General features: G+C 41.0%; 1 protein-coding gene across 4 annotated transcripts; it reads right to left on the reverse strand.

Moving 5' to 3' along the window:
* Positions 1-12,488: 12,488 nt before the first annotated feature.
* MYO1B (myosin IB) lies at positions 12,489-112,662 on the reverse strand (the record flags this gene model as incomplete). 4 transcript variants are annotated; one of them, XM_080621396.1, is made up of 30 exons in its annotated part: positions 12,489-12,612; positions 15,091-15,218; positions 16,149-16,301; positions 17,814-17,946; positions 20,910-21,016; positions 21,945-22,079; positions 22,485-22,559; positions 25,692-25,778; positions 28,509-28,595; positions 28,895-28,981; positions 30,629-30,697; positions 32,817-32,966; positions 33,415-33,508; positions 34,964-35,164; positions 35,327-35,553; positions 37,915-38,115; positions 38,875-38,937; positions 40,416-40,520; positions 52,976-53,041; positions 53,370-53,456; positions 54,243-54,361; positions 55,055-55,202; positions 55,953-56,056; positions 56,595-56,693; positions 64,669-64,732; positions 67,317-67,363; positions 70,237-70,341; positions 75,334-75,428; positions 95,833-95,948; positions 112,528-112,662. In XM_080621396.1, the coding sequence occupies 30 exons, from the start codon at positions 112,660-112,662 to the stop codon at positions 12,489-12,491; spliced, it is 3,411 nt and encodes a 1,136-aa protein (XP_080477522.1). The 4 variants fall into 4 exon arrangements, with proteins under 4 accessions (XP_080477522.1, XP_080477524.1, XP_080477523.1 ...); XM_080621398.1 differs by lacking the exon at positions 28,509-28,595; XM_080621397.1 differs by lacking the exon at positions 25,692-25,778.
* Positions 112,663-144,179: the final 31,517 nt, after the last annotated feature.

A 144,179-nucleotide genomic window follows, 5' to 3' on the forward strand; every position in this document is an offset into this window, starting at 1 on the left:
GAAGGCAAAAGGGAGGTTGCGAAGAGCAGAGGCAAGGTTTGTGCTGCTCCTGGCAGAGCACAGCAACCAACCAACCTCACCAAGGGGACACCAACCACCCAGACAACACTTGCATTAATTACAAGCAAAACACCCCAAAAAACACATTATTGCCTCAAATGTAATGATAATCCTTGGTTCCTCATTTGCATGTTCATTAGCTTGTCAATAGGATGTCTGTTATGGAAGACTTAAAACACGCAGTCATGCACATATGTACCCAGTCATTTACTATAACAATAGCTTCCTCTTTTTCTATTTAACATCATTTCTCCCTTGCCCAGAAAATGGTTCAAGCTGAGCCATCCAGGACAAACTGTAATTGGCGAATAAATCCTGAGGAAAGCAATTTTGCATTATACAGCTAATTATCTTTTCCAATACTGAGCCGTGTGTTTATTTACTAGTGCTGGATCCAGGGAATTGATGGAAGAAGGACCCATAGGAGAGTTGGACCTAGTAGCAACCTTCAAATAAATACACATAGCCTTCAAGTAAACATATGTATTCTTATAAATAGGGGGAGAAGTATCAAAAGCAAGTCCTCATCAACAGCAGGTCTTCAAACCACCACGCTGGAGTAGGAGGAAACTACTACTGGTGACGGCATGCAGAGGAGTGGCCCAGGCACAAGTGAGGACAGAACTCCCAAGCCCAAGACGGAGGATGGGGAATGATGTGCCCAGGGATGCAGTGCAGCAGCAGGCAGGACAGCGGTGGTGGCACTGGTGGAGGTAGGGACAAGGAGGGGTATCTGATTCAGCAGCATGGTTAACTATGAAGATGTGAGTGAGAGACATTACCAGGGCAGAAAAACATCCAGGACATTCCCTTGAGGAAATCCACATGGTGACTGTAGCTTTTCCTGCTGCCACCACGTATTTCACTTCATTGTCACGGCAGAAAAAGAAACTTCAGTTTTCTATCTTTTGTTAGGCTATTTCAGGCAATGTCTGGCAGGAAGACATTCATGGAGACAGCTGTGCCAGTGGTTTTGGGACAGAGCATCAGTCTGTCAGCAGATTAAATCTGTTACAAATGCTATTCTCAAGACATCATGCAGGATTTGAACTTCAGACCAACAGCTCAGCACAAAGTTAATTTCATTATGAAACTGGAGCCTTTCTGCATTTCGTCTATAACGCTTGTAAAACATCTGTGTTTTCCATTGTACCCTGCTCCATTTCTTTGGTTTTACTCTACCCCTACATTTGTTGCGTGGCTCAGATTTTTACGTGGGGAAGGAGCAGCTGCACCTCAAATGCTTTGCTAGCAAAACTCCACAGCCACACAGAACTCAGAGAGGACACCAAAATGGACATCAGCTCATGACCTACCTGACAGCAGGGACGCAGCAGAGGTCTTGGTAATGGGGTTGGTGGGTCTCTGAGATTTCCCATGGAGCAAAAAGCATCAGAGGAGACTTTGGCATGTAGGACCAGGACTTTAACCAAGCACATACATTAAAATGCTGACTGGCTCCATTATTAACTCTGCTGAAAGCTTAAATATTGCTGGTCTCCAGAATGAACGGTCAGATAAAACAAATCGTTATACTGAGTTATGGTTGAAATCATCATGCACAGAAAAGATCATCACAATGCATTGCTGAAGTTGAGCTCATGTTTCCAAGGTCTTCCCCTAGGTTTGCTGGCAGGAAAATCTGAAATAAATATACATGCCTGCGGAGCTGTAGTTCATGCCAGAACAGGACTGAATCCATAGCTAATACCAATATCAGAATCTATAGCTAATTCTAGTATCAGAGAAATAAAAACAACAGCACAGAGGAGGGTAGTTTTTGCAATGGTGACCTTTTTTTTCCAGTAATAGACAGACTCAGGTCACTTCAATGCATTCAGTGCCTGTCAAATGATAAGGGCTGTTGCCAGCTAGCACAGCACACGCAGTCTCAGTCCGGGTGCACCAAACATTTCCATAGCTTGTCATTACCCATGGCTTTTACCACCTCTGCCACCAGATTTGCAATTCACTACTGCAGCATAAGCAGCCTAGGAAATCTCCTTTTGCTGCCAAAAACACCACTTCCACTCATTAAACTATGAAATTCTCATCAGAGCCTCACCGAGCACTGCCTGGGGACAATGCACAGAGTACCAAACCCTTGTGTGGAGGTTGCCCATCTCCTAGGAACGATCAGTGATGCGCCTTGTAGTGCCATGAGCAGGCAATGTTAGGAAGAAATCAATGGTGGCCTAGGCTGGGCACGGTCAGCAGAGGACTGCTGCTGTTGAGGATGGTCTATTGCGTCTTGGTGTTACTGCTGTGTGACTTGTAGAGCCAGCTTTCCTCACAGCTTAAAACAAAACATTCTACAAAGACAAGCTCACAACAACCAGCAACACTGGGAAACAAACTATGAGGATGAAGGATCACATGAGACTCTTTTTCACATCAATGGCTAGCGGTAAGTTCAGCTGCTTCAGGGGTTGGGGAGGATGGAAATGTGTTTGCTTGGAGCTGGTAGGAGGAGGAAGGGTCATAAGAAAAAATGCCAAGAGCCCCATGGAAGGTTGAAGAACATACACACACAAAAAAAGGAGCACGTTGTGTCCAAAGAAAGTTCAACATTTTTCCCAGCTCATTGGATTGTGGGAACTTTGCTTTTCCAGGGAATAACTATGCTATTTTCAGCATTTTTATTATTCAATTTGTCACGAGCCGTCTCAGGAGACTATCAACAATCAGTTTCAAGCAGCATCTGACCACAAACACTTCTCCACATGTGATTTAGAACATCTGGAGCGAAGGAGTCGGCTTTCAAAGCATGCCAGCACTGCGCTGCCTCCCCGCATTTCTTCTCCTTCCTTCCTTCTTCACGTCCATTGTCAGACTGTGCATAGAAAGCGGGATTGAGGAGCTGAGACCAGAGGCCCTGCAAATAGGTTGTCACTGTATTTGCTGTAAGCACACGGGGAGGGCAGCCACGGCCTGCTTTGAAGAGGAGCGTGGTCAGGAATTGCTGGTGGCACATTCCCCGCATCGCTGAGCTGCAGTGATTGATACGTCAGGTCCCCTGAGGATGGGAGATGTGATTCGGGGCCTGGAGGCGAGCCAGCATGAGGACTGATGTCAAAGTGTGCATGCTGCATATTGCATCCAGACAGCCAAAAAGGAGGCATGTGATTTGCTCCCTACCAGCTGTAGGCACAAGCCCTGCATTGGGTGAGCACCTTTTCACTGGAGCTATCTGGCCCGGTAAACCGTACATTCACAAAGCAGTTCTTCAGCAAGCCTGGAGGAGGGGATGGGAACATATGAAAAAGGAATCCAGGCAAGTAGCAGAGGAAATGACATTATGATCCCAGCTGGAAGCTCTGTAATGATCTGCTTGGTGTCTGCGCAGAAACCTGCATGAGAATGAGGAGAGGTTCTGGCCCCTGCGGAGCTGATGAGAATTTGATCATCAGCTAGAGGGGGGTGAAGGTTTCACACAGTCATTTATTTGTGTTCATCTCTAATTTCTGTGAATGATCCACACGCATGCGGTGCAGTCATGCGGTAGTCTGCATTCACACCATCTTCTGCCTTGCGTGTCTGGCTTCCGAAAGCTGTGCTCTTTAGGGCATATGCTGCTGTGCTACCAGTGCTCTCCAGACAAATCCTCTTTTGTAACAATAAAGGCAGCGCTGAGGGTGAGAGAAAATCTTGAACTGCACTTTATAAAGAGCTGGTGACATTGCAGCAGGGTCCGTATCTACCTTGTTCTCCTTTATATGTTTTAAGAGAACAGCTAGAGAATTCGGACATATTTGTCTGTCTAATGGTAGAAAACCTGGGATTTTGGCACACAGCATCTTTTAAGAGAGCTCATGAGGTCCCCGAAACCCATTAAGACCACCGAAAGCACAACTGCTATCCCAGGGCATGGTTTTGCATCACGCCTGTGCTAGAGTTACAGCTCCCCATGTCCTCTCCCCTGTCCAGCCACATTAGTCAGGGATGGGGCAGCCACAGCTTCTCTGGGCACCCTGTGCCAGTGCTTCAGCACCCTCACAGGGAAGAATTTCTTCCTTATAGCTAATCTAAATCTGCTGTCTTATAAAGAGAGTTTCAAGCCATCCCTCCTTGTCCTGTCACTACGTGCCCTGGTAAAAGTCCCTCTCCAGATTTCTTGTAGGCCCCTTTTAGCCACTAGCCTACTATTTGGGTATCACTAACAAACTCCTCATGTCTTGTAAATCAAGCACCTTTTCTGGATGCTTCTTACCCATACCCTGCTTTGGATTTGTTTGCCTTTCCTGCTCCCCCTTACCTCCCACCAGTCTCTAGAAATTGCCCCGCAAGTGTGACCAAGCCCTGGCAGAGATGGGCAGAGAGGTCTTGGGAAAAGGACACGCTGGGGTAACGCGAGAGAAGGGAACATCTGGCAGTGCAAAACTGAGCTTAAGGAGAAAGCTATGCCAAGGGAAGCCTCTAAATAACACCACAGGCCAGGATCAGCTCAGTAAGGCAGAAACAGATCAAATCTGCCCCACGCGTTGCTCCACCCTGCCTGGGGGAAGACACAGCATAGCATCCCCACTTATAGCACCCCAGGGCCTGGCAGCTGGAAAAGATGCTCTCCTCTTTTTGGCAAGGGTTTCCTCACCCCCTTTGTAGAGAAGAGCCTGAAAATGGGACTGATACTTGAAGCGTGGGTCTGGCTCTCAGCCATCCTTCCTTTCCAGTTTATTCTTTTATTTACTGGTTTTACCCCGAGAAATCCCACCTCTGCCTCAATAGAAGGAAGAGAACCATGCAAGTAGGATCAAAATCGGCATCCCAGGACCATGCGGTGCTTGAGAGCCCAGCACATGTGAGTCATCACATGCTGTCAATAGAGCAGTGTTTTCTACATGGAGCATTCAAATAGAGGGTGGTCAGGAAGAACATTTCTGTGCCAGTAATGGGTTGACTGTGAGCTAGAAAAAACCCTACATTTATATTGCAATGAGTTTGCTGTTGATTTGAAACAAACACCTTTTTCCTGTATCAGAAATAGCTGATTTTGTTGTTATTTTTTGCATCATCCCCAGAACAGCTCATGAAAACTCAGGAACCTGCCATCACAAGGCCACAATCTCCATGCAATATTAAGAAGTTTAGGATGCAGCCAACATTTAGGATCTTCCACTGCAAGCTCATCCACAACTTTTGGACTTTAATTTTTAATAATGATCAGTAGCTTATGGTGATTTTGATCAGACAGCATTGCTTTGAACACCTCCAGTTGGAGCCTTCATGGTTAAACTTACGCCAAGTCCTCTTCTCCATAGCTATAGCAGCATACAGGCAAGTAAAAGCACATGTAAGTGTATTCACAGCTATTTAATGCTCCTTTACACCTGAATATAAATGAATTCCCTCGTTTTGGCACCACAGTTTGAAACTACCTATTTCATATTCTGATGGATTCCTTTTTTCAGGCTACGAAAAGCATACACAGCAACCTCGAAGGCTGTGTGCATGAATCAAGCCAGCAGGGACTTCATCACAACATCACTTCAAGTGGATTTCTATTCTAATAGGAAGAGACAGAGCACATAGCAACAGCAGCTTTTCATGTTTCAGGCTCCAGTTTTGTTTTTTGTCAGAGTTTTGGGAAACACTGGTGATACTGATACAGCTAGCGAGTTAACTCGAAAGGGAACAAAGCGTCTTTCATTAAAAACAGCTCTTGGTTAGAAGGGAAATAAAACATTTCCTGTATGTTCAGCTGAAACCAAAGCACCAAGACTCAGTGGTAGATAATGGAAGAAAAAAACCCTAAAAGAATACATTGCTGCTTTACCCTGGAGACATACACCTCCCTTTATCACTGCCGAGAATGTCAGAGGCACGATGGAATTGGAATGTAATGAGAGCCAGAGTGGGGAATGGCACCCAGCATCTCTGAGACCACCCAGCATCAAGATAGTGGTGGGAAAAAGGTTTGTAATGTCCAGCAGGGACATTGCCAAGCCAGTAAAAATCACCATTCCTTGTGGCAAAAAGCATCATCTCCCACTTTCAGAGAGCATCCTACAAGGCATCTGATGTTTCAGAGGGTGAAGGAGAGCCTGGGCAATAAAATCCCAGGGGTCTGGGCAAGGACTCCTACAGAAGGACTCCATGCAGATCCCCACCACTTTGCCATGTTTCCAGGGAAGGAGATTCCCTGGCCAGAGGAATATTTACCATTTATCTTTTCTCTAATAATGACAGACCATAAACAGTAGAACGTTATACAGCAAAGAGATCCTTACCTTGGGGTAATGCAGGGTGCAGCTTTGGAAATCAGTTGAATTAGTAAGAGATGTTCAGATTCTTCAGATTTTCTTTTCATTCATGTATAAAGCCTTTTGTGCTTCCTACTTCAAAATGCTGCCTGGTCAGTTCATCATCAGATGTCTATGTCTTGGAAGTTTAGGATGAAGCAGAGGGGGAATCTGTCTCTAAAAATCTTTTAGTACTCAATTTCAGCAACTGATCATAATCAAAGTTAACTGCAATGGCCTCAAACTGTCCTAACTCTCATTTTGAGTTAAAGCCCAAATATCCAACTCATCCATGTGCACAAGGGAACAGGAGCAGAACTGGTTTTAGCTGATAACTGGATGAAGCTGATATTCCCCTCTCAGACCCAATCCTTTAAATAGCACAAGTTTACTATAGACAAATACAGACAGACACAAAATAGTGATGTGTTTCCTTAAAAACAACAAATAAGCAGGAGCACTTTTTTTCCTGTTTGCATTCCAGCTAATTTTTTGGGACTGGCCAATGCAAATCTGCCCCAACCTAAATACACTTTTACAACAATTATTAACAGCGACTGTGAATTCAGCACAATCCTCCACCCTCTATAATCCTCCTCCTGCTTCAAAAGTGGGAAGAAGTGAGGGATTCAGTGCTGATGAATGACCAGTACAGATGGACCACTCGGTGCATAAGGAATTGGCTGGATGGTCACACTCAGAGATGTGGTCAATGGCTTGATGTCCAAGTGGAGACCAGTGACGAGTGTTCCTCAGGGGTTGGTATTGGGACTGGCACTGTCCAATCTTTGTCGGTGACATGGACAGTGGGATTGAGTGCACCCTCAGCAAGTTTGCCGATGACACCAAGCTGTGTGGTTCGCTTGATACGCTGGAGGGAAGGGATGGCATCAAGAGGGACCTCGACATGCTTGTGAGGTGGGCTAGCACAAACCTCATGAAGTTCACAGTATCACAGTATCACAGTATGTTAGAGATTGGAAGGGACCTCAAAAGATCATCTAGTCCAATCCCCCTGCCGGAGCAGGAACACCTAGATAAGGTTACACAGGAATGTGTCCAGGCGGGTTTTGAATGTCTCCAGAGAAGGAGACTCCACAGCCCCCCTGGGCAGCCTGTTCCAGTGTTCCGTCACCCTCACTGAGAAGAAGTTTCTTCTCCAGTTTAAGTGGAACCTCTTGTGTTCCAGTTTGTACCCATTACCCCTTGTCCTATCATTGTTTGCCATTGAGAAGAGCCTGGCTCCATCCTCATGACACTCCCCCTTTATATATTTATATACACTAATAAGGTCCCCCCGCAGTCTCCTCTTCTCCAAACTATAGAGACCCAGCTCCCTCAGCCTTTCCTCATAAGGGAGATGCTCCACTCCCTTCATCATCTTAGTTGCCCTGCGCTGGACTCTCTCCAGCAGGTCCCTGTCCTTCTTGAACTGAGGGGCCCAGAACTGGACACAATATTCCAGATGCGGTCTCACCAGGGCAGAGTAGAGGGGAAGGAGGACCTCTCTCGACCTCAACAAGGCCAAGTGCAAGGTCCTGCACCTGGGACAGGGCAATTCCAAACATGAATACAGGCTGAGCAGAGACTGGATTGAGAGCAGCCCTGAGAAGGACTTAGGGTGCTGGATGAGCCGGCAGTGTGCGCTTGCAGCCAGAAAGCCAACCGTGTCCTGGGCTGTATCTAAAGGAGCACTACCAGCAGGTTGAGGGAGGTGATTCTGCCCCTCTGCTCTGCTCCCTGGAATACTGCATCCAGCTCTGGGGCCTCCAACAGAACATTGAGCTGTTGGAGCAGGTCCAGAGGAGGCCACAAGGATGATCGGGGGCTGGAGAACCTCTCTTATGGCGACAGGCAAACAGAGTTGGGCTTGTTCAGCCTAGGGGTTCCAGAACAACCTTAGAGCGGCTTCCAGTGCCTAAAGGGGACCTACAAAAAAGCTGGAGAGGGACTTTTACAAGGGCCTGTAGGGACAGAACAAGGGGGAATGGCTTTAACCTGACAGAGGGGAGATGTAGATCAGGAAGAAATTCTTCCCTGTGAAGGTGCTGAGGCACTGGCTCAGGTTGCCCAAAGAAGCTGTGGCTGCCCCATCCCTAGGTGTTGCAGGGAGGATGCTACTGCATGAAGTCTCCTGAAACTACTTAACAGATCACGCAATTTCAGAGAGACGGGTCTGTAATGCAAATTAGTAAATAGTGCTGGAATGCCTACAAGATCATGCTACATGCCAACAACCTTTAGTTACATTTAACTGGAAGGTCATGGGGCACTGACATAACATGCGATTATTTTAAACCACATTATCAAAAGCAGTTTCCAGAGAATTTTGATCCCTCTGAGGGGTTTTACAAACATTAGTAAAGATTTGTCTCTTCCACTCACAGTCATGTGTATCTGTGTAAGCTACAAAACACTCCAGTAAGGATGGAAGCTCAACAGGAGAAAAATCAGACCTTATCTGTTAGTGATGCCAGAGATTACTTAAAATTCATGCTTCTCTGTATTGTTATTAATTGGCAGCATCATTATAAAACACTTCCAGTACTGTCTTTAAGACGTGTGCTTCTTGGGAAGTTCTAATGTCCAAAGAAGCATAGACGTGTGTATCTCCCTCCTGCCCATCAGCATCACACTAGAGTGCAACCTTAAAATAACCATGACCATTTCTGATAGAATATGGAAAACCGGTTGTTCTTCAAGATTAAGGCTCTAAAAGCTTAAGAATTAACAGTGACATGTACACCAAGTGGGGCAAATATTTCATATTAAAATTTTGAATTAATTCTTCAGTTTTTTTCCCCAGAACTGTGTAGGAAAAGGCTCTCATTTTGGCAATGAAAACAAACTGGATTAAAACTAAAGATGCTTTTTCTGATTTTACATTTTAGTTTCTTTCTTCCATAATTTGTAAAATGAACAAAAAAGATACCTAAATCAGGGCAAAACTGCTATGGATGAAAAGAGAGAAAAAGATCATGAGACAAAATGTGGAATATGATAGGTTTGGGCCTCAAAGCTGTTTTTGAAAAATCAGTTTAATCCAGCTTTTAATATGGTTCTTAGAGAACCAGTCCAAATCCTGATGTTAGAAAAGTTGAAAACTGTTGAGTAAAAGACTTGCATTGAAGAACTGCACTGCAAAAGGCTACAGTGAACCACTGAGGAACACATGCTGCCTCTTGAAACCAGAAACAACTTCTCTCTCCAAGTCACACACCAGTGTTGTGCGTCTTTAACCTAAAACCCAGTCACCTGCTCTTTTTAGATTTGATGGCAGTAAGGAAGATACAGATATAGAGAAAGTATAGGTCTAGAACAGAATTTTATTTGATTCTTGAAAGATTCATGCAACAAATCTCATTTTCTTTAATGATCCTTGCCGAGCTTTCAGATGACAAATTAAAATTCACAAGTAAAAGGATGTGTAAGGTTAGCACCATAGGAGGAATAGTCTGGTCCTTACAAGACTATTTGATAGACAGTTATAAAAGAAAACAGAGGAAAAGAAACCTACGTGACCTCGCATTTTCATTTTCAACATCCTAGATACTTCAATCTAAACATCAACATTACTCGTCTAGCATATCTACATAATTCATGTCCAGCAAAACTTGCTCTGTACATTGAGAAATATTTAAGTGTCAAATAATAACTATCACAAAGTGCCGGCTAATATGCAAGGTAAAAACTGTAAAGGTCCAGAAAAAGAAAAGAAACAACAGAAATCAAAGTGAGGAATTTATCCCTCTCTCAGTCCTTGCAGGTATGGCTATCATGTCTTGCTGCAAAGATCAAAACATGAAAGGGATGTGTACTGGGTCTGTCTGGGATGGGTTAAGCATCCTAACATTATCCTGCAATACCCTAATTTCATGGGCTGCATATCCAGATGTACTTACTCTAAACTCTCCCATTTCCTACCTGCAAGCGAATACAGGATTATAGCAGACTTCAAATGTTTTTCCTTATTTTTGTATTGATTTTCAAAATTTGCTCCTTGTGGTCCTTACTGCAAGGTTTTCAAGATAGTGAACAGTTTTACAAACCTTCCAACCTTTACCAAGCAGGGATTCCAATACAGGATTTAGGAGTTTCAAATGCCATGTTATTACGTGCTGTCTTCTTAAGGCAATGGAGTAATCGCTTTGAAGTATCCTAGTTTTGCATTACAAATTGATAGTAAGATTTCCTTCACAAACATCTCTAATTACATGTAAAATTATTTAAATTTTATTAAACTATTAAGCCAACTCAATTAGTAAAAGAAGGGCTCGAACTACGATCACAAGGAAGAGGCAACTTTTGGTCATAGTTAAGGAGATGTATCTTTTGCTTACTCCCACCTTTGTAGGTCATGTACATGGACTTCCAACAGCAACAGCAAAGCAACCAGTTAAAAACAATTATTTTGTATCCAAATCATAGAAAAATATGTACTTTAATCCCAAAGCAAAACATGGCATAACCCAACCCAGCTGTTTTCTCTGCCCAATAACCATTAGCACTACACAACATCTACTGCAGTAAACGCTGTTTTAACGCGGAGAGACACTGTTAATGCTGAACTACATAGAGGAGCCTTCACAGCCATGAGCACTACATCACTTTACCACCAGGAGAGTAATGAGACTCTGAACTTTTCTTTATCTTTCCTTTATTTATGCTTGGACTTCCAGCACTGCACATCAGATACTCAGGGTCTTAATCTGTCCTATATCAGACTGCAAAAATACAATGCTTTCTCAACTGTCCTTCGCATCAACAAATCAGTCACATCCAACAAACCCTTCACTTGAGTAGTTACTTCTATCTCAAAATGCATCTCTCCTCTTAAGGATTTCAACTAATGCTTCTGGCTTATAAAAGATTAAGTGCAATCAGTTACACTGAAAGTTTACAATGCAGCTCTTGATTGTATTTTCTGTGCACACATTTACATCAGGCACACAAGTTATATAAAATCGTTTGGAGTACAAAAATACGGTTATAACATAGGAGTACCAAACAGCACAGAATTAGAACAGTTTTATTACCATAACACCAATTTATATACAGACCCCCAAATTAACGATTTTTTAATTCTGAGTATTCTTCCCAAAGCGACAACTGTAGTGTACACCCTAAAAAACTGCAAATAACAACACAAATCTAGTTCAACCCTTGCACTGTCTATGCAGCCTGCACCAATCCTCTCTTGCACACAAAAATGCATTATAAATAATTCTTTCACAAAATGTCACCTATGTTTTATTGCACATTGTACATGCCAATATCTAAAAGAAAGGCTCAAACCTTTCGCTTGATAACTAACTGTTTAAATACCTAGCATTTACTTGTGGTATGAATACTATTGCATTTTCAGGCTCTAATCTTAACTGATAATTTAAAAGAAAAAAGCAGAACAGAAAATACGCCTCGAACTGTAAAGCCTTTGTGGAAGAAGCAAGCTTTTATAATTTGACTGATTTCTACTGTATAAAGTCATTAAAAACATCTGACCTGATTAAAATTCCTGTTTCAAAATTTTGCATTTTTATGATAAGATTATGCATATAACTGCTTGCATTATCATATATTCCTTCAGTTTTGCAGAATTAGATGTTCCTGTGCTGTACTGACTGAAAGGTTGAGTTACATAGGTCCTAGTGTTAACTACAGGAGTTAGTGTGTCAGCCTCCATCCTGCTGGTCTCCCCAGCAGTGACAAGCAAGGAGCCCCTCACACCACCACAACAGGAACTAGATAATCTCAAGGTCCTTTCCAACCCTAACCATTCTATGATTCTATGACACTAGGCACAAATGGCCACCAAGCATCAAGGCCATGTATAGTTCCGGTTAAGCAGATCTCTAGACTAAGGAATACGAGTAATTTAGCATTAATATGTAGGTTTATGGTATGCTGCACTAAAATATGACTGCTAAACAAAGAGAATGATTTGTGTATGACAGGTATGTGCCAGCTGGTAAAAACGCCTCGCTGGGTAAAAATCTGCATTTTGAGGGTTAAGACTCTGGCATGAACAAAAGGATTACAAAGTCGATTGATCGAATGTTTTGCCAAGGGTTTCCTAAAGCTATTAGCCATCAACAGCTCCAGACAGGGATAAAACCAGTAAAACCAAACAACTAAAATTGCACTATTACAAAGAAACAAGTCCGTGAAAGGGAGAGCCACCAGCTGCAGTTAAGGGACAGCCACTTCAAGAAGCCGATTGTTTTTTCGCTTGCAAGTTGGGATGTTGCCATTTTTCTGGCTGCCTTGTATGAACTTCACACACACTTTGTCTTGTCTGAACTGGACCAGGAACCTAGGAGAGGGAATAAGATACGTTTTCATTAAAGGTGGAAAAAACCCTTATAAATAGGAGAAGTCTTTTCCTGTTGGTTCAGAGCATCGCTCCAAAGATGTCATTTTCAGGTCTGCGTTAATAAATAAGAGTTGGGGAATAAAAGAAGTGCTATATGTTATGGTATGGCTTGAACCTCCTTTACGTAGTATACCTTAGTTATTGGCTTTTGCCTGTAACTGTGGACCTTGCACAACAGTTAGTTTGCTATTCCTTCAGAAAGAAGGCAGTTTAAAACAGAATTTCTAAGGTACCAGAAATGCAGCAAAGACTATTTCCAACTGCTTCACCGTCACCCAAAGGGACTTTTCTTTTTCCACAGAAAGAAGCTAAGTACCTCTATAGCAACACTGGGAGCACTCCTCCTGTTTTGTGCTTAATTTATTACGTAGCTGGTATTTTAGCAGCTCTCCTATTTGTAATTTACAGCCCCCTGCTCAGCAACCGGCAAAATACACTTCCTTCCCAGCAATGTCCAAATTGAGGCATTTCCTACTGTCTAGGATAAGTTAGTTTGGATTTGAATCTTCACTTTTTTTTTTACTGGGAGAGAAATTTCATTGAATGTGGAGAATGGCTTAAAAAATTGTTTAAACTCCCCCATGAGGCCCCTGTGACGTCTCACACCACTCACTGATCTGGATAGAGAGATTTAAAGCAACGAACAGGGCAGCGCTGCCCCTCAGCTCACATGCAGTGGTTGCTGACCTAAAAAGTCCTTTGTAACACAGCAGATTTTTCCCTTTTAGCATCCTTAAAAAGTCCTCCAGCAGAGGCCAAAAACTTCAAAGAATGTGTTCTGCAGCCGGAAATCACAAATCAAGCTGATGGCAGAGCTCGGGGGAGGAAGTGGCCTCTGCTGTGCTGAGCTGCCCTTCGGTCCTGCTTTCCTGCTGCACAGCTCAGACACTCAAAGATTAACTTGTTCGCAGCCATGCAAGCATCCGGAAAACATAAGTAGGTCTTACGGCCAGCATCTTGTCGCCAGTGCTGCGTTTTCCTAGACCCATTGTGCCAGCATTATATATATAAATGGTATGCCTCTTACTAGACATACCCTAACCCAACAGCATTTTTGGTTCTATCAGCTCTCTCCCCAAAAACTAGTGTAGATTTGTCAAGATAAGGCCACATTTTCTCCTCTGTCCCTAGCTGTGCTTGTATCTAAACTCTAGCAGAGAGAAAAAGAGTACTGTTTCACCAGTAACAGAGATGGAACTGTGGTCTGGATAAACTCAACAGCAACACACACTTGAATGTTTTTAATCTGCAAGACAAGAGACGAAACCACATCCCAAAATGCAAGACTCCCAGAAAGCAGACTGTTTTCCAGACCTAAGGCAGTCAAGTCTAGACTAGCACAGTGCATGCTTAAACTTTGTTCTAGTAGTTTATTCCTTTGTAGCCATCATTAAACTAGAAACTTCCTGGAGACGGCCACGCTCCTTTAGATGTTAAAAGCACACACACTCGAGCAAATTAAATCACATCTGGTGACAGCACAAAGGAGAATGGCAGATGTCATTTTCAAGGAAAGAGCAAAATTAGCCTTTAAATAAAACCTCAGATCTGAACAGACACAAACTGTACTCGCCATCACGACTCTAGAATGCAAGCAGTGCGGTGCAGCCAGAGAAAAGGTTCAGTTTTTTCCTACAGAAATCTTATTTCACTATTGTTAAAGTGTTCCAAATTTTCTTCTTTATTCATAATGGATAAAGCCACCAAATCAACACTGCTGAAACCAGGGGGCACTTCACACAACAAAGGGAGCACATAAGAGTAGTGGACTGAGTGAGGTACTCCTACTCAGCAGGAGTCACACACGCACGAGCATTTTTATTCCATAGCTATAAACACTGCAAGTGCAGTCTTTATTAAGGTCAGAATATGAAACTGCACCAAGCAGAAAGAAATACCAATTTGAGATGCAACCTTTTTATCAAAGCCTTTTAACAGCCAAAAACCCAAACCAACAATAGGCGGTTCAAACACCATCAGCAGGAATTTTAAGAACACCATTTTCACCTTCACAAAAGATTAAGGTAGAGCTTTATAGACCTACGTTACCACCATCATTACGTGTGTTTGGGGAGGAGCTTTTCATTCTGTTTATGTTGATTTCACTGAACTTGGCACCTAATGTCCATTCTAATCAATGAACACCTCATAGAAATACGAAATTTTCAGTCACACAAAACGCTTATCTCAAATGCAATTCTGCTTCATAGCCCTATTCAAAACTACCTTAAGAAAAGTGCATTTTCTCTAAGGGCTTTAAAGGAAATGAGTACACATTGAAAATGGATCCTTATTTACAAGAATTCTGTCAAGAGAAAAGAACTGTAAGTTACATGACAGCGTTTTGTTTTTCTAACATTAGATACTTGACTTTTTAGCGTGCTTGCAAATGTACTTTAAAGCAAACAAGAAACATACTCATCAGATATCTCAATGTTGAGCTTCTGCTTGGTTTGGCTGAGAGTAGTGCGGTAAAGTTTAGTGGCCATTTCAATAAGGTGATCACTGCTTAGCAGGAAATCTCCTTTACCAGCTGCTTCTGAACCCTGAAACAGAAAAGGGAAGTAGTTAGAACTACCAAAATCTAGAACATGGAAAATGTTAAATGCCAGCCAACCAGGAGGTTTTACAAGGACTATTCTCTCCACAGTGCAATGAAGCAACCGCCTCTTGCCTTGTAAATTAAAGAGAGACGCAGTGCAGTGTATAGGATCAAAACGCAAGTCACTCTCAAATAAACCACTAACCTGTTGAGGAAGTTAAAAACCCCTTCTGACCCTAAAGGAGGGTCGCCATCATTTGTCCTACAAACCTGTAGTGTTCCTGTACCCCTCTTCTGCTTACACCCCAGCAAGCCCACGGTATTTTCAGAAAGGAACAGAAAGCAACTACCAACACCAGTATTAGGATGAAGTCAGTCAGTATGAAAAGACATTACATACGATGTTCTTCAAATCCATTTAAGCTACAATACAAATGCCAGCTTAATGATTTTAGCAGAGCAATGCTGACAGTGCAGTGAAGCAAATATAGCACTGAACTAAGTTCCTTAGAACTGAGTAACTGAATTAGCTGTGCCATAACATGGATTTCTTGGCATCCCATAAAGAAAGAGAGAGATTCTGCCAATGTGTCAGGAAGAATTATATGAGCAGCTAAAAAGGAAAACACTGACACAAAGAATCTGAGCCAGATTAAAGGCCCGTATTACCAATGGAAAACTCCAATCCTGAAGAGGCTACAGTGAAATATGAAGTCTGATTTTCACAAGTAAATGATCACTCATGATGTAGTAGCTGTTCTCATTTGGCTTCAGTAGTTTTACATCAAAGATTTTGCAGATATGCCAAATTCAATGAATTTCTAAGCCCGCAGGCTAACCACTAAAATTAAACAATAGAAGGCAATTGATAAACATATTTTACACCACTGCATGTAAACCGGTCATATGATTGTATTATAAAGTTGTAACCAACCTCCTTGAGGTGCACTGCAAAGAAGCCATCATTTTGGGAGCTCATGGACACCTTGGTAACATCTCCCAGTGGAACCTCTGACTTGATATTCCCAGATTTCTGATCCGCAAGAAGAACGTTATTTTTGGTTAATAAGAAAATTCTGGATGTAGCCTGTGAAAATACAAAAATGCAAACCCTTACTTACACAGAGAGAGAACTAGTCCTTATTGAGCTAAGACTATAAGCAGTTCACAGTGTTAATAAGCTTGGCCTACATTAATAAATACGAACATTTGATGTTCAGTAAAAGCTGCAGATGAGTTAAAATCAGGTCCAACTTACTGATGCGTCTAATTATAGATTGAGAAGCTTAGCTCATTTTGGCACCTATGCTTGCTATAAAGAGTTCCTTTAATTTCTAGCTTATAGTTATAGAATTCAGAAACTGAAACTCAGAAACTATGTAAATATGTAAAAAGAGGATAACCTCATTTCTCATGCTCTGTCGATCACCAAGAAAGCCAATTGTACCATTTCAGTGATAGATAATTCAAGACTAAGCCTCACTATTTACTGTTATTCACCAAAACTCTGCTGCAGAACACAAATGATGTAGGCATTTTCAATGTTATGATCTCCTCCCTTTATCTATTGGAATTATTCTTTAGGAGGATAATCATTCATATTTTCAAACAACAAATGTTTGTAAAGCATGAATGTGAATTCTTAAATTTATCTCAGAAAGTATAAGAAAGAGAAAAGAGAACATGGCTTTTTCTCCTATAAAACTTTAAATAATAAAATCTTAATTATTTATACTAAGAAGTAGCTGTCTTAAACACAGAGAACCACAGCTCATTACTACTGTTATTGTTTTTTAATCTTGAATGTCGTAGCCTATGCAAGTACAGGAAAGATACTGTCTTCACTTAATTAGTTTCTTCTAAACCGGAAAATTAACTTGGCATCAACAACAGACAACCTAATTTCACTCCTACAAAAGCATATGACATCTACATCTGAGAAGTTGATATCTACTACTTCTAATATTTAGACAGATATAGGGAAAACAATTACATTTACTCAAGAAGGATAATACTTCCAGTTTTAATAAGTGTAATTTAAATGCAAAACAAGTCTTTTGTTGGCAAAATAAAACAGTACCCAGCATATTTAACAGCTTTATTCAAATGATACAAGAAACTTGCCTCTTCATTCCAAAAAGCTTTCGTTATCAATCAGAAGACAGGCAAAGCTGGCAGAGCATGCCACTCACAAGTTTAAAACCTAATAGGATGTGATAATCAGGAGCTTGAATGACAGCGTGAACTTTGAAAAGTTACATTTTCTAAATACTTGAACAAGAACAATATTCTCTAAATATTTACTTTCTTCAATTGGTAAATAGAAGAGCCAGGTCTGTGAATTGGTCCAGCCTGTTTCCAGTTGAGGAGATGCCTTTTCTGTTTGGAAAAGTCACTGAAAACTACAAACCCAAACAGGATTTTAGTAATATTTACATAAATTTGAGACCTAAATCCAACGTTTCCAATCTTGCCCTTAGAAAAAGGCATTTAAAAAAAAATCCTCAGGCTATTACACGACAGAAACAAAGTCTCCATCTTAGTTCATTTATAACAAAAATGATCTACTCTTCCGGATAAAGCAGTTCAATTTTATTACCTTCCCATTAGCTCTATTGATCTTATTCACAACTTCTGCAATGATGATCTTCTCATCCACAGCATCTTTAAGTTTTTTGTACTTGGGGTTCTTGCTGATTTCCAAGTAAGCTCCTTGGAACGGCTGCCCAACACTGCCCAACAAAAAAAGACATGGGAAACATGAGTTAAATATGAATCTCAAGGAAGAAGGAAACCTTATTAAACCATCATGCTCTGCTTCAGGCTTCGTGGACCCAGGAGACACACCAAATACCATTTTCCATGACTCTATACTGTTGGAAGCTCACTTAAGCTGTGATACGCTCTCTGCCAGGGAACATAATTTGCTTCATCAGTTTTAGCAAACGAATACTGTGAGCAACCCAGAAACCTCTACTCACAATTTCTACCCGTTTTAAACAGCAGTGCAAAATAATTTGCTACTGTCTAACAGAGTAATTAGAAGAATACATAACTGAATGCAAACAGAGCTTTTAACATGGTGCTCATTTCTGCAGTGTAATTGTCCTCCATCCTGCTGAGAAGCTGAGAACTGCAGTGCCCTGCTCAGCCCCAAGACTCCAGTTCAGTTCCACTGCTCACTCAATGAAGTGGTGCTGGCATTAATTTGTGCCGTGCAGTCATCCTATATCAGCTGAAAATGACTTGGGAATTGCTACAGCGTAGTGTGGATATATCTCCCAGCACATTATCCCAGGGGACAAGAGAACAGAGGAGGTGGAGGGGTAAGAAACAGTATGTGTATTGGACACAGAATCCTGCATATATTTACAGCACAGTGATAGTGAATGAAGAGAAATTTATCACCAGAGACAGTAATAGGATTTTTTTTTTGCCTTTGCTTTAGAAACATTTTCCAACCAAATGGGCCAGATTGTTACAGGTGTAAGACAGAAATACATCCTTGCATATGCAATCAATTTTGATTTTAAACACCCAATCACTGTCTCTGTGAAAACAGGACTGACACTTTTGCCCCTTCACAATACTTCAGAGTGACAGACAAGAACTTGCCTTCAAAATCTGTTTGTTAAATGTGTATTAGCTCTTTGTCAGGACTCGCTGCACCTGCAAATCACCTCACCTTTATCCATCTCAGGGTTACTCAGTAAGAGCTTTGCTATCATTTGAGAACTGACTGCAGTTGCTGCTTGCTTTGTTTGGAAGTCACTTTAACTAATCACTTTGATTAAATTACAATCAAAGGACTAAATGCAAAGTGCTTTGACTGTAATTTAATCAAAATTACTCCAGATTGTAATTTAATCAAAAAGATCCACAACCAGAGCCCAAGAGGAACCAATATATTATGTGTAATAGCACTACCTTTGTAATTGCATCTCTGGCACGCAGCAAGATGGGAGAGAAAACAAATGCTACTGGTATTTTAGTACTCATAAAAAGTCCCTTTCTGTTCTTAAATAATTATATTATACACAAAAATTATCCCCATCCTATGAATCATTATCATACTAACTACTCAGAAACTTTATACACTAATTTCCTCCACCCTTAGGCTGATAAAAAGCTCCAACAAGAGCTAATCAGCTCTGAATAAAAGGCAAAAAGAGATGGAAATGTTTCTAAACTAGTGCAGGGTGGGGAAAGCATTCTAACTTTCTACCACATTGGAACTTTAGGGTTTTTTTGGTTTTATTAATTAGCATTATGAAACCACAGCCACCAAAACAGTAGATTCCCTGTGGACTTTGTCCCTAATCAAACTACGATGATTCACAAGCTAAAACTCAAATGAATCAACAGTTACTATCATATATACCACTTAGGCATGTCTTGGATAAAAGGATCTCAGATATATGGTTTGTTTTATAATACTTCATTGCTTGGTCTTGGTGTAAAAGGTACCAAATTCCTTCCTTCCCAAGGAGCTCTATGTGATCAGATCTACACTGACTCAAAGCAAAAAAAAACCTTGCTCCTAGAAAAGTCCAAAGGCAGCATCTTTCTCTTTTCCCAGCAGCATAAAAAGACATCCCAAAAGAAATAAGGAGCAAACCACAAGCTAACATATACAGCCATTAAATAAGTTGTCTACTGAAAGGAAGAAAGAGAAACATACACTGAGCCTGTAAGAGGAAAAAAGGAAATGTCTCAGTTACACAAACCAAACCCAATAAATTACAGACACACAACTAAGCAGAGCTTGTCCATGCATGGAACTGCTCTCATCAATGCGTGCAGATTCCTGATCCTCCCTCTACTGAACCTTGCTTCTCACGTTACAATGCCTTGTTCCTGCTCAGCTCAAACTATTGATTCGGAAAGAAAACTCTCCTGAGATGGATAAGACCTTTGTTTAAGAAAAACACAATTCCTATGCTCATATATTTGTCAGTTTTATTGATGCAAAAGAAGTACATTCCTTATGTAACATCAGATACTACTGCACTTTGAGTAATGTTGGCTCTGCAGATTGCAATGATAAGAATTTATCAGTTTTTAAGAGCTCAGTAATCTGAGAAACCAAAAAACTTATTTGCAAGGATTTCACATTTTTAAAAAGCCCCCTTTAAATTTTTAAGCACTTGAAATATATATATTTTTAAGTATCCTTTTAAAGAGATACATACCAATGATCTAACTCTTAAATTACCTAGTCTTCACATTAGAGCATTATGGTGAATGTACTGAGTTTGAACTTAAGAGAATTCCCTGGCACACCTCATCTGGGAGTGACATGGTCACTTACAGCCTTCCCGTTCACTCTACATCTATTGGTTGCAGGAACCAGCATGATGGAAACTAGGGGAAAGGGTGAGAGTTATTCCCTTCTGCAAGTTCTCCAAGCTTTTACGATGTGAAGAGGTTATGGAGGGTTAGAACAACAGAACATCATGGCTTCTGGACAGAAGTGCTCAGTATCACAGGATTAGTGGGCTGCAACAGCATCTGTGTTAGAAGCAAACTGAGGTCAATTTGCAGGATTGTAAAGTAAAATGATGGAGGGACAACATCAAACAAGGAAAATGCACTTTCCTGCTTAAAATAAAAAGCAAAATCTTGCTTGGTTTCCTAAATCTATGTATGGATAGTGACTTTATTGTACACTAGAAGCAGCAGAATAAGTCATTACCTGGCTGGATATAAAGCCTTCTTGTCCTTGAAAAGTTCACTTGCTTCCAGTTTTTCTTCATATATAAGCTTCTGCTGATCTGTGAACTGGTCTCTGTACTTTTTACACTACAAAACACGATATATTAAACAAAACAAAAGATTATCCTTCCTAATCTGATCTGAAGCAGCAGCACCATAGACTCATGTTTGCTTATTGCTCAAGATGCACATTCCTTGTATAGTTCTGAAGTGACTCAGCTCCATCCTACATGCCACTGTAGCACAGTAACAGGCAACAGAGGTGGTTTTCTCCTCACCCATTCTAGATAGTTCTGAATTACACCAAAACCAGTATCTAAACCGTATCAATTTATGCATGTTGCATTTGAACACAAGCTTAATACATCAGATACCAGTCACTGGAAGACTGTGCTAAAAGGGTTCACAGAAACATATATATATATATATGTGTGTGTGTATATATATAGTTCCACCATTGTGGAAGTTTATGTAAGAAAGAACAAAACACAGCTGAGAGAATGAATTTTGCAGGCCCAGGAAGAAAAGCTGTTCCTTGACAATTCACAGAAAACACAGCCCACAGGACCAGTAAAACGAATCATCGGCACTTCCACAGATTCTCGCCGTTCTCTCTATCCAAAGAGCCAAACCAAATCTCAGCTAACCACAGTTCTTCAGCAAAAAATTCCACCCAGTACTTCCAGTGCTGGCCTGAGAGCTAGTCCCAGTCCTGGCCACAGTCACAAGTGTTATAAGCTACCAATTAACAGGCAAGGGGCATACTATTTTACTGTTATGTTAAAAGCTGATGGCAGGGAGCAATCCTCCCTCCTCAGCCCCAGAAAGGAGTAGGCAGGATAGTTATACCCCTTGCAGGCCAAAGATAATGATCAAAACCCATACACCTTCCAAAGAAATAAAATCATCCTGGTTGGAACAGGAAGGAATACATCCCAAAACCAGGCCCTTCACGAACAAAACTATTGAAAATCATGATGAAGTTCTGCGTAGACTGGACCAGGATGTATCCTACCCTCCACAAATGGAAAATCCTCTTTAGCTCCTTGTGAGTTGAATCCAAGAAAAGGTAAGGCCTTGCTGGCCAGTTCTTATCTACTGGTGATAAAGAAGGCATCTTACTCTTCATTTCCAGGAAGTATTTTTGCATCTGTGACAAAATTAAAGCAAGATGTTTTAATAATGTTCAAATACCAGAGTTACTGAAATAAGCAAGGAAAAGCAGATGCTCTGTGATTAAAAGCACAGCTACCAAACTGCAGCTCTCAGCTTTCATAAACCTGGATATGGATTTAAGAAGCCAGATATACTGAGAACTGCAGATTTAGATACCAAAGAAGTGTGGCAAACGCTTAGTTAGTACCATTCCCGTAACTTCAAAACTACCACTATCCTTTCCTTACAACAGCTGACTATTTGTCAATTTTCCATATGCTTAGCTTAGATATTTCCTTACAAAGACTATTAAGGCCATAACACAGCTGTTACTTTTGCTAACAAACAAAAACTTTAAAACACAGAAAATGCAATGTGCTTTGTGTGGATATATACATACAAGTCTCTGAAGGGTAAATTCATAGATTTTTCTTCCAGCATTGGCTCTGAAGAATTTCCTGTACTCCCTACGGACCTGAAAAATTAAACAAACCCTTAAGGTGAACACAACACATGAATTCGTTTGTACGGGTACTGTACTATAAAGTTCTATGGCAGAAGATACTAAAAAGGCACATAAACATGCAAAGTGTTCCCTGAAATAGGAACAATGCCTGGGTACACTCAAAATATATGAACCAGACCATGGATGAAGTGGTCAGAAAGTCACCTCGGCTGAGCACAGTCATTTGCAAATTTAACAGAGAATGTGAAATGCTTTCCTCTGAAAAGGTAACCTATTAAAATATTGTTGAATTCACAGCATGAATTATTTTCATAGGCTTTTGCATGAAGTTGGATTGGCTCAAGTGAGATATCATCAGTGCTAGATATTTCATTGTGTCTGAAGTGACGCTGAGCTGATGTTAATGGCATAATTGCCTGATTAAATATTTCTGATTTTTCTCCTTTGAGATTCTTAATCCACAGAGTTTCTATAATAAAAACGGGTGGGTTATTTTTCCAGAGCAGACTTATGCATGAAAAAACTCTCTTCACACAAGCAGTCTTTGTTCCAAAAGGAAAATAAGATTTTGGTGCCAGGTAAGAGCAAAGAATCAACACAAAGGTTCCTTGATATCAGCAAGCTTGATATTTAACTACTGAAATTTACTTAGAACAAGGAATCACTGAGAACCATTTTGCAGGTGACACCCATTTTTAATACATGCTGGTAAATCCAAGCTTCAGAACACTTGGTTTGGCCTTCATATTCCTAAGAATGCTATTGAGCAGAGTACCTATATTCCTCCCTGCAGAAAACGCAATCTGAGCACAACCGGTTTGCAGTTTTATGTGGAGCCCAAGCTCACATAAAGTCAGCTGAAACATCCCCCAGCTTTTCCCAAACTCTGGCACAGCAGCAACACGCCTGTTACAGGTTTAGAGCAAAAACCAGGGAAAACATCGCCGCTTTACTTCATTTGCCCCACAGCAAATTTAGTGGTTTTAGCTACTCGCCGGGTGCTGCCGAGTTCACTGTAACCAGAAAATAAAGGGAAACCCATAGAAGAAAAACCCACATCAACTTGTAAGAAAAAATTTGCTTGGCTTACCCTGGCACACCTTCTGCCCCACACTGAGTGTCATGCATTTTAAGGTAAGCCAGCATTTTGGAAGCAAGAATCTGTCACCGTTCTGGGATTAACACCCCGCCACCACCTCGATAAATGGATTTTGCTTAATTACACATTAAAATGCACCAACACGACTGGCAGCATTCAGCTGTCATCATTCTATGCAAATACAGCACATAATTTTTTCCTCCTCACTTTGTGAGAAAAAATTATTAGAGTTCTTATTCACTGATTTTCTGTAAGGTTTAGTGCTCTATAATTAGCGTACATCCTTTACTACTTATTCAGGGATGGAAATTAACACACTTAAAGCCACTCCAACCGCAATCATCCCAAATCTCACCGTGTTCTCATAGACTCTCTTTAATGATGTTGCTTTATGTTATTCTTCGTGAGCTGCAAAGTGTGCAAATTAGTTTGGAACAAAGGGACTAATCTACACCCACATGTCCTATTTGCGCTGCAGGGAAGCTGCAAAGCAAGCACTGAAAAATGCAAGCCGTTCCAGCAAAGCCTAAATCTGGGAAGTACCACAAGTGCTATTAAAATACATTTATCATACCATTAAAAAAAACCCCAGCCCTCAAGAATTAATAGTTTAATCTTGATCACTTGTATCAACTTTAAATCTTCAGTTCCATATGTCATGGTTGAAAATACTTTGCCATCAAATAAGAACTGCCTGTGGCAACAGTGATATATTGTAATTACAGACTATGTACTCATTCAGAAAAATCTGTGTATTTTAGGTGAGATGGTAATGCTGCTTACACTATTAAAGAATACATTGAAAAACCACACCACAGACAGGCAAAAACATATTTCTGCTGTAATGTGCCTTAAAGGTTTTGGATTCATCAGTTTTCATTTAAATGCTGCTGTTTGATATGAAACAGCCTCTGAGTTCTCAGCAGGGACATATTCTTGTTTTAGAATCATAAAACCAGACCCACTTTGGCAGAAGTACCTACAGTGTGATTCTGATCTGTAGAATGACTTCTTAAAATGGCTCCTTTGTATTTCCAGCTCTGGCTTCCATGTATGTATTGTAATGGATGTTTTTATATACATAATATACATATATATAATTGCTTTGCAATTATTTTTCCCATTCCAGCATTGCTAGAGTAAGTATGAGAATATGAGAGCTGGACTTTGCATTATCAAATAAATTATTCCCTTTTATGTTCCTGAAAGTCTACAATATCCATAATTAGCAAAAGTGACACCTGGACAATCAAAACTGATTTAGGTTTCCGCAGTTCTTCAAGACTGCATCTGTCAAACTATGCTTGAAAACTGTACGATGTAAATCATCTGGGTGCAGACCTGAAACATCTCAAGATGCCATTTTCATAGTCTATTTACAGACCAGAACTACACTTTTCCAGATTACAAATGTGTTTTCTTTTGCCAACCAGTCCTCGAAAGCAAGGGATAAAAAACAAAAGACTCTCAAACATCTCAGTTTTTCTGGGAATTCACGGCTGCCATAAGCCATAGGTAACCGCATGCAATGCCATGCCCTAAAAACGATGATGGAAGCAACAGGACATTATCAATTGCTTTACACCATGCCCTTGACACTGGGGTCAGGGGTCTAACATGAGCAGCAGTGAGAGTCAGACAGCTCCACCTTACTTCTCATTCAAACAAGCAGAGGTCACAATAAGAAAATACATCCTTGTAATCTTTCTGCACAGGATCTTTGCCAACGTAGGTCAGGTTTATAAGTTAACAGCCGTGACAGAGTCCCTTTAATCTGCCATTTGTCTTTCACTTGAAAGCTGAAATTCCTGATTCTAAATTGAATTTCTGATTCGAAAAACCAGATGCCCAAATACTGCTGTAAATGAGGCATTTTCAGCTTATGGATTTTCGGTACAGTCCATGACAAAATTAAACAATGCCATTCTGTGTAAAAACCATCCCTATGAGTGAGCCCACATAACTGCTTGTTTATTAAGTGTTAGTAAGGTGCCACGCTTTATTGAGTTCAAGTTGACAGATGGGAGTGTTTGAGAAAGTACCTTCAGTCCAAGCCAGTAAGCCCAAATGACTGCAACAGCATGCTTACGCCTAGCCTCCTCCTTCAAGCGTTTCAATTCCCTTCGAGCCTAAAAGGTTTAGATAGTGAACAAAAGAGACAGCCCGATGCAGATAGCAAAACCACCAGGAAAAGGCTTCTCCCAAATAGAACAGCCAACTTACAATCAAGGTATGGAAAGATGGAAGAACAGCGTTTAACCTTTAAAACCCAATGTGTCAGTGTGAATTGGTAGGAAGCCATACGGGAGGTCAAAAAAGCCTCCACTGCTGCTTAAGTGGCATGTATAGATAAGAATTTTGTCAGCTATTTGCTGAATTATTTGAATTTGAGTTATTTGCTATCAGCGTTTCCATCTTCTCTTCCATGCACACCTCGCAATCGGTGGCAAGTAGCTCTAACTTGATTCTAATAGAGACCTTTACCTGCAGTTGCGTGATCAAAATGATGTGTACAAGAATCAGGGTTTACTAAAATCTCCCTATCTGGTAACTTCCATTGGCAAGTGCCTGGGCAGCAAAGAATCAACTCTGAAACTATGTAGGTAATGATGAGTTACCAGTGCCCTACTGAAGGCTTTTATTCTGGAGGTGACTTTTTATTTTGATCTTTATGTAAAAAAAAAAGTGTCTCCAGCCTGGTAAATTATGTCTGTCTTTATGGAATGAAAGGGTAAACTTCTCCGAACCTAGTGCCTTCTGCATGTACAAAGAGATAGGCACCTACCTACATTTTATCAATCATTCCCATTTTAAGAAAGCAGTTTGCAAAGTATTCTAAACACAAAGGCATGTGTGGACAACTTAACAGAACCTCACATTTTAGGAGACACCAGTATATTTGTTATTCAGTTATCTGATGATGAAAGTCAATTAAAACAGAGAGCTCCAGTATTAGAGGATCAGTCAGAGCAGCTCTAGCCATGTATTTGCACTTGTCAAGTTCTGTGTTGTCAGACAGACTTGTGCAACAGCAGTTCCAGCCTGTGCCAGTTACCTTTCTCTGATGTAGCTAGGAAGGTTAATTGGTATTAGGTGTAGGCCAAAGAATATCATATCAAAGAACATATTTTCACTCATCTGCTTGGAACAGAAGCGCCTACTATACAGTACTGTAAAAACAAGGACTCTGCCAAGCAAAGTGTTTGTCTGTCTGTGAAAAGGAAGGAAACTGAGGACTTGAGGTCCACAGCTTTTTTGCTTGGTTGGTTGTATTTGTTTATTTATTTATTAATTTTTTTGGTAAATCAAGCAATCTCTGATGAAACCTTTCAGAAACTGTTGTTTAAAATATTCCCCTGGGAAAAGAGAAAACATCACACTGAGAGCAAGTTTTACCTCTTATCAGACACAGTAATTATTTTTCTAATCTTAATTCAGTGTAATTATTTAAGGAATATTTAAGGAATAAAGAAGCAATTTTTAATGTGAGCCAATTGATAAAAATAGCTACTAAAGCCTGTTTAAAATTATCCAGATCTACTAAATATTTCAATGAGAAGCTTTAACACAGTTAACACTATTGCATCCACTTCCCGGATGTGCCCTTTTTGATTCTAAAGAAAACCTTAAACCCATGAAAGTAAGTATCGCTTCTGCAGCACTGAGCAAATGCTTTTTGGTGAAAGGAACTCCGGTTAAAAGTAACGTAAATTATCAGTATACTGCATTTAAACAAACACAGTGGAAACGGCGTGTCTGTCCAATTACATAGCCACCTAATTACAAGCTAAACCTGAAAAGTTTCAGTCTTTCTGGTATGAGGGAAATTCTGCACGTTTGTTTGGATTCCCAGGGCTGCCATTTCATTAGAAATCTATTAGATTTATATCAAAATAGCAAAGGTCAAACTCAGATGTAACTTGAGCACATTTCTCCATCTAGCTGGCAAGGTGTCCTGACAACACCCCCCCCAACACCTCCCCTCCAACCTAAATAATAGCTGGAAAATGTTTTACGCTTCGTGTGTTTCCTGATTACAGTTTTCAACCAAATTATGAATTTATTAATCGAAACCATTGCATTTTTGACCGCTAGTGAACAGCATTTCAAATGTTCACATAACCCACAACTGCAGGCTGGGGATTAGCAAGACTCTTTCAGTGGGACTTTGCTTCTGAAAACAAACAGCTGATGCTGGAATTCCTGGGATTTTTCTAGGGCTGTAAGTTTAGCATTGCAAACTAACGTAATTTTCTGCTAAAAGATCAGGTCGTAAAACCGCGCTTGACTTGTACCGAGTGAAATTTTCTCACCGGTTCAAATCTCAACCAGAGAATCAATTAGACTAATTAAAACTAAAATTTAGTAGAACTTGATAGCATTGGTTTGAACTTGTAAATGAAGTCTGCCCAGGGCACAGAATACACAACCTGGTGAAAGTCTCAATCGGACCACTAATACAGTGTCACTGAAAGCACTTGTTAAGGGCAGGGGGAACACATCAAAAAACACAACCTTCTCCCACCTCCCCCAAACCATGCTTTGCATGTTTACGTGTAGTTAAATGCATTTCCTAATTTGAGGATAATCTAATCTAGTAATTTTTAATCTAGTTTTATGGCTTGTTAGTGCAAATCACTACCTGGTTGCCATGCAAAGGATTTCCTACTCTACAAAAAAACTGACATAGAGAATGTTGTCAGATTTATTAAGTGTGGCATGGATGGAAATGAGAGGAATCAATGATCATGCTCTACTCAAGTCAACTGTATTAGTCATTAATTCTCACTATCTACTACTGATTAAATGTTTCTATTGTCAGGTAATGGAGAGGGGCATGTGATATGTGCATGAAGTACCTTATATCCAAGCCAGTAAGCCCAAATAACAGCAATAGCATGTTTATTTCTAGCCTCCTCCTTCAGTCGTCTCAGTTCCCTTCGCGCCTGTGATGCATTTGAAAATGGGATATAGAAAAGCTTAGGAAAGAAAAGGTTACTGCAAGTTCCCAATGGTGCAAGAAAGAGAGAAAGAAACCAGTCATTAAAACCAGCAAATATTAAAGCATGTCCCAGCTTCCCAGATTGCACCAGCTAGAACATGTTAGGAGCAAAGAGAAGCAGAAGTAAAAAAATCAGCAGTTTAAGCCACTGAAAATATACCCAGATAACTTTAGCCTGAAGAGCCTTCTTCGTTCTATCTACCTAAAGACAATTAAAAGCACCATTTGTTGCCATTTTCTTACCTGGGTACCATGCCAATAAGCGGCAATTATTGTGGCAGCCTCATTACAACGCTTCTGATGCTTAAGTTCCCGGAGAAGTTTCCGAGCCTGTAAGCAATTGAAAACATTATCTTATTCAAAAAAATAATGATTTTAAACTAAGGCACTACAACCTGGAAATCAAGGCAAAGCCAAAAAACACCACCTCCAAATCCTCAAGCAAATAGATGCTACGCAGCCTAACATTCACTGTTCCAGCGAGGATTCTGTTCACAAGGGAGAGTTTGGGAGAGGCAGTTCAGGGGACCTTGGCTCAATGTTTAGATTTCTCTCAGATTTTCTGCATCATCTGAGATATCTGTATGTCTGCCTGTACAACGGCAACAATGCTTTTCCTCCACGCAGTAGATGTCTTTTCCATTTAGAGTGCAATAAAGAATAAATCACAAGTAAATCGCCTGGCTTTAGGTCACACTAAAGGCTGCTGCCATACCAGGCTTTTAATTCATGGCAGTGCTACCGCAGAAGAGCATGTTCTCCAATAGGAAACAGAAAACCATAACTCTAGATGAGATGATGCTTTTACCCAGTTTTCTTCAAATAACACTCATGGGAAAAGACAGCAGGTCAATAGCTGGACTGAAAGGATATTTTTAACTCATTTAAACAAAATAATAAAGACAAAGTAAAAATCAAGAAAAATAGCAAAATCAAATTACGCGAGCTTATTGCTGGCAAACTTTAAAACCTTCTGGGCAGGAAAGGGCTGTTTACACCTATAGCTAGTAACTGCAGCCCCTTCCTTCCCTGTCTGACAGGAAGGGAACTGACTCCAGAATTAAAGGCAGTTCTCTCTTCCCTAGAGGAGAAAGCCAGATTTAGTGGGGTGGAGAAAGGTTAATAAGGAAACAGAGGAGCCCAGGGACATTTTTTCTGAAGCTGGACAGCAGTAGTTGCTTTAAGCACTGTGGCTGCTTTCATGTGAGCTGTTAACCTCGTTTCTACCTCTTATTACAGCATCACTCCTTAAGTTCCTACTACGGCTGAGGGATTGTACCTTCACAAAATACAAACCTCTCAAAGAAGCAAAGTTGTAGCAAATTGAGGCAGAGGACAAGAAAACAGCAATGAAGTACTTGCTCAACACAAGCTGAGTACAGTACTTTCACCCCTCCACGTAGCGCACAGAGAATCGAAGACTTAACCCAAGTAACATACCGCACAGGTGACCCAAGCTCTTTATTTTAAGCCTGCTTTTATTTTGTTCGTTCTCTGAGAATCCTGTTAACCATAAAATAAACTCCAACCACAACTTATTTCTACCAAATCAGTCCAATGTCTTCGTAAGCCCAGTGGCACAGTCCCAGACCATGCCACTCTGGAGCTGCCACAGTAGCATGTACCTAGGTCTGCTTTGAACACCAGATTCACTCATTCACACTCCAGCCCATGTAAAGAGTGTATCTCTCTCCAAATCATCTGTCAGAGGACGCCCCAAGGATAACAACAGCAGTTCACTGTGGTCCCAGCCTTCCCCTTCCACTGTCTGCAGGGATTTACAGCCCAGGCTGCATGCAGATGTCCTAAATTCACCACTTCTGTGGCAAACACGAGTATTTAACAACGGCTGTGGCACAGCCACAGCTCAATGGACAAAAGGCACTGAAGTCGGAAGGCTCACTGCATTTGGAATGGGTTTTCTGACCTGCTCCTTAGCTCACTATGCAGACTTAGCCACAGTAACAGGGAACTCACCTTCCATCCTCTGATGTAGGACTGTACTATAATAGCCGAACTCTTTATCTTCTGATACTTTTTTTGTTGCTGTATTGGAAATAAATGTGTGATGCTTAGAACAGAATATTGCAATTTTAAAATATTGTATAATAAAATTTCCCTCACTAACACTTGCTAAGTACAATTAAGGACACAAGCACTACATGTAAAAAGTCAGCAGTTTTTGACCAAGCAGATCAGAGCGTAGATTCTGTGTTCAACTCGAGGGGAAACAAAGCACATCAACAACGCTGCGTGGACAATGCCACTCTCTATTTACAGAAACACTAAGTTCGTGGTCAGCAGCACAAAAGTGACATGGATTAAACACTAACAGTAACAGCTTTATTTGTCTTTCTCACCAACAGAGTTGCATACAAATAAATGCTCAGGTTTGTTGGCTAAGCTTTTTACCATCTTTTCATAGACCTAAGACCTGTGCTGTTCCTATCACCCACAGTCCGTTTATGATATCAAATGCTGACAATAACTTAGGAACTAGAAAAAAGAAAACCCATGGATTCCTGAATGACATGATGGAATATTATCCAAGTATGCCAGTTTGAACACTAGTTTTCCTGGACAACTGAGCATTTTCCTTCTGAAGAGCTCATTCCTCTAGTAGTCCAGTGGTTGGTATAACACTAAGTGAACAACAATTGACAGACTTTGCAACAAGGCTTTTAGTGTGACACTCAGCTCACTCAATTACAGTGAACAGCTCTGTGAGCAAGCTAGAGAGAATCCCCTCTAGGCCACATTCATGCCATGACTTGCAAAGGAACAGACAGGCAAGCATCTGCAGATCCTTTAGTGAAGCCTCCAGCACAAGGAGTTGTCAAAAAGCTTTGTTCATGCAGGGGGTTCCTTACGAATCACAGTGCCTAGCAATCATGTTGGGTTAGGAGAATGGTGCCCTACATCTGCCTGAAGAGGCTGAGGAAATATCACTACTGTCACCTGTAAGTAATTGAGGGTCTCGCTATGGCTGCATCCTGCATTCAAAGACAACTCTTACCATGTTCCATCAGTGAACCAGTGAAGTTTTACAGTTAAGAAATCAACAGCAATGTGAACTTGGTCACATGGGGCTTTGTCCATTTCTTTATATTAAAATTTGTACCAATCTAGCTGTGGAACTCCACTTTTAGTTCATAAGATTGTATGAGATCATAATGAAGCCATATGGACACAATGCAATTCTGTAATAATACTGTCTGTAGAAATAGTGCATTCTGCCACAGAAGTTCAAAAAACCACAAAATTTATTCATACTTTTTCCAAATGATCTATACTTCTCTCTAATTATCCAAGACAACTGAACCAAACACTAACGGCTTTCAAGGTGATAAACAGAAGTGCTTGTCAAATGAAAAACAGCGATTGTCAATTCTGCAACTTGCAGTTTAAAACGCTTTCTTTCCATATCACATACTTTAACAAGCTTTCTGATATGCACACAGTAACAAAATGCAGCTGAGATGTTTAAGAATTGCTTTAAAACTTAAAAACAATGGAACTTTTTTATCATATTAATCTTATTTACTGACAAAAACATTAAAGAGGCACAACAATACTGTTCACTTCATGACACAGAATACCCAGTGTTCTGTACAAGGGATTCTGTGCAAACAGATTTGAAAATAGTTTAGAACTGAATCAATAACAATACTGTTATGAGCTATAATTAAAATAAGTCCCTGAGATCCTCCCAAGCAGCATTCTTGAGCCTCAAATGCAATGGTTCCAAATAAGGGAAAAATACAAAAAGCCTTAGGAATGACTGAATTCCACACAATTGCACTGTATATTACTGAATATATTTTACTCATTAACCATATGTTTTGAAAGCACCATAAGTGCCATCATTTTAGCTGAATGAGAAAGGCTCTTCCCAGCTGGGCTACAAAATCCTGCTTTCCCAAACCTAAAGGAGCTCTGATGAGCCCTTTACTTACTTTAGCACAAGCACAATGTAAACACTTAATAGTGGCCTACAGAAACTAAATTGTCTTTATTCACATTACTGGTACTTAAATATTACCATAAAATTGAATTCTTCCAACACTTCCCCATACATATCATACGAAATATACTATCAAGGTTATACGAAAAAATATATTAAACAATGAAAAGAACCCCCCATTTAGTAAGGATAGTATCTTACTGCATATCTCCTGTACCAGGAAGCAATCACAATCTGGCTTTTCCTCATTAACAAGAAGCGTGTACGGCACTTCCAACCTCTATAAATCTTCTCAATTAGAGTAGCCAAATCCTCCAATCTCTGCTTTCTCAGATCTTCTAGCTTGAAGAGCTGGGTGTGGGTTTTTTAGGGGTTTGGTTGGTACATCGGAAGAAAAACAGAAGGGGAGAAGAGACCAGAGAAAAACCCATAAGCACAGTTAGTGTAAAGAGAAATCTCTCCTTTATTCAAGTCCCCCTTCAGACATCTTTATCTTTATTCACCTCCAGAGCTATAGGCAGATACATCAACAAAGTTTGTGTCAGACACACTGTCACAAGTTGGCACACAAAAGTAACGTTAAATTTAGGCTGACAACTATTGTAGAGTCTTGATTCGCTTCAATTTTAATGGGTCTAACATTAAAAAGTGCCTTTTTTCAGTGCTAAATTTCACAACCACTGTATCACAGTGCTGTGTCTAGAAAAATCTGTAGTAGCCAACTAGTGAATTATGCTGTTTGTAACAGGCTACCCTTATGGAAGATGGCTTGACTTTGCAGAAGACATTTTTCACTTACTGTTCTTGGGTTGCGGATGAATATCTTTGATCTACCAAAGGAAAATTCTTCTTCAGGGATTTCCAATTCATTAAACAGGACCTCTACTCCAGCCCTAATAAGAAGCAAATGAGCTTAACAAACATGACCTCCAGCTCTAAAACTTCTTAGTTTACATATTCACAGAATAATTTATGGAAAGTATATGAAAGCATATTTTAAATTCTCAAATTGTGCTTGACATAAGAAGATTGAAAACCTAACTCATTTACTCACTGGTTACTTGGCTGAAGGCAAGGATAATCACTGTAAAGATTCAAAATAATTGATGGAAAAAAAAGCAATTTTGTAACAGCATCAGCAATGGCCTATTTTTTCCCCTTGTATCTGTAATAATTTTATTTAAAAAATAAAGGAAAAGGGAGGGATCTCACATTAACACCAAAATGTGAAATAAAGACTGACAAATTCGACAAAAGCTCATGATCCACACTCTACCAACTGCATTTTCTAAGTGTCAATGAAAACAGAAAACAGAACAGGTTACCCAGAGAAGCTGTGGCTGCCCCATCCCTGGCAGTGTTCAAGGCCAGGTTGGATGGGGCTTGGAGCAACCTGCTCTAGTGGAAGGTGTCCCTGCCCGGGCAGAGTTGGAGCTGGATGAGCTTTAAGGTCCCTTTCAGGCTAAGCCATTCCATGATTCTATGAACTGCACTGATCTTAGTGATGATTAACAATGCCATTGTTATCAATACTGCACCTCCACCATTATCTTGATAACGTAAAGATTTAAATTGTAGCTGAAGGTATGAAACTATTATGAAAGAAATTTAAATCATGCTATTGGTGGCCACGTGTAAAAAGAATTGAGAAGCCCATTTGCCTAAATAGGACATTATCTGAAAAACATATGTGAATATCAAGCATTTTAAAATTATATATTTAATACAATTTATTTGCAAAAGATATAATCTCATAGTTGTTCACCAATCATGTAATACCATTCTTGAAAGGACAGAGGAAGATTGAGTGCCTGTCTTCAAAGAAATGGGTATTCCTACACTTCGGTTATTAATCATAGAATAAATTAATCATAGAATAAATTAAAGTGTCCTTCTGATCATTCCAGACCTTCTAGTCATTTTGATTCCACTCCAGCCTATCTTCTCCCTTTCCTCCCTAGCCCCCTACTCTCTTTCAGGCCCACATGAGTAAAGGCTGCAATATATTCTAAAGCCAACATGGTCTCCTTGTTCATATGCAAAACCCGTTCCATTAGTAGATCAGTTCATCACTAAAATCATCTCTTTTGCCAAGGAACTGTTAATTTTTAGCCTAATGAAAAGTTAATGAAAGTTTCCCAGTGAGTGAACTCATCCAAAATCTGGAACAAGATGCGAAAGAACAACATACAAGTAAAACACTTGAGCCACCCTGGCCTACTTTTTAATTTCCTTTAAAAATACTTGAAAGTTCATTAAATTAAAAGGGAAAAAAAAATCACAACACATGGAAGATGGTAATTCCAATCACTGGAAGTGGACAGGCAAGAATACTGATGTTTTCCTACCTGGCTGGCCCTCTCCAGTGGGGCCATGTCTGCTTACACAGCATTTTGTACCTCTCCAGGCAAGGTTCATATGCCTGCCTGAATGCATAACCTGCCCTTCTGACCCGAACGTTCTCCAGAAGACCAAGGTAGCGGATCTGGTGGCACACCAGAGCATCATTGAAGATGTGTGCAGCCTTTTTGTCATTGGGTTTGATGCATCTGGAAAGGGAAACAAACACTTGTTTGTAGCACTGTACGTGTCAACAACTATTATACGAGTTTAAACCACGTATTTCATTAGTTTATCCTTGGATATGAAGATATTTTTTGTTAACTTTGCCAAACAAAAGTTCACCAGAGCTTTGCCACAGGGTAATTTACCTGATATAGTTGGGATTTTTTGTCTGAAGGTTCTTCATCAGGGTAGCCACTGAAGCCTTGAACTGTGAACCTGCCGTCGGTGGTCTCTTTAGATTGATCTTAGCAGGGTTACCTTCTGGGAACAACGCTTTGATAAGAGAGTGACTGGCCTTCCACATGGCCTGGGAGAGGTCACGGTACAGGAGATCATTATTTTTGTCAACAAATCCTTCCACCTGGTACATAACCTGAACAATACAGAAGAATCTCATCAGAGCATGTTCTGTACTATCACATAGGCCACTTCAAAACTGACCCAAGAAATCGATTTCTCCTTCTTTCTCACTACCCAGCACAAAAGACATTTCAGATTTCATTTTAAATTTGACATTTGGAAGACTTTCAGTTGGATGAAATTGCTGTGAACATGCTATCTGAGAAAGATGCATTTTCTCACACTGCTAACAGGTCCTTGTGCTGATCAATTCTGGTTTCTGAAATGGGAAAAAACCTTCTCCCGTGACAACTGTGATACACCACCACTTGCCAATACTCCAAAACAATCTTTTTTTGACTGAAAAAAGATTTTCTTTCTTTCTTTTCAATCACAGCAACAAAAATACCCTTTCCCTTCAAAGTACTAATGCTTACGTTATTTGCCTAACTAAAACAAGATATGAAATATCACCTCTTGATATCACAGCAGCAAGCAGCTATCTGCAGTCCTCAGGGGACTGTTCTTTTAGATGACTTTTACCAGGAAAACAGTCCAACAACAACAAGCATAAATGCAAAGCTCTGACCTGCAGCTGGAGACCCAGGAGGCATCTAGGGGAACTTCATGGAGATCCCAGATTGCTACTGTTCTTTTTAATTTTTGAGGGTAGGGAATTTGATTAATTGTGACAATTAATAATACGGATTCTTCAGCTTCAGATTTCTCAGTTCTGTGTAGATACGTGCTATGTACACAGAATACTGAATAAAACTGGTACAGACATAGCCATATTTTACACAATAGCAAGTGATTGGGAACTCAGGCAGCATTTCTGAGTACACGTTTCTGTTTCTGTTAGGTGTGGTAAATACACTACTGCAAGAACTGCTCGTATGAACTTGCTTCTATTTCATAAAAGGAGAGTCAACCTTTTGTTGTCCGGTGACTAGATCAAAAAGTTCTCAGCTGAGGATGGAAAAACAACATTCCTCCCAAAATAGGAGGAATTCACTGACTGCTCTGCTGGGTAAGTAAACGCCACTAACAACTGAAGACCCCCAGTGCCTGCTAAGACACAATCTGTTTGAAGTCCTTTACAAAGTACCGGGGGATTTTCAATTTGCTTTTAATTTTGACAACCAAAGAAATATCTAAGTATTAATCTCTGATTCGTTACATGCAATTATAGAATCTTCTTGGTAAACACATAACGCAAAGTTAACAAATGGCCACCTCAAAGGCTGAAAAGATGGTATTTCCAAGACTATTCTGAATGAGAAAATTATTGAGCTATTCAAAATGGTAAGATTGAGAAATCATTAAAAATTAGGGAAGCATTAAACAGTGCTGGAAAAATAAAACACTTTCCAAGTATTCTTCACTGTGTGAAAGTAACAGTTCGGGAGATTCAAACAAGAAATGTAGTTTCAACCCCTATGCTTCACTTTTTTTTTTTTTTTTTTGTTTTGTTTTAATAAAATCTCTTTTCACAAATTATTTTAATTAATCAAAAGTCATACTGAATTACACAGCAAAACCCGTCAGACTTGTATTTATTCATGCTGCTTATGTTGTAAAAAGCAAATACACTTGCAAGCCCCCTATATGGCTTTCTCTTCCATCTGTTTAAACATGCAGACTGTCCAAATAAACTCAGTTTCTTCAAATGTACAAACCCTCCACTTTCTCATCAACACGACTAAGGACTTCAGCTAGTTCAGCAACAAAGGCCATGTTTCCCAAAGTATCTTGCCTTCAGATGTGTGAATTCTTGTAATTCTAAATGTTTTATTTCCAGAAACTTAGCAGCACAAGCAGTTCACCATCAAACATGTGGGACATCTTTCTCCTTTGATGGAGAACTACTGTTGATTTCAGCTAGAGCAGCAAGACTTTTTACAACAGCATGTAGTAACAGGACAATGATGACTTTAAACTGACAGAGGGGAGAATGAGATTAGACATTATGAAGAAAGAAGTTCTTCCGTGTGAGGGTGCTGAGGCGCTGGCACAGGTTGCTCAGAGAAGCTGTGGCTGCCCCATCCCTGGCAGTGTTCAAGGCCAGGTTGGATGTGGCTTGGAGCAACCTGCTTTAGTGGAAGGTGTCCCTGCCCATGGCAGGGATTTGGAACTGGATGAGCTTTAAGGTCCCTTCCAACCCAAACCATTCCATGAGTCTATGATATCTGAAAACCTTCCAGCCCAAATCACGAAATCTAGGCTTACAACAGAAAAGATTAAGGCAGATCTAGATTTTTTGATCAACTATTGATTCAAGCAGTTCTTCTCCATTACTGTAACATCATTTAATGGAGAAAGAGCCTCTCCATTCTACCAAAGCCACGTGTGCGGCAGCCTTCACACACCACGTACTCCCTGCTTCACCAGGTACCTTTCCAGCGTAATGTTGGATCCTGAAGCAGCTGTGAGGCAAGGAGGTGTCATTGAGGAACCGGGAGCACTTGCTCATCCTGCTCTCAAAATGCTGGTGAGTGGCACAGACTTGGTTCAGCTTTTCTAAGAAGGTGTCATCGGTAACAGTTCCTGGTCTCAGGCATTCTTCATCTAGCATGGCCAGGATTCCAGTTTGGTTCTGAAGTTTCAAGACAACAGCTTTAGTGTTTGTTTCCATCAATGCATAAAAAGAACACCGCTCTCTCCTGCTTGACTTCTGCTACTCAGTAAAATGTTCCTTAAGCCATCTCAAAGTTTGGCTCTTTTCCTTATCCCCATTTCCAACAGGTTTTTAGTATCTGCAGTTTTGAAAGTCTGCTTCTGAGATCAGAAGCAGTCTTGAACTTCATCTTGGAATTTTGCATAACTTACTCAGACTCCAATTTAACTGGAAGTAGCCTGTTTAAGGGTAAAACCATCCTACATTTCATGTTAATGGTTAAAAACCTGTTCTTTTCCAATTGTCAAGGAATTTTATCTTTCTTGCTTTGCTAAGGCCATAAGAAGTCCTCTTATTAGATACAAGCACTTTTTGTACATAAAGCACTCAGTCACAAGTCATAGAGTTTTCTAGTTTCCATATAAAAAGAAATGTTATTTACAATGCAGCACGCGATATCTGCTATTGAAAACAGCACTAAATGTAAACATTAAAGAATTGTTTGGGTTTGGTTTCTTTTTTTGTGTAGATGCTGCTGAACATTTCTAACAAAGGAACATACGGCCTTATAGGAAAAATATTAGTAAAATAAACTTTTACCATACAAAATAAGATGACTAATAGAAGGAGTGGCTTGGTTTACAAACTCAAAGTGCGTGAAGATGCATACAGACTCTACAGCTAAATTCAATCTATGCACTGAAAAATTATTCAGGGAGATTCTTGAATATAACTTACGTTTTCTATTAGGTCACAAATTATAGCATTGTTGAAATACTCAATATGAGTCCATTCAATCCCCTATAAGAAAAAAAACCAAAATGTATGAACAGGAAAACAACCGAGGCAGCTTTTCCTCGAGGCAATTAAATTATATTCCAGTTAACTAAAACACTATTTTCAAATTGAATTCTATATGCTTACCAACATTTTATTTGTTAAGAAAGAAATGCGACCATCTACTACTAACACTATCTGTGCAAAATGACTGTCCTTGAGTGCCTGCCAAGCCCTCTCTCCGTTCCTTTCCCCCACCCGTGTCAGCTTCCCATGCACTCCCATGGCGTCCCGCCAGGCTCCTCCCGTGTCCGCCTGCCCGGTACCGCTCTGCCCATGATCCCACTGGATATAAGGGAATAAGGAAGTAAGCTCATTCCTCTGTAAGCATCCGAGAACAAAATTTGTAAGCTCTTAGTGGTTTGGTTTCTCTCTTTTTTTCTTTTTAATTAATGGGAGGAAGAGGGAGAGCTAAATTTAGATGAGACCGTCTGAAAAATCCAGAATCTGGCTGTTGTTCAGATATTCCTAATTTTTTTTCATATATCAGCAATAAAACTTATCAGGAGGTAACACCGGTGGGGCAAAGGACTGGAAAAACAAAGATTAATTCCATTCTTAACTCGCATTCTGCAGTACTTCTTGCAGTTTAGCTTTTTCAGGGTATTTTACATATCATTCAAGAAGCAAATGGCCGTAATGACGTTTCAAGAGTTTCACCACTGAATGCAAACAAGCAGACAGACATTCCCAAGCTTCCTCATCATCATCCTCAGGATTATGAGGCAGGAACGTTATTTGTTTTTTAGAAATGTTTATACAGCAAAATGGTGTCATCCAGCTTGAGCAGGGACAGCGCACGCCAGTTTGCACAGCTGTGAGCTGGTATTTTGTCTGAGCTCTGTAGATCACGGGGAGTACTGCTAAAACCTATTAAAACTTCGATGTTTACTCACAGAATAACATCAAACACCAGAGCCTGGGCTCCAAAGCACATCATAAACTTACCCAGAAAGCTGACACAGCTCCCTTCAAAACTTAACTGAAGAAAAGCTGGAACCAAAAATCTATTTGTAGTTTCTTTCATAGTGTGTGCTATTGTTTTACCCACCCACGTCCCTTTTGAAACAGGATTAGCTGTGGCCACTGTTAGGGTGTAGCCCAGACACTACTGCATAATCTAAAACACAGGCGGTAGGGTAGTGGCACTAATACAGAAAGCAGTATTAGTCTTCTAATAAATGAGCCCTTGCTCAGAACTGCCAGTCATTGCCAATGAATGAGAATTGGGTCTGGTTTTCACCTGGAGAACTCATAATGTGAAACAAAACCAAACCCAACTTTTTTTTTGCTTAATGTAACTACCACACAGTCCAACGTAAACATGCTCCATGCCAAAAAATGACTATTCCCTAAGAAAAGGTTCCAGCACACATGCCTGTGTATCTTCACAGGGACAACAGGAAGAGGAGGGTATAAGGAAAGATCCATTCAAGTATTACCTCTCGTATGTATTCCTCCTGCTCTTCTTTTAGGGTAAGTTCAATGAAGATCTGCTGCAACTTCTCATTACAGTAGTTGATAATGAATTGCTCAAAGCTGTTGTCCTGTCAGACAAAACATGTTTGCGTTTGCTGTTGTATAAACACCCTGGAACTCAGCTGGAGTAAGTCACTGCAAGTCAACAAGCTGCTTTATTAACTAATCCTTCCAGCTTTGTGATTATGATGGTTGGAGCAATATTTTATTGAGATTAGTTTGGAAATTTTAGACCAAATCCTTCCCTGAGGCCTTCTCCATTGGGAGGGACAAAAACTCTGTAGGCTATATTCATGATGCCTCTGTACTGATATTTTTGGGACAAGTCATAAAAGCACCCGTGGTGTCAGGGAACAAACAACAGAAGTTTTGCCTGCACTAATCTGTCCCCATACGTAAAATGTCATCTCCTGTGGGTTCTGATGAATAAAACTATGACAGTAGCATTAGCTCTTTTCCACTTAGTTGCCAATATTTCACTCCAGATCCACAGCCCAAGCTGCTATTCTGGTTGCAGCTGCACCTGGGTTAAGAGACTATTGGCTCCAGAGGTCAACCCACCTCTTTCTTGCCAACAAACTGCTCATGTAATTTCCCCCTGAAATGAGGGAAATTAAAAGAACTTTATCAACCACAAATCCTCTAAAAGGCTAATTCTGATTAAACGGGGTTAGGGAGCAAGCATGTGTATGACTCTCTGCAGAAACCAAATACCACTGGTAAAGCCCTCGCTCACTCAAGTCAACTGATGTTTACTGCTGACATCACCAGGGCCAAGATTGCAGTGTAAAAGCTGTGGTTTACCACTTCATCTCCATTACCTTAAATGAGCGCAGTTTGGAGGCCAGGTGCCTATTCTGCAGACTGGGTTAAAATGCCCCTTTCAAAGAAATGGGGGACAGCAGCTTCATTCGACTTTCCCAGTGCTTGTGTCAGTCATTAGCATTATAAGAATTCCATACATGTATATACAGAAATAGCTGCAACCAAGAGTAAATTTGGGTATCAGCTGCTGGTCTTCTCTTCTTGGCTTTGGAGTTGTGGGGTTCTTTCTCCTCTGCCACTCCTTTTTTTGTTTTCTTTTCTAATTACTAGTCATGAAGAACATTTTGGTTATTCAGGAAGCCTGAAAATTTGCAGAATAGACCACTAAGCCTTTATACACTATCAGATAGGTCTGCTATACATTACCTGTGAAGACCAAGTTATGGTGGTAGAATTTTTATGATTAAGGGCAACTGCAATCATTTCAATGTTTAAATTAAGGATATGGTTGCTAACTGAGATTAAGAACACGCAAGCAGATTAGAAAATATTGAGGTAGCACAGATTACTTTTATCATTTGAGTTTTAGGTAAAGCAAAATCATAGCTGATCACCAAACTTTCTCAGCCACATCAAATTGCCCCTCACACCAACTGCAGTTATCAATCAAAGATTGCAAAACTTGCATAGCTTTAGATGAGACAGTTAAAATTTGGCATGCAGCAAAATCAGCACTGCAAACGAGTCATACTTACTGCATTCTGTTGCAAAAAGAAATTACATAAACTGCAGTCAGTACTTATACTTTCATAACAACACAAAATATTTCTATTAGCATTTATTTAGTGTACCAAGTAGATCAGTCTTTTTATCAGACTCATGTTTGTACATCACTGAAAGTACTACAAAAATGTTATGCATTACTGCTCGTAGATGAGTGTATCTTTAGGTACTACCCAAGGATTATCACATAAATCAAGGGACCGAGGCACATCAGAGTGTGACACAAAACAGCATTCTTGCACTGTCACATCTCTAAACCACCATGTATTTTGTTTTGTCTCAAAAAGCCATGTATATATATAACCTTTGGTAGACAAATATCAGTAAAGGGTGAGGAGAATGGGGAAGGAAAGAGAGAGTACTGAAGGAAGGATGAGTAAAAGTTTATTTGATACATTCAGATAAGGCCATCACTTTAGATATATTGAGTTTGAAGAAAGAGGACCCCAACTGACACATCACCTTGACAAAGAGGAAGGGTAAAACACACTCTGCATCCTCCTGCCAGGCACATGCCACCCAACACAGAAAGATAGTTTCTCCGAAAGAACATGTTATTTTGATTACAAGCACTACAGGACTTTTCACTCACATATTATACACAGTATTCATCTTCAAAAGGGGATGGAAACTGAACTGCAAATCCAGCTAAACCATGTAATTAAAAGGTCATTAACAATATATTAAAGTAATTGCTAGATGCTTTCCCGATTTGCTATGTATCTGTGATATTTATGGTTCGCCAAAGAAAGGCAAACCAAAATCCACAGACTTCTTCAGAAAACACCCACTTTAGTCTATGAAATTCTATTCAATATTGCCAAGCCACTGAAAATTGCTGTTCCAGGAAAAGTGTCATTGAAGAGCAGTAGCAATTTTGTTCTTTATGTATGATACAGAGCAAAAGGCTAACAGTTAATTTACAGCAACCAAATTGAGGAAAAACATTTGGAATTACAGAAACTCTCAAAACGCTTAACTTTGAACACACAAGAAGACATTTGGTAGACTAAATATACTTCAGAAAGAGGCATTTCCTTTTACAGGTTTTAAGAAACACTGTATGAAAAAAAAATTAGAGTGTTTATCTTGGCAAATCTGAGTAAGGCAACAGAGACTGTGAATTTATTCTCTCTTACTGTATATCTGTAATTTTTAGTTATGTGAAGGCTTCACAAAGCATAGACCAATTCTCACAAACGAGTTGTCTCCCAGTTTTTTTAATGAAGGCTCCTTGAAATTACTATGATAGAACTAGAAAGGATCTAAAGGACTTCTGACATTGTTTTTTAGAAGGCAATAAAGAATGATTCTTATCAGTGATAACACACAGAATCATAGAATAGTTAGGGTTGGAAAGGACCTTAAGATCATCTAGTTCCAACCCCCTGCCATGGGCAGGGACACCCCACTCTAAACCATATCACCCAAGGCCTCATCCAACCTGGCCTTGAACACCGCCAAGGATGGAGCATTCACAACCTCCCTGGGCAACCCATTCCAGTGCCTCACCACCCTCACAGTAAAGAATTTCTTCCTTAGATCCAATCTAAACTTCCCCTGTTTAAGTTTGAACCCGTTACCCCTTGTCCTGTCACTACAGTCCCTAATGAAGAGTCCCTCCCCAGCACCCTTGTAGGCCCCCTTCAGATACTGGAAGGCTGCTATGAGGTCTCCACGCAGCCTTCTCTTCTCCAGGCTGAACAGCCCCAACTTTCTCAGCCTGTCTCCATACGGGAGGTGCTCCAGTCCCCTGATCATCCTCATGGCCTCCTCTGGACTTGTTCCAACAGTTCCATGTCCTTTTTATGTTGAGGACACCAGAACTGCACACAATGCTCCAAGTGAGGTCTCACGAGAGCAGAGCAGAGGGGCAGGATCACCTCCTTCGACCTGCTGGTCACGCTCCTCTTGATACAGCCCAGGATACGGTTGCTTTCTGGGCTGCGAGCGCACACTGAAGCCGGCTCACGTTCATTTTCTCATTGACCAACACCCCCAAGTCCTTCTCTGCAGGGCTGCTCTGAATCTCTTCTCTGCCCAACCTGTAGCTGTGCCTGGGATTGCTCCGACCCAGGTGTAGGACCTTGCACTTGGCATGGTTAAACTTCATCAGGTTGGCATCAGCCCACCTCACAAGTGTGTCAAGGTCCCTCTGGATGGCATCCCTTCCCTCCGGCGTACCAACTGAACCACACAGCTTGGTGTCATCGGCAAACTTGCTGAGGGCGCACTCAATCCCATTCAGGAGAAATGAACTGGTAGGATCCAGCCACCAGAGGCTGTGCTTGTTCCTTACGCTGACCATTTGCATTAAGCAACAGAAATGGTTTTGGCCAACATAGGAAGACCCACAATTTCAGGAAGAGTTAATAAATTCAAATATTCTTAGGAAATTTTAGGGGGGGAAAAAAAAAATTAAGAGCAGCATTTCTCAAAGTGTCAGCTTCTCTTCCAGGCTGTAATTCTGCTACTTTAATGTTGAGAGCATCACTTCAATCCATGCATTTTGATAGCAGCATTTCAAACTATCCCTTTGAAATCACCGCAGAATACAAAGTGTAACCTTTGGGGAAGAAAAGTACCACTCAGTCTCTCAAATTAAATTAAAAGTGCTGGGAAACATAATGTCACCTGAGATAAGCTTAAAGTCATGTCAAATTTATAGATACAGAGCAACCAACCACCCTCAGCTTATCCCCTCAATCTTTTATAAGGTGCAACAATACATTTAGACAAGTAGAAAAATTCACTGACAAAAATCAAAGCCTACTTCACTATGTTTTTCACTTCACAGATAATGGTGTCTTGCTCATACAACTTTATTCTTTATCAACCTTCAAACTACCAGGCATCAGAGTGGCGTTTCATGAATAGTAAGTTTGTGAGCTCTGAAAAGTTCTGCTTCAGGTAAAAATACAGTCTCATATACACAAGCAGATCACGATGTTGTATTTGCTCAGGTTGTTCAGAGTCAACCATGAAAAATGAAAAGTTCTTCTTTTGAACCACTGCTCTTATATAAGTTACATATTGGTGCTTGAAAGTCTAAGGAAAATATTTCTTATTCCTTAATATTTTACCTAATTTCTTCTTAGGAAGTTTCCAGTCATGCATATCACGGAATCATCTGAAAAAACATATATAGATGTTCCTGACCTTAAAAATTGCTATACCAGTAAAATACCAAAAAAAATTGCCTCCATATGTTGATGATGAATGTAATTTCTTGCATTAGATTTAGAACACAAAATATCTAATCCAGGGTATTTTCGTATGAAAACCAGCTACCTCCTATCCTTCTCTCCTCACAGAGAATTCAAATTCACCCATGAGTACCCAGATTCCAGCAACTTCCAGAGACACTGAAGCAACTAAGATGATACCTACTTAAAACTGAAAACTGGGTACTTTTCCATACTAGTAGTAGGTAGGAATAAATTCTTATCTTCCCCCTTGCCCAATAAAGCCCTAGTTTAAATATTCAATTTTCTTATGTTTTCTCTACTGTCTTCCCAAATCAAACATACAGTGTTGTCCAAATCTTGTCCAAATCTACTCCCAGCTGTATCATCAGTATCAAACCTGTACAAGATATCTCTCAATATTTCCTCTTCCTTCGTAATCTTTCATAACACCAGTTCTTGTTGATAGCAAATTCAAAAATCTATGTATTGCTCAGTCTACAGCCACCAACAAAAAGGTGTTGGGCAACACCTTTTCAAGTACCTTGTATGAACACATGCAACAAAATAATATTATATGAGAAGCATTTAAAGGAAAAGCACAATTTAAAACAAAATCCAAACATTTCAAGTGACGAGACTGTGGAGTGAACAGAACCAATGTTATTAAAATGAACTTTTTGATCAGTATGGAGCGGAGAAGGCATGCAGAGACCGATGCTTTTGCTCTAACAAATACAGCCCCAGAAAGTAGCTTATTTCAGCATCAATGCAGCTCCAGGACTCAGAATTCTCTGACCCTCTCCTGACATAGGCAGGTGATCCCAGGTAGTTCCGTCAGGCCCCTAGACTGCTACTGAGAGTAGTAGGGAAAAAGCCAGATGGCAAAAGTAACGGTGATAAAAGACCAACATACTCACTTCACTGAGATGAATGGTGAATGAATGGTGAAACCAACCAGCAAATTTAATTTCTATCCAACTGTGGTGTCTGGGGATAGGGATTTTTATGTATGACCACAGAAGCATATGAGTTTATGAGGTGAAACTAAGAAATACAAATGGTAGAAAATGAAAAACCAGCAAGATGGGGAAAGTGCATTTAAAGAAAATGAAAAAAGACACATTTTTCTCTAAGAAAAAACAAGCTGCATGTTTCTCATGTACTCAGTTCTAACATTTTTTTCTAGTTTTCTCAAAGTCAGTGAAGATATGTTAACAATATTCGTCCCGTGTTTCTGTTTATATATACAAACATCAGAGGAATCAAACGTAACTGAAATATATCTCACGTGAAATAGAACGTCTGTGCTTTTGTGTAAATATCTCTATAGGCAAAGAACCAGGGAAGCATATCATTCAACTATAAACATTCCACATACATACATGTAATCAAACTATGCTTCAGTGTGTCTAAAGGAAGCAAGAAAGACATATGCTGAAGCTTCAGGGCTTATCCATTTGCCATACTTGCGTAGCAAAACAGCTTCAGTTCTTATTGATACTACTGGCACTGGTAGAGAACCAGGCACTCTGAAATCCATCTTGGTCTCAGCTGTGGTGTCCAGACATGCATGTTTAAACCAAATTTGGAGTTCAAAGGGGGAACAACTACAGTGAGTCCAGTGCACAAAATGCATGTGTGATCCATGGGGAAACCCGGGTACAATCATTTCAACAAACTCAACCCGATAAATTGCAGTCTTGAAACAACAGAAATTACAAGTAGGCAAGAGCCTACTACCTAATCATATCCATTCCTCTACTAAGACAGAACAGATGCTATAGGGCAAAACATTATTCTGACAACCTGAAGCAGAGCATTTGTGGCTATTGCTCCAGCATTTCAAATATTTCCTCTGTTAAAAACAGCCAGCCAATGGGATTTACTTCATAAACCTGTGTTTTGTGAAATAATCCTCTCTAAATACTTAAATTATAACATGATTAATTAAACGGTGATTAACTTCTTGGGATGTAGCTCTGCTTCTAAGCATTCTAGCACTTAGGGATATTATCACCTTAACTGTATTTTGAAATCTCCACAACACCTAGGAGTCCAACCAAGGGTCTCTCTCTGTAAAGCCCCCCTCCTTCATAACACTTGCTAGCAGATGTAGTTGATCAATTAGAGATCAAAAATACAGCTCTGTTTCATATTACATGGGCTTTCCCCTGTGTGATTAGATTCATTAGAGGGCCAGGTACACATATTTTAGTACTGCTGCTTGCCAGTATGTAATATGCTGATGGGCATCCGAAAAGGGTTGAACAATTTCAAAGAGTAAATCTGTTGTAAGATAGAGTGCCTAGAAAAGGAGGCTGGAAATTATGGTCTGGATATTAAGACAACTAAGAAAACAACCGATGCCCATGGTTCAGTTAGAGCCAAAGTCAAGACATGAAAAGAGGGGCCCCAGAGCCTAAAAGAATGAAAAAACCCCAAAAGCACCAATTTTCTCCATATGCCCCTTTTTTCCCCTCTAATAAGTCATCTTAGCAAATAACTAGAACTTTCTCCATTAAAATCATCCTTGGGGTGTGAGAAGTCTCTGAGCCAGCAGCAATCTCTTGGAGCTCAGAGCATGCTCTGCAGCTGTGATTTCCTTCATGTAATGAACAGCATAGAAAAAGGCAAAGCAACTATTCAGCAACTGGACCAAGCTGCTGTATAGGTTTATAGTAAAAGTGGAAATATCTCCCCAATTTTTTAAGATGCCTTGAACATCTCAGAAAGTAATTTTCAATGTTTACCCCTTCTTTATTTGGTCACCTTCTTCTTAAAACAGAAAATTACCACAACTATGAACATGTTAATATAATGAAACTTCATATTTCTAACGGATTCCCTCAATAAAAATACTGGCATTTTATCAATGTCCAGATGACAGTTTAGGTAGTGCATGAAACATTACCAAGCTTCCTTCCATCACCACAAGGGACTTTTACACACAAGAAACAAGCTAACTGCCATAAAATGTAGAAGTACTATCAAAGTGCATCACAGACTGTGAGGAACAGACCTGGTTTTACCACTGGGAGGTTTGTTTGGATCTTTTTGTTGGTGGTATTTTTATTTACTACTGGAGTTTATGCAGCATGTGGATGCTGCCATGTCTTTGCCTGTTCTTGCATACATGGAGCAAAAGGAGTTGGTCAGACGCTGGCCGCAGAAACAAGGTATTGACATCACCTTGGGTCAGCCCTCAGCAGATGTCTGAAGACCAAGTGGAAAGAGACCCTTTCTTTCTGCAGCCTTTATTTTTGCACGTCTACGCCTAGCACATCCCCGTTTCTCATCAGGCTAAAACATGTGGAACAAACTGCTCTGCCAAGGGATTGTGCAAAAAGCATTCACACTCTCAAATTGTCTCCTCAGGGCCTGTCAAATTTCAAGAATAAGCCTTGTTTGGCAGCCTCAACTTTCATAAAACTGCACTCCAAGTCATTAGCTTTGTCATATGGACCAGCTACATAAGTGACACCTGAAATCTCAGCCAACCAGCACAGACACACTTTTATCTCTAAAGGCTTGGCAGGATGAAATATTCACACTTTCTGCATGACATCCATTTTTATACACCCTAGCCCTTGTCTACATAGTAAATGTACACAACAGAAAACTAAATGCCCAAACTGAACAGAATCTGCTCATCTCTGTGGAAACCTGCCAGGCCCCCAGTCATCTGCCTTCCTCAGCCTTCTTTCTTTTTCATAAACCCCACCCCTTCCACATTTTGCAGAGATGTGGAAACCACTTCTGCCCAAAAATACAGAAACAAACACAGAATAATGCAGGAGCAGTCCTAATCCTACCCCAGGAAGTCTACAATTGAGCTGGTCCTGAAATTCCCTGTGCCATCACCGACCATCATCCCTGCCCATCTCAAATCACAGTCTAGGCTGCAGACTGACTACGTGTGCAGCTACTCAGGAATGTGGATAAACATAATTGTGGAACAATTAGCGTCAGGCTTCAATCTATTGCTCAAGCTCCAGCAATGTCACAGAACCAACCCAGCCCTGCAGCCTGCTTTTTCACACTAATCCTGGTCCCTAAATCCTTGCCCGTAGACAACTCACACAGACACCCAGAATTTCAGCATTTTGCTTTCAAAACACTCAGTCCCAGCATACAGCTTATCGCAAAGGGCACGGCAGGATTCAAAAATAAACACAGCTTTACAGCACCTATTTTGTGGATTGTTTAGCCAAGCTTGCTGTTGACATCTGCCAAACCCACAGAGGCTGAGGATTATCAATAGATTTAAATTCCCTAATCTGAATTTTTGGACAGCCGTATCCTTAAATCTGTTTTCTTGGATAGCTTTTGGGTTTGTCCTTCATAAAATACTAACAGAAACCAAATCCCAAAGAGTATATGCCAGCATTATCAATACTTCAGTAACTTTCCATTGTTAAGTTTCAAGAAACCTTCAGTTGCTTTGTAAATTAACTGAAATTACAGACAAATGCTGAAATTACAATGGACAGCAAATAAACTTTCAAAAACAGATTAAAAAAAATCTCATTTATATAAGCTTCAATTTGCATTATTGAATGCAAACTGAATTAGAACAAGAATGCTATTGTCATCAGAAGGTGAAGTGTTGGATCTTTCAGAATGAGAAATCCGGATTTCTTTACTCTTCTTACAGGAGGAATTGCACAATGAGCTAAGGAGTCACCCTGAAGAGGGATAAGGCCCAAGAAATACTCTGCCTTGAATTAGGAATCAAAACAAATCCCTCAAAGATCTGTAGCAAACTAATATTTTTGCAGTGGAAGCAGACTATAACATATTACAATAACTTTCAAGTGAGAATCTCAGGACAAACCAGGTAAATTGGTTTATCATCAGTTTATTCTTATTCATGGCTGTCCATCGGATATTCTTTATCATCTTTATTAAATTAGAATATCATCGGTTTATTCTTAGCCTGATGGACAAGTGTAACACTAAAGGAAAAATAAAATAGAATGAAAAGCACCCTTCAGTAGACACATATCTTGCTACTTACTCCAATGGTATTAAGCTTCATGTGTAAATATTTTGCATGTATATAAAAAACTTCCTACTACCCCTTCTGTAGTGTGTAGTAGGAGTTCTGTCTCCAAGGTACAAGAACACTCCAGGTAAAGCACATGCACTAATGATAAATCTATTTGCTTCCTGAGTACAAACATGATTAAAGTAGATTTTTTTACCTTCAGCTTATCAAATAGCTTACAAGTTTTAAATGCACAAGTTCACAGATGAAGTCTTTCAAACACATTTTTGACACAAAACATTCTTTGTAGAAATTATGTTCTAACCTTCAAGAACAGACACAGAAGTCAATATCCAACTTAAGAATTAGGTTCAGAAGGGAACTGCACATTTTTAAGTCAAAGGTGTTAAGTGATTTGCAATTAGATGGATATAGTTACTGCCATTAGCTACACCTCAGCTAACATTTCAAATGTTTAGCCATCATGTTTACAAATGTCTCACACAGTAAACCTCTCCAATTACCACTATACTTCTTACGCTGTACATCTTAGGACATTATTGACTTTGCCTTGAGTTACAGTACTGTACACTGTTAAAATTTACTTTGTTTATTGTTTTAATATAATTAAGTTTAAACACTATATTTTCTGTGAAGTGGTTGCTTAAATGCTCAACACTAATTGTTTTTTGTAAGCATTTTCTGAAGATCTTTAATAATTTCTGTGAGATTCAATCATTTGTTACAAAACTCCACAGAAAAATATGTGGTAAGCATCCTCTTCTCTTGCTTGACCTTACTTCATGACATTCATTCAAGCAACTGTTTATCACAGAATTATTTTACTCAATTTAAGGATTATGACATTACATCAATTTTTGTTCAAACTACAGCTGCACAGAAAATTAATTTTGTTTTGCCTCAAAATAATATCTCTGCTCTTGATTTAATTGAAAATAAGTCAGCGGTTTCTGATTATAAAATTAACCTGTCTGGAAACACAAGGATAACTAAGTGGGTAGTACTGGAAATACAGCTGATTCAGGATTCGCTAATGGACTATTTGTCTATCATTCACCCTTTGAATTACAGTACTGCTATGCAGTCCCAATACTAATACTGTAGGAGTGACCTCTAGAACCTAAACCAATCAGGCTTTTTTTTCAAACATGCTCAAATTAAAATACGGTATAGAACAAGTCATGTATGCTTCTGGCATACTACTTGACTCCCATTTTCCATGTTCAGATATAACTCCATTATTTCTGTGATGCTGAGCCAAGCTGCTTGGCTAGTGCTCTTGCCTCATGAGCACCTCTTATACGAATGGATTGATGAATTTGATCCTCAAATCACAAGGCAAAACTTTCCCACATTTCCCAGCAGAAAAAACATGCAAGATAGGAGTGAAGAGTGAGCAGCAGGACCTGTATTATTTTAAAGCTTTTGAGTTTGTATGAATTAGGGAAGCTGCATTGTAATTCAGTACGAAAGTGAAGACAGCGGTTCTTTCATTTTTCTCCTGCAGAACTACATCTCCTGTACTCACCTACTTACTCATGACCTTCTAAGATGTTGAACTCCAACAAAACAAGAAAATTACATACGAGAGACAACCTTGTCTCTAGAACACCACCCCACAAACACAATTACTCATTTGGCTTGTGTGTTAGTACAAGCTTCTGTCTCCCACCTCAGCCTACATATTTATGCTTAATCGAACATAAAAGAAAGAGCTAGTGAAAACAAAGAGTCCTGCCCGAAGATGCCAGCAGTACCAGTCCAGTGTCCAGCTTTCTAAAGGTATGCCAAGGACCAGCACCAAAGAGATCTGGCACCGAGATCTCCATTCAGACACCTGACCGCTTCCAATACATTTTCATAAATACCTTCTTCTGTTTAGTGCAAACAATACAACCTAGCTTAGTAAACCCTTGAAGCAAGTAACAGCTTTGTTCTTCCTCTTCATGGAAGTATTTTGATTTGCACATACTTTGATGTCATGCTTCTGAAATAAAACTTACGGCACCCTCCCATGTACAATTACTCTTTTTATAGATTATTCCCATCTTCCACATAGCTTAAACATACTCCCTGGATTTTCAAAGAGGGATGTAGGGAAGTGGGTAAGGATTCTGTGTTTTCTACTGATTTTTATCCTCAGCTGAGTTTCTAGTTTAAACACTATACAGATTCCAACCAAGATTCATAAATCTCTTAGAAAACCCTGTCAGAATAAGATTAATGAACACACTCTCTCCCTAGTGTTCCCTAACCTAATTAAAAACTCCTCGTTGACTTTTGTTTCAAAATAGCAGCAGTCTAAAAATACTATCATAAACAAACAGCAGTGAGCCACAGATCGTTAGTTAGGAATCGGTACAGAATACTTAATGAAGGGAATCGAGACGAAAAGGAATATAATTCAATCTTTGATTTTGACAGGGCAAAAATGTATCGTCGTGTTTTTTAAAGAATACAAAGCTTGTTCAAAGACATCCACAAAATGCCTCAAGGCAGAAATGACACTGCAGTTTCTCTTATGCTCAGAATGTATATCCCTGTATTTAGCTTACCCATCATAAGTATTTATTTACCTATGGTGTAAAAACACAAGTTTGGCTTTCAGAGCTTTCTGTTTCAATTACCAGACATGCTAAGACATCTCTCTTTGGCTTACTTTTCTAACTCAGGAATGACACACTTGATTCAAAATTACATGTATTCTGATTCATGATCTATGCTATTAAACTTTAATAACAGCTCTCACGTTAAATGTTTACCATTATAAAGGTCTTACCTCAAAAATTTCAAAGCCATAGATGTCCAGCACCCCCATTACCTTCTTTCTCACTTTTGTTTGTGCCTTAAAAAGATAATAATTAAACATTGAGTCAGTCGTCTGTACGTTCCATACTTGGGAATCAAGAAAACTAATGTATCTCATGAGTAGGCTGTCAAAGTCTGTAAACTAAAATGTTAAGCATGGTTTCCCAAAATACACATGGCATGAATGATTTTATTAGCTTAAAAACAGAGCAGACAGCAATTTGTTGAGCTGTGATACAGTTATTCCTCTGTACCATGTCTAACAGTGTACAACCAGGAAAAATGAAATTGGCAAATAGAATTCTACCAACCACTTTAGAGGGTTTCTATTGATTTTTTTTTTTACAGGCACAAAACAATGATACCTTAATGCTTTCATTGATTCTGGTAACAAGCCAAGAGAACAGTCGACTGTATAGATTCTTAGCCAGAGCATCACGGGCGTAGTAAGCCTAAGCAGAAGAACGAAGAAAAATGTTATAAATGCTGGGCTAACCCCAACATTTTTGTTACTGACATATCTTAAAGGTGCTATGAAGCTTTAAGTGGAATGGCTCAGGCAGCAGTGCCTCTGCCCAACCAGGCAATGAAGCCAGTCCAGGGGTGTTAGGACACTTTGGCAGTGCTGGTAGCCTGGTGATGCACCCCTCTGCCTTCCTGGCCACTGGCTGGCTGCTGTGGAACCGCAGCCACAATGAGGGCACTTCAGCTCCCTTTCTGCTCACCCAGATATCCTCTAAAGTCTCACATCCCCCATCTTAATCCTAGGCAAAGGGAGCTGAGCAGCTGCAGATAGGGAAACGACATTCCTGCTAGCCTGAGCTGATGAGACACAGGTGGCAATCACACAACATTACAGAAAGATAAGTCCATGCTGGCAGCAGCAGTTTTTCAGCAACCCCGGGGCATACAACTCACATGAAATCACACCAGTTGCTCTAACTGAAAACAGCCTGCACAACACTTTCAACATGTCTTTGTGCAGAACTGTTTCATCTTTTCATTCTCTGCAACCTTTTCCTATCCCTCATCTCTTTGAGGTAACCCACAAGCGAAACATCCAGTACACCTGAACACTCAGAAACCGCTGAAGAAAAAACACACTTATGTTGCTTATACGTTCTATTCACTACACCCTATTAGTTGTAGCTTTTATTTGGGCAGTCATGGTTTAAGTCATGTAAAATGAATTGCCATTTTAAACAATTCTTTCCTTTAAATTCAGGTGTTCTTTTTACCTGAGCCACATTCAGTGTTGTTGAAACTTTTTCTTGCTTGGCTTCAACCGTCCGGAAGCTGAAAGCTCTTTCCAATACAGACTGGTCTATACCTGTCAACTCGCAGATTTCCTTGAGTTCTAACATGAAAAAGCAGAGTGTAAATATAATGAATCCTTTTGTATCATTGCTTTTCCTCCCACAAAACTATTGGATTTTAAGTAGTTCAGTATTTTCCCAAATCAGGTTCTCTTCAAGAGAAATGTCCCCCCCCTTAACACTTCCTGGCAGCTACACAGTTGCCAAGCAAAGCTTCTTAAAAAGATGCAAATCACGAGAAAACAGAGTTATTAGTTTTGAAAGCACTTTCTATCTGGTTATTTTTGTGAAGGTAAATACCTGATTTTCTGTCAGTAACTGCTTTTCACGAAGAAAAACTTCCAAATGAAAATAAATGAACTTTCAAAAGGTATCAACTGCAAAAAACATGACCAAATGAATCTGACGTTACAGGCAGAGATGCCCTGCTATAAAAACCAAAAAGCCTCCACTGCAGAATAACCAAGCCCTTACAGAAATGCATAGCACCATCTAACATTTCAGAAGGAAGTGTTAAGAAAGTGGAAAAAAAAAGAGAAACTAATCATTTGTGGAATTTCAAAGAGGACAACTGACATTGCACAGAATTCAACCCATATTTGCCTGCGGGTGAGTTCTGGAAACAATCTAATTTAACTTATCTGTAAGGATATAGTATGCCTACAGAAAGTACAAAATTAGTAATGACTTCAGCCAAATTAGTGGTTTTCCTGCCATCACTAATCTCATCTTACCGTTTTTATCTTTGATTTTACTCTCATCTAGTCCGTTCACACGAGATTCAGGCTTAAATTCAATATTTCCCAATTTCAGAACGGCTGCCACCACTTCAAAAACAGACTGTGTTTCATGATCCATGAAGCCAACAATCTGCATTGCATTCTGAAAAGGGGACAGATAAAACTATGAGAGAAAAGAATCTACACACACACACACACATACATATAAAGGTTGAATAAGAACGGATGTGAATGTCAATCCAGTCCTTTTCTAGTATTCCTCCAGTTTATGTGTTTCTAAAATGCAGTACTTCTTTTTTTAAAGCCACTTAATTAAGTTTATAACCCAATCCAATTTTCCGCACTCAAATGACCAGATACTGCTGTCTTCTTGGTTCACTCTGTCACTCTAAAAGCCAGTAACTTTCAGAATCTAAAATTGCATACACTGGGTAATAGGGTCCTGTATTCTCCTTATCCCTGAGTACAATCAAGCAGAAAGTACCACGGTAAATCATCTTGAGAACCATCCCAGCCTGCCTTTCTTTTGACTTGGTCAGCATCACTGGGTTCGTGAAGCTCAGTCACTGCTGTCATAAGCAGCTACACAATACAATCTTTTCCATGGTCTCATCAAGGGGCCTGGGCTGCTTTTTTATTCTCTTTCCTTTTTTGCTTTTGGTCTTTTTTGTATTTCCACTAGAATATTCCAGAAACTTGGTTCTTTGCATTTTCTAGTTGTACCTAAGCTTCCCTGTACAAATATGCTATACTCTTGCATGAAAGGTGCTAGCACTCAGAGAAAATGGCTCTCTTAGCCTAGCCCAAGTGGCCAGACCTAGGGCACGAGAACTCTTGTTCTTATTCATGTTGAGCCCTTTGGGGTTTACACCCAACCCCTGTTTCTTCTTACCCTAACAGTTCTGAAGTTCGCAGCATCGTCCACTCCATTCACTTTGGCAGAATCAAGGCCCAGGTAGTTGTATCTGCTGAAGTCCCGCTCCAGTTTAAGTTTGCCTAATAAACCAAATAAAAATATCATTAGGAACAGCATGCTTGTTGTTAGCTCTTTTATCCCTGAATTAGTATTGCGGTTCAGGCCTTTGGTCGCTCGAGCTTGATCCAGGAGATGACAGTCTTGTGCGGAATCTTCCTGATTGCCTATGCAGCTTTTCTCCAATCAGTTTTGCCTATTCCACTTGCCCTTAGTCATCGTGCTTGTAGGAAGTGTGGGTAATGCCCTTCCCAAATCTTCGTTCACGAAGTCAAGCCATCAGTATTGTTAAGACCTGTTGTTACTAGTAGGTTTAAGTTTTCGCCAAGGATCTTTATTATAAGCCTTCTGAATAAGAATAGGCTTTCTTCTTTGCTTATAATACACTGCAAAGCCATTTCTGACTCAGATATCCAGCTAATACCAAACCATATATTTACTTCAGGTATTACTATTGCTGCTACCACCATATCACGTTTCCCACAAAAGATTTATGGGTGTGGAACAGCACATTAAGTATAAAGAAAACCCATATTTGAAAATGGCACAGGGGCAACTTACAGAGGAAGTCTTCCGATGCACCAGACAGTATCTGATAGAAAATGTGGAAGTTTCTTTCACCTCTTGGCTGCTTAACAACACGAGACTTCTCCAGCAGATCTAAACAAGCAAACAAAACCTTACATGTCAGGGAAAGACTGCTGGAGCAAAACGCTTTAATGTGAACATAATCCCCCATCATTTTCTATTTCATTGCTTTATATCATCATCAGCAAATGAGAAAGTGATAAATGGTAGGCACAAACCTTATCAGAATGTATCACATCAGTACATAGTTCTCAAGTAAGTTATTTGAGCAAGCTGTAAACCCAGTATACTTACAAAAGCTTCAGTCTATGAGCTGCAAAGAAAACTCATGTCAGGGAGACAATCAATGTGGTCCTCAAAAGATGTCAACCAATTTACAGTACCATCAAAAAATTAAGATTTGGTGAGAATAATGATATGGGCAAAGGTTTGAAAAGAACTGAAATGTCAAGAGGCTGAGCACAGCGCAGATGGGGAAATGAAAGAGGGAAGCCAAATGAAGAATTTAAACTGAATGATCGTGTAGCACTTGTGATCCTCAGGTGCATCAGACTATGAAATAACTCCCAATGAGACTGACAGAAGCTCCATCATAAGATACTTCAAGTGAAATGGAAAAGCAGCACTTTGAAAAGCATCATTGCACGCATTGAGTAATCTGACAAGATCACTTCGACCACTGCCATGAGTGATGGGCACGTTTCTAAACCTTACCCATAAGGGCAGGAATCCAGGCAGATAGCAGAAGCAGACTGAGTTGTAACACCCTGCAAACACTTCAGACACTCGATCATATTTACCAAGAAGCTGACAATACAAAGCTGGGGACCACAGCCTTTACTACATGGAAAGGCTGTGGTTCCCAGCACACCAGGGAAGGCGTGCAATAAGAGAACCCTGGACAGGTATCAGTGTCACTCTGGTTTTAACTTGTTTTCTCACTGGCAAACAAGGGCTCCATACCATTTTTCCAGATAGCAAACCCACAGTTCCCAGTACACAGTTTCTCTTAAGCTACATATATTCAGTGACACGAAGACAGAGACATTCAGTGCCTCATTCCAAGTACACAACAAAGGAGTTTCCCCGTGCACCTACCACCACATACCCACCACAGCTCTCCGACTGGGGTTAAGCTCTCTCTAGGCTATGCTCATGCAAGAAGAAAGCTCCAAAAGGGAAGTTAACAGCCTGGATGTCAATCTACAGAAGAGCTCCCACAAAGTTGAGACATTCAACAACGGTAAAACACAGGGAAAACCTATTCATTTAAGGACGTGGGGTTGCTAAACACTTCCCCTGCCTGGCTACTGTAATATCCAGTGAAACTGAGCCTGTTCAGTCTTAGCAATCTGGAAAGTTAGAGGCACTGCTCAGTGCAGCTCCCTTTGTGCTGTAACCCACCCCTCTATCCCTGCCACGGGATGCTCCTGGGGAGCAGGTACCTCTGTGTTGGGCATCAGCCCCTGGGCTCCACTGGCTTTCTGGCACACCACTGCTTAGCCCAAGGGGAGTGCCTGCCGTGGGAAGAGCAGTGCAATAGAGTCCAATAGCTCACCTTTACATTAGGCTGGGGCAGGTTACAGATTTCCACTTTTGCTTTTCTCCATTTCATTTTTCTTTCTTTTTTTTTGTTAAACACACATGACTAACATCTGAGTGTTGATGCTATGTTGGAAAGGCACAGACCAGAAGCTGTAGTCCTCACCAGCAGCCTGGTGTGCAGCAACTCTTCCTCTAACTTCTCCTGCATTTGGGGCTCTCCTCCTTGAGCTGGGGTTCAAGCTCAGTCATCCTAGTTAGCCTAATCAGTTAGCTCACCTAACTATTGGATACCTGATCCTCTCTAGATTTTAATGCATAACTGAAAGGGAGAAGCTAGTTCACCATCCATCCAAGTGTTAATACTTGGGCTGAGAAAGGCAAGGTGAGGGCCAAGCACTTCAGAGTCACGCTGGCTGTGAAGGCTCTCCAGTGAAGTGTCGGAATGGACTGCAGCCAAGTTTAATCTCAAAGAAACAAACAACTTCAGCTCCCGCAGCTTCTACACACACTTCAGGAAATGGCTGTATTTCCAAAGTATATTGAAGCAGCGTGGCTTGGCTTATTTGGGTTTAAAATATTCTACATATAAATTTACTCCAACGCTGTCATAAAAGCTCAGCTACATATTGTAAGCCTTCTTCTAATTACATGCATGCCTTCAGCAGATTTAACAAATAGTTTCTTGAACATATGCCAAATTAGCTATGTTAGAACGATAACTGTCTTGGATTTTTCACCGCAGTTCATCTTATCTATATACTTAAGAAGCAACAAGGTTAACTAATTAACAGTCAGCTTCCCAATGCCCCAATATTCCATATTCTGCCAACCTTTGTAACTGAGGGAAAAAGCTCCAGAAAGCAGTTACTGATGGAAAATCAGGTATTTACCTTAACAAAGCAGCTGCTACCAATTCTTTCTAAAGCTATATTCGTTCTCCTTTTTTCCCCTTTTCTTTCTGTTCACATGCAGACTGAAACCAGACTGGTAGAAAAGACCCAGACCATCTGCCCTATTCTTCAGAAATCTTCCCTTTGTTTGCCCTGATTAGCATTTTAATATATCGACCAAATATATTTTCCTTAAAGCAACTACTGCACGACCTGTAGCTCTTGTGTTAACTCTCACATGGTTACAAATTCTGTGGATTGAGCATCCGAGAGAGAAGACTTCTGCACACATCCACTTGGTAATTCTGTTTACAGCAGCATGTGTGGGCAGATGGTGCTTATCTATATGCAAACCCACACAAGCAAAAACCCCAAATCTCTATACGTGTTACATTTTGTTATATAGTCTATATAAATTGTGTATAGTGACTATACGGATTTATCTGGAGAGAACATACAGAACAACATATGGTGTATCTATGGATTCCTTCCGCATTATCTAACAATACTTCTGCTTGAATGGAAACATTTAACATGTTGATTGTATTAAAGCAAGTGTAAAAATTAAATTCCTTTGGAAAGGTCCACCCTGGAAACACTTCTTAAATCACATTGTTTGAATGCCCATCCATTCAGATGACTCAGAATCCACCTACGTTCCTCAGGTGCTGAAGATTATTTGTTATTCCCAGATAATACTGGTTTAAATGCTAGAGATCTGTGTGAGTGTCCTGCTAAACCATTCAACTGAACTCAACATGAGGAAATTAAATGCTAAACCAAGAAAAACCAACAGTACCTTGGTACATTCTGAATAATCCAGGAAAAGTTTATTTTAGTCACAGTCTCTTTAGCTGGCCATGGCCAGGGACCTTTATAGCTCTTCAACCAAAGTTACAGAACATTTTGCTAAATTCTCTCTTCTGTTTTCCTACTTTGATTCTTCAGCCGTCACCAAAAAAAGCCACTAACAAAAACGAAAATCCAGTAGTGGTTTCTCAGGAGTATTTTCCCATTATTTCCATCAACTTTATACTAATGTTCGCTTGAATGAAATGATCTGTAACTGTATTAAACAAAAGCTACCATTTGGACAGTATGTGCAGCGAAAATACAATGACTACACAATTTTAAGAGTGTTAAATCCCGATTGCTCAGGTGATAAGTGATGTTTAAAAATGAGCTAACCAAAATGTTTAGTGTTGTTTGGGTTTTTAAACACTTTCTAATTTAGGCAAGGCAATTGCCTTAACACTGACAACTGTGCTAACAGGGACACCACGGGAGATGTTGGAACAAGTTAAGATTAAACAAAAACCAACAAGGAGTATCTCCTTCCACAATGTCTAACTGTAAAATTTGTGTAATATTTCCCTAAGCAAAGGAGCTTACTAACAGCAATCACACAACTAAAATCAACAGCCCAAGTTGTTGATTTCTCAGTAAGTGGGCAATTACTTTTGTCTTTTAGAATGAACAAGCAAGTTGTAAAGAAGAACATGCTGTAAAGTTATCACTATCACTTTGCTAACTTAAAAAAGTTGCTGCTTTAAATAAACATCATAGGCTTCTTTCATGTTCTTGGAAAAGATGGCAAAACAGAGGCCTTTCTTAATCACTTGTTATTTGGACATTAGGTACACTGTGCTTGTTAAAAACAGCTTTCTCAAAAGCAGGTATTACACATACTGTACTTCACCTGCAACACTGTTGTCTTCTAGTTAATCATTAAATCACTGAAGGGCTTAAGCAGATTAGGAAGGATCACCTAATGCTAGAAGCCAGGTATCTTTCAGCAGGAAATTCCAGGTGAAACGTGAAAATTTAAGACTTAGAAATATTCTGGGAAAGATATTGTAAAACCCCTACTTTTCAAGAGGTCTGACCAACTTCAAGTATGAAATATTTTGGACTGTACTATGCAAAACCATTTCAACCATAAAAATCAGTGTACACAAAACAGTCACAAAACTAACAAACCAAGTGTGCACACAAACATTGCCTTGAGTACAAAACAGATGCAGCATCTGTGGACAGAGAGTCATATTTTAGAGCTGTACAAGATATTGCACCTATTACTTCAATGCCAAACATGCCCATTTTTACATATAATACGTATTATTCTATAATTGCAGGTGGAAAAGAAACTACTATTCTCCTTTCTCCTGCTCTCACACCCACTAACAGAGCAGTTACAATAAATGGAAATCTAAGAATAGTATTAATGGTTTCTGTAATGTATTTCCACAATATTGCACTCAGGTGAAAGCAAGTTAATTACCCAATTCTCCAAATGCCTTTCCTCACAAGTGCTTTGGGGAAAAAAAAACCCTCTAAGCACATAAGCACCGATAAGACTGTTCATTGCACCACCAGCAACTGCGAGCACCTCACAGGAGGACAAAAAGAGCAGACACACTCATACTCAATTCAGTAAGAGAAAATGTAAATGCAATTAACCTGCTTGTCAATGCATTTTAAAGCAGCAGCACACCTTTCAGTGGGGACTGGTGTTTATTACAAAACAGTAATGGGATGCCTACAACCACAAGTGACAATACAGCGAGAATTCAGCGTTCAGAAATGCTCACAGGACTAATTTGGCCTCCTAATCCCATCTTCACACTCCTGCTCACCCCCATCCCTTGGGTGCTGCCAACATAGGGTCAAACAAATATAACACATACTACCTGAAATAACTTTTAGTTTGTAGTCTAAAGGAAAAAAATCCTGACTGAAGGAATAAACTTGAAGTTTATCTCAACCAACGCTCATCTCAAATTTTCCACTCTCAGTTTCTTTCCATGACTGCACATACAGCAACACGCCAAATGCCTTGGAAATCAGTGCAGTCGGAAGCTCTGAGCAGCCATGTAATGTACATGTAATCAGTCTATGTGCATTTTACACTGTTCAAACATAGTTATCTTCAGTTTGGGAACATACCAGTCCTGACTTAATAGGTGTCAGAAACCCTTTCCATTACAACCTCTTCCATTTTATTATTCCCATTCTAATTTTACTCAAAGGATTTACCCTTCCATTTATGGCACATTAAAAATTTCAGATCTCTTTGCTCCCACTAAAGCAAATGGACATTTCCATTCACTGCAAACTGGACAGGACAGGCACAGTATGCATTGTCATGATAATTTTACCCTCTAGCTCCATTCCATGAAAGGTTCACTTGTAGGTTAACCCCTGTCATTAAGAAGTAAAAGCTCACTGAAGGGCATCAGAAGAATGGCCCAAGGGAAGGTCACAATAGCGTCAGCCCTACATGAAGGGTCATGGACAGACTGACTAGCCTTTCACAGAGCTTCACAGCATTTCAGAGTAGGACAGACCAGACCATTTCAAACAAGACTTTTCAGCCTAATGGGTCTCTGCTTATCTTTACCAGACTGATAAAATTTATGTCTTATCTTCATTACCTTTCCTGCCACCAAAATAAACTAGATGTCCACAGTGTCTGCCTCCAGTCACTCACGATACGAAATACAGCTTGGTGACATAGGCTGTGACCCAAAAAGCCTACTAACTTCTTTGATGTTTGGAAATTAAGCTCATCACATACAACTATTAAAGTTTAATTAAAATATTGTATCTTCACATCATATTAACACAATGCCGGCAGATAGAAATCAAAGACTACTTATGACCAATATAATCATACTTCCTTTTTAAGTATAGGAAACTTCAGCACTACTTCCTACTTGATGAATTAAGAAGACAAATCCTAAATTTGACTAAAACCAGAGTAAATTGTAAGTGGTATAAAATAATGCTAAGCCGCAGTATCTCCGGAATGGTTATACCTCACAACAGGAACATTTCTATTGCAAATCAATGCTGCAGATGCGTGGAAAAGATCTGAAGCAGAACCATAAACTTGCTTTAAAACCATACAGAATTCAAACTCTTTTTTAAAAAAGAGAGGGACGAACTGTCAAATTTTATGCGCAATAAATGAAGCGCTTCATAGTTCAACAAGTAACATCTTTACCACAACAGGGCTTACACATAAGACCTTTATTTTTCAATTTAAACTTCTTGCTATTAGATATGTATTAAATGTGAGAAGATGAGGATGCCTAAAATAGGCAGCTTTTAGGAAGATCTAAAAATATGCCTGCCCTTGATTACATTTGTCATCACATCATTATAATTACATGTAACGCTGTAATTACAACATGCAAAGATTTATAAGGCAGATAAACTACAGAGTAACTCCTTGGATTCCCTTTTGATATGACACAATATTTTAATTAGATGAATCAGCACTGTACTTACAAACTGCTGAATGTCCACTACAAAAGAGGGATTTTTTCCTATGTATCTCTTTTGAATATGAAATGAAAAGGAACAAACAACACAGCTAGCCTGCTACAACCTTTCTGTTCACATTCAAGTATCAATGAATACACTGAGTACGTTTGACCTCTGGTTTCACTACCAAATGTCAAAGTTAACAGATAGCCACCATAAACCCTGCAATAGTGACTGCCTTGAGTTTCCAGATTTACTCTGTCACAAAAATCATGCTCTTTCAGTTCCAAAAGGTGACCTGGTCCAGAAAAGATGTTTGCCCTTTGAGAAAACCAAACTCTGTATTTACCCATAAAATTACTCACAATGTTTTAAAATGTTGGTATTGCACACGGAGCACTCAGCTCACCTTGGATGATTCTCATTATTCCACAACCAGTAAAATGCCAATGGAGTCAGAAAGTCAGGCTTAGAAAGAGCGAAGAATTTGGCCGAGTGCGAAGAGAGGTCAATGTTAGGTCAGTGACACCTAGTATAGTCACTCACTGCCCTCATCCATCCCTTCTTAAAAAATAAGAAAAGCAAACAAACATAGCTTTATATAGCACAGAAGAGCAATTTATTTTAAAAGCTGCATTTAAATTCTCAAAAGGAAAGAAAGCCAAAGCATCCTGGGCTGGCATTCAGCTCCCAGCCTCTTCTAACCAGCAGAGAGCTGGTTAAAATTCCTGAATTGCTATAGATTTTATAGCAGCATCCTCATGTCAAGTAACAACTCCAAGGCCACTTTCGCCTAACCCTAAACTCAATAGCCATTTGTCCTCTCTCATGATAAGCCTTTTCCCACTTTGTGAGGTATGTTAAAACTAGTACAGAATACTTTGATTCCAAATAAACATACTCACCTCTTGCTGACCTCCAGCATACTTTGTATCACTTTAAACATTACAAAACAGCATATCTCGGACTCCATCTACCATAAATACATGACGCATCAAATAAAGTCACACAACTGACCCCAGGGATTCAAGTACGAAAAGAGTCTCAGACACCATTGTCCATCTGCTATCTGCTTCAGAGACAGCATACAAACCCACACACGTTACTCAGTACCTTTTACTCAATACAGTACGTTCATTATTCATGCTTTCAAGTCTGTTTTCACTCACTAGAAGGTACCCTATTCAGCACCAAAACCAACAAAATTAAAAAGCATAATTTATCATGTAATGGAGAGATTTGATTAGACAAATGCAGCTCATCTTTTCAATAATTTAACCACCTTTCTTTCTGAACAAAACGCGTTAAGCTGTTAATACGCTGATGCCAAGAGTAATACTCACAGTTGCTTATCACTCCTCCAAGTGGGTCACCCTTGAAATCAAACTCAATATCCATGTATTTTCCCTGTGAAAGCAACATAATTTAAGACTGCAAGTTCTGATTAAGAAAAACTGCTCAAGGCATTTTTAAAGTAGTTAGCTGGTCATTTTTACAGCTTAAAAGAGAAATCTGGCACCTCCTGCACACTCTGTCAAATCCTGAAGAACAGAAAATGATTCAAAGCTTCTAAGACAATTGCATTATCACAGCCAGAGGTTTTCATGAGAATAGCTTTAATCAGGTTTGTAACGCAACCCAGTAATTTGCTCAGGTTCTAAGGTTCTATGAAGAAAATGTTACATAAACTTTCTCCAGAATGCCAAGAACACCAATGTGGCCGTGTAGGTATTATCATGCTTATTAACAGGAAAATGCAGGCAGAAATTATCTTCCATACAGACTTATTTTCTCAGTGTAAAATGTTTTCAGAGTGTGAATCAAGGCCACTGAAGGATAGCCACACAGTTTGGCACGAAGGACTGGCTGGCAGCAACTACTGTTAGTTAATGGTGGGGTGCCTGTCCCTAAGCGTGTGCCTGCCTTGTAAAAGTGATGGATTTTTCCCACTGAACTCTTTCCCTCGTAACTCAGGAGACCAGAGGCAACAATTAGCAGACTGTCACCAGAAAAGCGATTTCATGTCTAGCTGTACTGGCACAGTGCCTTTTCCTGACTTCTGTTTGACTTTTCCACATCACAGAAGATCGCTCTTGTCTTTGCATCATGTTAATGTATATGACAAGAGTTTAATGTAGTAACAGCTACATTTAACAGTGACAAAATGGACAGACCCATACTGCGTAGAAAAGGCAAAAGCAGTGCAGCTTACATTGACATGGAAGTTTAGAAAGATAAAAACTGCTGGTAGTAATTCAACCAAATTCCACAAACCATGCACAGAAATGATCTCACCAGCCTCTGGTTCTTACTTAACAGAGGACAAAACCAACCTATTGAAAAGAGAAGCCTTGTATTTATACTTGCTTATTCACTGCGTTTAGGAAGAGCTTTCTTTTTTTTTCTTTCTCTTTTAATTTTAATTACAGAACATAAACCCAAGCACTTTACACTGACTCCCTCAATGATACTTTCTAATTTACTGGGTATTTTGTCAAGATTGGCTTGACTCTATTTAAACTCTATTCTTCTCCTTGCTGGCAGCTGAGGCAGGCTTCACAGGACAGTACTTGTACTTCCTTGTTTGAAGTTAATTCTGAGCTGATTCAAATTTCCGAGATAAGAATTAAATCAGATAATTATATTTTAATTTCCCAAGGACTGGGCCAGCTGGATGTTTCCAAATGTATTTTTAGCTTTGTGTTTATAAGCAAGGACTTGAAAGACAGAATAGTAGTGGGTTGCACTTTGTCCTGGAAAGACTTCTGTTTGCAAACGGCACTTCTTCTCCCCTTCTCTGTCTCCTCCTCTTTTCCATAGTACACCAGCTCCCATAGCTGCATTTTTTCTACCCTTTCTATCCCCAAAAATTTTCCACAGCACTTCAAATTTTGCCCCTGACCTTGCAATGAAGACCCTTTGCTCTGCTCACAAGAAGAGGCAATGACAGCTGCAGAAAGAGCATTCACAATATCATCAACCCTTGAGAATCAGAAAGGAAGGAAAGAGACATCTCCCATGTGGACAAAAGACACTTTCCAGTGTCACAATATCCCAGCTTTTATCCATTTGTTTTTACTGGCAACGCAGCATTTTCCCAGTGTATTAATTTGTCTTCTGTTGTCTACTTTACGCAGCTCACAATATTACTCTTCTGCACACAAGTGAGCAAATCACAAAGTTGCATTCAGTCTTCCGATTTTAGCAGGAGAAACTATGATGAGTACTCACATATCTGAATCTCCCAACTCTAGTTTGCACTTTTGGCCAATTGTCAACTTCTGTAATTCCACATTCAGTTTCATGCCAAAAAAATGCCTGAATTCAACCAGTTCATTATAAAGAATATAAGCAAAAAAAGTAACTTTATAAATGTTTATATTAAAACTAAAGGTGTGAGCACAGTTTGAAACATCAGAGAGAAAATGAGAACCTGAAGTAGTAATTTTAACAAAAAATGCATAGGTATTGGTGCCAAAGGAGATCACACAAAGATCAATTTGCTAAGCAGACCAGTTGCTAGGGACATGGTCACCACCATTAAAGCCACCAGTGCCAGAAAACTAAAGACTCCAGCTGTGCTGTAATTATGTTTCCATCCGGCCACAGACTGTCACATCCTAATTTATTTAGTTTTATTTTCCTTTTTTTTTTAGCCTCAACATCGATTCTCAGCAGAACTTAGTGCCCGCATCAGGAACCAACAGGATTTCTGCATGTTTTAAACGACTGCTAATAATGCACTACTAACACACTGCCGAAGGAGAACATGTTTGAATGTACCAAATGAAATACTGATTGCAGCTGAAGGTGTTTGCCTTCTCCAAACACCACAGCCCACAGACAACTGTAAGAAACTTCTCCCTCCAAATTCTTCATGCCCTCCTCACAGGTGCCTTGATGTCTGACACAAGGTAAAAGAGAAAGAGCCACCAACATAGCATGCTCTCCCTAAAAGGAATTCAAGTTCAGCCCTGAAGAAAATACTTACAAATCTAGAGGAGTTGTCATTCCTCACAGTTTTGGCATTTCCAAAAGCTGGAGAAAGAGAAAAACAAATAACAACAAAAACTATCAGTATAAAATATTTAAATGTGAAAGATATCTATGACTGTTTATAGATTAAAGGAATCAAACTTCGGGGTATCAGTCGCCGGGGATACATGGAGTGTGACAGACATGATCACAGATGAGAAAACACCCATGGAAGTCCAAGGAAGTTTTGTCTCAGTACTTCCTTTGTTTAAAGAAGTGAAAGGAAAACATACAAGTGGAAATAGTTCCAAGACAAAGCTGCACCTGGGTTGAGCACATATCCTTGGGGTTTGGATCAAATTTAAAGCGTTATTACCCAAATAACTTTAAATATAAGGAATACTTCTTTCTCTTCGATTTAGAGGAAGAAATGAATCTTAGTTTCCAACTGAAGACGGTAAAAGATTGAGGCCAGAACTGAGGAAATTACAGAATGATCCTTGAAAATTGTTTGCACGGGACAGTTCAATCAATGGTTTGAGACGGTTTTATTTATGCTATTTCAACACATTTGTCCTGGCTTAAGCTGAACATTAATCAGCTGAAATAATGTGATTTACAATGAAAGTTTAACACGGTCTCCTCAGCTTGACCTAAACTAAGTTTTAATTACTTTAGCACAAGTTTTCTGACAATGAAAAATCTCAGAGGAAGGGCTTCCCAGGCCCCCCTACATTCAGGTAGGGGCAGCCGTCAACTTTGAACATAGGCAGGACAAGAACTCAGACTGGAGGGCACTTCAACCTCTAAACATCACACATTCTCAAAGCATGTTGAGTCAAACAGAAGTGTCCCCTACGTTATTAAATATAGTGCTCCTATTCCAACAAGAGACTTTATTTATCCCAGTATTTATTTATATAGCATATATATATTTTCAAAGATCAAGTCAAGTCAATGTTTTTGGACAGAAATAAATACATGCTTTTAGGATTCAACTTGCATGAGTAGACTTATTCTTGATCAAAGAACTGAAGCCAAAAGGAAAAGTTTTTTGCTCCTGAAGGCCCAGGATAAGTGAAATAATTGTTTTTAAAATCTTTATGCCCTGCAATAAATCATATTTTCAACAACCAAATCTCTGAGCTGCATTTTCTTAAACAGTGTTGAACAGTAGAGTCATTTATAACTGCACAGAATCAAGCACAAACATTCCATTATAAAGCATGAGAGACATTCCTCAGTTTTCCCTTAAGTTCATTGTTTCCAGAAGTTAATTTACAGTAGCACCTGCAGTTAAAAAACAAAAATCCCCAAAGATAAATTATGCATATGTAACATTTCTGTCATTTTCTTGCATGGCAGCTCAACTGAAACACATCTACATAACCAAAGAAAAATAAATCTAACCACAAATGCTTTATTTCTGTCTAAAGCATATGTAAGCAGCCAGGCTTGCTTAGAAGCCTTGTGGAATAGTCCAGTGTCTCACCTTCCAACAAGTTAAATAGTCAGCTACCAGAGCAGTAAGTAGAACAGATAACACCTTAAAATGATAAGGCAGTCTTCTGTAAGCTTTGTCTATTCCTCTTGCATGAAAACAAATATTCACAAACCAACAAGAAATATAATACATTTGGCAGTCCCTAGGGAACAATCTAGCTTTGGAAAAAAAACCTCCACACTTCCCATACTATTTCTGTCTACCTCTTAAATCTGCCTTCCAGAACAGTGGTAAAAGCAACACCGCTTTTCTCTGTGAATTCAAAACAATGGAAGATTGCAATCCCCTCATTCAGCTTCAAGCGGAATGTATCTCATCATCAAAGAAAGGCTCATCCAGCATTTTTATTATTCTTACGTTTTAACATTTCATCCTTCCAAGTCTTTGCTTACAATGTTTGTTTTGTCAGTGACTACATGTCAACAGTCAACGACCACATTTTACCCACCCAGTTCACCACTGCTCTCAGCCTACTTTTGCATTCCCTTCCCTCCCTCCATTTTTACTTCCCTCCCCCAGTTCTCACTTGTGGAGTGCTTGTTCCCTATAAACTTCAAATCATGGTACATATAGCTAGGCAGTAAATACAATACTGATACTCAACAGCCTTACAAACACTGCATATCATCGGGCCATAATGCAGAACCATTGTACAGTGGTCATGAGAATTTGTCTCAGCGCAGTTAGCTTAGAGAGCTACGCAAGGACTGAGCCAGGAATCAAGACCTAAATAAGTCACTGCTAACCAAGGCACTTCTGAATGCAATTATCAGACAATGGGACAAAACTGCAATCTTTGAGGGGGATATATCCTATCTCAAGGAAAAATTAAAATCCTGTTTCTGACAGCCAATGTCTTTAAATTAAAACAATTAACTAAGAGAAAATAAGTCTTTCATGGGAGAGCAGGAAAGGAAGACAGGCCAACAAAGTCACCAGACCCAGGGAACAATAAGTCTTAGGGAACAACAGGCATGCTTATGGATTGGCTTTTTTTTTTTCTAAGGTCCGTTTTTTCACCCTTTTCTTTTTTTCCTAAAGAAAAATAATGCTTTACAGAGCTTGTTTATTTACTAGAGACTATAATAATAATATAATTTGGGAGGAAATGAATCAGAGGGACTGAAGTCTTTTGATATAGCCAAGCATCATCCAGGCAGGGTTAAGAAAGGGTATGCCCTTGGAGAGCTGCAAGAGGAGTCTGGGAAATATGACCTAACTTCCTAAGCTCTCCCAGCATAAGGGAATCGGGTTTGTTCTCAAGAAAACCTTCCCATAACTGAACAAAATCTTGTAGCTGTGTTCACATAAAGCATTTCCTATGGTTTTGGACACCAAATAACGATAAAACAAGAACCAACACAGTTTTCCAAAGCAGCTCAGCAGGAATGCTGATACACACAAGGCGATACATGCTCCATAAGAGTCTTACCTTCAAGAACTGGATTTGACTGCAAAAGTTGTTCTTTTACTTGATTAACCTCTGCCCCTTTTCCACACACAGCAGCTACATATGACATCACAAGTTTGCTTGCCTCTGTGGGGGAGAGAGCAAAATAAAATAGTTGTAAGAATTGGTGAATAGGCCATAAAATGATTTGCAGACTTGATCGCCATCACATTTTCACCATGCCAGGCAGGAACTGTAAGCACATTTCATCTCCGTTTTCTTCTACATTATTGTATCATCTGGAAATGAGAAAGGAACACATCCTGCAATGAGACACATGCCATTACATCAGTAGCCCTACTGTAAATACCTAGAGCCTTCTCAAGCTGAAGAAGCCACCAGTGGATATTGCACATTACCTACTCCTTTTTTACCTAGCTTCTGTAGGAGGCAGTTAGTAAGGAAAGAACATTATCACTAGCTGACATGTTGGAAATCAGAGTCATAGAAAGGTTTGGGCTGGAAGGGACCTTAAAGATCACGCAGTTCCAACCCCCTGTCATGAGCAGGGACACCTTCCGCTAGACCAGGTTGCTCCAAGCCCCTGTGTCCAACCTGGCCTTGAACACTGTCAGGGATGGGGCAGCCACAGCTTCTCTGGGCAACCTGTGCCAGGGCCTTATCACCTTCATAGGGAAGAGCTTCTGCCTAATACCTAATCTAAATCTACCCTCTTTCAGTTTAAAGTTATTCCCTTTGTCCCTTGTCCTGTCCCTACACACCACTGAAAAAAGTCCCTCTTCAGATTTCTTGTAGCCCCTTTAAGCACTGGAAGCTGCTCTAAAGGCTCCACAGAGCCTTCTCTTCTCCAGGCTGAACAACTCCAGCTCTTTCAGTCTGTCTTCACGGGAGAGGTGTTTTAATCTAGCCTGAAGAAAATAGGCCTGAGCAGTTTCTAGTCACAAAGTATAATCAGTTTATATCAGTAGATAAACAATAACACAAGTGTAAACATACAACACTACACAATGTAATTGCAACTCTAAAAGCACACTACAAGTAACCGGGTAACATCACATAACATTATGCAGTCTGTTTCGAAGTAGAGAAAGTGAAGCATTCATTTAAACAATGAAACTAATTTGAAAGTACACGCTTTTACATAGTCTAGAACAATTTTTGGACTCTCAAAGCTGGGTTCCTATGGGTATCAATCACCCATACACAGCCAGAAACAAATATTAAGTAATACATCCAACCCTTACGTTTTTGCTCATCATGACAGAGAGCAGCTGAGAATGCATTCTGTTTATAAACAGTCTGTAACGTTTAGGATGATGCAGGAGAGTGAAATTTGAGGCAATATCAGATGATATACAATGTAATTACCAACAGCTGCAATCCCAACCAGCTCAAGGCAGCGGTCATAAAAAACACCCATTACTTGTTCTTCAGAGATCTGTTACAAATTTAAGGGTTTCATTTCAGGAAAGAACTGACAAACAAGAAGTTACGCCTTGGATTTTGATTCTTTCCTTTTCAATGACATTTGTTTGCCAGTGTTACATTACTTTCCCACATTGTAGAGGAAACCGAGCAAGCCTGCAACACAGGGAGCAAGCAGGGAACAAGAATTACAGAGGTGCACATAAGGCCTCGCATCTCCTATAATTGTGCCTCAAATCTAGGTCTCACTTTTAAGAATCCATTTCCTTCAGAAATGGATTTGGAAGTACCAAATTATTTGAAGTATTTCCTAAAACAGACAACATCTTTAAGTACAGCTACTCAGCCACTGAGAGAAGCACACACTGAAGCAGCAAATAAGCTATTACAAAATAACATGGATTAGGACAACACATAGGGACTTGACAATAGACTTCAAGCAGCACTGAGAGAAAATAATGGCCCTGTCCTTCATTAGGAGCTCTGTTTGGTGCAGTAAAGACACCAGGAAGGGAATCATCACCTTAACATAGAAGAACATTTAAAGACACCACTCATTCAGGTAATGTGCCATGTTTTCTTGCACAACATTGCTATCAATTATCATATGAACGTATAGCAAAACAAGAACAAAATTGGAAATAAATAATAAAAACCCCTAATTCTTCCAGCCCAAATATACCAAACACTCTGGCTTCCAATATCTAAACCTGAGTTAAATAGGATCTGTACTAAGAAGTTTGTTTCCTCACCTCCAGGAACTTCTTCCCTGCCCCTTTAATCCCCTTTTTTATTTCAATGAAAACCTGACTTTTCATTTAATAGCCCCATTTCAGCAACAGTAGTTACATCAAATGTCAGAGACAAAATAGCACACATTCTGAGGTGATGATTGACTTGAATTTCAAACCAGGTATTATTCTGTACTTACCTTTCTAAAGAAGGAATAATTCATATTATGCCCCATATGGCTATGAAAATTACAGAAGAGTCACAATTTCTACACAAATCTAAATCTACCAGAATGTTCTCTACAAGTAGAGAAGTTCAGAAACTCACAGCAATACCAGTACCGAACTCTTTTCTGAAGTCTGTACTCCTAAACAGAATCTCTAGCAATCATATTATAGGAACTTATTTAGATTATTTGATTATTTATTTAGATTGGATCTAAGGAAGAAATTCTTCACTGAGAGGGTGCTGAGGCACTGGAATGGGTTGCCCAGGGAGGTTGTGAATGCTCCATCCTTGGCGGTGTTCAAGGCCAGGTTGGATGAGGCCTTGGGTGGCATGGTTTAGTGTGGGGTGTCCCTGCCCATGGCAGGGGGGCTGGAACTGGATGATCTTAAGGTCCCTTCCAACCCTAACTATTCTATGGAACAACTTATTCTTGACACCGTCTCTAGACATATCAAGGATGAGGGGGTCATTAAGAGTAGCCAACATGGTTTTACCAAGGGGAAGTCATGTTTGACCAACCTTATAGCCTTCTATGAGGAAGTAACTAGGTGGGTGGATGATGGTAGAGCAGTAGATACGGTTTTTCTTGATTTCAGTTAGGCATCTGATACTGTCTCCCACAGCATCCTCATAGATAAGCTAAGGAAGTGTGGGCTTGATGATCAGGTAGTGAGGTGAATCAAGAACTGGTTGAAAGGAAGAAGGCAGAGAGTTGTGGTCAATGGGGCAGAATCTAGCTGGAGGTCTGTGACTAGTGGAGTCCCTCAGGGGTCGGTGCTGGGACCAGTGCTGTTTAATATTTTCATCAATGATTTAGATGAGGGAACTGAGTGTACTGTCAGCAAGTTTGCTGATGACACTAAGCTGGGAGGAGTGGCTGACACGCCAGAAGGCTGTGCTGCCATCCAGCGAGACCTGGACAGGCTGGAGAGTTGGGCAGGGAGAAACTTGATGAAATATAACAAGGGAAAGTGTAGAGTCCTGCATCTGGGCAGGAACAACCCCAGGTTCCAGTATAGGTTGGGGAACAACCTGTTAGAGAGCAGTGTAGGGGAGAGGGACCTGGGGGTCCTAGTGGACGGCAGGATGACCATGAGCCAACACTGTGCCCTTGTGGCCAGGAAGGCCAATGGCATCCTGGGGTGTATTAGAAGGGGGGTGGTCAGTAGGTAGAGAGAGGTCCTCCTTCCCCTCTACTCTGCCCTGGTGAGACCGCATCTGGAATATTGTGTCCAGTTCTGGGCCCCTCAGTTCAAGAAGGACAGGGACCTGCTGGAGAGAGTCCAGCGCAGGGCAACTAAGATGATGAAGGGAGTGGAGCATCTCCCTTATGAGGAAAGGCTGAGGGAGCTGGGTCTCTATAGTTTGGAGAAGAGGAGACTGAGGGGTGACCTCATCAATATTTACAAATATGTAAAGGGTGAGTGTCAGGATGATGGAGCTAGGCTTTTCTCAGTGATGTCCAGTGATAGGACAAGGGGTAATGGGTGTAAACTGGAGCATAGGAGGTTCCATGTGAACATCAGGAAAAACTTCTTTACTGTGAGAGTGACAGAGCACTGGAACAGGTTGCCCAGGGGGGTTGTGGAGTCTCCTATGTTGGAGATATTCAAGGCCCAGCTGGACAAGTTCCTGTGTGATGTACTCTAGGTTACCCTGCTCTTGCAGGGGGGTTGGACTAGATGAGCTTTTGAGGTCCCTTCCAACCCTTGGGATTCTGTGATTCTGTGATTCTATTCTATTTTATTTTAGTGTACACTTTTACTGAACACACATGTGTTTCCATGTTAGTGAACTGAAAAGGATTATATTACAAGATTATATTTCAAGCCTTCTCAACTGGATGTTACTAATCAGACAAAGACAAAGCTTATGCTTTACATTTTCACAAAAGGCTTGGAAAGCAGCTTCTTGTTATGCACTTTAAGCCTTCCTCAGTATAAGCATAAAAAGCTTCACATTTCTCAGATTCAAAGGAAAAATCTCCTAAATTACATGGAACAGATGTACGCGTTCACACCCGCCGTCTCTTTTGCAAGTACCTCAGCTTTAAACTGTTATTTCAGAAAATAACTGGCTTCTTTCTTTTTTAAGGCCTACCTAAAATGGTCTGCAGTTATGCAATCCTTACTTGATTTCTGCCATTCCATTTTAAAAATTAGCAGTCATTTTCAAGGCAATTCCAGCTTTGCCTGAGAAACACAGTGCTCTGGTACCTAAACCAATCTCAGAATTGCAGCTGAGCACAGCATGCTAAAGACTGATGAAATTTCCAAAGTAATCAGCTACTATTATTTATTTTCCATGGATAAATAGCATAATCCAGTTTAAATGCCTGTATTTATTAAAAGATATGCAAAGCATCAAAGGATTGTCTTCCAATCTAGAAGGCCACGAGCATTCAGTTTTCTCCATGTTTCCCACAGGGAGAGCCTGAAAGTTTTCTGGCCTTGCAATACTCTTATCACAAACCAGCATTACTTTTGTATGACTCTGCATGCGGAGGAGGACACTGTACTAACATGCAATAGGATGGCATCATGGTGACTATGTGAAAAACACTAGTTTATCTAAGTTTACATCTACACCAACAAGCCTGACAGCATTCATCTTCTGCAATTACTAGACACAAAAAGATACAGGTATCTCCCAACTCTTGCAGACTCTAGCATCACTTCGCAAGACTCTGAACAACATTCAGTGTTTCTCAAAAAGATCAAAACTGCTTATTACCTGTTTTCCCAGCTCCACTCTCTCCTGTAATAAGGATGCACTGGTCTTTGTCCTGGTCCCTTAAAGATCTATATGCTTCATCTGACAGAGCAAAGCTGCAGAGAAAGAGTCAATTGAGAATTAGATAAATACCAGCAATAACTACAATCTGTCCTTCACATCCAAAGGGGGGCAGAACTAAACAAAACTAAAATCAACACAAAAACCCAAGTGTCAATGTTCTCTAAGTGGTGAAACATTCACTTTTCAGAATACGAAGATCCACAGAAGCAAAATGGATACCTTTTCTTAGTGGCTTACTTAGACTTTCTCCAGGAACAAGGAAGCATAACCTAAGTTCTTCTAAAGATAGCAAACTCAAAATAAATTCACCAAATTTCAGGGACATTTTGAACAAAATGCCATATTTTTCATTGAACAAAACATCAGTGCATCAAAACGGTGTGTTCTGGCTAAAGATATTTACAAAGAAGGAAACAGGAGAATCTGAGGACTAAAAATACCATAAAATGTAATTTCTACTCTGGAAAGTATGAAGAAATCTCAGAACCTTATAAAATATTGAGCATTTCAAGCATTCGAGTATTGCTGGACTTTTGCATAAATGTGCAGAAGTGTTTCCCAGTAACTGTATTCTTAACTCAGTGAGGGTGATACCATGTAGTGAAATTAAAGAATATAGTAGGAATCAACAGCTTTTCAGTGCCAAAAATATCTTTTCACGGAGCTCTGAACATCATGACTCTGCAACTACTGGGCTACAGTTTGAATCCAGATGTGCTTTGTTGCTGTGCAGCACCATATATTTTGGAGAAATCCAGATGTGTTACTTATATTTAGTTTTCTTTAGTAGCAATTTTGAGACAGAGAACGGGTAATATTGATTTTGTTTCAACTGCATTCCATATTCAGTTCATGGAATAAAGAACTCTGGAAACTGAGCATTAGAACCCCTTGGAAAAACTTAAATGAGTAGTATATGAAAGAGGACATAAAATCTAAAGGAAAAAGACACACTTGCATTATACAATTTAAAGGAAAAATCTGGTAGCCAAACACAGCGTATTTTACACGAAATAAACATCTATTCCACAGACCAAGAGCTCTGTTAGATTACTGCACCTGGCAAAATATTTAGTGTTTGTATGTACTTAAAAGCAGATATTGTTTATTCCTTGGAATAAACAATCCATGTATGAAAACCAGAAATAAACTCAGGTCAACATGAAACGCATAATCATTGCAGGTTCAATGCAACATTTTAGAAACCTGATCTTCATTCTGTGACAGTTCAGGAGCTCTGCATTCAGCTGTAGTGCGAAGACAAGGGGCAATGGGCTCAAACGTCAACAGGGGCAGTTTAGATTGGATATAAGGAAGAAATTCTTTACTGAGAAGGTGGTGAGGCACTGGAATGGGTTGCCCAGGGGAGTTGTGAATGCTCCATCCCTGGCAGGGTTCAAGATCAGGTTGGATGGAGTCTTGGGTAACATGGTTTAGTGTGGGGTGTCCCTGCCCATGGCAGGGGGGTTAGAACTGGATGATCCTGAGGTCCTTTCCAACCCTAACTATTCTATGATTCTATGATAACTTCAAATAAATCAAGTATTTGTTTTTAATAATCTAACCATATAGTGCTTTCACAGGCAACCACAGGCCCTTTAAAGATAAGCAAGCTCTCTGTCATGAAACTAACTGGGGGTACTATGGATAACACAATGCAAGCAATGAGAGCCCTATAGAGCCTTTTCTAGTATACTATAGTTAGTTCATACTATTGCTACCACTGTCCTTTAGCTCAGGCAGTTCTTCCTGGCTTTGCTCCCCCCCAAAAGTTTACGGAGGGCATGTCATATTGTCCACAGTTTATCATCATGTCCATATGCAACACTGTGTACACTTCCTCATCTCTCATCAGTATTAGATTCATCACATATTTGATTATTTGGGGTTTTTATTTTTATGGTTGCACCATGTTCTCAGCTCAGCAATCCTGCAAGAGACCAGCAAACCAAGCGAGTAGCACTCTGAAAAGGTTGGAAAACAGGTAAATGAAATACCTTACGGCTCCTTTACTGCTAATCACACCTCTTCCTTCCTCTCTAGCTCTTGCCAATGATGCTTCTGTCATTCATTCCTCCCTCTTTGTGTTCCTCTCCTGTCCTCTCCTGCAGCCTGTCTAGTGATATGACCAACCCAGAGGTCCATCTATCTCACTGCTTTTCTCACTCACTTACATTGTCTAAGGGATCATTCTTCTCTCTGCACAGATGCTTGGGCCATCCATTCAACAACCAGGATCATTAACTCCTTTTGATCCATATACCATTGAATCTGAATTAAGACTCAAACTTAATACTGCTATGGTGATTGAAGCACTGGAACTCAGTAGCTCAACTGGAAGAGAAAACGTGTTTACGAGAAAGTAACAGGCTGTAATGTTTTTAGCATTACAACAAAGTCAATTTGTGATGCAGCCAATATGCTGGAGAACTAGAAAAAAATAATGTTCTACTGCTGCTGAGAGACCATGACACAATTTCTGGCATCCACATTACTGTCCAGAATCCAAACTACAGTAGCAGCGACACTTTACCAGACTCTTACAGGACATATTTAGGAAATTAGTTAATATTTGTTGAACACTGCTGCAGGTAGATTTGTAAATTCAAGAGTACAATGTGTGGCACTCAGAAAAGCTTGTTCCAGCACACATTATGTTTCTTTTTGCAAGCCAAAAAAAAAAAAAGAGTAGGATGAAGAGGAAAGAAATTAATCTGCAAGGAGCATTCACAGGCCAATTGAGAAAACATTAATACCAATGCCATGGTTTCCATGGGTTGACTGAGGGAACTGTCTTTCAGCAGGAAGGTGAGATGCTGAGATGTTTTCAAACTTGCAGACTGGATGGCTGTCCTTCAAACAATCTCAGCCATCAACTAGTATTTCACTGTTGAAACAACCTTCTTGGCAGCAGCCTCACACCGGAAAACAAAGTCAGCATCAAGCACAGAGAAAGTATTCTCTCTGTTGATACAATGAGTTATGAGTTAATCAGCTTAGTAACCATCCATCTTTTCTAATACACTGAATTTTAGTTTCCCAACAGCCCCTGACAAAATACATTTTACTGCTTGATGTATTTATTAAGTCTGCCTGCATTGCACAAAATCATGTTTTTTTCTCTTTCCACAGAGAAACTGAGAGTCTAATACTGCAACACGATGGAGGAGAGGGTGGGATTTTATCCAGTTCTGGTTTTATCCAATCTAGTCAAGAGACACTTGGCATACATTAGCTTTTCCTCCAATCTAAACAATCCAGAAAAGCCTAATATTTCTCAAGTGTATCAACTATTATCTGCTACAGACAAAAGAAAGTAATTTCAAAGGAAGTTTTGTGTATGCACTTATCAGAAGTTCCCCAATCGAAGTGTTCTAAAATCTACCTCTGACATTTCAACCACTCTTCCAACAATCACATTGGAGGAGACATAACCAAGCTTGGTTTTAAATAACTAAGATTTCTTTGTTTTTCTGGCATTGCATATACAGCATTAGACACACTCATGTCAAAGTCTGAACAAAGAACTTTACCTCAAAGTAAAAGACAGATCTCCTCATTTGTCCTGTTGACTTTCATGGCACACCATAACAGCTCACAGTCCTTCTGTGAGCAACAAAGAACAGAAGCACCCAAACTTTGAGTCTTCTGGTTCAAACTCTATTTGATCCAGAAATATATTTTCATCCTATTCCCTGATTGTTACAAACTTAGAAAATAATTTCATTTAAGGTCATTTCAGTTTAACACATTTTAATGATCCACAGACCACAAAGAATCCTTCTATTCTTTTCCTTTTAGCAACATTAAGAGAAATGGCTTTGCAAAGTAAACATTTGCAACTATAGGTTTAAACCACATACCACTCGTTGAGCCACCTCACTATTACAGAACCTAAGTTGAGAATAGATTCTAGTTTAAAAGGCAGTTATAAACCATGTGTTTTGAATTATCTGGTGAGTGTGTCAGCATGTCGCTTAGCGTACCTTATAATAAGCTCTCCTTTGATTTTTTAGGTTTCCATGAATGAAGATGACATTCTCCTACCACAACACACAGAAATACTTACTGGAGTTCTCTTTTAGCTAAGGCTTAAGTATAGAAGCAATCTGAAATTGAAGCACTACCCACACCTAGCTCAGGAAAAAGGCTCTGCTTTTTTATAGCACGGCTTTTTCAGCCCCATAGCTCCAGATGGCCAGACCTGTCACAAAGTCCTAAACCAAAAGGTCTAACAAAGTAAAACACCAAACAGGCCTCTGTCAATTTTCAGCAGCACAACAGCTTCTCTGTGCTCTAACAAAACACCATGGTCAGGAAGAGACAGGTGCAAGGTTCCCACCCATTCACCCCAAAACAAGCATCTAGTGCTAGCGCTTCAGATGAATGCTCAAGATTGCACACAAGGGGCAAAAACCTTGCTCTTATTGTCATAAATCCAGCCCACAGGAGCAGCTCCTCTACCATCTTTTTCTTTTCCGCTAGAATCACAAGGATCAGAATTTGCCAGCGATTGGTACTTCTTTCCACTATCATTTTCACTCTTCCTCTCACTTCCCTGAGCATTCTCAATTCACAGTAATTAGTTAACACTCTTTCAAACTCTCTCTGATTGCCTTCTCTTGCACACTGAGTCAACTCCCTCATCCCATTTTCATTGGCTGGTGCTTTGATTGCAAAAGTCTCAATCCCCATTATAAAACACTTATTGCTTAGTCTTGGCTTGCCACTGCCAATTTGTTTGACACTTTCAAAAGCAATTAAGAAAAGCTCTCTTCTTGACAGTTCCAGTTGCTCAGGAAGCAGAGCCCTGGTACAACTTCATTTCTGCTCAACTGTGTCTAAAAACAATGGCAGGATACTAGAAGTCAGTGGTTATCAAAGACTATATACCACGCTAGACTAAAAAGAACATTAAAATGTAAACTATTGTCCTGGGTTCAGCAGCAGCAGTCATTTTTTCTCCTTCTTAGTGGCTGGTGCAGCGCTGTGGTTTTGACTGTCGGCCTGGGAACAGAGCTGATAACACTGATGCTTGGTTTGACCAAGGACTTTGTGAGTCTCATGCTCTGCCAGGGAGGAGGAGAAGCCAGGAGGAAGCAGGGACAGGACACCTGACCCAAACTAACCAAAGAGGTATTCCATACCACAGCACGTCATGCTGGGGGATGTAAGTGGGAGTTACCTGGAAGGGCAGGCTCTGCTCGGTCGGGCTCGTTTTCGGCGGGTGGTATTGTATTCTCTTCCCTTGTTATTTCCCTTATCACTATTGTTATTGGTGGTAGCAGCAGTGATTTGTGTTATACCTTAGTTACTGACTGTTCTTATCTCAACCCGTAGGAGTTACATTCTTTCGATTCTCCTCCCCATCCCTCCAGGAGGCAGGGTGGGGGGAGTAGAAACTGCGTGGCTGACTTGCCGACTGGCTTAAACCACGACAACTCTATATGCATTTTTAACGTAAATTTTACATAAAATGTAATTTGCACTAATTCTTTAAAGTTTAATTAAAAGCATCATTCAAGTTCTCTTCCTGGATGCAGAGAAGTGCCCAGTAACAGACTAACAAATTATTTCCTCCTCTCACAACACGCAGTGGGAAAACATCAGGATCAGAGTTTGTTTGGTTACAAAAACTCCTAATAACCTAAGCTAGGAACAATGGAAGCACATTTTATAAAGTGCTTTGAGGCTTTACATTGTAAATCATCACTATTTGCTATATATGTTCCTCCACGCCCATTGAAGCTCAGTGGAAAATTCACCATTCAGGAAAAACAACCGTAAGAGATTATTTATCGTATTAGCTCATAGTGCAGAATCATTTAATCTAATTGCCCTGAGGACAAAAAGTGTACTCCCATTTTCCATAATTACAAACTGTCTCATGTTCAGCACTTTGACACACTTGAAAAGAAAAGGTTGATTAGCCTGCCATTGGAGTGAATAAAGTAACAGCTAAATTGACGGAGCATCAGCTAGGATAGACCTTCACAGGCAAGCAGCTGCTCTTTGAAAAATGCCAATCAGGAAGAAAATAAAACAAGTTTTAACACCAGGATAAAGAGGTGTGCTAAGGCAGATGGAAAGCCTTTTCTTCTATTCATACTCTCCAATTTTATTCTCCTGGTGAGCAGAGAAATCTGTTTTATCAACAATACTATGTGGCTAATATACACAGCAGAAAGGTACCTCCTGCGTACACTTCCCCACTTTGTTATTCATGTTAGCAAATGTGACGTTAGTAGATGCAGAATAAAGCCCAAAGCTGTGCTAATCAGAGCATTTGATTTATAAGAAGCGGATGCAATTTATGGAAGGCAAGGGAGAGAGGGGAAGGGAGGGTGAAGAGGACAGACAAAGCCACTCTTGATTTTCACAAGTAAACCACTTTGAAACACAGGCTGATATTAAGTCAGAGAGATTTATTTTCTGTTCCAGTAGCCTCGGAATACCCTCCAACTCTTATATACACATGGCAGGTTTAGCAGGAGAATTGACTCTGGCCAGTATTCTGAGGTCTGGACAAGAAGAAAATGTTCTTTCTGAAAATCTTGTCTTTCTCAGGATGAAGCAGATTTCAGACATTGCCAATGGACTTTGCCTCAAAAATGTCCCTACAGAGAGGTCCAGACAATGCCTCTTCCCCAAATACCATGTTTGCAAAACCTCACAGCTCACCATAGCCTGCTCTGTCCCCGATCCTTTTCCCTCTCAGGATGCCACACATTTCCCCTCCAAACAAGGAGGAATCAGTTTTGATCACCTCCTTTCTACTGACAATCCAAAAAGATGCAGTTTTTTGAAAGCCAGCAGTGGTCTTTTCCCAGCACTGTCCACAAAAGCCAAAAACGCAGCCTACGATTTTCTGCCTATTTCAACATCTAAGGCATTTCTTTAGAGCTGCACATTAGTATGATGGAAAACAAGAGGGGCCTTTTGCCAGGAGACTATGACCCAGCTGTGGCATCATTTTCCTTCAACCAGTGCAAAACAGGATCTATGAAGCTTTCTGATGCAGACAACAAAATAATTTCTCCCTCTACATTTTAGCAAACACTATCAACCCCAGTGAGCGAGCCCACATCACATTAAACAGCCCAGTCCTGTAAGCTGGCAGTGAAATACATCCCGCGGACTGTCAGTAGAGAGACCGGGGCACGGGTCCAAGGTTGGGTCCTCCAAAGTAATCTACTATGGTGGCAGAGCAAGGAGGCAGAGCTTTGGTTCTGCACATAACCAAGCCGACAGGTCTGCCTCCTGTCCTGGTAACACATTAACCATGGAAAGCCCACTAGGGCATACCAAACTGAACTAACACGGCCCCGTGCCAGCTGTACACACCACAAACAGCTGCAGACAAACAACAGGTATACCTCGTGACTTCATTTGCCTTAAGGAGGGAATTTAAATATTTAACTCTTGTTCAGAACAGGTTCCTGTTGTCAGCTGAAGCGAACAGATGCATAAACCAAGGTGGCAGAGGAGGGGTAGCAAGTATCTTCATGTCATGAGCTTCTCAAAACAGCAGCTTGGCTTGGATTCACCCTTGACTACTCCCATTCCTTGAAGTTACACCAGCCAGCTGGATGCCATGTAACCATCACCTCCTCACCCATACAAATATATAAATAAAGCCCATGGGTTTAACATGAGCGAGTAACTCCCATTTCAAGGCACAGCATTAACCAGATGAGTTTGGAACCAAAACGACCTCTCACCCCACATATCAGGCTGTGTTACCCAAGGCACCAACCAGATCCTACACAATCACACAGGAGGACACAGCTGGGCCTCTTACAGTCCTACAGCAAATAAGTCTGTAACGTGCACTGCAATAATTGTAAGTTGCTTGGGAGAGACAAGGCGTTTCTGTTTGTGAAAACAATAATTTTACTGGCCTATGATATCCTTGAAGAGAAGTACAGGAAGTGTTTTCTACTGCTTTATTGAAAACCGTATTTAATTAGATATGGTTTATTTCCCAAGATAATCAGCACTTGCACGCTTGGTTTAATGACTGCCTAATCCAGCCAACTCCTTACATTCAGTGGGTTTATTGCAAAAGTATACGCTGAGTCTTTTTGGTAGCCATTTCTGCATTTGGAACTCCAGACTTTTGCATGAACTGCCAGCCTGACAGCACTACACAAGCCTGCAGCCTCCTGCCAGGAAAGCAGTTTGATGGCACACCAGAAACATCATTGGTGACTGGTTTGGTCTTCTCTATGGGCCTCCCCAAGCTTTGCAGTTCCTGAGATTGAGCTTGTGAAAAATTAGGATTTATTCCACTAAAAAGCACATTCCCCAGTTCAAATGGAGTAGCAAGGGGTCAGACAGCTGAACGGGAAACAAAGGAAAGCGAGGTGCAAACTGATTTGCCGTGCTTGGCTTCTACCAGAGTTTAACTAGAGGGCACAAAATGCTTTAAACTCCCAGTTCGCTGTTTCATCTGCATACTAGCAGATTTGAATTGCACCTCTAAGCTGTTGCATATATATGGAAATGAAGGGCTGGCTGGACAGGGAGTTAAAGGGGGAACAGAGGAAAACAGTCCTTCCCCTTCCGTGCTGAAATAACCAGACTCTCAATACTGCACAGAAAATTGAATTTGTTTTTGTACCTAATACAGAATATGTCTGAAAAATAGGGAAGTTTATTGGTCAAACACATGTGCTCAGCTCATGTCAGCTTTGGCCAAAGTTTACATAAAAGAAATCTTTTACTGTAGAACAAGACACACTTTGAGTATGCTCCTGCACTGTGTGAATAGTACGCTAAAACTCCCCAATAAAAGTGCAATTCAGCTGGACTGAAATGATGAAGCATAATACATACTCCACCAAAATAAAACACTCAGAAGCAATTACTCCTCATTTTTAAAACACAGACTGTGGCTAAACACAGGTCCTTATAATTATCCATAGCTATTTCAGAAAAAAAAAAATAGGCCGAAAGTAGAGGTTAAGTGAAATATGTAGAAGAAAAGACTCCATAACCCTATTAAAGGAACAGTGATCATTATAGCTTGGCTCCTCCTGCACAGATGGGAATATACCGTTAGTTGCTTATTTTTCCTTTTCTTTTTAAATTTATTTTTTAAATAGGAAGTATCTTTGGGCCTTATAGTTTGAGCTTGTTCAAACCAGGGGCAGAGCACAGATGCTCCATGTAAAAATGACAGCTTTTGATCAATTTGCAATTGATCTTGCAAATGAAACCATGAGAGATCTGGGCTGGTTGTGAGGTTTTCCTGAGGCAGAGGAGTGGCGAGTGCTGCTCTTAGGACTTCACGAGAAAAAACGTTTAGCAAATAGGCAGTGTACCATGCTGCTTAGCAAAAAGAAACACCTGCTTTTATTTGCAGCCCTAAGAAGCATCACCCTCAAGTCAGAAGGCAGAAATGAGTTATTTCTGCCTGATGCAGCGGGAGCAGAGATATAGCAAGTCAAGTTTTGGCTGCGACAATAAGCATGCATTGCTACCATGTGCTCATGCAGGGACTTCTCTCTCTGCAAATAACTTTATTGCAGAAGTATAAATAATGTCAGACAAGCTTGCTCTACTCTGCTAACTGAGGAATGACAAACAAATTTATTCCTTTATTCTAAAGTAATTAAACATGTTCTAGTACTCAGGGGAAGAAAACCAGTCAAGTGTCCAGTTTAACATACTCACTCTACAGAAAGGGACATGCTTTCACAGGTCTCATCTCACAGGACAACAGCATACTGTAGCACAACTAAACTCCAGAATGCTGCACCTACCTAAGAGCTACGGCACACCACATAAAAAGATATATTTTGGAGTGACTTCATAGTTCTGCCTGGTGAGATGGGTAAAGGAATGGCAGTCATGCATTAGTGTCATAGACTGCAATGGAAGACAACATTTCGCCATCAGAAAAAATGCCAAGCGCTGCACCAAAGTCACTTTACAATTCTGAAGAAACAGAAGTATTATCACATCCTTACAGCTTTTGTAGGCTGAAGCAAGTTGCTCATCATCAGATCTGAAACCTAGGCTCTGTAACTCAAAAGCTAGCATGCAGCTGCCCACAAGTTTAGCAGAAAAAACAGTGACAATAAAAGTAATGCAGTTATCTGGAAAACATCTGATGGGCAATGTCAACACTATGAAATTACATAGGTATGTTGCTACTTCACTCAGAGGAGTTAAGTAACTCTTAAGTCCTCTTCTTAACAAAACTACTTGGTTTGTTAAGTTGGACAAGGCTGCTTCTTTTTTGCCTCCCAGTTCTCTTTTCCAAATAAAACACCTCTATGGACCCCTGCACAAAGGATGCACTAAAGCTTATCTGAGCTTCTGAGAGCTTGTTAGCTCAGGTACAACATCAAGCTAAAGTGTCTATTCAGTCTATAAAAAGGCACTTGCTTAAGTTTGTGCATGAGATTTGTGTGTATATATATATATGTTCAAAATTATCTTTCCACGAATGGTCAAAGCAAGAAATGAAAAGCCTTCTTCAGACTGCTCAAACACTAAGTTTCAGTTTAGCCCCCATGGACTATTTCCAGGGATGATGTATTTCATCTGTGTCCTTGGTCGGTCTGATGGTACTTGAGGAGGATGACAACTGCACACATTTTTTTTTCCCTTGTGGATACATCCTCACTAAGAATCATCTTGGAGTAACTATGATCAGTTGTGGTTGGAACTCTACAAGATCTAGCAACTAAAAGTCATTTCTGCAGTGTATAAAAAGGAAGCTGTATACAAGAAAAATGCAAATTTGGACTAATTTACTGAAATGACCACAATTAAACTGCCTTTGTACTTCAGACCTTTGTTTGTAAAGCCCAGTCCCAGCTCTCTTATCTATTCAAAACATAAGTAAAAGATTATTCAGTGTGCTAGACAGTAAATATTAAGACTGTGTATTTCCTGATTCATAACATGAAAAAGTTTATCTTTAATAACCCAAACTACATTAACTATGATGTACCCAGAGTTGAAGAAATCAGAGCCTTTTCCATGAAGTTGCCAATAAGAAGAGACTGAATCAAAAATGTTCTATGTCTAAAGGTGGTATAAGAGCTGGAATTTTACTGAAGTGTCTTTGAGTCTTGTTTATGCTGCATCTAAAATCATGACAAAGGCTCCTAGCGTAGCAGATGGGCATTTCCTGGTGTGTTATAAACTGCTAAGGGGGAAAAAAAAAAAGAAGAAAAGACAACCATTAAACACAATGAGACACTTCCAATGAAAGGACAACAGATGTTCTTAATTGCAATTTGAAATCCCAGATCTTAAGGGAGTACCATGCTGCCCATTCAGGAAAGGCATAATGAAAATATGAAATCGGATTTCTCTCATTTCTGACAGGGCTTCTACCTGCTCTCATTTTTCCAGTCTGCATTTAAAAATTAAAACACAGCAGTGCCTCCTTTATAAGTACTTCTCATTCTTTCCAGCATGTAAAAAGTCCCAAAATCCTAATGAAAAGAAAAATGAAGCTGTTGGATCCTTTTTTAAAAATCAGGTTACATTTAAGGCTGCATAAAGCACTCAAAAACGCTTTTATTTCCACGTCCTATCATAACATCAGTCAACTTTCTAATCAGAACTCCATTTTGTTAAGAACACAAAAAAGGCTAGTCTGAGTTCTAGCCCAGACGTACAAATGTAGAGCTGGAAGGAGAACTGTTTGAAAGGTTGAGAAGAGACAAAGAACAGTTCTTTGTCTGCCCAATATGGAGAAATGCCCTATAAAACTGAACAATTACTGCAGATCCTTTCTTTTAAGTGCCCGCTTAATTCAGTCATCCCGAGTGGATTCCCAAGCCTTTTGTGTATTAGAGGGATCCTACTTCAGGTGAAAATGCCAATTAATTTTTAAAGAATCTCAGCATTTTATGTCCTAAAAATACCAATGGCATGTGAACACAGGCCAGAACACTCTAGTTCCAGGAAAATGAGAGAAATGGGATCTGGCAAAGAAGTCACCATTAGTTTAGACTACTGGCGCATTAACACACATCTCCAGCTATCCAACATACATTAAGGCTTTTTATTCTTTCCTTTTTTTTTTTCTAATTATCTTTGTTCTACCAATCTAGCCAAATCCTGAACTTTTTTACACTTACAAATAAACACAGACTATACCAAATACACTGACATGCAAAAAAAAAAACCCCAACGAAGAGAGATCATCACAGATAACTAAAAACATTTGACTCTCGATCCCCAACATGACTGAAGTCAAATGTGAAAGTATGCTGTGTATACAGAGGTATGAGTAAATATTTGAAAACAGTTCTGAAAACAAAGTTATTTTGTGGAGGCTCCAAGCCAGCAGTTAATTCATGAAGGATGCCCCAACATTATTTTCCTTCATACACCATGACGACAATTATAAAGTTACAGAAGCATCTGGAATAGATCTGGAGTTAAGTGGGTCCCTTACAAACTTGCCTTGTTTTAAAGGTACCCGATTCTTGCATTTTTGCAAGCTTCTTCAAGAAGCCCGCTGGACACGTGAGTGTTGGCCAGGACCACACAAAGCTCTCCAAATGAGAAACTGATGGAGGAGCCACCGGAGCCAGGTGGGTCCTGCCCAGAGAGGGGGGCCTCTGGCAGCAGGGCTGCCAGTACTGCCAACTGGTATGGCTGTGAGACCGACACTGTTTGTGAGCCAGGGGAACTGGTGCTTTTGGGTAACCTTGTCAGGGCAACGTATGCTGCTGTGGCTTCTGAGGGACCAAAAGATGCTGGAGCGTGAGACCAGAGGCAGAGTCCTTTCTGCCTCCTGGGGTACTTGGGAGGACAGCCTTGGCAGTGTTCAAGGCCAGGCTGGATGGAGCCTGGGCAATATAATCTCGTGTGAGGCATCCCTGCCCATGGCAGGAGTGTTGGAACTAGATGATCCTTTCCATCCCTAACTATTCCATGATTCTATGACAGTTTTGCCTTGATGCTTTTTCTATTCTGTGTAGTCTATATACACTCCTTAGCTTAGGGAGTGTTTAAATGCCTCAACAACATAAAAATCCACCTAGACTCCACAGCACCAGACTGTCTGGTGTCTGGGTGAGCCTGGGTGCAGGCAGCTCTGGCCACTCCACCCTACCTGTGCTAAAGCTCTGCAGCTACACCCAGCATCGTATGTTTGCACACTGGAAATCCCGTGTCCTGGACACTTACAGAAGAATGGCAGCACCAGTGCCATATAAAAAGAATTTGAAGGGCCTTTTCATTTCTTAATTGAGGCAGCACTAGAGGACCAGTGGAAAGGCTCATTCCAGCGAACTTTGGAATCCCATCTAAATGTCACTCCAGACCATTCAGAAGCTAAAATAAAGCACAACATTCATCTATACACTGCTTTTCCAGGCTGCTTATATTTCTTGGGTGTTGCTTGCATTTTTTGAGCCTCTTTACAACTGCACATCCTGCTATAAATCAGTTCCTGTATTATTATCCATTATTACAAAATTTCATGCAATCTAATACCAGCAGCAAACAAGCAACTACTGCTCTTGTCAATAAGACTATACTCACCTCTGAAGCACCGAGGTGAGAGAGGTGGCTGCACCATGTGCTATCCAAACCAATTAAAACAGCCCTGCTCAGATTACAGGAAAAAGCTAAATTCATTGTTGTATGTGAGAGAAACCTTGCTTTACACCCTCAGCCTTCCAGTTCAGCCATCACTTCCAAAGCATTCTTCAGGGAATCAAACAGCCATTCCAATATGGCCACATCACAGCTGCTTTCCTCAAAACTGTCTTCTCAGAAGGACTTCTGAAATCTCCTACCAAGTATAAAGTTTAGGAACCTGTGTGTCCCATGGGTGGTGTGCCAGCAGCCTGCAATAGAAGAGGCTTTTCTCAGGCATGAAGTCCTTCTGACTCGTGAAGGAAGTGTGATGCTTCATCCCCTTTTCATCTATACACTTGAGGGATTTATATCCATGGATACACCATATCCAGTACTGCCTCTCTATAGAGGTTAAGCAAGTAATAAGTTTGACTCCTTCCAAAATAAGACTCCAATATTCTCTGTAGGGTTTTTTTTACGCCTTCTTTTTTCAACTCGTTCCTAGCATGGGTTTAACAATTAGGTCCTGGCAGTCCTTCCTAATTGCTATTTATGATTTCTGTCAGCCGTGGATGTTCCCTCCCTGCCCAGCGGTTAATTCTGCCAACTAACCATTGAAGTGATCATTTTCCCTCAGCTATGAATCTCTGAAAGAGGCACCCTGCTAAGCCACACGAGCAAGTTCAAAGACTGAGCCTGTGAAGGAGTCAGGAGCTATTAGAAATGATAATTGCTAATAATTGCTGTGAGGTGAACAAAGCCATGGTGGGGATTTAAAAATTAAAATAAAAATTAAATAATAATAACAACAACAAATAAATAAACAAATTAACCCCTCCAAAAAAGCCCAAACCAAAATTAAAGCAAATGAAGATAAGAAAAGGGCAAGCTGGAAAGGAAATGTTAAAAAAAAATACTAGAACAATAAAGGACACTAAACTATAGCACAGGCTCTCACCCCACCATCCCCTTCTTCAACAATGATAGCTACTGTGTATGTTAAAACTCTGCTACCTATAGGGAAAAGTTTAGTTTTACATATAGGCAAAACCTATCCTTCACAGCTGGGGCTTTATCATGCCCTTCAGACAAGAATATTTGCTTTAAATCAAGGAGGAAAAAGAGCTACTGTAACCTCGGTGTTTCCAAAGACATGCAATCCTGGAATACCAGCAAAAAAAAGCCAGAAGCAAAAATGTAACTTCTGTATTCACTGCTTACACCGGCTCAAAACTTGTCAAGGAAACAGCAAATTGTATCTGTTGTCAGAGTAATTGCAGATACCTGCAGGGTGACGACTTGTCCCAATAATTACTAATCTGATGAACACTGAAATGGGAGACATTAGTAAGCTCCTCATTCTTGCACTGCAATAGACATCAGGTTGATGTCTTTGTATCCTATGTAAAGGCAAGCTGGTTTTCATCAGTGACCTGCAAAAGTTTCAATTGTATGAATTTGAAAGCTTTTAATCCAAAAATAGTAACAAGTAAACAAAATATACAGCAACATTACGTAAGTGGAATTAAATACATGTTTGATAAGAGCTATTTGCCTGTCTTCAGCTATTTGCCTGCTGTCCCAGTTATTCACCATAAATGCTTCAGTGCATAGCTGAAAACCACACACTGACTCCGAACTCTTATTTGCTTGTAGCTTGCTGTTAGCAGGACAGTTGCTACGTTCTATTTTTGCCCCTCCACTTAAAATAACCTGTGATTCTTCTGATGTGAGCAGGTAAAGGCTTTTCAGAACATAAAGGGGAGCAGAAAAACACCCTACCTGCCAGAGACAGAAAGCTGACAGGAGCAAAGAGCTGATGCTAAGATAGGAAATGCAAGAAAGCACTTACTCTGCAATCCCTTAGAGCAAATCTGTAGCTAGTAGGAAAGTGATGGGGCATGATGGTTACAAATAAATGGTATGATAAGTGATTTATTGCCTATTGGCTTCCCTTCAAAGATGCCAACAGTTGCCTTTGTCACTGGTGGAAGTCAGTGTAAATTAGCAAGATAGACAGCCTGGTTCTCTCTCATGTCTAGCTCACCCAACAAGGTAAGCAAAGTAGCAATTACACCAACTGAAAGAGTAATTACATCAACTGAAAGAGCAGAACAGAAGTGTAAGGACAGCACAAATCAAGCAGCAAACTGTTTGAACACTGAAATGTCATACTCTGCCCTGTGAAGTCAGGGACAAGTTTGATCCTGCCTTGCAGATAAAGACAAAGCCAGCAAGATTAACAAAATGTTTTCAAACAATAATTAAAGAGCTTGGTAAACTTCCTATTACAGCTATGAAAATAGCCAGAGACTATGAAAACAAGCATTCCAGGAGACCTAGAGAAGTAACACTTTATTACCTGATGTCACAACAACAGTGGTGCATTTAGACAGGAATGAACTATTAGAACAAAATCCCTTTGATCAAGTATAACACTATATATAATTTTATCAGGTATAACAGGATCCCGAATCACCTGAACAGAAACGTTCTCACAGCAATTCAGTTTGGCTGCCCATGCAGTGTGTGCCCATGGCCTTACTCCAGTCTTCAAAGATCATTACAATAACAAAAACTAACTAAAACCCAGCCCTGCTCAAACCCCGCAATTAAGAATTAACTGGCGTCACTGAAAGCGTCAGTCACTCTCACAGACGCTCTTGAGGAAACACAGAGCAGATGACTCCGTGTTCACTCCCCTCCTCTTTCAGATTACACCTAAGAAAACTCATGGACAGATTTTTCATTCCCGTAGGTATGTTTCCTTCGGTGACGATCTATGGGAAAAATGTCTTAAGGTACGGAATTCCTTCATGTCATTATACACTTCTCTTTTTCTTTCTGTTTTCATTTGCTCACCAAGCCCACTATTTTACTGGGACAGTTGGTATTCTCAGGCATATCCTCCCTACACCAATCCCTCACACTGAAACCCCTGCATGCACCTCAAGCAGAGACAGAAGGTCATACAACACTGCTGGTAAATAATCAAAACATAACTTAGATTCCTTGGTTTCCCAGGAGCTCCCACATAGAGCCAGAGCTCTGGGAATATCCCATAGCTGTCTCATCTAGAGATGCTGACACTTAAAACCTGTGATTCCCAAACCTGAATTCTCTCCAAAATCACAGACCTTGGAGAATATGAGCAATCGTGCCAACAGGTGACAGCATGTTTATTTCTGATGGAAGACTTGATGCCATACAGACCTGGTTTCTATAGGAATCTCAAACCAAACCACTGCTAGAATTCTCTTGTAATAAATTGTTTGCATTTTTCTAGCTAACACTGGTAAGAAAATTAGATTGATTATTTGTAGAAAGGAGATGCTGAAGTACGAAACGCGCTATATATCATTTTATTTCTGGGTCATATGCATTAGTTTCCTTATAAACGGTCAAGAGTTTTGCTTTGCTCAGGAGGACACAATAGGAACCAAAAGTCTTTTCCGGAAGCCCACTTAAATGATACAGCGAGCTTACCCACAATCAATTCTTCTGAAGAGGCCAGGGCTCAGTGGAGATTTACACATCAAAGAAAAATCAGTATGTACATCTCCACAAATCAATGTTGGTTTTTTACCCCCACGTCACAAGAAATACCACAAATTGCAATTTGTGTCTCTGTAGCTCTTCATTAAAGTTCCTGAGCAGCTAAAAAAACCACCTTGAGGATTGCAAGGTCTCTATGGAAGTGTAGCAACCTCCCCAGATATGCCTGAACCCTGTTTTTAACTGTAGCCTGCTACTGCCCAATCAGTCAACCCTGGAATTAGCTGCAAGCTCCAAGGCTGCAATGATGCCAGCTCTGTCTCAAACCCAGTCCTTGGCCTGCACTGACCAGCATGGTAAGTAAGTGCCCCACTGGTGAACAGCCCAGGCTTGGCTGCAGCAGGACTATATGGACACCCTGTAAGCCCACCTCATGGTCTATTGACTAGCATTCAAGTACCACCTCTATGTTCACAGAGTGAACAACTGGACTGGCATGAATCCTTACGCTACAGTCCAAGGCACTATACATTAAAAGGGATGAAAAGTTGTTTAGGCTTGTCAGAGATGGCATAAGGCAGCCTACACTGCACTTATTTCATATACCTACAGTATTTAAAAAGTATCTTTTAAAGATGGTGAAAGTTTACCAATTTTAGCACAAAGTAGTCATTTTGTGCTCTTGATTCTGCAGTTCTCGTAAGAATCTACAGACAAGGGGGAAGGGAAGCAAGGTGATCATAAAGGATCATTTTATACTTCTACAGTCTGAGAAGAAAACACTGTGTAAAAGAAACCATAAGAAACACTATTTCCTAATCCTGTATGTTTAAAGATGTTTTGTCTACTTAGCAGGTGTCAGAAGACAAAATTTTCATACAGCAGCTAGATCAAATGAAGAAAATTGGTGGAGAGATCCTATCTGTTCATGACAAATTAGTCTTACACTTTCAATGACTTGGCACTCTATCCAAACTTGCAAGCGAAATCCATCACACAGTCGAGATGACCTGACATAAGTTTAAAAGTCAACATTTTCTCACTCCCATCTACTGCTCTTAAAGTGGTTTTCTAGTGTTTTTGGACTCCAGAAGTTCTTGCTTTGAGACAGCAGCCTGACCATACAATTATTGTCAATAGCGATGTATGAAGTTTATGAAACATTTTTATACCAAGCTAAGACTCTCAAAATACATACAAGAATGACTGTTGAGCATTTTTATTCTGGAAGACCATCCCTCAACAGAGGAAGAAAAATGTGGAGGTCAATATATTATTATGTACTTGATTCAACATGTAACCAAGTGTCGTGGTTTAAGCCTGTAACTCAGAATCACGCAGCCGCTTGCTCACTCCCCCTTCTTCCTCACCCCCGCTCCTGGAGGGATGGGGAGGAGAATCGAAAGAATGTAACTCCCACGGGTTGAGATTAGAGCAGTCCAGTAGCTAAGGTATAACACAAATCACTGCTGCTACCACCAATAATAATAATGATAAGGGAAATAACAAGGGAAGAGAATACAACCGCTCACCACCCGCTGACCGATACCCAGCCCAACCTGAGCAGTGATCTAACCCTTCCGGGTAACTGCCCCCAGTTTATGTAGTGGGCATGACGTGCTGTGGTATGGAATACCTCTTTGGCTAGTTTGGGTCAGGTGTCCTGTCTCTGCTTGCTCCCAGCTTCCCCTCCTCCCTGGCAGAGCATGAGACTCACAAAGTCCTTGGTAAACACCACTTAGCAACAATTAAAAACATCGGTGTTATCAGCTTTGTTCCTAGGCTGAAAGTCAAAAGCACAGTGCTGCAACAGCTACTAAGGGGAAAACTGACCACTACTGCTGAAGCCAGGACACCAAGTACATAGCACTGACTTTCAGAATGTCAAACTAACTCTCAGATTTTCTTTTTAAAATCCTCCATCATATGACAACAAATTTTATGCAGCTGAACAAAGTTAGCAGAGCAGAAAGTTCTTTTAGCAAGCAACTGTGTTAATTTAGCAAGCAATTGTGCTTGCTGAACAAAAGCATAAAGGAAGAAAACCTGAACATAGCCAGAGTTCAGATCCAAGAGGGCCAAGACCTACTTGAAAGTTTTTTGATCTGACGATTTTGCTCTTTGCATTTTAGCCAATGTATCTAGATAAGTTACAGATGAAGTGTGAAGGCAAAATGTTAATCAGAACAGAATAACTTCCAGAACTCTTTCCGTTCATAGTTTGCTTTTAACATAAAAGCTAACGCTGAAGGAAGATGCATAAATGTATGGCCATGTTTAGGCACTTATCCTATCACTGATCACTCAAGTCAATCTCCTAAATATGTGACTGAAAAGTCAGGTGGCAACCTCCCAACACACTGGAAACACTTCTTTATCCTAGTGTCACGACAAGGAGAGAAACAGCTGGCTTTAATCTCATCACTATGATGTTGAACAAGATAAAACCATTACTGCAACATACAGACCTTGAAGACCAGTACCTCATTTTCAGCCATACCACCCATACCCATGATCAGAGTCTTGTCCTATTATGGACAGGACTTAACAACATTCCATTACTCTCAACAATTACAACCAAATATATTACATTATATGGGTCATGTCTGTTCTCTATAACCACAAGAAAAGGCCTCCGACTTCTCTACAATATGCACCCCTGTAGAGGAATTGCAGAAGGTGAATGAAAGTCAGAATAAGAGCTTAGACCTACTTCCCAGTCTTCTATTTCTAAATTTCAACTTAAAATTTGTATCATATGCAAATCGTACTTTGCAATATTGTATGTCTGTATATATGCTGCATATTTTAGCCTTAAAATTTGCATTATATATTCATGACACTTTGGCTGACCTCTTAGAATGGGCTCATTTCCACCCACCACAGAGGAGACCAAGCTTTTATTTCCCTACAGTTACCATTCAGACACATCCAATCTGTTTCTGCATTCATCACAAGGGCTTTTTCATTTTTTGCATTGTGCAGAGAGAAATTTAGAGTTTCAGATATCAAAAGTAACACTAAATGACTCAAACATATTTGACACTTGGAGGCCTTCACAAGGCAATCTGGACTTTGTAAGAAACAGATTTCCCTGAAAGCAGACTACTTTACAATGCAGTAATAAAGGCTACTGCTAACAATTAGAGGAAAACGTTCCGAAATGCATATACCAGGATCTTAATAGATGAAACAGAAAGAGCAGCTCATCTTGACTTCTCTTTAAAATAAGGATGAACTAATAAAAACTCATTTTGGGGGAGTGGCAGGGTGATGTTTGCTTCGTTTGCTCTAATCAACACAGACCTTTAGAGGAGACAGACAGCTGGCACCATCTGTTGCAGGACAGAATGAAAACTAAAACTTCTTCATTGTACTTACATGTGAGGACTGAGTTCATAAAAGTTTCGGTTTCTGTATTCTTCCACTTTCTCAGGAGTATAAATGGGTAGAGATCTGTAGGGGTTTATTGATATCACCACGCTACCAATGTAAGTCTGTTGAAGGAAAACAGGAAAGTTATCATGGATTTTACTTTTAACATACTTTTGCGGCTTATATATTATTGTCCCATTTAACACTCATGCGAAATCAAACACCCTAATTCTAGCAATGAATAAAATAGGTACATACGCTCAGAAACACCTTTTAGGTCTCTCTCAACAATCACCAAGCAGCTATTCTACATAACAGCAAGCCTCTTGTGAACATATTTTAAAAGAAAGCCCAATCTTACATATTTACGTGACAAAATTCAGCTGGGAGAGGGAAAGGAAAAAGGACACAGATGTCCCTGAAGAACCGCTCCATCTGCATGGCAAATGTCACAGGAGCTTTGCTGCAGCCCTCAGGCACTCATACAAAACCATGTAAAGCAAGGCCAGGGTTGGACTGCACTCCCTCATCCAAGGAGGAGCTTCACTCTATCTCTTCAAAGCCTCAGGCACAGAAGAGCTTCACAGAGAGGAAACCTGAAGGCTAATATCCTCTGACAGGTTTCTGTCAAAGGCATTTATTGTTAGGATTCAAGTCAGTCAAAGTCCTGCTGTAGTTCCTTAGCAGACACGAAGCATGATTTTCATTTCCAGACTCTACACGCACTTGGAAAGCAGACGGAGTAACGCATTGTTTTACTCTGTAAGGTCCCACTCACTGCTGAGCCGAATGAAGACTGATACCGTACACCATGATTACCATGTCAGCACATGACACAATTTACCTGCCCTCATCAAGCCTACTGGGAGGTGCCCTGCAGCTTCCTACACCTCGCCCCAGCTGCAAAGGCTGCATTCGAATATACCAGAGTGGCTTAAAATGCCAGACCCCCATTCCACCCTGCCTGCAGGTACAGATCAAAGATTAATTAAACCCAAGTGTTCGGTATCTCTTTCCACAACCAGGAAAGAAACAAATAACAGGTGGCGAAATACAATTTTCCAGTAACCAGGGGCATCTTGGGAGGTGTAAGGGCTGTACACAAAAGCCAAAGGTTCCCGTTATTTGGATTACATTTGCTAGTAGCTACAGAAGTAAAGCAGTGTTTTTTATATACATGATTCTTTGCAGTGACACCTTGCAATCATTATTTGGATTTCTCTCCACAACTTTTGTCACAGAAGTAATATGTGCTGTAATATGCATTTTGAAAGGGGAGCAGAGGCATGAGGAGTGCAAGCTACTCACCAACAGGTTCAGCAGAGCACTGAATTACCTCCACAGCTGCAGTCAATATTAATTGCTGCAACCCTCCCCTGTTTAACTTTCCTGCCTAAAACAATTCTCTGCTAAACGCTAACTAAATCTGGTCCTAAGCAGGAAGCTAGGAGGGCAAGATTTCCTATTTTCTATAGCATGCATATGCACAGGCAAGCTGTGAACCCCCATGGCGTTTTCTGTCCTGTTTAAAACAGAGTTGAGCAAACTAGTCTGCAGTGATAAAATACGTAGCATGAGGCTTCCAGAGACTCTTGTAGTTAACCCTTGTAGTGTTTACTACCCACTGGATGAAACAGAAGCAGTCTCTGCAGACAATTCATTGCACAACTGCTGCTATGATGAAACACAATACTTCACTAATTGGCCTCAAAACTCACCATCCCTAAACATACACCTTCCCCCCCCTCCTTCAGAACTGGCCAGAAAACTTCTGCAGAACATTTCACCCCATGCATCTGAGCCCAGAACAGAACAGATACCCTAAAAACAGCCTGGTTTCACCCCAAAAGCCCACGCAGAGCCCGATGACCTGGAGCAAGCCTGAAGTTGTCTCCCATCTTGGCAGCCAGGCTACAACTCAAAGCAGCACAACTCCAATCTGCCTCGCACTGCAACAGGATAAAAATGCCCCTAAATGCATTCAGATACTGACTGTTGAGAACAATCCCTAAATAATTCAGATTTCTGCTAATTTCAAACACATGCCACAGTGTATGATTATGTATATATATTTTCTTCAACTACTGATAAAAAAAAATTGTCCTAGTTTTGTGTTCATCCTCCCCCTAAGGAGGAAGATGTTTTCCATCTATGTCTAATGTCTTTGGCTGAACAAGAAGCAAATGCAAAAACTGCCTTTGTACAGAATCTACTTTGCTCTCTTTAACACATGCAGCTTTGGCCACTTGCAAGTCTACAGATTCTTGCTAAGAGTAACAGATAGTCAAGGGTAACAGTCAAGAGTAAGAGGCTTTCTAGCCTTCACAAGTGCATGGATACCCCACTTAGGACTCTTTCCTGATAAAACATTAATATGTTGATTTGTTTCCTCCTAAATCCTTACAACTTGTGAATTCAGCCTGTCGTGAAATCCATGCTGGAAAGAATCAGCAGAAGAGAGACAAAGACCAGATCTTTAGGATTGTATTTTGAAACAGAAATTCTTTGAAACTTGAAGACTTGCCCTTTTCAGCTCGTCTGCCACCGTAACAGCATACAATGCAGTTGCTAAGTTCCCTAAAGTACCCCAAGATGCCAAGGTAGAGAAAGATGAGTGAAAGCCAAATCTTTGATTTTTAATTTTGAATACAGGCATTCAAATGAGATTTATTTAGAACCATCTCTTCATGGCTAAGTATTGCTTAGACAATGTATTTTGGGAATTCAAGTCAGCTGTTTATTGTCAGACATGAACAAATACAGACCATTTCCTAAAATACCAATACTTCAAAAGGTCAGATGGCTATACAGAAACAAAGACATACTCATGTCCATTTTAAACACTACGGCAAACCATGCTAAGCAATCATTGTTTTCTGCTGCAAAGCTGCTTACAAGAACTAATGCATTTCCTCTTCTAAAAATGCCAATATTTCAAAGCTGATGCTTAATAGCTACTTGCTACTGGTGGTCTGTGAGATTCCACATAACAGGGATAAACAGATCCGGAAAATAGCTTTCCCACATAACATCTGCCTTCCCACCAGAACTCTATTATAAACAAACAACATAAATGGCTTAAATCCTTGAGCAAGGGACAAGCATAGAAACATTCCAGTGATGAAAGAAAAATGCCAAGAGTAGTGGGAGACCATACTGTGGCACTCCAGAGACTAAAGAGATCCTTCATTTTCCCTGTTTAAGGAAAAAAAAGTAAACCCCAGAGGAATGGCCTCATGACGATGAACGCACAGAATGCAGGCAGGAGATTCGTTTCTTTCTTGGCTTTGACATGGTCTGATTATGCAAGTTTGGACAAGATCTGCTGTCTCCTCAAGTTTTGCTAACCAGAGACTCTTGATAATACTCCTTCCTCCAAATTTCTACTTTAATGCAATAACTCACAAAGGAAAATTCTACCTCCTTGGCATGTTTGTCCAGAACCCAAACCAAGAGTACTCTCACTCGTTGTTTATCAGTCCATCTGTCACGTAGTAGGGCAACGCTGTAATGGGCTAACATTTCATCTGAGCAAAAGAGCATTGAAATGTCTATCAGGTCAAATGTCAGCACATTCTGCATTCTCCACAAAAACAACACATACAACTCATTCCTGTTCAGCAAAGGGTTTAACACCCCAAGCAGGAAGAAAATTCCAAATCACAATTCAACTGGAAAAGACGATAATATCTGTTACACATCACTTCTAAGTACTGTTGGAGATGCAATGATCAGGACACTTTGATGCCCGATTTTCTCCCCATAGGACTCAAAGCCAACATAACCTCTTGGGGCAAGATACTGCTGCTACTTCAAGCTTGTATGTGCCTTGCCAAGCCGCCTGTGCCTTTCTAACCCAAGCAGCTTTAAGACTGGCTTAAGAGGAAGCCTGAAATAGCAAGACAATAGGAGGCATCCATTGCTTTAGGAGAAACCTACAGGCAGCAAGCAGCCTGTTCCCAGACAAGCACTGGGGAAAGCTATTGCTAGAAACCGGCAAAATGCCTAAACCCCCTGTGGACATTTTAGCTGAGAGGTTGCAAAACCCTTGCAGAGAGGGCAGGAAAAGGTCCCAAAACACCTCCGCAGCCACGACTTACCCGCACTATGGTAAAATCTGATACACAAGGAAGAGGCAATACAGGCCAACTCAAGAAGGGGAGCTTTTAGAGCACCACTAAGTAGAGCTTATGGGAGAATATTTCACACGCTGGGATACAGCATATTAATAAAGCTATTTCTCCTTCTGGTAAAGTTAGTCTTGCAATACCCCAAGGACCCAGAAGAGAGAATATTGCAGCTGCAGAAGCCAGGGAACATTACTGAGATCAGTTGAAGCTGCAGCATAGGAGTCATTGTACAGCCTGCTCCACATCTTTAAAAGCTCCTCTGCATTTGTAGCAAAAGCAACCTTCTGCAGAGTTTAAAATCATTAAGCATCTACACAGATTTGCTGCAAACCTGGAAGCGCACACTACATCACTTTTGTCAGCTCTATTTAAAAGAAACTCACTGCTTCTTACCCATGGTAGCTAGTAACAGACCAAATTGCTACTGCACACAAGTCACTCCAGCCTTAAAATACCCAACTGCTAATGTACCCTGCAAGTGTGCTCGATTCCCAAAGGCCAAAAAGGTTGCCCTATTTTACTTTTTTCAACCTATTAGTTTTTAAAACCTATTATTTGGAGGGTTTGGTCCTATTCTATTTTTTTCTGTGCTCCATTTTATTGGAACACAGAAATAGGAAACAAAGAATTCTAGTGAAATAAGATTGCTAGTGTGGATGTTGATTCTCTCATTCATACAGAGTAATTTTAATACTCCAGCATGTATAATGCATGTTTCCTTGGTATTGCTTATGCTCAAATGTACAAGGTTCCTACGACTTTTAAGAGTTTTACATCATGCCACTAAAACAATTCATTGAAATGAGAGACATTAAAGTAAGATCAAAGAGAAGTGTGACTAGCTTTTATTGGCACAAATACAGAACCATGGCTTGGGCAGCACTGTTTTCATTGCTGGGGGGAGCTGTGTTTTGGTTTTGTGGGTGTTTCTAATGTGACATATGCAAAATTATATTTCTAATACTCATTTTCGTTTGTGTTTGCCTGAAGTACTGGGGTTCTGGATCCTGTCAGCTCATAAGAACATGTGCTGTTGCATGCTCAGAATAGCCGAGGCCAAGGAAATGGCAGACACAGAGGAAGCCTGTACTTACATGTTCTTGGTTTTCTGAACCATTCCAAACTCAAACAGAACTGGGTAAATTTAACCCTGCAAAGTTACTTTGTAATGAAATCTCTCATTTTAATAAACAGAAGCAACTAGATCAGCACCTTAGTAAAATATCATCTATTATTTGAACAATCTTGCTCTGTGCTCAAATTTGGTTTTCACTGTGGTTGGCCACAATAAAACAGCTAAATGCACCCTGCTTCTGGTCCACTGTGTATTTTTCAGGTTGGCAACACTCGTGAAGTTGCAAGATGCTATGTTTAAAAAGAATAAAGAAAAGAGGAACATCAAGACTAAAAGTAAAGCCACCTTAGACCGTTACTATTTCTGAGGCTTTGATTTACTGCATTACTGTGTATATCAATGTAGGTAGAGAGGGATGGGCTGGGTACTTGAAAAAGACAAACAAACAAAGATTTCAAACTGGAGAGACATCAATTTGATGGGTGGACCACTCGGTGGATAAAGAACTGGCTGGATGGCCGCACGCAAAGAGTTGTGGTCAATGGCTCGATGTTCGGCTGGAGACCGGTAACGAGTGGTGTCCCTCAGGGATCGGTGTTGGGACCGGTCTTGTTCAACATCTTTGTCGGTGACATGGACAGTGGGATTGAGTGCGCCCTCAGCAAGTTTGCCGATGACACCAAGCTGTGTGGTTCGGTTGATACGCCGGAGGGAAGGGATGCCATCCAGAGGGACCTCGACATGCTTGTGAGGTGGGCTGATGCCAACCTGATGAAGTTTAACCATGCCAAGTGCAAGGTCCTACACCTGGGTCGGAGCAATCCCAGGCACAGCTACAGGTTGGGCAGAGAAGAGATTCAGAGCAGCCCTGCAGAGAAGGACTTGGGGGTGTTGGTCAATGAGAAAATGAACATGAGCCGGCTGCAGTGTGCGCTCGCAGCCCAGAAAGCAACCGTATCCTGGGCTGCATCAAGAGGAGCGTGACCAGCAGGTCAAAGGAGGTGAAGACAGGCTGAGAAAGTTGAGGCTGTTGAGCCTGGAGAAGAGAAGGCTGCGTGGAGACCTCAGAGCAGCTTCCAGTGTCTGAAGGGGGCCTACAAGGATGCTGGGGAGGGACTCTTCATCAGGGACTGTAGTGACAGGACAAGGGGTAACGGGTTCCAACTGAAACAGGGGAAGTTTAGATTGGATATAAGGAAGAAATTCTTTACTGAGAGGGTGGTGAGGCACTGGAATGGGTTGCCCAGGGAAGTTGTGAATGCTCCATCCCTGGCGGTGTTCAAGGCCAGGTTGGACAGAGCCTTGGGTGACATGGTTTAGTGTGGGGTGTCCCTGCCCATGGCAGGTGGGTTGGAATCACGTGATCTTAAGGTCCTTTCCAACCCTAACTATTCTGTGATTCTATGATTTCTTCCTGCCATACTTCAGGGTTTGCCTGCACTGATTCATGACAGCACATACAAAATAGACTCTACCTGTGATCCAAGCTGTGCAGCTGCACTTTGCCTTGAGCCAATGCTGGGCTAATGCTCCTTGTGCTTCAGTGAGCTGGAAGCACAAGCAGAGCTTCTGGGTACCATCTGCAAGCAACTATGCAGGCACAACACAAGCCCAGAATCCCAAAGAGTAATGATCAAGTGGAAGCAACAGGAACTAACAAAGTTTCCTCAAACAGGAGTCTCTGTGTGGATTTTCCCATATCCAGTAAAGGCTGGATTAACACAGCATCACAACACTAATCCTTAGTCAGCAAAAGAAACTTCCACGCTTTTGTCTTCTCTCATTCGTGTTTTCCAGCAAATACAGCATCTCTGCAAAGTTCCTGATCAGCTCTAAAGAGGCCACAGTAATCAGTGAGTTGTACAGACAAGAAAGCGTGTTTCCAGCCCCCTCACTGTAAGTGAAGTGGAAAATGCTATTTTTCCAAAACCTAGTCTGCAGTAAACTGAAAATACAAACCAGACTCTCATAAGCAGTCTTTCTCTCTCCAGATATATGTATATGGAGCAACCTCTCCTTCTCCTTGATACTACTTTTCACTCTAGTTTGGATGGAGTTCTTTCTAATCATGCGAAGAAATATAATACTCAATGTCTGAACAAACACAGCCTGTTCCCCATGATGATTAAAACTCTCTAGCTCAAGACCACCCTCCTGGACATAGCATTTAAGCCCCAGAAATAAAGTGGGCAAAGTCTGTATGTTGCAATAAAAATAACCCAAATCCTGGTAAGCTATTGTATGTGCTTAATGCAGTTATTAATCATGACAGACAGCCTTGTAAAACCTGCACAAGACAGTAAAGACTGTAAAGAACACTACATAGAAGAGCACTGGATGAGTTCCTGAAATTCGGAAGGAAAGAACAGATAAAAGAAAGAAATAAATCAAGGAAAAGAAGAAACTGAGGCAACGGCATCCACTGTTCAAGCAAAACCATCTTACTGCTAGAGGGGACAAAATTCAGCATTAGTGTGTCTTAGTCCTCTACTAAATGCATTGATGGCTAACATAATGACACAAGAAATAAAGCTCAAACAGGTAACACAAAGGCAGAAGCGTGTATCTATATCCCAAAGCAAACAATCATGGCACGGGTAATCTATGTTCTGCTAAATTATTCTTCAACATGGGCTTGATCCTGCAAGTCCCTGTGCAAACAGCAGCAGTCTGAACAAGCTACAGGTAACTCGCGCCGGCCACAATCAAGCCCTTAATCACACTGTAGCCTGCTTTAGATCTGAGCCCTGAAGTAAGGGCAGATCATTTTCCAGAGAGACACCCACACAGCAAGTTGAAACGAGTACTTAAAGGGGATGCATGTGTACAGGTTATGAGGTTTCTCTTCCGAGTTTCTTGAGGGCACAGAAATCTCCGCAGCTCAGTGAATATTGCTGCTAACCTCGAGATCATTATGACAGACTCTAATGTTGTTATTGAAGAAGCAGATTAATCATCTCAGCCATTCGCCCCTCTGACTACATTGGGATGTTTTCATACAAATAAAATTCCTACACAGGATGAAATTATAGAGAAAACCAATAAAGTAAGTGATGAGGAAGTCAATCCAAAGCAGACACTTTGACTAAGACAGCATTTAAATACTCCAGAATGTCAGTACTTGCTCACTTCTCAAAAGATAAAACCTTGTTATCATAAGCAAACAGTAGTTGGAGACTGGATAGCATCTATGCCAAGAACCCATGAGGGAAAACACTAGCAAGAGTACTCATTCAGAAATGTTTCACTATTCTGCATGAATAAAATGGGGATGAAGGCAGGGAAGAGAGGCTCCTGCCATCCTGCAGCCAAGACTAACCTATACTCTTCAGGGTGAAAACCATGTTTTTACAGCACTTGCACACTTTTGCTTCTGTTATTTGCTAATCTTTCATTAATCTTCCTTGTCTGGTTTTATTTCATGTAACATACACTGAAACCACCAGTGAATGCCCAAAATGTCATCATCACCTTAGCGAAGATTTCGTCACAGCATTCTGCAGCAGAGCCAACACCGTAACAGTTCCTGGGGCCCTACAGGAGGCATTTCCTACATCACCTCCTCTCTTCTTTCAAAGTGTCACATCACAGGCAAAAAAGAAAGTGTGTGTAGGCAGATCCCAACACACAGCCCACAATATGCATACAACTTTCTATGATCCTTATAATGTTTTCTTACTCCGTTATACAGATACTGCATACAGCCTACAAACAAGTGTCTCAAACGCTATGCTCAGAATTGTGGGAGCCGTACAAAAAGGAAGGGAAACAAAGCACTGCCTTGAGATAAGTAACTCTCCTCCCACGAGGCACTTCAAGGTGCACAGCAGCCAACCTGCTGGCTGTGAAAATCTTTACTCCTGACTCCAAGCAAGTCAAGAAGTTTGTTTAACCAGAGCCGGCTGATGCGAAGGGCCAGAGGAGCAACAAGATTTCTACCTAGATAACAAGCAAAGCAAGATTTACAGGGAGGCAGAATACCACTTCTCAGACCACAGGCTATCCCAAGAAAAGATGTGCCTTGGGCACACAAGCCCTTTTTCGCATCTGAAGGAGAAGCAGCAGGCTTCAAGGTCCTAGCCTGTGGCAGCTGCAACAATATTATTACTACAACTCAGTAGCTTCCCTCAAAGAGGGAAAATGGTGAGGCACTGATGGGAAAATCGCTCAGAACAACACAGGCAATCCCCGGGGGAGGATGAGAAGGAGATCGGAGGAAGCGCGGGTCCCCTGGGCTCCCATCACAGGCGAACTGATGGCTGCTCTTAAACCATCCTGCCTCTAAGAAATGACTCAGATACCTGCAACTCATGCCAAGCTTCCAGAGGAAGACCAGCAGTCCAGGCTGGACTCACTGAACGCACAAGTGAATACAGTGAAGCACAAGAGAGCAGGGCTGGGTCTGGCAGGGGGATAGACTCTTCTGCAAAGGCACAGACCTGATACCGACAGGCACGCATGCAGCTAGGGCATACCCAAAACCACAAGGGACAACAGCCCTCTTCAAAACCCATCAAACGACTCCAACTGTCCTCAAAAGCAACATACTACCAACCAACATGACCATGCTGACATGAGAAGGTAATAAAGTTCAGAATAAAACTGAACCTCAACAATCATTTGATCATATTACAACAAATGATTTTCCCAGCATGCTCCATTTCCATCCTCCCAATATCATAGAATCATAGAATAGTTAGGGTTGGAAAGGACCTTGAGATCATCTAGTTCCAACCCCCTTGCCATGGGCAGGGACACCTCACACTAAACCATATCACCCAAGGCCTCATCCAACCTGGCCTTGAACACCACCAGGGATGGAGCATTCACAACTTCCCTGGGCAACCCATTCCAGTGCCTCACACTAAAGAATTTCTTCCTTAGATCCAATCTAAACTTCCCCTGTTTCAGTTTGAACCCGTTACCCCTTGTCCTGTCACTACAGTCCCTAGTGAAGAGTCCATCCCCAGCATCCTTGTAGGCCCCCTTCAGATACTGGAAGGCTGCTATGAGGTCTCCACGCAGCCTTCTCTTCTCCAGGCTGAACAGCCCCAACTTTCTCAGCCTGTCTTCATACAGGAGGTGCTCCAGCCCCTGATCATCCTCATGGCCTCCTCTGGACTTGTTCCAACAGTTCCATGTCCTTTTTATGTTGAGGACACCAGAACTGCACACAATACTCCAAGTGAGGTCTCACAAGAGCAGAGCAGAGGGGCAGGATCACCTCCTTCGACCTGCTGGTCACGCTCCTCTTGATGCAGCCCAGGATACGGTTGCTTTCTGGGCTGCAAGCGCACACTGCAGCCGGCTCATGTTCATTTTCCCATCGACCAACACCCCCAAGTCCTTCTGTGCAGGGCTGCTCTGAATCTCTTCTCTGCCCAACCTGTAGCTGTGCCTGGGATTGCTCTGACCCAGGTGTAGGACCTTGCACTTGGCATGGTTAAACTTCATCAGGTTGGCATCAGCCCACCTCACAAGTGTGTCGAGGTCCCTCTGGATGGCATCCCTTCCCTCCGGCGTATCAACCGAACCACACAGCTTGGTGTCATCGGCAAACTTGCTGAGGGTGCACTCAATCCCACTGTCCATGTCACCGACAAAGATGTTGAACAAGACCGGTCCCAACACCGATCCCTGAGGGACACCACTCGTTACCGGTCTCCAGCCGGACATCGAGCCATTGACCACAACTCTTTGCGTGCGGCCATCCAGCCAGTTCTTTATCCACCGAGTGGTCCACCCATCAAATTGATGTCTCTCCAATTTAGAGACAAGGATGTCGCGTGGGACAGTGTCAAAGGCTTTGCACAAGTCCAGGTAGATGACATCAACTGCTCTGCCCCTGTCCATCAGTTTCGTAGCCCCATCATAGAAGGCCACCAAATATCACAAAACTCTATTCTTCACAAAAGCAACTAAGTTAGATGGACTGATAGGTACACAAGGCTGATGCAAACCAAGGCAATTGGTCTCATTCACCATAATTTTGTCCCCACCCTCTTCCACCAAATGCAGCATCTGCAATACCAGGAGTGAGTGCAGTAGAAACAAAGCCACTACACTTGACAGCAATTCACTGAACTCATAAATACTATAAAGGTATCTGAAAAAGGGAAAAATCAATAATACAGACAGACATAGTGGAATAAGGTCAAGTCATAAACAAAAAGGCTACTCCTAAAATATGAAAGCACCAGATATCAACAGGAAGCAGCTCAGTCTGTGAAACAAGCACATCACAACAAACAGCCACACCACCAGAAGGCAGCCACAAGGATGCTACCTCAAACAGATAACACTGAGTTATCACACTGGAATGCCAAATATTTAATGTCTCGGTGATAAAACAACATGTGTTCAGCACCATAAGACTGCTCCTGCCCAAAGCAGCCCACAAACTCCACGGACAAATTAAATGCTGACATCAGAGAAAGATTCTGTTTTGTTGTAAGAACAAAAAAAGCAAACAAACATTTTGTTGTAAGGAACAAAATGTTGACCTCTGCAAATTTGGGAAGACTTCAAGAAACAACATAACTGCAGGGAAAAAATGTGCAGGGCAGCAGAATAAAGCTGTATCTGGCCTTTAAAGGCTGACTCCCGTGAGCCTACGCAGCTCCGCTTCCCTCCAGACTCCTCACGCCTCCCTTGCTGCTTCCACGCGCCTCACAAAGCAACAAACCCAACACCAAAATGAGTTTCAGACTGATACATGTACTACAATTTATCCCGAAACTCTACCGTTCATGAGTCAGTGTAAATACACGTACAGACACAGATGCCCCCCTCCCATTTGTCAGCATCCCAAAATACAAATGAGAAATAGCTGCTGAGCCGGATTGGCTCACCATATTTCTGCCAGCTTCAAAAAATAAATAAATAATTAAGAAAATAAAAAGTTCAGGGAGGGAGTTCAACAGAACGAGTCAAAATTCATCAGTCACACACAAACTGCATTTTATGAATGTATTTGAAGTTTTCCATGCGGTCTCTGGGTCACGCATTTTAACCGCACAAACTGCTCCCTGGAACCTTCAGTGGGTGTTTTCTATTTGCTAACTGCATTGCCCATGAGCCACGTTTTGCTTTGTAAAGTTACTGAACAGCTCTCACGCTTTTGTAAGTGATATTTACAGAACTTCTGTGAAAAAGCGATGCAGATTTCATCAATGAAAAGTTTAAGAGTTGCAAAAAGAACATAATAAACAATCACAGCTTTCTAATGGGATTTTTCTTGGTCAGACATACCCCACACATTTCCAGACATGACTAAACTCCAAGATTCCCATTTCCAATTAACACATGTGTGTTACTGAATGAGCCCTCCCCCCACAAAGCCACTCAGCATGAGATTACTGCAGAATCTGATGGTCTTTAGTAGAATATTTGGCCTAGCTCCAGCTCCACCAGCCTTCATGCTTATTTTTATAGGCACAGCCTCCAGCTTTGCACTCTGGTATGCAACCCAACACCCAAGTCCATTAAACTTTCCATCAAATACACATGAAACTGAACAACAGGTAACCAAGCTGTAGTCTGTCCTCTAACTGTTTGGAGGACACTTATTGCCCTGTTTGCACCATGCCATGAAACTGCTATTTTTCTTGAAGGACTTACAGTGACTGTACCCAGAATGGTACAAGAGGTCTCAATGATCTCACAAAAAGGAACTCCTACAGAGAAGACCTCGAATTGCAAAGGGGTAAATGGACCTGCCATTAGGATCTCCAACATCAAACATCCAGCATTAAACGTTACTACTATGAAAGAGACTGGAAAAGACAAGAATTGTATTTTCTTCAAGTGGAACAAGCCTATTTATCTTGTCATCTTTGGCTACAGGGAGAGATTTGGCACTGTTCACTGATGGCTCAATCTGACTCTCATATCTCATTGACTAGTTTCAGTTGGAAGGGACCTTCAAAGGTCACCTAGTACAACCCCTTGCAACGAGCAGGGCCATCTTTAACTAGGTCAGGTTGCCCAGAGCCCTGTCCAACCTGACCTTGAATGTTTCCAGGGATGGGACATCTACCACCTCTCTGGGTATCCTGTTCCAGTGTTTTACCACCCTCATTGTAAAAGTTTCTTCCTTGTATCTAGTCTAAATCCGCCCCCTTTTAGTTTAAAACTATTACCCCTTGTCCTATCATAACACACTCTACTGAAAAGTTTGTCCCCATCTTTTTTATAGGCCCCCTTTGCTGGTTTACCTATAAAGACAGGCTACACAATTATGCAATGTCTGGCCAACGTTACAGCATTTTCAAAGCTAACAGAACTCATTCCTGAACAACAAACCCTTCTAAAGGTTATAACTGCAACTCCATTTTAAAACTAACATATGTAGCACAGATATAGCTGGCAGTCTACAGGAAACTGCTTAGAATTTGATGTTGAGTAAGCCCTGGTTTACTGCTGTAGAGACATTTCAATCCATTCATATAGCTTCAGTTTGATGCAGTTTCTTAAACTTTGACACAACTTTTGGCAATGTCTACAATGGAGCATTGACATAAGAGCTGAACTTAACCCAACAACTGAGCCATAAAAAGACAAACCCATTCCTACTGCCCTTGGAAAGCATTCTGAGAGGTCAGCTTGTGTATGTAGCTTGTTAGAGCTGAAGAAATCTGCAGTCTTTGTTACGCACCAACAGTAGCACTTTAACAGTCCAATCTGGTTTCCCCAAGATAGCATTCAAACTATGGATTTTACACAGTATAACAAACGTTACTTCCAAATGGAACAAAGGCTTCATTGTGCTCATCTGAGTCTAGAAACAGAAATTGAAAGTGTAGTTTTTATGGGTGAAGTCTGGGGAGAAGAGAGTGGGTTGCAATAAGGAGAAGAGTTTGCAGTTGAAAATTAATGTGGTTGTTACTGTGAGCACCATTCCAACTTTAAAAAACTCTTCTACAATACACAGCAGTGGCATGAAATTTGCAGGGCAGCAGAAAAAGGAGATAATATTCCTCAAGTGATTTAGTAAATAACATCACGCAGGGTCACAAACTAACGTACACTTGGTAGCATCATGTGGCACAGATAAATATCTCTTTCCACCATTGATGTAGTGAATGTTTTCATACTTGGAAAGATCTGCAATATTTTGCCTTCATAGTGTGGATTCACAAACAGTACTTGAAAGACCTTTAAAAAACCCAAACAAACAACTCCTGATCAAAAAACTTTGGAGATAAAAAGGGTAAATGATGGCACAACAAACTACAACAGAATGATTCAGGAAAGAAAGAAAATAAAAAGAAACTAACCAAAAACTACACCACAAAAAAATTCCTTTGGTTCTGACAACAGTTCACACCTCTCAAAAGAGCACGTTTAAGTACTAGGCTTTCCCATCTGCAAGGCAGAGGACCCTACATTGCAAGAGAAGTGTGACACCTTGTATCACCTGCCAAAGCACATAATGCAGCTAATTACACTGCACATCAGCGCCAGCCCAGCTGAATCAGAACTGGGAGGGAATAACATGTTTCACTGTCACTGTCTCAAAGAACTGTGTGTTTGAACATGGTTGTCAGCCTAGCACTTAATAACAGATGAAAATAAAAACAGGTTAGCCATTTGTCATTCAAACTGATTTATTTCAAGAAAAAGCTATCCAGTCCAAATTAAATAGAAACATGTAATTAAATACTTTGCAATCCACAGTACTTTACGGTGGAAAAAAAAAACCCACCATGAGAAATCCACTCCCGTATGACTTACAGCAATATTTCTAAGAGACTGTGTAGTCTAGTGTAACCTCACAAAATAGGTTTGCATCCTTAATGCTTTAAACAGAACTTTCAAATATGACCCAAAGAGTGGGCAAGGTAGAGATTGTCTTCTTCAATCTCTGGGCAAATACTTCCCTTTCCTTTTCTTCTCCTTCATATTTTCTTGAAGTGAAGTGGAATGAGATGATTCAGTAACACTCACTTTTACTGTAGGTATCAGGAATATAGTTAACCCTAAAACTGATGTGAAACATGTTAATCATACAAGCCACCGACTAAAAAAGCCCTTTGAATCCCAGAACAGGCATCTGCAGTTGTTGATGATGGAAGACTTGCCAAAAGCAAGACAAAAGAGCAGCAGGGGACCCTGGTATCTACCTGCCTGTATGAACATCCAGGGGTTATCAAGAGGGACCAGACTACATCTTCAAGCCACAACGAAAATCCAAGACACAAATGTTTGGAAACGTAACTCTCAAAGGTACCAATATGTTGGGGTTTTAACCATTATGGAAGCAACCTTTACAAATACAGATCATTTTGGTTTCTTATCCAACAAGGTTTTAATGGATACTGAGAGTCCTTGTCTTATTTTAAATTGTGAGCCCAAACTTAAGGAGGTGGAGATCATACAACAGGTGATGGACGTAACTGCACATTACCAAGCTAATGCCTACAGAAAAGGGAACATTACTCTAGCAGAAAGACACAGCAAACCATGAATAGCAGAAGTGCAAAAGCACACACTATAACTAAGGGACAGAAGTGGTAAACAAAAATGGCACAGTCCTCCCGTACTGGAAGATGGAAAAGTACAATGAAGCCACGAAGGTTCAAATGCTTAGCATGAAGGAAAAATATAGGCACACTGAAAATTAAAAGGGAGGGGAGGGCTAAGTTATAATGAAGTACAGAACACATGTATTTGATTGTAGTAAGCTGCAGACAATCACTTGCAGATCCTAGCTATGCTTTGGCTTAACTATTTCAACTTTACTCTTAAAAGACTTATCTTTCACCAGCAGTCTTGGAAGTCTCTACAAATCATTAAGTTCTCACAGCCTCAGCAGTACAACAGATGCAATACAGAGGACATTTTAACGAAAATGGAACAAAGATGAAGCAGGAAATGAAAGGCTTCACTGGCATTAGTTTGCCTCTTCATTCCCTGCCTGTGTTTCAACTGTCAGTTCACAACATCTCTGCTACTTATCATCACTCCTGGATTAATGTGCCTGAAGATTTTGATTACTTCCACATATATCCAAGATCACTGTTTCTACTTTAAAGTCCAACCATTCTAATAAACACTTTTTTTTTGCAAGTCCAAGATAGCAGGCAACTTATAAGCTAGCCCGAGCATATTCCAAGCATGTATTGTTTCAACATGAACCTGCTCTAACATCCTGGAAGTGCCTTCCCTGTAAAGTGAATTATTTGTAACTGCAATGTCCCCTGACAATAGGACTACCAAAGTTACGGTCATCATCAGTTCTGGAACTGGTTTTTATGAATATCAGAGGTGTACCACATTGTGCAAGGGGAAAAAGAAAAAATATCCCAGATGGAAAAGATCAAATGCAAACAATACAGTACAGGAAAGACTGCAGCAAAAGAAAGGTTAAAAATGTCCCTAATATAATAGATTATGTTCAAGCATTCAGTCTATGTGTATCCTTATAAACAAACACATATTTTAATAATTACAACATAGCTGCTCACAGGATGCTATTTGTTAACATATACTCACATATACTTCATTGTGGTCAAAGCGCTTTTTCAGATTATTGATGAACGAATCTTCATTAAGCGGCTCTAAAAGAACCATATCTCCCACCCCTATCATGTCATCTAAAAGTGATGTCTTGACCTCCATTTTGGCCATTTTCTCCTGCAAAGAAAGAAACAAGAAAAAGAGCAAAGTTAGCTCAAAATTATTCTAACTATTCACAGGCTAGTTATTCCAGTGACACTATTTGAGGAATACAAGTGTAAAACCCATTGAATGACACTACTTTGAAATCATTTTTCCAAGGAACGTTCTCAAAGTCATTCAATCTACCCAGATAGTACACAAAATTCCAAAACTTTAACTTCTAAGAGTCCATTATACATTAAACATGAAACCACAAGAAAAAGGAATGAAGATTTCAGTGGGCACCACATCCAGATTTTCTGGACTACATCATTACAGTGTTCAAGTGTACACAAACCCAAGTTTTACCAAGAGCTTCATCAACATCTCCAGTTTATCAAATTAGGGTTTAAATTTCTCAATGCCCTAATCTGAATTTCTTTCTCACCCTTACTTGCTTTTCTCCAACTATATCAAGTTTTACATGGAAACCAAGTGAACCCACTCAGAGACAAAAACCACACTCTTTTATCATAATTCATAAACCCTGTACACTAGGACTGACTATATTCCAGCACAGTACTGCTCTTGGTTACGCGAGGCTACCAAATGACTTCACTTCCTAACCAGACACAATTAAGTTGTGGATTTATTTTTAATTTTATTGCTTAAGGGAGCATTTTTGTTGGGCAGCAGCAATCCAGCAACAAGTGGAGACTCTACATCACTGTAACTGGAGTAGCAAAAGGAAGCTGGGCTTAAACAGGGGAGCAGGATCAAACAAAGTCACCAAGTAATTCAGACAAAGAAGTCAAGGTCAGGCCAAAACTTAACACCTACTTGATCCTCCCAGCCTTTTATCCTCCCAATCCAAAGGCTAGGGAGGATTAACAAAGCTCCTCAAGAACTCCAGGCACACAGTTACTGCTTTCAGCTTTCAGGACAAGACTGAAAAACGACTATATTAGCACTGGTGGCCTGCAAACGGGGAACCACAGATGAGAGAACAACTTTGCTGACAACAAAAACCAAGAACCAGCTACCGCACAGCTACACAGAACAACAGTAGAACTTCACCAGTCAGCTGCAACCTCCCAGCTATGAAATGCTATCAGGCTGTCCCCTCTTCCTCTATCACTGCAGCATTATTTTAATTCTAAATATTTGTTCTTGTTTCTCAAAGCACCTTAAAAATACCTCATACAATCAGCCTTAACTTGCCATAGTAGCTACCCATCACATAACTAATTTTGAACAAGCAAAGCCTTTTATCTCTTGCTTCTGTCCACAGCCACCACTTTACTACATGTTATTTCATTTTTTGAGCAGTGTGTGGCATTTGAAAGATATGAGGTCAAGACTTAAGTTGTGTTTGATGTTTTTCCAGATTCAACGAAGAGAAGCACAGCTCCACAGGCAGCTAATGGAAGTGATACAACAAGACCCCCCCAAACCTGAACCAAGCCTGGGAATTACTAGAAATTCACATGGAAAAGCGAAAACAGTGCTGAACTATGGTAACCAACCAAAGCTGAGTCAACTCTGCTAAACAAACAAGGGAGCTTTTACTTCAAACAAAAACACTGGACAAATATTTTTTGTAGAGAAAGATACTTTTATTCTTAAACGTTCACCAAAACAATTTTAAACATTCACAAAAATCTTTTCAGAGGTATCTTCAACTTCTGCATCCCATTATTCTTTAAGCTACCGGTCTTGTTTCAATGACCTAATTACTTCCTATACACCAACTAATGCTCAAAAAATTTTTGAAGGCTCCTTTTTAAGTATGGAACTTATTAAATATTGGGTTTGCAGCCAAAAACAAACAAAAAAAAAAAGAAGAGACAACATAAAAATCCTAATATGGGCAATTTCAACCTAAAATTCAACTTCTAAGTAGTATACCTCATCTACCACTGTGAAATTACATACCACCTACCACACTTCGTGCATCACTGCTTGGGAATTTCAAGACCAAGAGCAGCCAAACCCATCAAGAACATTAACGTATTCCAAAACTCAGAGGCACATTTTGCAGAAGAGGTGCACAAAGACGCTGTAGCTACTACTAAAAGCTGGATCAGAAAGTTGTATGCAAATACTAATTTACCAATACATTTGAGAAGTTCCATTTTATGGTCAAAGGTTAATTTTCAACTTGCTTTTTTCCACAATAATTTAACATCGTACTATGGTTGAAATATTTCCACTAACTTGCAAGCTAGAAAATATCAGAAACATAGCTGACAATATGCCTAGACACCTCATTTAACACTGGTGTTTGCAATAGCTTAGCTGTTGCAAAATACTCATTAAAGACAGCCTCATACACTGATGCACGATTTAAGAGTATTCTGCCAGACCAATGTTGTTAGCTCCCACTTTGGGCTACGAATGCAATCATAATCCCTGCTCTGGCTTAGCAAACAGCAAAGGGAAATCCAGCAAACTTGTGGGATAATTTGATGGTCTATCTGAGGTAACAAGTGGGAAAAAAGCAATGGTAAGAAAAGCCAACCATGTTTAAACATACATTAAGCAACTAGATGTAATTTAATCAATAACTGAATTTCATCTCTTAGAATTGTTATTAGATGAATATATACAGCACTTTCAAAACAGCAAATGACAATTTTAAAAGTAGCTGTTAAAAAAAAACTCAAATAACCAGCACTACCGGAAAAAAAATAAAAATCAAACCCTTGCTACATTGCAAGACTAAACTTCAGTCAAGATTTTAGCAATACGTCACTAAGCTCAGAAACTGAATCCAAATCCATGTCCAAGTATTTGTATTTGCCATATATTCAAGGATGCCTTGCAGCTGGAAATCCTTTCCCATCAGCGTTGGTGACAGCGTGATCACCACCATTTGGAGAATAGGACATAAAAGTAAGCAGCTTCTTCCTATGCTTGTATCCACGCACCTCTAAAACCATGCATGTTTCTCAAGAATCATTTCAAGAACCAGAAGTATGAGAGGAATGGGACCTAAACTTGCTCCCAGTGCATTAGAGATCAGTAAAGATTGAAACCACAGCTGTGCTGGTGAGAGAGCAAACACTGGCAAACAGGAAATTAGGTTCGAGGAAAGAAGAAGAATGGGCTGTGTCCTTTAAAACAAGGACACCTTTAGTGATTTTCAGACGAAGACTGCTGAATAGGGGAAGGTGGATGGAGATACTGCTGTGAGGCTCTATTTGAACTCTGCTGTAATTTCAAACTGGAAAGTCAATAAAGAATAGCCTCAAAATATAAGTAGTACTCCTCCGATTTACCTGCTTTTGTGACTGCAACGTCTCATTCTGGTGACATCAAGGAAAACGAGTGTTGCATAAAGATTGTAGCTGCAAATTATTAATATAGCAACAAATTAGCTCAGCAAAAATCCCATCATTCTTGTAACGCTTGCAGTCTGCCAGTCATATTCTTCCTCAAACATTCCCTGATCTCTCCCACACCCACTTAAGCCTTCTCCCACATTTACCCTTCTTATCCCCAAAGCAAACATCGGCAGCATTTCAGAACATCTCCCTGCTCTCCATTTGTCGAATCTGTCCTTCCTCACTTGGGTCTCCTATCTAGGCATTAATTCAATGGAGTGAGAAAACTTTCAACACATTGCCATTCTCAGACAAATGAAAACATATTATTCAGCAATCTTCACAGCTTCATCTGTTTTACGTTGGACAACATGCTCGGGAGGAACATGCTAAGTCTGCAAAATGCTTTTATCCCACGCGACACATAGCACTTTGAAACACAGACTATCTACTACTTGCAAGGCCCAGGATTGCCATCCAGATAGGTCAGTTAAGCCTAAAACCTTCTTGACCCTCTTAGCCACAAGGATGGCAAATTAACAATTCCACAATTCCACAGTCAGAGCAGTCTTAACATTGGCCAACCTGAAACAAGAGCTAATGAAAACTATAAATAGAAGATGATGCAGAGAATAGTCAAAACCCCAAAAGCCTTGTACAATTAAGTTCCCACATTCTCTAAGGGGGAAATGAAGTAATACCCCATTATTGACACACAGCATGTTAGAGAATTGTCCAAGGTTTTCCACAACAACCTCATACAGTAAAACAGCAACAATGGTCAGCAGCTTCCTACAGATGTGCAGTCCTTAGCACACATTTCCATTTGATACACTGGAATTACCACTCACTGCAGAGGTAGCTCGTTTTTCTTTTGTGGCATTGTAGCAAAAGGGCAATTTCCCTACCATCAAAATTGACACAACAGATGCACCCAATAGATGCTTCGAGCTCTATTGAAAAAAAAACAAACAAAAAAGCCTTTTGTTTCATTACCACCAACTCATAGAAAACAACCACCTTTTTCTTTGCTAAGAGTTAACAGGGACAGCCTGCACCATCGGTAAATCAATAGCATAGGTCAAACTGATTCCATGTTCCAGGTCCGATCCCGAGCCCCCGACAGGTTGTAATTACGCTTGCCCATTCACTCCCCTTTTTCTCTGTCAGGGAGCAATCAACCCACACAGAGCAGAGACACTGTCAGGCCACTGCTGCAGAAAAGCAGCTAGGAAGGGCCTGTCATTACCTGAACCAAACAAAAGCAGAAGGGACTACAGCCATGCTGTACCACTCACGACAAGCTCAAGTGCAAATTTAACAAGAGGCAGGGTTTAGATTCATCCTCTTCTGCTGCCTCGCAAACTCCACACATCACTGGCCTCTGACTGATGCACAGAAGGTGCAAGTTCATTGGAAACACCTTTGTGCAGCTGAACTATTACAGTGCCCTTTTCACACACGGCTAGATTTCCCTACATCAGCACGTATGAAAAAACACTGATAGCATCCAAAGGAAATCCTTGCTTTCCCTCCAGACCTCCTAACATTTTAGTCTTCGGATGCTACAGGGAAGCGTTTCCTGTCTGCTGCCTGCTAGGAACACCTGCACCCTCCTGCCCAGCTCACAGATGTTGCTCTGTCACCATCAACGTGGTGAAGAAACAAGCACCATAAAGCAGCCCAGTGTTACAGCTCACGATTTCTTCCTGCAAGAATGTGGACTTGAGACACCTGAGAGACAGACTGCAGGAAAGAATGTTAATAGATATGCAACAGCTTAAAGAACTAAAACGCTTCCTCTGAATCTCCATCTTTCCCTTTGGAAAAGCCAATGTCTGAATATCTTCTGAATTCCTTTTCCTCCCACAGTTCTACCGAACAAATCAGTGTTTTCCAATACGAAAAGGTTTATTGTTTGGGGCTTTGAATTACCTAATGTTTCTCACATCTTACCTACCAAGCAATCAGTATTATTTGAAAGCCTTGTGCAAATTCTCATTATTTTCTGTAGGCACTAAACATGCACAGCGTCAGTGTACAAGTACATTCCTTGAGTACTTAACAACAACCAGCTTCAGTGAATTTCAGATGAAAATATGGCATTACGGGCTATATTTGTATTGGACTGCAGGAATGTTTGCATTCAGCATCAGCTAAATGGGAACGGCCCTTTAGCAACATCAGGTTAGGACAGTTGTGCACCACTGACTGCAATTCAGATGGCAGAAGATTTGTCCGGCAGAACTCCATAGCAGGAACAAATGCTCCGCTGGCTCTTGCTACCCAATGCCACACATTTAGCTTAAGATTTGGTAATTTTCAAGAAAGAAACAGTCCACTTAAAGTACTGCTCAGCAAACAGCTGCAACCACATGAAGCAATGTCATCTTTTAGCAGTTTAACAACAGAGGCTTAGCTGCAGTTTAGAATAACTGACAGCGTAATAATTAGATTTCACCAGGACATGTACAAACTGTTCTCTGGGACATTATCTCCTACTGACATAAACAGTGGCTGAAGTTTTCTTCATTAACAGGACTCAGGTCTTTATAAATGCAGAGGGGAGAGCTTTGGCGGTTGTTTTTTGAGTTCTTTTGGGGTTTGCTAAGGGAGAGAGTATTTTTGGGTTGGTTTGGGAGGGTTTTGTTGGGAGTTTTGGCTGGGTTCCTTATTTTTACATCAATTTGGTTACAATCTACATTAAGCAGTAATTAATTGTCATTAACCCCCCAAAAGCGTCTCTGTTCATACCCTTCATGACGAGACTATGCACCACTCTCATATCACATAGGAGGTGCACGGTACCTCACTGCAAAGCCAAAATAACCTGAGCCATGCATGCACGAGATACGGCTTCACCCTTCTCCTCCTCCCTAATAAAAGACTAATTGATAAGCATGGGCAAAGGAGTGAGGAGTTGCGTTTGCATCTCTCTAAGGCTATTTTCTGCTACTTTTGCATACCAGTTGGAATAACATTAGCACGGATATTACCTGCTGTATGACACCGTGGGGTGTATCTACTCTACTGTTTCTGCTTTATAATCCCAGCAGTACAGGTCTTCAAATTACTTCTAGTAATTATTTTGCAACCACAACAAAGTAACTGCCACCAGTAATTGCACTGAGGGGTTGATCTATTTCCTAAGTCAACATTCAGCCTTGCTTTACCTCATTTAGGTTGGTAATACAGTCACACTAGGTTTGGGGAAAAATATTTGGGTCCTTCACCATTGCTAAGGCACCTGCTAAAATACAGTCTTAAAATCATTAAAAGATGCTTGATACTCCATTTTTTACCTGCAAAAATTCCTTTACATTTTGGATTCTATTGGCAGGCTTCAAAGATGATAGATGTGCAAGGTCCTACACCTGGGTCGGAGAAATCCCAGGCACAGCTACAGGTTGGGCAGAGAAGAGATTCAGAGCAGCCCTGCAGAGAAGGACTTGGGGGTGTTGGTCAATGAGAAAATGAACATGAGCCGGCTGCAGTGTGCGCTCGCAGCCCAGAAAGCAACCGTATCCTGGGCTGCATCAAAAGCAGCGTGACCAGCAGGTCGAAGGAGGTGATCCTGCCCCTCTGCTCTGCTCTCGTGAGACCTCACTTGGAGTATTGTGTGCAGTTCTGGTGTCCTCAACATAACAAGGACATGGAACTGTTGGAACAAGTCCAGAGGAGGCCACGAGGATGATCAGGGGACTGGAGCACCTCCCGTATGGAGACAGGCTGAGAAAGTTGGGGCTGTTCAGCCTGGAGAAGAGAAGGCTGCGTGGAGACCTCAGAGCAGCCTTCCAGTATCTGAAGGGGGCCTACAAGGATGCTGGGGATGGACTCTTCATTAGGGACTGTAGTGATAGGACAAGGGGTAACGGGTTCAAACTGAAACAGGGGAAGTTTAGATTGGATCTAAGGAAGAAATTCTTTAGTGTGAGGGTGGTGAGGCACTGGAATGGGTTGCCCAGGGAGGCTGTGAATGCTCCATCCCTGGCGGTGTTCAAGGCCAGGTTGGATGAGGCCTTGGGTGGCATGGTTTAGTGTGAGGTGTCCCTGCCCATGGCAGGGGGGTTGGAACTAGATGATCTCAAGGTCCTTTCCAACCCTAACTATTCTATGATTCTATGATTCTAGATTGGATCTAAGGAAGAAATTCTTTACTGTGAGGGTGGTGAGGCACTGGAATGGGTTGCCCAGGGAAGTTGTGAATGCTCCATCCTTGGCAGTGTTCAAGGCCAGGTTGGACAGAGCCTTGGGTGCCATGGTTTAGTGTGAGGTGTCCCTGCCCACGGCAGGGTGCTTAGAACTAGATGATCTTAAGGTCCTTTCCAACCCTAACTGTTCTATGATTCTATGTGGAGAAGCCCTTTCTGATGGAGCCGGAATAGTTTTCTTCCTTTTTTTTTTTTTTCTGTTTTAAAAATTACTGCTGTTTAATAGGGAGAACACCTTGGGCAGCCTCAATGCATCCGGCAATAGGTCTTCACTAACAAGGCTGTCTGCAAGCCAAAATTCTGGTTAAATTCCCACTGACTTCAGCAGAAACAGGATCCACGGTGGTTTCTTCCTTTTAGGCTTTTCTTAGTCATTGCCTAACCACAGAGCTTTATAACCATCCCAGGTCCCCGTTTACAGAAAGGGATGACTCATCCAGCAGTAAGGGGGGGGTCTCTTTTTGGCACATACCTTGCTAAGATTCTCTGGAATCTTTTTGAAAACAAGGAGCAAAATGTAACTGCAAAACCAGAAGCTGTCAAAGTTCCTGCTTTCTGCCCCTAAACCAAAGGCTAGATTTCAGACTGAGGGTGCTCTTCAGACATGATTTTTTGGCAGTACAGAACACAAACACAAAGAAAACACCCTCATTCTTTCAAAAAAAAAAAAAATCATCAAAAATAAACCACAACAAAAAACCCACAAAAATTAGCTTTTACTACCGGATATCCCAACTCCACTAGGCAGGGGTTGCCCTTTTAAACTCATTACCTTCATCTTTCAAGCTGCCGCTTCAGTTTTCTGCCAATTTTTGGGGATCCAGCCCAATCCAAAGGTTGTTTGCATAGCTCTTGCAGAACAGGGACACAAAAACCAAGGTAGCACTTGTTTGTTTTGGGGGATCTTCTTTGTTTGTTATATGTCACACACCAGTAGCTTCCTACCACACCAGAGCCTGCATTCAAAAGAGCCCGTGGTAGCAGATCCTCACAAAACACCACTTAAAACCAACCAGCCCTACAAAGTCTAAACATTTCTTTCAACTGAGGTTTCACTCCTCTGGGAGCCATCCAGCAATCAGCTGTAAGCTAGATCTTTCATTTATACTTTTATTATAATAGGATTTCTACCTTCCCATTCACACAAGGATGTGGGCAGAGAGCAAGGCTCGCCTTCCTTCAGACAGCACATAAACCACATATCCCTGACACAGGCGAAAGCAACCTGCTTATAGTGGAGCAACTGGAGTGAACATCAATTTATATCACATCGGTAAGGTGGGTATGAAGAGATGTCTTGATACTACAGGGTTAAAATACTAGAGTACATGCTAATCTTCTCCTGGAGCACTTGCGTGCATTGCCTGTTAAGCAGCCAGTGATAAGCCTTGGAGATATGCAGACTATGAAAGAACAGAACAGGTAACACCGCAGCTTCACTCAGCTGTCAACAGCAGAAGGAAAAACAGTCACAGAATGTCCCCATGGCAGTCACCGAACCAGACTTAAAACCAGGCACAGACAACACAAAGCTAATCAAGAGCATTAGGAAACCCAGATCCCAGAAGAGGCATTGGTGCCCCTATCTACCCACCACCAAGCCACCCATGATAACTGAGTATACCTCTAATTCCTAGAGCAGCTGGCAGCACCATCACACTCATGGATTACCCACAGAGCAAGGTCCAAGTTTCCACGCACCCATATTCTCTTCCAAGCAGTAAAAATATGGGTGAAGCTAAAATCTACATGGCTGAAAACACTGTCACCTTCACTTTCCTTTTCCGTTTAAAACAGATGGAAAAGAAGTCACTCACCACCACCCGAATGGTGCCTGTTGCAGTTTCCCTCTCCTGGAAATCTCACTGATGGGCTCCCTGTAATATCTGTACATACTTTTGGTATGTCTATAGCCTAGTGTTTTAGAAGAACAAGACCAATCATGCTGGCTGTACATCTTGGTCTCCATGTCTACACTCTCATACATGCCTAATGCTGGATTTCATTCAAAGGACAGTGGAGTAAAGGACAACAGATTATCTAATTTTCCACATGTAAAAGCAGGCAGGAGAGATCTGAGCATAAGCATCTCAACAGGGACGTGGGTTGCAAGGAGAGCAAACCGGTTATTAAGTACCACAGAGCCATTGCAGAAGAACAGCTCCACAAAATTGCCTAGCTGCAGGAAAGCTTCAAATGGAAATTATTGTTTCTTTGCAAGTCAATCTGTCACAAGAGAAAAACCTGCGGGAAGTCAGATTCGACGAGTCCCATTTCTCCCTGGACTGGCTGCCACAGAACAGTGCAAGGTTTCACCCCACCATTTGCCATGGCTGTCTATTCTGCACATCAATTTCTCCTCAGCAAAACACTGCCATTTTTAATGAAGGGGAGGGAGGATAAAAAAAATTGGATGGAAGTGTTGCAGGAAGAGGAAGCAATATCTGCCCTAAACTCAAGCTTAAAAAGCATCTATTAAAGGGCAGAGGAGGCTTGGATAAATTACACCTTCTGTTTAGTCACGTTTGCTTCTCTTAAGTGTGGAGCTATATCCAGTTTTGTCATTTCCATTCTTAACAGCCATTTTCAGTAGCACACCTGAAATCACAGGATAAAACTCATCAATTTTTAATTTAAGGTATCTCCAGCTATTTTTGTGTATCTCTTATTAAGAGATATCTCAGATAACGGGAGCAGTTCAAGAAGCTGCATTTCAAAGCACAGGAGCCACTCCTATCCAGATGTTCATAAAGTTAGAAGGCAGCAGACAATGTTTTTATTAACATCTAGCATGATAAACAGAGGCATTTCCAAATGAAATGGTAGTAACACTTCACACATTTAGGGAGGGACACCTTCCTAAAACATCAGTAGAAAGCACCTCCCTGCCACAGAAGGAGAAAAGCCCATCTCACAGCAGACAAATTCAACATACGCTTACAGGTACTGAGTTTTCCTCACTTTGTTTCAGTGAGAACTACCACCTGGCAGTTTTAAGGAAGCAAAAAGATCTGCTCACATCAGATACAGTCAAGCTTTCCCTGTGTCAGAAATCTGTTCGGTACGAGGAGCTCCAGCTCTACCCTTGCTTGCCAGAAAATGTTCTCCCGGAATGAACTTTATTTAACACAGCCTTGCACTCTTTGATCACTGAAGGTAATCTCCAGAGTCCTTTTAACTCCCGCAGCCTCACAATCTGTGAACCGAACAATGGCAATAGTAGCTATATCTGTTCTGCATGTCTGAGACCCGAGCCAAAACCACTGTATCATACGATCACGGCTACTATACTGCCCTACTCCAGAGTGAGATTTTTCAGCCTTCTAATGTTTCGTGAGAAATAGTTCCAGCAGTGTATCCTACATTTATTCATGGTCAGCTAATATCCACTTCTTGTTCCTTGTGCTAATGCTACTGAGGTTTTGGGCTGGTTTTAAATTTAAATGTGTTTTCTCCCTCACAGGAAAATATTTACAGCGGATCATCTTATAGTGCTCATTCTGAATAAAGCACAGCCAGTATTGCTCCTTTTCCTATTGGCGGCTTCCCCATCCCCTTCCCCATCCCAATAGTCCTTTTCTGCTCCCACTCTTATTTGAGCCCAGCTTTGCTGAGCAGGGTTAACCAAGGCTGTCCAGATGATTCCTGGTCCATCATGGTAGTGATATTTCCTCACCACAACCAGGAATATTCCTTCAGAAAGAAAGGGATTCATTTTCACCCCCTCCACTACTCTTTTTCCTTCTCCAAAGTTTCACCTGGAATCAGCACTTTCCTAGCTTACCCTGTGCAACTAAGTCCGACTGGTCCATCAGTCGCAGACCCATCCTCATGTGTAAAAACTAGGCAGGGTTTCCAGACACTCAAGTAACCAGTTAGTTACTGGTTTAGCTGTAGGTTTAACTGGTTCACCTTGTAGGTTTAACTACTCCCAGAAATAATCTGCTTTTCAACCCTTCCATCTTCCTTCTCACCTCTCCAAGCCTCTCTTGATGAAAAGGTAGAGCAGCTGGTATTCCTGCTGCAAGTTATCCCAGATACTCCTCCTTCCATGTCAGGTAAGCATGAGCTCTGCTAGAAAAACCTTTTTTCTCCACCCTCAAAGGCAAAGCTCTAGCAAAGCTACTTGGTGGACAGTTAACTGGTCCCAGAAGAAATAGCACCTCTTCCTCTCTCACACAGGGTCACCAGTGCCTCTCTGTTAAGCTGCTTATTTGCTTCTGCAGAAGAACAATGGAGAGGGTTTACACCAACTTCACTCCCTTCAACAACTCTTCTTAAAAGAAGAACTAATTTCTCATTACAGTGCCATCCAAAGAGTCCTTATGCAATAAGGACTTTGAGGATACCTCTTTGATCTAAAATGACACCCTCAACTGTCCTACAAATGGTTTTATCACAAAGGCATTAAAATACAGTGAGTAAGTGCAACTTCCTTTGCTTGTGCTTTCCCAAGACACAGAATTCAACACTTCCTCACCCAGCAGTTTCCTTGTTTCACTTCTGAAGTGCAGGTTTTCATAGGTCAGTGGAAAAGATTAAACCACAGTATCAGGACTTTACATACGCTCCACTGTGCATAAAAACTGGTTACCTTAAGGCCAAGTCTACAAAGATGGCTAAACACCACCATGCTCTTGTAGACATGAGGAAGAACAGACCCCATAAGGAAAATATATATGAAAGAGTAGAAGCATTTCAGGATGCGACTGCTCTCTACCTCTTTCCATTATAGTAAATCCTGCAGTTTAATTACTCTTAATCCTAATTCAAAGTACCCCCAGTAGCACATCAGAGCACACAAACTATGCAAATCATGGAAAATTACAGAAAAAGATAAGCAGAAAGTGCCAATCTGGAGAACTCGCACACAGAGCATACTTGTGGTCCAGGAAACTTGTACCAACGCTGACCAGGCTGTGCTCACAAACTTTTAAAACCTGGTTTCTGCTGACAGCAGGGAAAAATGAGTCTCTTCTTGCTGCCTGTGTTTAGAAAACAAAGAAATCTACAGCATGTAATTCTGACAGTAGAGCACCCACCAACCCTTCTGTTACTCAGCATCTATTCCTCATATCTCCTCTTTTTCCTCATCCTATATGCTTTTTCTTTCTTCCTGGTATCTTTCCTTTCCATCGTCCTCTTGCGCAACAACATAAGGATTTCTGCTAGTACAAGACTCTCGTAAGGACTCCTGCCTCTACAAGACAGGGAGAACAAGGCAAAGTTTATTAGTACACCCACACCAAAGCAATTCCCAGACAGGGCAGCACAATGCTGGGGACAAGGCAACTACCGAAACCCCATGATACACCCACCCCTGCAAAGGAGGAAATCTGTGTGACAGTAAATGTTTCTCACTCCTTGGGACTCTGAATATTTGAATCCCTTATCTTGGGCCTTCAGCTTGCTTGCTGAAATGTTAAATCTGGCTGCTTAGGCTAGAGGCCACCTCTTGATTGCTTGCATCCCAAAGGCTGGAGCGTTAGCGTGTGTTACTTGTGTGTGCATAGGTTTTCCACGGGAAAGGATCCTGACTCTGGGGTCCATTATTCCTGCTCCATCTCTGCACAGAAGGACTCCCCAGCGAGTTTGCATCTGAAAACGGGGCCTGATAATTCTTCATCTCTGAAACTACAGTTTTAAACTTCAGTCTTTCCCACTCAAACACTTTCATCGCCACAGTGACTCCACTAGCAGACTAGACAAGACATTGACACAAGTTTACTTGCTGATACCAAATGGGAAATTTCCCAGTAACAAGGAGTTAAGAGAGACAAAAAGACTGCACAGTTGTCTCTAAAATCTATGCCACTAGCTCTTCTCATGGCAAAGGACAATTTGGATGGTTCTAGGATTGCAGCTGGATGATACATTTGTTTGAAATCAGCAGCTCCAAACACTCTACACTTACTTCAAAGAAAGGTAAGCAAAAGGCAACATAAACTGTTTGGTTTCATGACAGGTTTCCTCAAAGGAAGAGCACAGGACCAAAAATGGCACTGGAAAAGGTCACATATAAAAGCTCTGCTCCCGAAGAGCCTGTCACAGGCCAGGTGGGTCCCTCAGGATCAAGCCACACATTTCACAGTTACCTGCCTCCCAGATACAGGGTATGATTGCAACAAGCATGATACACCAGTGGTTTCTAGAGGATGAGGGGCACATCTACGAGGTAAGTAAAGAACTAGAGGCCACTTGGTCAGAGAAAAAAAAGCAGCCTGGCAGGAAATCAAAGGCAAAAATGATGAGAAACTGTAGAAATGACTTAGCATCCCTATCGAGGTATGGAACCTGGAAACCTCAGACAGGGCCACAGAAAGTCTTTTATTTGCTCACTGAGCAGAGGTACTTCTCCTATTCAAAGGGGGAAACACCTACTATATTTCTTTTTATATAGTTTATATATGTGAAAGTACCTGGGCAAGAGTTGAGAGCCTCTCCTTCCCTCACCATTCTCCCCTGAGATGGAGCTTAAGTCCAACAGCAGAAAAAGAGGAGATCCTGGTCTCCACACTTTGTTCAGACGCCAAAATCTGGACTCATACAAACCAAATGATCAAAGCTTTCACAATCTACAAGCAAACTGGGGCACAGCTGTAAAAGGTGAACGTTTTGAGACTAACACTCAGACACACCAGGAAAGAGTCATAAAAAGACCCTTGTTGCAGTTCCAGTATCCTTCTTAACAGCTGCCTCACAGCATATGACAAAGAGTTGCAGCCCCTTCCACTATCCCGTCAGGGCAAAAGAAAATTCTTTTACTCCTACCTTTTTCTATCCCCCAAGGAACTGCGAAACAAAAGATTAATGTTGTTCTTTACTGCTTCTTTATGACAAAGCGTGCCTTGATGTTAGTTTATACATCAGAAACCGCGCTCTGATTTCCTCCTTTTTGGAGGATATGAATGGGGAGGTTACATAAGGGTGTAACAGGAGCTGTTACTTCCTTTCCCAGTTGAAGAGAAAAAGCTGTGGATCAGGTTACAGGCTCAAGGGCTGACCATCACCACTGCAGCCTGCCTACGTTTCTGTGCCAGTATTCCCTCAACAAACAGGAGAAGCCACTTAGAAGGCTCTGAGAATTTAAAAGACCAAGTACATCGCTATTAGGGAGGGAAAAAAAGCCTTTCTTTTTGTCTTTCATCAAACTCAGGAAATTCCCCAGGCTTGACGCACACCATCACTCAAGTCACCATTTTCCATTTCAGTTTGTTCTTCATTAGCACGGTAAAAACGATGAATGAAATGTAAGGTAAGATTTATAGGGTGGTCTGACATGTTAGCTGCACTTAAATACACTTAGCAGACTGACAGAGCACTTAACTTTGGCAGCTATGTTAGCGCTTGTCCCAGCTCTGACCACATAGGGCGAGTGAAAGGAGGAAACGCAGTGTCCAGATTGGCCTACACAAGCACCAAGCTGTTCTCCAAATGATCCCACTTGTGCTTTCTTCACCTTCCTCCCAGATTCCCAAGCCACTGCTAGTACTGCTGCCGAAGGAAGATGAGATCAGACTCCAACAGGAGGAATTTCTGTTCCCACAGAGCTCAGAGAAACCGGATGATCTCAGAGGATCATGTGAAGCAAGTCCCTGACACTTCCATGAGGCAGAGCATCTCCAGTACATTGCCAGCAGTTTCTTAAGAGTGCACAGTGGGAAAAATTAATGGCTTTGCTTATTTTCCAATTGCTCTCTCCCACTTCCTCCTCTCATTTGCCAGACTTTTATTTTCCCTTCCCCCATTAGCACCAGTAGGCTTGCAACGTACATTTCCCTTCCAAAGGGAATCACATCTAGTCTTGCACAACTTTTAAGAGGGCCAACACACGCAGCTAAGCTAAACTACTTGTCCTCTGGCATTGTTTCCTCAGAGATCTTCCCCACAGACACAATTTAACAGGCCTCCTACAAAAAAGGAAAGAATAAAAGGCAAGTTTCTGGGATCTAAGATGCTTCTGGGAGTTCTTTCATCTCCACCTTGCTGAGCACTCAGTTTGTAGTGCCCACATGAAGCTTTTAAGGCATACATAAAATACACTCCCTAACACCACATAGGTGTTTTCAGAACCATCTTCTTTCCTAAGGACAGGAGGGAACTTGTGGTAACCAACATGCCAGTAAGTGCTACACAATGGTAAACGCTGACATGAGTGGTGACCGCTGTATGCTATTCTGGGAATAACGGGAATGCTCCAACCATTACACCTTCACACAGAATCAAGACAGAGCCAGTGCACTGCTTTAAGCACTAAATTAGAGACACTCTCAAACTCAGGCATGGGACAACTGGAAATAAAAACATATGAAGAGAAGAACGCCGTTACCTTTAATACATTTAAAAGCGGCCAAGCCCTGAACTCTGCTTTAACAGATGGGTCGGACTGTTTCTGTTCCCTAACACCGCATGCTTTTGGGGAAAGCCTTGTTTTTGACACAGGGTTTGACAAAGTGATGATTCATCCAGGATGGGCAGCTTGTTGCCAGCCTTAACTCACAATTAACAATAGGACAGCCGGATATGGGAAACTCATGATTCGACACAAAAATTGCAAAGTCAGCCGTTTTTCCTGACCTTTACACATTTTCCAGTGGTAATTTCTGATCGGGATACATAAGAGTAGTTAGCCTTTATTTCATTAACATTATGTTTGTCCTTTAGGATGGCAGTCCAGATTAAATACATAGCAATTGATGTAATCACACCCTTTGAAATTGCAAAGGTTTAAATTACTCAAAAAAGCAAATACCATGTGTGTGCACGCAGGTACGAGCACACAGGTACCACGGGCAAGAGAAATGCACGCTGCACTTATTGTGACAGTACCGCCAGCCCCGCTGCCTGTGGCCCTGCCGGGATGGCCATTGTGTTGCACAGGGAGTCTGGGCGCTCCGAGGAACAAAGGGATGCCCTTCCCAAAACACAGCGGCAGCAGATGTCCTGCACCGAATCCCGGCAGCCTCAGCCTCGCTAAGCGCATACAGACGGTCTTAGTTCGGAGGCTACAGCAAGTGTCCCCCCAAGGAAGCTCTCTGGGACAACGACCCTGCCCTGGAAAGCCTTTCCTCAAGTCTGTCCTCCCAGAGTTACCCGACGGCAGAACTCATCATCCTGCTCCCAGCTACCAGCATTCTTCCCACGGTCCGCTCTCCCCATTCCCCAGCCCGCTCTTTTGAATTAAGCAAAGCTGCGCACACACGGTAATTACTTCAGACAAGAAGAAACAGATGCCACAGTCCCTTTCTTTCCAGAAAAAGCACGCGCACACACACACATCCTTATTTTAAAGAGTAAGATCCGGACCATTTCTGCGTGCGTGCACACCAGCATTCATGCCTACAATAAGACGCCCATCCAGCAGATGCTGAGCGAAGCCACAGCGCCCGTACATCGTCCCAAAGCCGCAGTTTGCCCCGGGAAGGGACGCCCAGGACGCGCCGGGGCTCCCGTGCTCGGCACCCGCACCCCGGCACCGCCGCCCCCTAACCGCAAAGGACCCGGCGCCGAACCCCCGTTACCCCAAGACCACTGCAGCATAGACCCCGTCCCGCTCCGCAGCCCCGCAACCCGCCAGCCCCGCAGGACAAAGGGGCCCGGTGTGGCGGTGCGGGCAGGGGGTGGGTGCCGGGGGAGCCGTACCTGTGCCGCCCAAGGGCGCTGCCCGCCGTGCCGCGGCCGCCGCCTCCCGCCCCGAGCCGCCGGCAGACGCTGCCCTGCCGAGGCGGCGCGGAGCGGGGCGCAGCCCCGGCCCCTCCCCGCCCGCGCCCGGCAGGGGCGGAGGCGCCACCGCCCGCCCCGGCTCCGATCCCGGCCCCGGCCCCGGCCCTGGCCCCGCAGCGCCGCCCGGCGGGCACCGCTCCCTGAGGCCGGGGGCTGCCTGGGAGCCCCTCGGTGGAGCCGAGCCCCGCAGCCCTGCTCGGTGCCAGGGCCGGTCCCCTCCAGACACAGTCCTCCCGTCCCGTGAGCGGTGAGGGATGCTTGCACCCCTCCACGTGCGGCTTACCCCGGTGTTAATCTTGTCCCCTGCGCGCTTCACCCTTCACGCCTTCAAAAACCAACCAAAGAAAAAGAAACTGACCCAAGTAACGAGTGATGGGACAGGAGGAAACGGCCTCGAGCTGCACCAGGGGAGGTTTAGATTGGAGTTTAGGAACAATTTCTTCACAGGAAGGACGATCAGGCATCAGAACAGGCTGCCCAGGGAAGCGACGGAATCACTGCCCCTGGAAGTGTTCAAAAACCGTGTAGGTTTATACGCTTTAGTGGTGGACTCGGCAGTCCTGGGGTAATGGTTGGACTTGATGATCTTAAAGGTCTTTTCCAACCTAGCTGATTCTATGATTCTACTTCTAACATCCCCAGCCGGATTCCTGCAAGATCGTTTTCAGCACCTCCTGAAAACATGCCAGCATTTTAAATGTAAGCACCCAAAAGTATTTACAGCAGGCTTTGGCGTAATGCATCTTGTCTGCCCAGCCCTGCCCCTGATAAGCGCATAAGCCATCAACAATGTAGGGCGACTGCCCCATTGTGTAAAAAGAGGAGAAAAAAGGAAAAGCCCTAAGGGCTGTGTTAGTACTGTGTGGCCATTCTCTGGCTTGAAACTGGGTCTGTGGGCAATAAGCAGAGGTTTCTCCCCACCCCCAAAAGCTTCCCCAGTTGAGACACGGCAGTATTTAGGTTTACAGATCACACTCACACACTTGCTAGCAAAATGCATCCCCCCCCCCCCGAAGAGTTTCACCACATGTGCTTTTTCCCAACGAACCGACTTCCATGTTATCTCATTGTTATTTTTTTCATGTTTAAAAGTAGGCTCTTTTCAGGCTGGGTTGTTTTTAAACAGCAACGAGCTTCAACTCAACTACAAGCTAACCCTGTGTTGGACAGGTAACAGTGAAGGGGATCTCTGCAGGTACACACCAGAACTCTGCACAGTATATGGAAGAAATGCAGCGTACATCACCAGGTTCAGTATGATCAGAAACACACAGTGAGGATGCAGAATGCATTTTTAAAGCCCTTCTTGTTAAAACACTTCAGTTATTTCAAAGTGAATCCTGTATTCTCAGCTACACGTGATATTCCTTCTGAGTGCAGAAAGGGATTTTACTCTCACACAGGTTTTCAAATCTGTATCTATACAAATATTGGAGACAACGTTCCAGTGAATCCCAGGAACTAGAGCCCTGCAGCCCTACTGATTCATAACTCATCACTATTTTATTACCTGGAGATTTTCAGAGCAGATGCTTAGCTCCTAAGATTTGTCTCACCCTCTCATTTTTAATCTGTAAAAATTATGACTGCTTTCACTAGAAGTGGTCCAAAACTGCTTCAACAAAATACTTTCCTCACTGAAAAAGTTCAGGCTTCGTTAAAATTCAGGAACAGTGATAGTGTGATGCAGGTATTCTCAGAAAGGTAATTTAGGTTTGGGGTGGTGTGAAAGAGGCAAGAACCATTCCTGAGCAGCACCATGACTCCATCCTTTTGCCCTGTTCTTCATTCAGGTTAACACTTTGCTCACGACTTTGCTCGCTGTTCTGTGACTTAGTGATTGCATTCTTTCCCAGTTAATAAAGGAAAAAAAGCACTTTATTTTTACTCCGTATCTAAGTGAAAACTAAATTCAGGTTTTTGTAAGGAAAGCAGTCACTGTCCAGCCAATGCTATTTACCAAAACGGCACCCAGAACATTCAGTAGCATCACAAACATCACACTACAAACATTGCACAAAGTATCTATTTCAACTTTACACATGAAAATTATCAGAAGTTATTGCATTGGCATGAAAAGACAACATCTTCTACCTCAGAAGTTAAAATTCCCCATTTCATCCAAAGAGAAGTGTCAGCACAGGACAAAAGCAGTGTAGCTTTCCTGCCATAGTCTTACCGCTGTGGTTCAAAAGGGTTAACGGTGGTAACTTCTCAGCTGCACTCTTTGTGCCTATTTGGTGCTTAGATTCCTGTAAATAACCATGTCCATCTGTAACAGCTGGTGGTACTTGGTAGCATTTATAACATGGATAATAATTAGCATCCTTGTGAAGGTGCCTTGTTCTCCAGGAAACAAACCAGAACTATCCAGAGTTCTTCCCTAGTCTTCCAGCACTCTGTTCCCACCTTGTTGCAGCTCTGTGTGAAAGAAGATATCTCATTACCCATCCTTATTCTGAGGTAGTTTTCCATTCTTGCTCTTATACAATGTGAATTAGAAGCCTATCACTGGAGCACCTCCCATACAAATACAGTGAGAGAGCTGGACTTGTTCAGCCTGGAGAAGAGAAGGCTCCAGGGAGACCTTACTGCTGCCTCCCACTACCTAAAGGGGGCCTAACAAGAAATCTGGAGAGGAACTTTTTACAAGGCATGTAGGGGTAGGAGGGGGGGCAATGGTTTTAAACTGAAAGAAGGGTGATTTAGATTAGATACAAGGAAGAAACTCTTCCCTGTGAGGGTGCTGAGGCGCTGGCACAGGGTGCCCAGAGAAGCTGTGGCTGCCCCATCCCTGGCAGTGTTCAAGGCCAGGTTGGACACAGGGGCTTGGAGCAACCTGAGCTAGTGGAAGGTGTCCGTGCCCATGGCAGGGGGTTTAAGGTCCTTTCCAACCCAAACCGTTCTGTGATTCTTTTTACTACATCTACTGGACTACCATAATTACCACTGGCACAAACCTGCAGTAAATGTAAAAGAAATAAATTTAAGATAAGCTAAGAGATGTACAGGCAGATACCAAGAATTCTTTTCCTCAGGAAATCTCATTTCTTAAAGCCAAATGGTGCATCAGCATATAAGTGATCAGGGATAATCAGTATTCTACACACATTCAGGTCTCTTTTGAACGTTAGTTAACCTAGAGGATATTTAAGAGGAATTTCCAACTACTGAACCATTAAATGTGCTTTCTTTAGCACACACATATGTCATTCTGAAAGGGCAGAGGCTTCATTTGGCAAGAGCCTACAGCAATTTCAGAGAGAAAATGGGAATGTGGCTGCATCCCTGTGTTGCAGTTCCCAAATCACGGCCTCACCAGAAGCTGTGGCAGACATCCGTGTCCATCAGAGCAGTTTAGGAGCTGCTTATTTACAGACGACCCCTTTTTATTTTCCTTTTCTTTTTTCGGACATTTCCACAGGGTGGACACTACCCTTGCTTGATTACAGCCTACAGCTTCACAAGCCAAGCAAGTCAGACACAAACCCAACTGTAAAACCAGCTGTTGCTAAGACCGTAAGGGCAAAACTGTGGCGTTTCATGGTCCCATTTAGACTGACAACCCACGAATCAAACACAAAACACTGTCTATGACAGTCCCTGGCAATTAGAAGAGCACTAGTTAATGGCTAGAAGTACCTCCTAGCCAAGCTTGCCTAGAAAAGCAGGCAAGGAACAGCTGAGTCAGGCACTTCAGAGAACAAAACCAGAACTACTATGAACCGTAATGTGTACTGCCTGTCAGGAACTGCAGCAAAGCAGGATAGTAATCTAGCCTCAGTTGTGTCCATGGCTCTAGGATGAAGTAGCTCGCTAGAAATACAGAAACATCTGATATTATTACATAAAATTGGATGGGAGAGAGAAGCACTCTCGAATTTAGTTCTTTAAATTTAAATGCCGCAATTAAAAAATCAATACTTCAGACAAATATTCTTATCTATAACTTAAAATCTGCTTCCAACAGTTAAAAAAAAAAAAAAAAAAAAAAAGAGAGAAAACAAAATAAAACCAATCCTTGTTTTTCTTAATATTTCTTTCAGCCACCAAGGATAGTTGCTGATTGATGTGATTTATTATTTCCATACTGTTTGGGTATGCAATTCTCATATATGGAGAGACGAACTAGGTGAGTTCAAATTATTCCTACTTATAAATGAGGAAACTGAGTCATCAAGAAAAAAAATAAATAAAACAAAACAAAACAAAACAAAACAAAACAAAATAAAATAAAATAAAATAAAATAAAATAAAATAAAATAAAATAAATACAGCAGTTCCTTCACAGAGCTGAAAACACAATTTGGATGTTCACGTTTCTCATGCTTAGCTGCCAGTCCAAGCTTAGCCATTTTTCCTACACCCAAGAAAAAGTGAGAAAATTCCATGCCTTCTGAATATGTTGCAACTATACCTCTGTTCTAAATCAGTGGGACTGGGTGCATACAAGAAGTTATTGGAATACCCCTTACAGTAGCTATAATACTTTTCCACTTCAAGCAAAAAAACCCAGTACTCATATAACACCACCACAGGTAATCTTGCTCTGAGACCAAGCGCAGGGATTTAAAAACAGTAAGTGTCTGGCTTCTTTGTCATGAAAAATGGCTACAGGTTTGAACTCTATCTGCACCCAAGTGAATGATTCAACAAGCAAGCTGCCGCTGGTCCAGAGAACTCCAGTTTCATAACTGGAAAACCAGAAAGCAAAGGCTGTACATGAACACAGCTCATCCTTCACCCACCTGTGGCAAATTAAACTGCATGTAAGTTATAATGAGCAAGCAGTGGCTCTGTACAGCCACTTGCTGGAATGCTCCTCAAGTGCTTTGGAAAGCACTGATTAAATTCAGTACTGAGATCATCTGCTTTCTCCAACTGTGGATCTTATGCAGGATTTATATTCCCACCTGTCAAAACACTGTCAGCTTTCCATTTTGCCATAATGTCTCCTCATTGTGCCAAATAGGGACTTCCCCTTTTTATCCAGGCGCAGCAATATGCCTTCAGTTAGCACGGTATTTTTATCATTTGCAGCAAAGACCTGCATAAGGCAGCCTGAGGGTCTAGACCTAGAATTCAGGAGGATAGGTCACCCAGGGGAGGTTTCACCCTGTGTGTTGGCATTAAGCACAGGACAGGATCTGAGAAGCAGCACTCACTTTTTTCTGGCTAATTCAGGCTTGACGTCAGCTTGGTGCTTGACGCAAGCTATCAGAGTTCTCCAACCTAACCTGCATGTTTCATGCTAACATCCTCAGTCCAAGTCAGTGATCTCAGTAGCTGTACCTAATACCCACCGGGCAGAATGAACCTCAGCGTGGTTCATCCGATCTGAGGGGCTGAGCATCACCCTCTTACAAACGTGGGCGATCATTTTCTGGTGTCTCTTTGTAAGCACCTGCGATGCAGCGCACAGAAAAATGGACTCCTCCGGGAAGCAGATACTGCAGTGTCTGATGGATACACCGGCTGCAGGATCAGCACATTGAGCCGTGAAACCAGGAGACCCCAAACAAGTTTTCTTCTCTCGCTATTTTTAAACAAACCTCATACAAATTTCCCTGCTACAGTGCCTTAGTAACTCTGCTTTTCAGTTCAAGGGTAAGTACGTTCATTGAAATCGAGAAAAACACAGACTAAGAAAATTGAAACCACGAGTGATATAAGAACCTTCTGAAATGACATCTTAATTCTGCAAACTTCCAATGAATTTCAAGAGCCTAAAGAGGAATTTGATCAGAGGTAACACTTGACATTTCAGACTTCTGAAATAATACTTCCCCACCCACCCAAAGTGTTGTACTGTCGATGTTACAGAACAGGAAAAGGCCCATTTTTCCTAATAGGACAGGTTCATTTTCCCTCCCTTTATAAAACAACCGTTTTTGAGACACAGCTGCACGTATCCGTTCACAAGCACCCCCTCAAGCAAATTGTAAAATCCATAATTAGGGAAGGGAAAGGCCCAGTGTTCTGTGAGACTGAAAAGTTCACCTCGCACCAGTCCTCACATTTAATGGCAAGGGGAAAATCTGCAGTTTGAAACCATGTAGGACTAGGGAGAAGTCTCTTTGTGCAGCAAAAGGCAAACGCAAGCATTCCCTCTGCAATCTCCATGCGTACAGGGATACGCAGCCTGAAAATCTCTGCAGCAGGGTAATTACGGGTATTCTTTCCTCATTTTATATCCTTCTCACAGAGCTCTTTGATTCTGTAATGTATATGTTTTGTGGATTCCCAAGCACAATATGTGATGTGTTAAAGATAGACTTGCACTTATATTGAGATTTCTAGCCACATGTCGCATCTGTTTGTAGGGATCCTCCTTCCCACAGGCATATGAACGCAGCAATGACTTGTTCTTGTGCTTTGTAAGGTTCTCTATTATCTAGGACTCCACTTAGAAAGAAAACTTGTACTTGGGTTAAGGATACTGGACTACAATTATTCTTGCAAGCAAAATTACCCAATACAAAAGTGTTGGAATTGAACTGTAGGTATGTGCAAACTTATTTTCAGAGTAAAACCATGTATATTATAATAGTAAATCCCATATGTCACGTATTCAGGCTTGACAAGTTGCTGCAGACTGGAAATGACCATTCCTGTGTGGTAGTATGAAAGATGTGAAATTTCTACATATTTATATGTATTTATACACATTCATACAGTATTTATCAAGACTTCTGATGAGGAATTATGCTTTATCATTACTTTTCCCACTCTTTAAATCTGGTCTTCAATTTCCACCAGAACTTGTAAAACGAAAGCCCACTTCCTACAAAAGGAATCGACAGAAGACAGTGTTAGAAAAGGAGTTGCACCACTTAAGCCAATGAAAGTTTAATAGAGAATAACATTACAAAAGATCTCACCCTAGATGCTAATACTGAAAGGTGTCCAGGCAGTCACACATGAAGTTACTATGCGTGTAATTCCTTTAGTTACGTATGATTCTCTCACCTTTGTGACTTTCTTAAAGAAGAGTTACAAGGGGAACTGACTATGGAAGTTTTAGGCTGTGGATTCAAAACCGTTTTGACTGCAATTGAAGGTGCAGACAGACGGACAATTCAAAACTCTTTGCTGCCTGTCCACCAGCCTATGGATGGTAGCAACAATGAAGGCAGTATAAATAATGAAGAGAAGTGCAGCATGGAAAAATCAATGGCTGAAGAACTCAGGAATGAGATGTTTCTGGATGTTCCATCTTAATAATTTTGTAAGCCTGAGAGCCTTCCACTTCCCCGCTAGCATAAGAAAAGAGATCAGCTTGTCTGGGGCACATGAGGACAATTTTTACTTCCAACTTAATTGCAAGAAAAGCCTGTGGAAGGTAACCCAGCTGTGAAGGATGTGACTGCACATGCCAGACAGACGTTGCCAGCACCACAGTTCTTCCTATGTTCCCCAAATGTTAACTACTCACACGGGATTATGCACGTCTTATATGCAGGGAAATAGCGATTTCTTTGTTCTCCAGCTTTATTACAACACAGTGAACTCTTTAGGAGCGAAACCTTTTGCCAACAAGGAGCAAATGAATAACATCTGTAAATGGTGTGTTTCTGCTTCCACCATAGGTGAATGCAGTGCTTGTAAGAGATGCTGTTAGCAACCTTCTTGAAGCAATCCAGCCTCAGCTACACCAGCTGGAACCAACTGCAATTCTACTGGAAGAAGCAAGGCAACAGTGACGTAACTGGTGCCTCAGCCAAACTTTTAACTCTGTCCAAACAGAAACAGAGCAAACACATCAGTGCAACTCTCCTCTACATTGCCCTATTAACTCCTCATCAACGCAGTTACTCAAGCTATTCCACTACCTGTTTGAATCCGAGAATATACTTAATTAAATGTCACCAGATTGATCACTAGTCTGTCAAAACGTAACTTACAGTTACACTTTCAGCATTCACTGCTTGTGATTGATTTCACTATTGTCTGTGATTATTATTCTGTGTAATACACAGATTCTCATTTTTACATAAACAAAATGTAAATTATATATATTTACGGTGTGTGGTCCTATGCATGTGTTGCCCTATAATATGTATTACCAACCATTTCCTTTCTTAGATCTCATAAATAGACAGTCACAGCCTGTCTTTTCTTCGAAACAGCTTTGTCATTTCATATTGACTCATTAAATACACTTTTACTGTGCGAGTAATAAACCATCTTTATCTCAATATTGGTTGAGCTAAAAAGGCCTTGTTACTTTTTGAAGGACTGCAGTCAGTGAAGTGCACAAACCACGCTCATCCTGAAGTACTGTTCCTAAATGTGTGCTTATCTGAGACAGAAGAGCTGGGCTGAGCCAGGCTTTGAACATTGAAAATACTCTCTGTAAAATCCATAATAACTGCTTAACAAAGATCACTATTTTTGTTCATCAAGCAGAGGCACAGGCTTGGGGCTGACTACCCCACAAGCCCTGGGTATTGTGCCCACTTCCAATATGAGGTAAAAAAGGGTAAAGAGAGAAGGACACAAATTAAAACCCTGTGCCAAGCCGATTTTTACCCAGCAGACCACAACAGGTCTGAAGGTCACACTTCATGTGCATAAACAGAGATATTTCTAACCGCCACTTACTAAACAAGCATTACTTGCTTTAGACAGCCCTGAACAAATATTAATTGAAACCATCTGTAGGACACGTTATCTCTGAAGTGACTAAAGATGTACAGTTGACTTTGGACTAAATAACCCAACAGCTGCCACACAGAAAAAGCACATTCATGAAAGTGATTTACTGCTTTAATATAACAACGCAACTAGAGAGGGCTCACGCATGACCCGATGGTTTCTGTGATTATTCTCTTTAGGAAAGCACAACCAAGAAAGAGAAAATAGCTAGAAAGCTGCAGTTTCATCTGTACAATTTGCCTGTGAGCTTTAAAGCACTTGCTTAAGGGACGAATTACTCTTTTGCCTTAAAAAATTAATGAGAGAGTGGGTCTTGGGGAAAAGAGAAACAAAAGGAATCTTTCCTCCAGCACATCACCCATCCCGAGAGCCGGTGAGAGTTAGCTGTGTTATACTTGGTACAGCACAAGGATTGCACTTGGTACAGCACAAAGATTGTTCTGCTGTAAATCTTATAAATACTGGGAAGCTGATAAGGGAAAGGGTGCCTGCCTCTCTTCTCCACCTCATCTGCTTCTTAGTGCCTATACAAAAACAGGTCAAAGTTACTTGCTGCACTGCCTCTCGTATCTAGCAGCTACCTCAGCAGGGACAATGCCAGAACTTTCATTATAGGATACGTGATGAGGGTTACAGGGCTGTACTTTACAGGGAACCATTCTGTGTAATGGCTTAGCATCATACTAAGCATGCTGTCAAAGTCAACAATGTGCCAGCAAGGCCATGGAACCCAGCAGGCTCTTGAAACACAGGACAAGTAATGTAAAAAGGCAACACAGAAGCAGGTACTGTGGATACGTGTGCTATTCTAGACCTTGAAAAGAACACTCATGGCAAGGGAGCATCTGTGATCTGATGAAAGGATGGATAAAACACCCTTGCTGTGGTGGAAGAATGAGGGATGGTGACTTTATCAAGACAGCATACCAGAAAAGACAAAAAAGTCTCCAAAAGGCTGGATTCTTTATTGCAAACAAAGCTGGTAGACTTCAAGTAAAACTATGTAGGCTATAATGAATGTTTTTGACTGTAGGGAGAAAAATGAATGGCTTGAGTCCAGAAACTGCCTCTGCCTACATACAAAGCTAGGTCCGTAGGAGATCCTTATTCAGCACGTTTCCTACAAAAGACATTAATTTACATTTTCTTGTTTAAAGAACAGATAACTTTCTCCATGTGAGAAATTCCAGCAGGCAGGGGCTCAGAAGAGCGAAGGAGCACACTGCAGAGACCACTGCACGCTTCATACAAACACTCACCAACCGTTGACGCTTTGAGATTTCAAAGCTTGCGAGGAAAACGCATTGGGTTAAGGGTTTGGTTTTCTTCAGAGCAGAAAGGAGGATATCAACCCTGATTAGCCTGCAGCTGCTCACCTCCTGACAGTGCAGTTTGAGAGGCATGAGGCCTTAATCAAGCTCAGATGTAAGGAAGGATTTCTTTTAAAGGCTATCAATGTTAATGAACAACTGGGTCTTGTTTAAACATCCAGACTGTGATATGGGCAAGGCTCTGAGTTTATCATGTCCTTAATCTTTTGAACAGTGAGATTTTATTTGCTAAGCGTTGGTCAAGCCAAAAGGAATGAGTTTATCCTGAGTGGCAGTGGCTGGACTTAACTGGACTTTAGATAGCAAAACAGTCAGGATTTTAAGCAATTTTGCCCCAGCTGCCTATGTGGAGTTTTGGGCTGTCTTTGTAAACCCAGAGACTAAAGGAAACTGTCCTGGAGCCTTACTGTAAAACAGAAAGGCACATTCTCACCCTAAAAGGCTTTTACTTTGTGCTTCTGTATCTAAAAGCTAAAAAGAGATGCTGAATATTTGTGCCAAAAGCAACAATACAAACACAACTGGATGTACTAATGTTAGCTATGGTTTTGTTATTCCTTGAGCATGTTGGGAGGAGAGGATTCCAAATTAAACACCATACTGAAGGCTAGAAACTAAATACCATATCAGTTTTAAAAACAAACCCTTCAGAAAACTATCCTCTTCACCTCATTTACGAGGTGAATTTATATGGGTTCATTTTACCCTATACGTAGTTTTTTTACTGGTTTTGGTTATGCCAGTAGTCTATAGCTGCAATACTGCTGCAAAAACCATACAGGTGTTCAATTTAAAATAAAAAGGCTTTTGTGTAATTTTTTTAATCATGAGACTGTTTTTACTGATATTAGATTTTTATGAAGCCTTTTGAACTTACACTTTTCGTATACAGTGGTTCAGCTCATACACTAAAATATGTCCTGTGAAATTAGAATAGCCCTGCATAATTATTACTAAAACAAGGCTTTCCAAATGCTAACTCACTGATCTGTTCTGGGTACTGTTGCACAACAGCTCCTCATGCATTTATTAATCGCTGCTGAAACATTCAATATGTTACACAGGGGCTTCCCACTTTTGCCCTCAGGGTAGACTCCTTTCTTACTGCTCTGGCTCACACAGCATCTGTATTATTGACTTTTTCAGTAATGCTGCAGTTCAATCTATGAAGTCTTTAAAGAAACGAGTTGCCACAGAAGGATGTGCACAGAAAAGGGCATGAAATACCAATTTGTATGTCCAGCCTTCCACTGAAACAAAGCCCTATCCTCTGCAAGCAGGATGCAACTGATAAGAGGGCAAGTGCTCTTTTAATCACCAGTGATACCCATTTAGCACTCTACATCCCTTCCAACTGGAATGGAAGAACGGGTGCAGCTACTCCTGCAGCCTCTCACCCCTCTTGCTTTTTCAGCCCTCACTGCAGCCAAACTTTTAGGGAATTTAGTAAAATTTATATTCAGCAAATAAATAATTTTCTGAAAATCATGCCCTAAGTCTGGAGCTTTGCAGATATCAGGTGGTGAAGGACTTCAACTTTTAGCTTGATCCTGCAGCTGCATTAACACTTCCTCAGGGAAGTCTGGGTTTGTTCCAAAGTTCTTATCCGCCACCACTCTAAATACAACACAGCATGAAGTTTAGATTCAAAGTTATTTACATAAAGATGTGATGGAAATGCCATTGTCAACCTAATCGTCCTGTGTCCACATTACACGGATATTTCAAAACAGACACCAGTTACAGGGAGTTTTGTTTAACATAATTTTAACTCTGCACTTAAGAAAACTCATATAGCAAGACAAACATCCTGATGCACAAGCACTGGATGGGATCATGCTACTGCTTCACACAGTGTTAAATTCACCACCACACTGATACCCAACACAACACCCAATTATCACTGAAATAGCAAATCTTTCCTTTAGGATGCACAGCTTCTGTGTCCTCATTAGCAGCAAACTATGGCACAGCTGAGGAAACTGCTGCCTTTAACTTCTATTTTCCTAAAAGAGCCACAGAAATGCTAAGCTCTCTAAGAGAAAGAAAAAGAGAAACAGTCTGCCCCCAGACGCCAGCTGGCATTTCAGACATAGGGGAACACCTACCAGCTACGGAAGCTGGAACCCACGGATGGGAGCCCCCAGACTGCCTTTGAATGTCCTTTGATATGGTTGAGGGCGTAGTCATGTCAGAATGGAGCTAACAAGGACTGCTTGCACTATCTGAAGTCATGGTTTAGTCTTCACTGCAGGCGTTCCCTTAGTGTTTTAAGGCATAAGCACTCTTCATTTAGTATTAAGCAGTTTGTAATTTTAAGTAGGGAGACCATGCGTACCTATAGTCTTTCCTTAAAAATAATTACACAGCAAGGCGAATCACTGATCTTAGGTGTCCTTTTTTTTTTTTAATTGGCACTTAAAAAGCAAAAAAAAATTACAAGTTGATTTTGTTTGTTTGGGATTTTTTAAGAGAAAAACTGTTCATCTGCCTGTGTCCTTCCATGATCTGTGTGAAGAGATCTTGAGCAGCATCTCCTTCCTCCCCTCCCCTTTCCTTGCCAACCAGTTAGCTATAGCTGATTTCAAACACAACAGGAATCTATAGTAACTTATTTTATTTACACAAGGGATTCGGTATTGTCTGATTCTCTTTCTTCAGCATAGCCTTCCTAAAAAAAGAAGAAAGCATTATGTATTCTAGTTCCACAGGATGCCAAACATAGACATCCCCTGAGCAAACAGAGTACGTTACTCAGTAAAACAATAAAGGCAAGAATAAGATTACAAGAAAACATCCTTTACAGCTGTAAATACTAGCTGTAAGGCTTAATATTACACCATAACATTTTCATGGTGGGGCTATTCTGATCCCCATCTCTTCTCACTGCTAAAGCAAGCAGAATTGTTTCACTATTATGGATCTCCCAGGCACTATTTTTGCAGAAACAAAGGGACTTATGTTGACGAATGTGTCTGACAGCCAATCAAAACTAATACTGGATCATGCATCTCTTGTTTTAAGATTTGGCACCCCCAATAAAATAAAATACATTTAAAAGAAAAAAGAAATCAGAAGTGAATAGCCTGGGGAGTTTCTGCTTTGGCAGAACTACTGTAAGGCAGTAGCCAAACACATTGCTACTGGCATCCAGTCTTGGAAATTTTAAGCCAGCAAGATCATAGCTTGCTTCAGTATAATTAAAACAGATGTTCAAAAGGAGCCCTGTAAGGCTAAGTGACGAAATTACACAAAATGTATTTTAATAATCAAAATGTCTTGAGCCATCAGGAGAGGGGGAAATGGTATTTCTGTGTTTTGACACTAAATCAGGAAAATTGAAAAAACAAAAAAACCCCTAATTATTTATGGTAGTAATTAGATTTCTCCCCCATGCCCTAAAACAGTTAATGTCAACACTAGCGCTATGTGTTAAATCTTGCATTCTATAGGTCTTTATTTTTGCAAGCCCAAAATGCAAAGATTTTACAAAGAATTGTAAGCCATAAACCAAGGTCTGCTAAATTCATGCGTTGCCATTTTCTTTAGAACACTGTTGGACATTTTGATGTCATTGCTCAGATGGGCAAACTTTTAACTACATGGAAAGTGTTCGTAGCATTACTCACTATATGTGCTTCACTGTGGCTGCTTTTTTACTGATTGTGGAGCGGAAAAAAGCCATTAAACCATTTAATAACTGGTTAAGGAAAGCTCATGCCTAAAACCATTAGGGTCATTGTGGCTATTCTTGTCAAGCTCCATACGGTCTTTATAGGAAACAACTATCACTTTGTAAGGAAACGTGATTTTCTGTCCAGCTTCTTCAGTTTCTAACAGAGTTTGGATGTGTCTGTTCACGTTGCTATTTTAAAGTCATTCTCCTCATTTTTTAATGACTTCATAAACAGAGCTATGAACAGGGTTATTGTCTCCTGGATAAAGCACTATGTCTGATTTACATCTGTGTTAAATACTCCTTATGACTCTCTCCAGCAGTATAGAGGACCTTCATGGAACCGCATGAAACTCACCCTGAGTAAGGCCCACTGTCAATGACAGAATGAAGTAGAGGGGTCTCATTAGAAAGGGAGAAGCTAGGCTCCCTAGCATTTAAAGAGAAAGTGAGGTAAAAGCCATATGCATTGATTCTATTTTCTCCATGGATGGCAATAATCCAGATGGTGACATTTCATCTACGAATTCCGTATTTTTTAGCGATATTAAGTAATAGCTTTCTAGTCTTTTGTTCAGAATTGGCACTCATACTGCAGTCCTCAAAATGCTGCTGCAGACTT

The sequence above is a fragment of the Psittacula echo genome (assembly GCF_963264785.1).
Source record: "Psittacula echo genome assembly, chromosome: 6".
NCBI lineage: Eukaryota > Metazoa > Chordata > Aves > Psittaciformes > Psittacidae > Psittacula > Psittacula echo.